This window comes from Corella eumyota, chromosome 4 (genome assembly GCF_963082875.1).
Source record: "Corella eumyota chromosome 4, kaCorEumy4.1, whole genome shotgun sequence".
NCBI lineage: Eukaryota > Metazoa > Chordata > Ascidiacea > Phlebobranchia > Corellidae > Corella > Corella eumyota.
In genome coordinates this window covers 16,591,167-16,731,200 of record NC_137493.1, presented here as the reverse complement: position 1 = coordinate 16,731,200, position 140,034 = coordinate 16,591,167, and the positions used below count along the sequence as shown (strand labels likewise).

Genomic DNA, 140,034 nt, shown 5'->3' with positions numbered 1-140,034 from the left:
TTAAAAAAATGTTATTAATTTGCTAAGAGATACTGTTAATATTCCCATTTAAATTTTATTACAAAATTTTGCTTCATCAATTTTTAATTTTTATCTTGGTTTACCTTTTCATTTTTATCTTCTTCTATTTCCTCCACTTCCGGGATTTTAGTTTCTTGATCCTCATCAGAAGATGAGTTCTCCTCTGTGGTTGAATCCAGGGATTTCTTTTCAGTTTCCAGAGAAGATTCAGAGGATTTTCGAGACTTTGAAACCTAGTAAATACAGAATATTTTAACACTTAGCTTTACAACTTAAGGTCTTAGTTTCAATTCCAACTGCTCTTATGCTTAGCGCCTTTAAGTAGGGAAACAAACTTTTGCTGAGTCACCAATCAGCAGATTTGTTATCAGGCAAATATAATCAATAATATTCTAACCGACAAAAGTCATTTTGAGACTGAGTGGGAGTAAAAAATGAGTTAAGACTAAATCCACATACAAAGCAGTCCAACTTTTACACTAGTTTATAGAAGAGGTTTTGTATTACAAATAATGTATTTAAATTTAATAAAACCTTAACTTTACCTCGGAGTTTGCATTTTTTTCGTTTTCAATTATAAGTGCTTCGTCTTTTTCTATAAAATAAAACAAACAGTTCAAAAATTACAAAAAAATATTAAAATTAAACTTGTATAACTAGTCGATAGCCTGTCTTTTGGTCAGCCTTCTGATTGTATTAATATTGTTAAAACTTGCATTAAATATTTACCAGTAATAATTTACCCTTTTACAACAAATAAATTTTTTATTTTATTTTGCGGGCCTATAAACTTAACACATACACATATATAAAAACATTTAAATAAATATAAAACTTAACAAACCGGTTGTTTCAAGTTTAGTATTTTTAATCATAATTGGATCATCCCCGGGTTTGCCTTTTTTCTCTGGAAACTCGGTTTGGTTTCGCACTAAAAACAACAAATTTAAGAATTTAATTTTAATATTTCTGGACATTATTAACTTGGTATATTTTATTGTAATAACATTTTTGTTTTGTTTTATTTGATAAATTTAAGTTTTTAATTTCATTAAATTATATTTTTGGGGAGACCATTATACCAAAGTTTTTAGGTTTTTCAATTAACTTCGTTTTATTAATTTTAATCAATTTTTTAATTAACAAACGCGGGTTTATTTAAAAATTTTTTAGCACCAACTTTAAAAGTTGTATTTTACCTTTATTTTTATTTTTAATTCTAATTAACGGAGTTTGTTGCGAGCACTTTTTATCATATTTTTCCTGCAAATCTCTAAGCTTTCGATTTAATAATATTTTCTCACGTGACTCTGATTTTAATTGTCGCTTCAACGATTTCAGCGAACTTTCAACCGCATCGTCCACTAACTTAACTGTCCTTTGTGCTATTGTATCAACCATAGGCTTGCTTATAGTACACAAATAAGGGTCAGCGAGAATACATTTTACTATATCTTCGTACAGGTTTTTTAACCGTATTTCTCTTTCGTTATTTCTTGATTTTGATAATGTTTTACCGAAAAATTTATCTTTAAAACTTGGCATAGTTTATGTTTTAAACAGTTTTTTAAATATCACATTCTAAAAATCGTCTTCATTATAGCATATAGGGCCAGAATAACATTTTAGTGCAGTTTATACTGTTTAACTGTTTTACTAAATTCTTATCCATCAATATTACAAAAGTTCATTGCTAGAATAACTTACATAAAATGCCCGGGGCCCCAGTGTTACAATTTAAAACTCATTTTTGGTATTGATTGTGCTTTTGATTGAGGTTTATGCATTTGATATATATATAAAATGCCAATATAATAGGCTTGGATGATTATATTATTGATTTAAAGGTTATCAAAATAAATAGGTTTTACCATTTATTATTTGTGAAAATTATCAAGAAAATTGAAATATATTAATTATTAGTTTTATAATCAAAATACTTAAGCGTAGTTTTTAATTTTTCTTAAATAGAAATATTAATATTTTTAAAATGGATTTTTTTAAATATTTTATAGTTATTTCTCAATAGAATTTATACACAAAACATAATTGGATATAATGTCGTAGAAACTGGGTTCATTTATTAATTATAAAGATACGTTAATTATGTAAACAAATACGTTATTACATCATAAAAAATAAACAAAATTATTTGAAAAACGAGCAATTATATTTTCCGCTTAACTTTTAAATATGAACGTATTGTTACGCCATAAGCGCTGGACCAATCAAAACCGAGCACAATATTAGGTACTTGAAGTTATGACCGCTTACCTCATGCTTATTATTATAATTGTTTTCAAAATATTAAAACATCAAAGTTTTTTAAGCGAATTTTTTTTTAAATTTGTTTTTGACAAGGGTTTAAATATATTGTTAGTATACACAAACATAAACTTCTCCTGTGTTTACACTTTTATTACTACAGTTAAATAATGCTGTTTTTATATATTTTAACCTCTTTTCGGGATTAAAAATTATATTGAACAAGTGCAAAACTTTAACTTATATAAGTAAACTTGGAATTAATTAAGTCTGCGTAAAGGTCTTTAAAATCATTAAATTTTAGAAGTCGTTTTTTTTTAATAATAATAATAAATCCTGATATAAAAATTTACAAAATTTGGCCAAAAAATTATAACTTTTCCATTAAAACAATAATTAAAAAAAAATTGAAAATATTTGCACTTACTTTTCTTACTATGACATATTAGAAAGACAACAACCACTATTATTACGATCAACTCCACCGATAATATAACGACAGCTGCTAATATTCCTGGAGACATTCCAAGAGCCATTCTACCTTATTATGTTTCACTTTTTTTTTAAACTTTTTAAATGTTTTTTAGTCCAAGTTTTTGTGCTTTCTTGATGTTATTTTGACAGTTTGTTGTAGGTTTAGTTGCTATACTTAGGTATATTAAAGATCTTGTTTTTTTTGGCAATTTTTAACAAAAATTCTTCTTTACTTATGGCTTTAATATTGTGCTTTCTTTTTAATATTGCTTCTTCTTTAAGTTTTGTATTTCTAAAGTCTTATAATTTTCTTTAACTTGATGCAAAAACGTCAACTTTGCTGATTCAGTTCTGTTTGGTATTAAATCAATGTTGTTGGTCTTATAATACTTTATATAGTTTAATACTTGTTGTACAGTTTGCCACCAAATGTGCTTCCTAGCAAGATGTATGCAATGTCTTCTTTTAACTTGGCTTTTTTGGCGTTGTCAGTTCCCCTTTCAATACTGGATCACTTTGTCCTTATTTCAGGTTTACTTTAAAACACATTTAAACTAAAGTCTTGATATATTTACAATCAGAGTTGGAGCTTTTTTCAGCTCATTCCCTATTTGATACTGTTTTCACTAAAATATAAATAAATTTTGTTAATTTTTTAAATATCTTCTATTTTTTAAAAAGTGTCTTTTATTATAAAAAAAATGTATTTTAAATTTTAAAAAGTTTATTAAGAAAATTAATATTAGTATGCTATTGCATTGTACTTAATAGTATATTTAAATATTAATTTTTCTTAATAATAAAATTTCTACAACTTCAATTCATCAAAACCATCCTTAATTTTTAAACAATTTTGTGTCCATTTTAAAACTTTTTAAATATTTTTCTTATATTTAAATACTTATTTTATTCAATCTTTAAAACTACATTATTTAAATATTTAACTTGTACGGATTAAAATTAACTGATAACTACTACGTGTTATAATCCATTTCACTTTAAATTTATTCCCCTCGGCTATCTTATAACGTTATAACAACCTCATTGTTTACACTAACTTATTAACTTATTAAACTGATTCTATCTATCTTCAATATTACGACTTTTTAATCAAAATTTTAACTTTTAAAAGAAAATTTAAAATTTAAGATAAGACCAGTATGAAATGAAAAATTATAAATTAACTAATTTTATTATAAACTAATTAAGAAGATAAATTAGTAACCTTTTTTTTCTTCTATTTTTTTACACGTTTTTATTTTTACTAGTAGTTATAACCCAACACCTATCAAATGTCAAAACTACTGAAACATCATACACTAAATATCACTTACCAATATACCTGCCATCTGTAATTTGAGAATTGTATATTCTATACCATTGTAACCCAATGACGGTACGTGTATAAGCCTTAGGCAGTTCTTGTGGTTTAATAATTGAAGTTGTCGAACAACTATTTTGGACTAATTTATAACATCACCGAATATAATGAGACCTTTAACATTTTTTAGTGTTTTTTTTTAAAATTGCCGAAAATTTTACGACTTTAAAGTGGTTTTGAATTGTTTTTTAATTTTTTAAGGATGCTAATTAAACAAGCATAAAATGTAATTAAGATTTTCTGGGTGAAAAATATATGTTTATTTTTATTTTAGCTAATTTGAACTGGCTTAAATTTAAAATTTGTTGTAAGAAAATTTTATAAATTTATATTAAATTTAACTCGTTTTTTTTTATTTTGGTTTTTTCGCACATTGATAAAAGTAAATAATAAATACGATATACAATTAATATTACAACAATACGACGGGAAAAAATGACAAAATCAATTTAATGATTTAAAACATGCCAAAAGTATTAATGTTTACATAAAGATTTTAAGTATGTTATACCGCGTTTAAACAAAACTATTAATTTTATATTACAAAATTAGTAAAGTTATTTTTCACGTGTATATGTTAAAACCCTATACCACGGGAGGGACGACTCACAAACTACATAATCTGTATACATGTATAGTCATTTTAATTAAAGAGTTATTTGTAAAAAATACGCAAATTTATATAAAATTTGAACATTTTTCTAAGTTTTTGTAAAACTATATTTAGTATATAGTGACATATATTTTAATATTTTATATTTTTGTTGTACAACTTGAGAATGGGTTGGTGCAGTTATAGTTTTTTAATGTCAAGTTTTAAACCAACTTTTTTTACAAGAATATTTTAAAAAAATATAAAATTTATGTAAAATTTTTGAAAACAAATTTGACTTGATTTTACTGCTAGTTTAAACTTAGTAAATTTTGCAAACTACAGCGTTGGAAATTCCCTCATGACTAATTAAGAATGACTAAGCCCTAGTTTCATATAAACTCAGATATTACCACAATCTACTTTTAACATTAAATATATTTATTCGGTAAAATAATAATTTACTGCAACAAAATATTGGCAAGAAACAAGGACAATTGTTGTGTAATATTCATGTCTATTATATGAGGTAAATATACATATGGCAGCTAATATGGTAATCTAGTACAATAATCTCCAATATCTAATAAGTTAACACTATAAATTGTGAATAAATATAGAATGAGTTAACAGTAAAATTATGAATTTAAAATATTGCAAGGTCTATATTTTGATCGTTTAAAACTGCATTATAATCTCAACATTGAAAAATTAAAAGTTTAAAATAGTGCAAGCAGCTTCTAAATATAATAAAATCACCTATAATATTAAATATTAAAATATCATGTTATTTGGTATAGAATAACATGCAAAACCAAGCTAATTTTTTACAGAATAATTTAGTAATAAAAATAAAACTTAAAATAATTATTTTTTACAGTTTTACAACTATATCTTAATATCATTTAATAAGAATTGTAAAAATATATTTTCAATATTTAAAAATTGCAAAATTTCACAAAATACTGCAACATTTTTTATCAACTGCTTTTGTTTTCATCTCTGGGTCTAAAACCATTCCATCGTTCTCAGACGTGAATTTTGTTCCGTCGTATTTCTTCACTAACTCTTCCGCTATTCTTTTAAAAACTGAGTCGATATTTTTGTTGTCTTTTGCTGAGGTTTCGACGTAGTCAAGGGCATCATGACGATGAGCTAAACTGTATGCTGCCTCTTGTGGTACCTCCCTTTTCGAGACTAAATCACATTTGTTACCTGGAATAAAAAAATATTAAAATTTTGATAAAAATTGTTATTTAAAAAACCAGTCTTTTAATCTAATACAAAGTTTGGAGTAAAAATGGGTTAATAATACATAACTAATCCACCTAATCTTATGTTATGGAGTTTCTTTTAAATATAATGAAGCTTAATATATATTTGTTTGTCCAATTTATAGGCCTACAAAATAAATAAAACTACAGTTTGTAGTTTGCAGGTAAATTATCGGGCAAATATTAGTTGAGAGTTGCAACCATATTATGACAATAAAAATCTTGAGATAGCGGGGCCATTGACAAGTAGTTTATAATGTCCTAACAAAAACAAAACTTCTGTATTAATTACTGGCTAATATTGGTTGAGAGTTGCAACTATATTTTAACAATTAAAATCTCAGCTGTAGGGTCAGGTTATGGGCTAGTATGGGCTAGTAGTTTATAATAATGACCTCACAAAACAAGATTTAATAAATTACCGATCACCACTTTAATGACATCACTTGCACAGAACTTCAACACATCTTCCATCCAGTGGTTGATTGAATGAAAAGTCGACTTCTGGGTGATATCAAATGCACACAACACAGCATGAGCGCTTCTATAATAAGATTGGGTGATGGTCCTGAACCTTTCCTGCCCCGCTGTGTCCCAGACCTTGGTGGTAAAAGTTTAGGTTCAATTTCATACCATTTTATGCCCCTTAACAGGCTAATCATAATCATTAGGGGACTTTTATTACCCCTGACCCAGTCTTGAGTTGTCTTTACTAGTTTGGTATAATATCAAGTTGTTGGTATTATTGTCATTATTTTAGCTTGTTTTGTTTTCAATTTTTTTGCAAAGTGACATCTTTAACTGTTGTTAATATTATTATATCATTGATGTAAAAAGATTGACTTCACAGCTCAAACTTAGAGTAACATCTGTTACCCTGAGCCAGTTGCGAAATAACTTTAACAGTTTAGTTTGACGTTAGTGAGGTGGTTTCAGTTTTTTTTACCTGGTCTCAGGTTTAATAAAAGTTTAGTTAATATTGTTGTTTTCTTAAAGAGAAAATTTGACATTGTAGCAGCAAGAATTTAAAACAGAATCCCATCCTTTTTCCTTGCATTTTTACATTTTTTATGTAAATTTTATTTAACAAAAACACATACAAAACACACACACCTGGAGTTTAACTTTCTTTCCGTTAATATCACAAGTTTTTAGGCAGAAATCGACCCCTATTGTACTGGATTGAGATTCTAACCAGATCCCAGTTTTAAACCTTTGTACGATGCAAGTTTTACCCACCCCAGCATCTCCGATCATCACAATTTTAAACAAAAAATCACAAGAATCAGAGTTTTCCAGATTCATGTTTTAATATTTACTGGGGCATTACTTTAAAAAAACCATCTAAAAACAAAAAAATTATACGACTTTAGGCATATTTTTTGAGCTAGTTGTATGCATTTTTACGTAGTTTTTAAGTTGTACATGATTAAAATATGAACAACATTTGATTTTCTGCATTTTTTTTGTTTTTTTCTGACTTTCTGACACTTTTAAATTCGTTTTTGCACACCATAACTTCAAACCATTATTCAAAATAGCATAACAATAGCTATTATCGAACTAACAATTAAAAGTAATTAAGACAATGGGATATTGAGTAACACAATGGTGATTGTTTTCCCAGATTATTCACAATGGGGAATTTTCTTACTCAGGCGTATTGTTACGATTTTATTTAATATTCCGTTTATCCTCAATTTCAACCAAAAATTTTATTTTGTTGTTTGTTTTATATACCTTTCGTTTCTTTTGTTAATCTAGGCACATTGCTGTTTTGTTATTTTTGTTCCAAGGTATATTTTTTGAACCAAAGGTTTGGGGTTTGATTCCAATTGTTGCCCTTTTTTAAAAGTTTTTCAAAAATATGTTTAAAAATTATTTTTTTGTACTTTGTTTCGAGGTATATATCCTGAACCCAAGGTTTGGGGTTTGGTTCCAATTGTTACCCTTTTTAAAAGTTATTCGAAAAATATGCTTAAAAATTTTTTTTTTATACCTTAAAATTCTAAAATACTAAAATATATTAACAATACATTATCTTTAACATTTACCCAATTTTGCTTTGCTGTCTATTAATGATGTAATAATTAACTAATTTCAACCACAACATATTTAATGATGAATTTATTTATTACTTCAAAATCAAATCTAACAAAAAAGGCACAAAAATAACTTGAAATAGGTTTTAAATTTGCAAATTTAACATTATTTTGAACTAACGAAAAGACAGTGAATTCAAAAGAATAATTGAATAACTTGTGTTATATTGAGGTTATATATGTAATTATAAAAGGAAGATATAACGAATATAAAGGTGTTATTAAAATAATGCAGCAGTTTAAATTTGGGCCTAAATTTTGACTTTTTATTTTGATATTTTTTACTTTAATTTTAAATCAATTTAATTGAATCTTAAGCGCGACGAAAACAATTATTGCAAAATACACTTAAATTTGATTGAATTAATTTTTAATCTTTAAGACATAAAAAAATAATTAAACTAATTAATTAATTAATGATAGTAATCAATTTATTCATGGATTTATTCAAAAAAAAATTAACTTAATAATTTTTCGCATAGATTTTTAAACTTTATTGTATTTAACTTTAATCCTTAATACATAAAATAATATTTAAACTAATTAACAGAAATAACTAATTGTAATCCATAAATTGATTTTAAAAAAGATTTAACTTCAAATAATAATTTTTGCATTTTTTAACGAGTAAAAATTAAATTTAACTTATTGCAAATCTGGGATTGGAATACTTTGTTGCGCCAAACTTTCAATCGCAATCTCATCAACCCCCTTTTTAATCTTAACAAACCCATTTTCACCCCAATCCTCACCCCAGCTGTTCTTCACAATCCAGTACTTCTCCCCTGACTTGGGGTCAGCACCGTACCCCACTACTAACACAGCATGGTTGGTTAACTCAAAGGGGTTAAACCCATCTTGGGTTGTGACTGGGTCGGGGACTGAGGTAACATGGTGGTAGATTCCAGACTTGTAAGCTTGGAAGTCACTATAGACCTAAAATATAAAATGTTGGCTTAAAACTGGCAGCGTGGTGTAGTAGTCAGACCACTTGCTACACTACATGAGGTCGTGGGTTCAATCCCTACTGATCTCATGCTGTAGCGCCCTTGAGTAAGGCACTATAAACAATATAAACTCCTGCTTAGCCAAGACTTAATCAGCAGCATAATTATTGGACAATTATAATTTATAATATCCCAAACTAACAAAGGCAACTCGAGACTGGGTCAGAGTATCTGTTGTTAATCTATGTTTAAGTCGCGCATTCGACTTTTCCACATCGAGGATAAAGGTTTATTTTCATTTTTTTATCATCATGGCACTTAACATTTACATTATTGGTAATCAGGTTATAAATATAATTTAAAAAGTACAAAAAAAAAAATTTGTTAATTTATTACTGGTTAATTACTAATAAAACTTGTTTTTAATTTATTGTTAAATAACGATTTCTTTTAAACACATTGTAATCACAAATTTATCACCACTACCATTAGGTTTATTAACATCATGTGATGTCATAAACAGGGGAATTGTATTGTTCAAAATTTGCTAAGTTAACAGAAAAGCACATGACTCGTTTTGTAGCCTTTTTATTTATCTTGTTTATGAGTTTTATTTACTTTTTGAGTTGCACTTTTAACTTTGCAAAAGTGATTACCAATAAAAGCATTTAATGATAATAGTTTTTCAAAATTTCTGGCCTTAATTTAAGCACTTTACCAAAACAAATTGTTGAATATTTTTTAATATTTAATTGAGACAACATTTAATTTTTATAAGGATGTTAGCTATTAATAAACAATAGGCTTAATTGAAAAATAAGGCATTGTCCTAACTAGAACTCTAGACTTTAAGGAACTTGACCTAAAACTAGTATGACAAATTGCTGGTTGCTTTTTTGGTAAAAAATATTGTAAAGGGTGTTTAGGCTATTTATAAGCGCTTGGTTCAAGGGAAAAAGTGTGGCATTGGTGCTGCTCAAACCCTAAACCTATTGGCTCGTAATTTGATGTCATGACCGGTATATCACACTACCAGACAAAAAATTAACATTTTATTCAGTTACCTCTATAGCAACAGCTAGTGGTCCAAATGCGATTAAATCCTCCATCATTTTTTGTTCACTACAAGCCCCATAATAACCACCAACATATTCATACTTAGCCACATAATGTCGTTTACAATTCTTTATATCTGGGTCACAGGTTGTCGTATCTCTGCCCATGTAAGGGTAGCAGTGTTCTTCTACCACACCAAAGTCTTGAGCATATTTACCAGCTATTAGGAATGGGAATCCACCCTCACAGGCTAAACAAGAGTAAATAAAATAACATATTAGCAACATGGCTTTATTTCTATTTTGTTGTAAATATTATTTTTTATTTGTCTTAAGGGTTTGATATGACATTATCTGTGGTTTTGTTAAGTTTTTAAATGGCTTGCCCTTTGTTTGATTAAGTGTATAACTTGTCATTGTCCGAAACAGACAAAGTGTTATTTGCATATATAAAACATTAAACATTATTAAAAACCATTTTTTGTATATACCACCTTAAAGTGAAAGGTTTTATATTTTATAAGGTAAGGGTTTGCTATTGTGATGTGTTTAAGCTATCTGTTAACACTGGGCTTAAGGGCAAATAATGTGGCTTAAATCTGAAACCTTTTGGCTTTTAATCATATGTCATGACCGCTAGACCACACTATTGAACAAGAACGAGTTGATACCTTGAGCATATTGACTGCATGATACGACCTCTTGTGGTGAGAACACTGGTTGTTGAGTGTTGTTGGTTTGAATTCTAATTCTTGCTTCCAACATTGCCATTGATGCAAAAGCATAACAACTACCACAACTCCCCTATAGTGAAAATAAGTTAAAATTATGGACAATTATTGTGTTTATTATTATTCACTTTATATATTTAGTTAAATTATAGGCTAACTTGTGTAACTTTACCACAAAAATTACTATAGCATTGGTTGGTAAGCCTGCTTTATTATAATTTATAAACATTTAGTTTTTTGTGAGAAATACTTAGGTGAATCTTTTTTTACTTGATTTCTGATTGGTGAAACATAATTGACTCCGTTCATATTCCTCCAATCAAAAGTTTCAGGCAATCTACTTTCAATATAAGTTGCTGTCAAGCGAGCCATATTGTCAACCTTCTTTTTAGGCCTGTTAGAATAACATATTGGTTAATAATGGCCAGTCAAAATACCAATTAAAATGGAATTTCCAAAAATTTATAAGTTTACTAAAATTATAATAATACCGGTATCAATATTTTAATAACAATTTTATTGTTTGGGTTATAACAAAACTATAAACAAAACTGCTATGATTATGTAGATTATAGCATTTTATTTATATGCTGACCTGTTAATTGGTCCATTTCCGAACCCCGATCTTCTGAGAACTTGGAGGTTTGTAAGTTGTTGAAGTTCCGGGTAATATTCAGCTTTCCAGGAACTTTGAGCTCGGTTAATTTCATCTACAAAACTTTTGTCAACTGTGTATTTCTCATTTAGAATTTTCTCATATCTAAAAAATTGATTTATTATTAAAAAAACAAGACTTAAAACAAACACATTGAAATATTGTAACCCAGAAGGGGTTTAAAATTTTAAAAGTTTTTATTTTAATAATTCAATTTATTTATATAAATTTTTGTAGTTTTCTATCAGTTTTCAAAGCTCAAGTTTTGTTACTTTGCTTTAGGTTTTTCCACCACTATTCCATTCCAGTTTGGGTTCACATAAGAGTTGGATTTAGGTTGTTTAACAGCAATATAACATGCCCAATCATTTCCTAATACATCATGAGACCAACCATACATTGTTCTATTACACCAGTATTCTGATTGTTGTGCACTTTTGGATTGATATTCAAAGAAAGCAAATAACTTCCGGTGAGCAATCTCTACTTCAAATCCCTGTAAAATAAATTTTAAAATACATACATATAAATTTGTTTGTATTTATTTACCCTTGATGTGTAAAGGCCACCTTCTTAATCTAAACATAGAGTAACATCAGTTACTTAGACCCAGTCTCAAGTTACCTTTGACAGTTTATTATAGATTATAATTTCTTGATAATTAAACTTCAGACTAAGTGTTGGCTCAGCAGAATCTATACAATTTATAGCACCTTACTTAAGGGTGCAACAGCATGAAAGTATTGGGTATCAAACCAAGAACCTCATGTTTTAAAGTCAACTGTTTTAAATACTACACCACGCTGCTGGTTTCTTAAAGCCTGGTACAGAATTCCAAACATTTTACATATTAAAATAGTGCCTTTAACCTGATTGTAGACAAGATTAAAAGTTCCAACAGCTCCATCAACATTCATCACAGCTTTGTTGTCTCCCGATAATGTGATTGGAATAACATGAGCTACTGCACCTGTGAAAAAATTAGTTTAAATTTAAAACCCGGAAATATAAAATTAAATTAAAGATCACATAAAATAGTAATTAGCTACCCAAACAAGTTAAACAACATTGAATTTTTATGTATTATTTAACGCTTCTAAAAAGGCAAAAATGTCTTTAAAAATGTTATAAAACCTCTTTATATTACCAGGATTTGAACAGTCAAGAGTCCTGTCATGGCCTCCTGCAGATAAATAAAAATGCCAAGTTCCAATCAAATCATCATGAGTGCAATTTGCCGGAGTATCAGATACTACAAGCTGCAAACTTTGGATCAAAATTACCGATAAAACCAAAAACAACTTCATTTTTATTTCAACGGATACCTACAAAAATTAAGGTACTAATGTTAAATGATAATTATGTTAATTGTTTTGTTTATTTAATATAAAAAAAACCGACTATTTTAATGTCAATTTTAACAGTTGCTTACTAAGTACTGTCTTCCTTTAGGTTTAAAATCAAATGACAAAGCATAAATGGAAACAAAAACAAATTTGTTTTGTCATGTGACCCTTTTCAAAAGGTAAACACGGTAACTACTTTAATTTGTTGGTAATTACTTATCAGTTATAAACAAAATAGTTTTTTATAAAAGTTTTTAGATTTAAACATAGATAAACTAATTGTTTGAGTTTATTTATTATTTTTATTTAAAAAATTGTTGTAAATATTGATTATTTAGTTATAAATATACACATTTTTAATGGTTAGTTCCAAATACAGTGTATAGCACAATTTTTAACAACAACTTTTTAAACAAATAACATAACAAGATTGTTTTAACATATTATTAATTTTATAATTGTATTTATTTATTAGCAACTTTTATTTTTTGGGACTGCAAATTACTGTAATTTAGTTTTTATAAGAGAAAAATTGAGGATAAACACCACGCACATTATTGCTGATGGCGCACCTTGCCTTCTGATGACATTTTTTTTCGTACTCTTGTTGCAATGGTTTCAGTGCAAAAAACTATATTTAGATATTCTTGTAATTTTGTGTTGTACTAAGATGTGTTTAAGCTAGTATTGTGTAATATTTATCAGTAAAAAAGAGTTACGACATATTACTAAATATATTATTGTAGTTCTGGTAGTTTATTTTGAATTGCGACATTATCTTGTTTGTTAAATTTACCTAAAAACGATCGTGTTACGTAACGAAGAGACAGACAGATTTTATCTTGAATATATCGTTTTAAAATTTGTAAAACCTGTTTTAAATTTAAGTTAATACATATTTAAATGACTTAGGTGCAAAACACTGTTTAACCTTTAGTTAAATTATATTTTTACGTTTAGACAATTTTGAAAATTTGTTTAAATGGCTAAAGATAAACGTAAAGCCGTTTTTAATATTGCTGTGGTCGGTCTAGCAGGCACTGAACAGGTAAGTTTAATATTTTGCCATTATAATCAAATTTTATTGTTTTTTTTAAAACTGGATTTATAACACTTATATATACATATTAAATATTTTTGTTTTATTTTTTTAAATGATTCACTGCTTCAATATTTAATATTATATATATGAAATTAAGTTTATTTTAAATGTGCTTTTAATACAAAATGTTATAATTATGTATAAATAGTAAAATTCTTAGTTACTACTTTTTTTATATATAGTTTTCAATCCTGAATAATAATAAACAAAATTATGACTTATTTTTTTACAGATTAAAGGGACAATAGGTGCTGGAAAATCATGTTTATGCAACCGCTTTGTCAGAGAAGAACAAGATAATTATTATCCTGATCATACTTCAGTTTTAAGTCAGTCGGATTTTGGAGGAAGGGTTGTAAATAACGACCATTTTCTATACTGGGGTGAAGTTAATAAACAGGTAACAACATTTGTTTAATTTAAAGTTTTTAAAAACAAAAAAAAAATTTCATTATTTTATATTTATAAAAATTTATATCAAGTTGTAGTGTAATTTGCAGTTTAACAGTTTAATTATTCAAAATATAGAACTGTATATTTTATATATATATATATGCAAAATTATCAATAACACAAAATAAATAAATAAAATGAAAAAAATGCATGAATTTTAGGTGGTTAAAATATGAAATTCTGGTAATCATTTTTATTTTAAAATACAGTGGCTTTATCAATTGCCGTACCTAACAAAATAAATTAAACATTAATTACCGTATTCAAATATTTGCTCCAATACAGGACGATAATGGATTGGATTACAAGTTTAATGTAATTGAGCAAACGGAATTTATTGATGATCAATCATATCAGGCGCATAGGTCCTCATCTAACCAACTTTACTGTAAAAGATGTGCCACAACTAAGGTGAAATTTAATGTGTTTTTTGTTATTAATTGCTAAAGAATTTTTATCGCTGACTTGATATATTTATATTGGTAAAAAAATCAAATTTTAACTTTTAAATTCGTCGAAATTATAAAACTTAAAATTATGGGTATTATATATATAAGATTTTATTAAAAATATGTGGAATCCTAATTTTAAAAATTGTTTTTTGCATAATTTATATTTTTCTGTTTTTATTTGTTTAAACTTTCTTCTGCATTATCAGGGTTTAAAATCTTGTTAAATTTAAAGTGTTTTTAAATATAGACCTAGGATAAATTAAGCGTAAACTCAATTCCATATTTGGAAATAGCACTGCTTCTAAAACATTTTTTTAAGTCTGGTCTTATTAGTATAAAATGAAATCATCCAGGTTAAACAAAGGCATCAAATTTTGATATAAAATCTGTTTCACTGTAATATAAACTGTCGGTCCTTGAGTCATAAATTTTATTTGCTTTATTGTAAAATAAATCCCCTTTTGTTTAATAATAAGAGTTCATAGAAATTTAAATAAAATTTTGTCTTGATAAGATGTGTTCTATTATTTATTTGTCAGATATATATCTTTTATATTACTTTCATTTAAATTATATACATTTTTTTTGATTAACTATATTTTGCTTTTTATTCATTAAATTTATATAAAAACCTTTTTTGTTTACTTTAAAATATTTTTTGGTTTTCAAAATTTCAAGTTAATTTATTTGTAAAAAATGTTAAAGATTTTTATGCCAGTATTGTGAAATGGAATTTAATATTGTTTATTATGATGTAATAATAGCTATCTGTAGACATGTCTGTTGGTTGTAATTTAATAACTGATTACTGATGAGTCATAACTTAGAGAGTAAATAAGCAAGTCATCTTTTATATCAAAACAAACCAATTTATTTTATTATTAGAATTAAATCGATTTTAGAGATATTTTTGTGCCTTAAAGTAAATGTAATATGTTATAAAATTATTAATATTTTATGAATATAATTTAATAACGCTTTACAATTCAAATTATGTCATTACTTTTGAATTTGGCTAAAAACTATGTTTCTTTTGAACTAATATAGTTTATTTTCTACTAAAGTATTTTAAACAAATACTAAATAATGATCAATCATATATTTTTTTACTGCGCTATTGTCTAAAATAATAAGGTACTTTTTTTAACATTTTTGATCTAATAAATAAAATGTATTTTTTTCCAGATTTCATCAGCTGAGAAGATGATGTATATTTGCACAGATCAACTCGCAATTGAGTCAGATTTTGAAATGAAACCGATGCCTGACGGAAAGTTGGTGATAGACGGATTTATTCTCTGTTTTGATGTCAGTCATGCAACCAACAGAACTGTAGATGATCAGGTGAACGATAATTATTCTGTCTGGCTTTTTTGTCTATGTTTTTGTAATGGAATCTGTTTGTTAAAATTTTTTGTTTTGAAAACATAATTTTTTACATTTTTTTTCAACACAAAAACATTGTATTTATTTACTTTCTTTCTTAGTATAAAAACTATATACATGATGTTTTTAAAGCTTTGGTATATATAGTTTTAAAAGTGAGTTTCATGTCAATTTATACAAAAATATTAATATTATCTTTTCTTACAAGTAAACTAAAAACAATGTGTATATTTTTATCATCTTTCTTAAAAAATAAACCATTGTTAAGACATTTTTAAAGCTTGGGTATTTGTTTAAAAGTAAGTTTCATGTCTATTTATACAAAACCAATAACTCATTTCTCCAAGCTTTTTTAAGGTCATTGTTAAGTTTATTTAGATGTCAAATTTTAAAGCTAAGGTTTTTATAGAAAGTAATTTTCTAAAGGTTTTCAATAAATTTATTAATTTATTTACTTTAGGTTCGGTTTGTACAAAACTGCTACCACTATCTCGCAAAAACCAAGAAACCCATCCTAGTTGCTTTAACAAAATGTGATGAAGCAGTAGCCCCCTATATTGAAGAGGGTGAAAAGTTTGCGGCGAGTGCCGGGGGTAAAAAGGGAGGGGGTCTCCCTGTTGTACAAACATCAGCTTCTGAGAATATTAACGTGACATTGGCTTTCCTTATTCTTGCTCAAATTATTGATAAATCAAGGGCCAAATCAAAGGTAATATATATATATTTATACTTTCAGTCAGTGTTGCTATTATAATCAAAATCGTATTAAATTTCTTTATTGGCAATTTTTTTACTTTCTACTGTCACACGAAAAAAATATGGTAACCTGGTTTTTTATGGGAATCATTTTCCAGTATTTTTGAAAATTAAATTGTAAGTACCACAGACATTTTTTCGAAGTTCTAAAAGCCATTTTGTGATTCAGTGTTAACCATACTAATGTGCTATATTTATACATCACTTACAAAATTGCAAAACTCTTCAATATAGCCTTTTTAGTATTTCTATATTTTTTCAAGAAGTTTTATTAAAATTGTTAATAACTAACTTTAATTAAATTAAAAATTAAAAACTTAAATTAAGCGACTTTATTTTTTTTTTGTAAAAATTTTTTGGTCACAAATGGGATTATTTATTCCAACTATGTAGTAAGAAAATCTATGTTATTAGCTAACATGTGAAAATTTGTAGTGGTTTAAGTTGCCACTAAGCTGTCAGTACCAGTACAGTGCATTGGACTTTGAGCCAAAAGGTTTCAGGTTCGAACTGCGTCACTGTCACACTATTTGCACTTGACCCACTAGGTACCTATAGCTCAAACATGTCACAGCAGCACACCCTTGGCCTTCTTTTATAAAAAATACCAACACCTGTCATCTTGACAGGCTATAAGTGATTTAAAAAAAAAAAAAAAAAACTGTCAAAACTTGGTTAAAGCTTTATGACACTATTTGCTCTTGTGAGTAGCATTTAAAGTTAACCATGCTTTGATCTCTCTTAATCAAAATAAAAAAACTACTTGTGCACCAGAAATGACTTTATTTTAATTTCAGTTATGTTTAACACTTTTTTATTTTCTAGATAATTTTATTTGATGATGCTGCATGGGCTAGAAAAGAGCAGCTGAAGGATGCGAAAGAACAACTTGAAAGTTTGCTGAAAAGCCAAGTTAATGATTATCAGGAATCCTGGCAGATAGCAAGAAAGGGTTTAGTGGATAAAACCCAATACCTTGCTTTTGTTGACTTAGAAGGTAAGTAATTTACTAAAACTAATTAATTACCCTATAATCTGTATTTAAACAATTGAAAGGGGACTATAAATTGATTGTCATAATATAGTTGCAACAAATATTTGTGCTTGGTGATTTATCGTGCACCACAAACAGCAGTTTTTTTTATTTTTAAGGCGTTGTTTAGTGTCTGTTAAGCTATGGTATATCATGATTAATTTTTTGAAATTTTTTTTTGAAAAAACGATTTAATGGTGTGATATTCTGGTCATGGTGTCAACCCTGATCAAGATGTTTTGTGTTTGAGTAGCACTGATGCCACACTTTTTTATTTTTAAACCTGGGGTTTATGTTAGTTTAAAACACATTACAATAGCACACCTTTACCCAATAAAAATATAAAGATCCATACCATTACAAAAGCACACCCTTACCCAATAAAAATATAAAAATCCATACATTAATGGGATGTGGAGAAAATGTTATTTAGCCAGTTTAAATTTTGAAGCATTTTTGTATTTTTAAGTTGAGTATTAATACAAGTTTAACCTGTTTTAAATTGACCACACTCACCTTTAAAATTGGTTTATTTGTTTATTGTTTTAAACACTAGAATAATAAAAGAAAATTGAGATAATTGCTCAATTAAAGTTGTACTGTATCGCAGTTGTGCATATTTACACTAGCAACAAACTGGTTTCAAATTCCATTATAACCTTGAACAAATAAATGTGTAATTGTACAAATATTTGTATAAAATTTAGGTTCGTAATTGTGGGTTACGCAATTAAAATTTCTAAGAATTTAATTCCAAAAATTAGCCTTTTTTTACATTATATATTACTTATTAATAATTTGTAAAAAGTTTAGATAAATGGTCATATGGTTAAAAAGGAATTTTTTGTTAGTTTAAGATATAATGTATAATAAATTTAACATTACTTTAAACTTATTTTTCAAGCAATTAATAGTTTTCTTTTTCCTGATTTTATATTTTTTTAAATTTTTTTTCGGCTAAAATCTAAAACTTTTTATAATTTTTTTTTAAAGGAGTAAATGCTGCATCAAAGATCTTCCGGAGGCATGTAAACAGACTACGTGATGAGTTCCGGCTCCAGCATCAAGCTGAATACCTCCGGTATCTTCCTCGAGCTCTTAAGATCATTCTTCCGGATGTAACTCGCATCCGAACAACGTGGAACGATACCCTACAACAAATGAACTCTAACGAAGAGTTTAACAAGTAAATAATACTAGCTTAAACCTACAAAAGTTTAGAAAAGTATTTGTTATTAAACCTTCTCTTTTATAAACTGTTATCATTTTGTTATTTACTGAATTAGCAGTTTAACTCCCATCTTATGAATTGACTTTTTATCAATTTGGTTCATTACTACAATAACAAAATATGTCACAACAAATTTTTGCTTGTACACTAGAAATAGCTTTGTTTTTTCTTTAAAGGTTTATAATTTAAATATATAATTGTCTACTAAGCGCTTGACATATATATAATGTTTTTTCCACAATATATAGATAACTAATCTATGAAAATGTATAAAATATGTAAACTAAAGAAATCATTTTTTTTTTTTATTGGTTGAAATTTTTATTTCTTATTTAAAGTTTTATTAATTAGATATCTATGTCTCTGCTAAGTTAACTCTGCATGTATATTTTGTTCAGTGTGTCCACAATGTTGAGAATACTACACTATGCAAAAATGATAAAGAAAACTTTAAGAAAAAGATTTATTCTTATTTTTTTTGTTTTTTAGTTGGATAATCTCAGATAAGGATATGAACCTGGTTGGAAGCGGGTTGCCATGGTACGAGAGTGAGCACATGAAATCTTTGGAGGACCGGAGGATACCACATGAACTCCTCTTTACCACAGAGGCGGAAAGATCATTCCTGATGCACAGGCAAGAGCTGGAGGCGAAACAAAGAAGATGTGAAATGAAGAAGAGGTTCAGGGACCTCTTGGCTCAATCTCCACAGGTTAGTTATTAAAAAAAGTTGATATTTTTTAACAGACTTGTCATCTACTGGTCATTCTAAAAACTCATAGTGAGCATAGTAAACAGTGTGCACAATTACAACCTTCAATTACCACAAAAAGTGTTTGGGCAAGTAGGGTATTAGATTAAGTTAATTTACATGGTTTGGGCAAGCAAGGTAAGAGTTCAATGGTGGTACATTCTTAGATGGCAATATGTGCATGTTGCTTTCTATGTCTACAATGACCACTATGCGTGTTTTAGTTACTAACTGTAAGGTTTTACTTTGACTGAGTGTTTAACTGTAAAAGCAAATTTAAGAATCATTCTTCATGCAACAAAAGGTTTATTTTAAAGTGTTTTAAAGAGCAGCTTGACTTTGAAATGCTTTTCAAGTGTCTATTATACACTTACTTCACAGTATTAAATTCAGTGACATTTTTCCAACTAACAAAACTTTGATTTCTTAGTAAATAGGGCATAAAATGTTAATTAAATCTTGCATTTTATGCATGCATCATTAGCTAAATATAATGATGATCGACGCAGCTAAGCTTATAGTTAATTCTTGCTTGCTGTGAAGTAATAACAAGAAATATATCCATCTTTTTATAGATGTTTACAATATTTGCATTTTCTCTTTAACATTAATATTTGTTGTTTTTAAACTATTACTAAAAAAAGGTTTTATGATAAGAATTACATTTGTTAAAGTTGTGTGTTTAATATTAGGTTAAATGTGTTTTTAACATTAAATTTAAGAAATCTGTTATTGTATTACAATAAAAATGCCTAATTGTTAGTTTTTGCAATAAAAATAAATTGCTTTGGAATTTAAAAATTATGTAAAGTTGTATAAATTTTGAACTATCTATAAAAATTTTACCTTTAAAAAGCCAAATTTTTTTAGCTTTTTTGCCACTTTGCAATAACAACTAAAATTAATAAGTTACTCTATATTGCAGAGCTATATTTTATAAGGTAAGAAGCAATTAAAATTTTTAATTTTATTTTAAGCCTGCAGCTATATTAAGTTGAATTGCATGATTCTAACTTGACTTATTTTTATTATTTTGACATGATCTTATTTATTTACTTAATTATCTATATTTTATTTTGTTATTAATGTTTTGTAAAAGTCCATTTATTATTTTATATGTTTTGTAAAAAAAATGAAGTTTTGTATTTATAAATTTTTAGTTTTATTTCATTTTAAACTGCTTGAACTTATGCTTATTCATAATGTGGTTTTGTCTTTTTTCATTTTATTTATTTTTAAAGACATATTTGGTTAATAACTTACTGATCTTTTAAATCATATAAAAATGGGTTTTAATTTATTCTTAAGAACATCCTTTTAAAATGTAAATTTGAGATTATTTTATTATTTTGGTCATATTGTGCAAAGTTAGTAAACTTAAGCTAACAACTTATTAGAACAACTTATTTAAAAAATTTTTAAAAGTTTAAATTTTTATATTAATATTATTTTTAATACAACTAAGTAACAAGGTAACTGTTTTGTAGGCAACCCCAGGTAAGGAATGGGGAGAGGTCGTAAAATACTTCAAACAATATGATTTCATTACTGAACTCACTGAGACTGAAGTGTCAACTATATACGAACAATTTCAAGTTAGTATAAAACATTAGCTTTGCTTTCTATAAGGGTATATATAAATTGGTGTAAAAACTTATACATTTTATAAATGATAAAATGATACTGATACAATATAAGTAAAACTTGAAAAAGATAAAATTTTCAGTGGATTTCCAAGCCCATGGGCTGTATTTTTAATGTTATAATATGCTTGTAACTAATATATGTTTATAGTAATTTACTGGTGCACCACAAATGGCAGTTTTTTTACTGTATAAATAAGGTGGTATATTTTTATAAGTAATTTTCCCATGCACCAGTTTTTTGGTTTTAATGCCTATAATTTGGACATACATATTAGATGTATTCATATGTGCATTATTGCCTACTTATCTCTATTACTTTATATTATAGGCTGAAATAGTGGAGCAAGCTAAGGATGATTTCCAGGAGTTATTATATGAGAAGTCAGAAATATTTGTATCCAACACCAATGCTACAACTCCTATGCTAGATATGGATATTCATGCTGCTTTAAAAGATGATCTACGGTAATTAAAACACTTTATAAGACTAGGGTTTCAATTTTTTATTGCTATCATATTGTAAAACCTTTTAAAAAAGTGTATTTTTAATAACTAGATTACTGATTAGGTAGTATATTGTTCGGTAATCAATATTAATTTATATGCTTTAGTATTTGGTCTAAAGGGTTTAAAAAATGCTATATAATTTACAAAATAATTAATTTATTATTATATAGAATTGCTGATACTATTTGCTTATAAATAAATATATATTTGTAGTTATATTGTATTTACAAAAATTTAAAGAAACAATAATTTAATTTTTCTAATTACCACTGCTATTTGAACATGCTCATAATATAATTACTAAAAGATTAGATGATACCAGTACAAAAAAATAATTATTTTTGAATTAATCTAAATTTCTAGATATAATGCATATGCCAAAGTTTTAAAAAAAAACAGTAATTATAACAAGTTTAATGCCCACCGTTAAATGCTTTTAACTATATTCAATATTTCTAGTTATATTGCGATGGCAAAACTGCAAAAAGAACGAGACGAGATCCTAAGTCGTCACATATCAGCTGTTATGTACCCTCCTAGCGATAACTGGGGGTCCACGTGTTTAAGTGAATCTTTAAAACAACATCGTCAACAACTTGCAAGTGAAAAGCACCACAACAACATATCTTCACCTTCATCAAGATGGCAACTTAAACCTGACTCTGATACCTTGAATGTTGTGTTGTTGGGGGCTGATGGATTGTCTCATGAACTTGCTAATGAAATAACTGTAAGTATGAATGTTATGTTTCGTGATCAACATTTTATATTTTGTAGGTTTTGTGAGTTTTAATTCCTTTTACTTAGGTCTTATCTTTTTGTTTTGTTTAACTCATGAGGTCGTGGGTTTAATCTCCACTGATCTCTTGCTGTATCGCCCTTGAGCAAGCCGCTATAAACGGTATAAACGGTACAAAATAAACAAAACTGCTGTTTGTGATGCGCAAGTAAATTATCCAAGCAAATATTGGTCGCAAGTTACGACAATTAAAATTCTGACCCTAGGACGGGCTATTAACTATTATGTCACAATTAACTGACTCTAAACTTTAAATTCACCTTTAAGGTTCACTCTTCTGAAGATGAATATACACTGGATGGTTGTATCCACCAACTAAGACTACGAAGTATAGATGGAGACGTTCTACTACTTCATAACTCTTTTAAAACTTCATCTTTTTCACCTCATGGTTGTATTGCTGTTTATTCATCACTTAAGTCTCTAGAGTAAGTTAATTTTATAATTTAAAGTTTTCCTATATTAAAATCCTTTTTCAGCGGTGTAAAGTAATTTATTAAAAAAAATAGCTATAATTATTTTGTTAATTTATTGTTTAATATTTGATATTTGTGTCACATATCTGTTTCTAGTGCTTAAAAATTATATATTGCACTTTGCAACATTTTAAATATGTGTATTTGGGTATATCTTATTTTTATAATTATTTAAACCAATGTTATATATACCTGGGGATTTATTGTATGTTATTGTATATTTACACCTTTTCATTTAGTTGATAACAAGTAATTTTATTTGGTTTTAGGTTAAATTTGACATTTGTAACATTTTAAATAAATGTATTTGGTTATACCCCATTTTGTGCTTGTTTAAACCATTTCTATATATACCCGTGTATTGTATATTTACACTTCTTTCTATTTAGTTATATTGAACGTAGTCTTGAGAACACTGTGGTGATGTCGAATGACTCCACTGAAGCTCCTCCATTCCAAGGTCTTCCTGTCTCTATCTTACTTGCTAGCTACTCCAACTCAGAGAAGGAGGTTGGTTTTGTGTTCAAATACAAAACTTATCGTTTTAAATAATTAAACTATACTCTTATTTATTATTTTTTATCCTCGATGTGGGAAGGTTAAATGCGCGACCTAAACAAAGGGTAACATCAGTTACCCCGACCCAGTCTTGAGTTGGGAGTTCAGGATATTATTTTTTTTTTGGTAGTTCAGGATATTATTTTTTTTTTGGTAGTTTAGGATATTATTTTTTTTTTGGTAGTTCAGGATATTATTTTTTTTTTTGGGAGTTCAGGATATTATTTTTTTTTTGGTAGTTTAGGATATTATTTTTTTTTTTGGGAGTTCAGGATATTATTTTTTTTTTGGTAGTTTAGGATATTATTTTTTTTTTGGTAGTTTAGGATATTATTTTTTTTTTGGTAGTTTAGGATATTATTTTTTTTTTGGGAGTTCAGGATATTATTTTTTTTTTGGGAGTTCAGGATATTATTTTTTTTTTGGTAGTTTAGGATATTATTTTTTTTTTGGGAGTTCAGGATATTATTTTTTTTTTTGGGAGTTCAGGATATTATTTTTTTTTTGGTAGTTTAGGATATTATTTTTTTTTTGGTAGTTTAGGATATTATTTTTTTTTTGGTAGTTTAGGATATTATTTTTTTTTTGGGAGTTCAGGATATTATTTTTTTTTTGGGAGTTCAGGATATTATTTTTTTTTTGGTAGTTTAGGATATTATTTTTTTTTTGGGAGTTCAGGATATTATTTTTTTTTTGGTAGTTTAGGATATTTTTGATTAAAATTGCCCGATATTCCGCTGCTAATTAAGTGCTGGCTTAGAAGAAGTTCTTACTATTTATAGCATCTCACTTTAAGTTTTTACAGCATAACAGCAGTGGGAATAAAACCCAGGGCTTCAAGTAGTGAAGCCAAGTATTTTAAACTCTAAATCATCCTGCTGGTTAAATATTAAGCTAATATTGTTATTTTCTACATTCTTAGGTTCATAAACTAAGAGATGCTGGAGAGAGATTAGCTTCCAGGATCGGATGTCCATTCATCGATGTCCTTGCTCCGGAATATGCTTACAATCGCCGTTTCCATGAATCCCAGATTCAACTCGCGATGAAGTCCTTGATTGAGGGAATCAAGGAGCGAGCTGGAAGTGGGAGGAACAGTGCAGCTGATCCGGATCAGGTTGGAGGAAGGATTAAAGTGCAGGATGCAGGATCTCCGGATTTGAGAATTATAATGTGTACAAGAAAAGGTAAAATGTTTTTTTATCTTTTAATATTTTTTTTTCTAAAATTTTTTTCTACGTTTTACAAGAAGTTTTAGAAATAATTTTCAGAAAAATTTAAGACCAAATTTTTTAAAAATATTAAGTGATAGATACAAAAGTGTTTCATCTGTAGGCCCAGAAAATAAATAAAACTGCCGTTTGTGGTGCATGGTTATATTATTGCAAACAAATAAAAGTTAGAAGTTGTGACCATACTGAGACAACTAAAATTGAATAGTTTAAAAACTAAAAAAAATTTAAAAAATGTATTTCAGATGAGTTGAAGACCAGTGAAGTTGCTCTTGCGCCTCTTATAAACCACTCCTCTTTCCGCGATCCTGGAGAAAAGGAGAAGGAAGATGAAGACGAGGACTCCACCGAGGACACAGTTAATGTGGAAACGTACCTTGGCACCCAAAGAAGAAAAATCTCGGTAACGATGACATCGTATCAGGGTGCAAAACATTTATTGAGTCAAGGTGGTGCTGTACATGGATTTATTTTGGTTTATGATACTTTAAAGAACAGCTCACTTTCTATAATGAATGTAAGTAACATTTTCTTAATTTTTAAATAAAGTTTTTTAGGTAAATTTACCTACACTTTTACCTTCTGTATTATAATAAATCTTACGTAACGTCAAACTTTTTGACAGCAGTTAAGGCTCAAAAAATAAGCATTATGTAAGGTTCAAAACACTAAATTTGCCTACGATCAGCATTTTAATTGTTATAATATGGTTTCAACTCGCAACTAATATAAGCCTAGGATAATATTTTACTAGTGCACCACAAACAACAGTTTTGTTTATTTTGTAAGCTTATAAATTGGACATAAATATATATATAACATCCACCAATCTTTATTTTATATGAAATATATTTACTCAAAAAATGGTATCTTTATTTTCTAGGTGTTTGCAACTAATACAGTAAGCTCATACCCTCTCTTAATCCTCTGTGTTGACCCAATAGAGGATAAAACCTTCTTTCAACAAAATAATTTGGCCCGTAACCTGATAATGGAAGGGAATAAGGTGGCAGATAGGTTGAAGGCCAAGTTTGTAAGTGCATCTGCCAGGCATAGAAGACAGACTGAAGTTTATACGACTTTCTTTAAGGATGCATGGGAGCATAAGGAAACAACTGAGGCTATTCATAAGTAAGTTTATTTTTTAATTTTTTTTTGAAATAAATAAAAGTGGTATTGGATTACTTTTAGGTTTTTAGTCTTTTGTTTTTCTTAACCATTTATAAGTAAGTTTGTAATTTTTTTAAGGAAATTTTCATTAATTTTTAAAGTTTTTTTCCCTTTTTTAAGTTTACTTGAATGTAAAAAAAAACTATTCTTTAAATCTTTTGTTCAAAGCATTTTTCCTCCAACTAAAGTAAAGTAAGTGTATACATATTAGAAATTAGCTTTGGTTATAACTGTATATGGCCATGTTACTGAACACCATTTTACCAATAGACATATTCCTAAAAACCAAAATTTGAAGGCTTTATATCTAATTTTAAGTCAACATTTTTTTAGAAAATAACATGCCTTTGGTTTGTAAGGTAAGCTAGGGTCGAAAGTAAAAGTTTAATTGTCGATAAAATAGTGTTTTTTGTGCATACCAGTCAATACCGGCAGCGTGGTGTAGTGGTAAGAACTCTTGCTACACCACACATGAGGTTGTGGGTTCAATCCCAACTGCTCTCATGCTGTAATGCGCCCTTCAGTTGGGCGCTATAAACGGTATGAACTCCCACTGCGCCAGCACTTAATCAGCAGCATAATTATTGGGCAATTATAGTCTCTATAATATCCCAAACTGCCACAGGCAACTCGAGACTGGGTCGGAGTAACGTATGTTACTCTATGTTTAAGTCGCGCATTCGACTTTCCCACATCGAGGATAAAGATATATACAAAAAAAAAAAAAAAAAAAAATAACCTGCCTTACAGTCAGGATTTAAATTGTTGTAATATGGTCATTCGTCACAACTCTAAAATTATGTTAACTGCGATAATTTACCTGCGCACTACAAACAGCCGTTTTATTTATTTTGTAGGCATATAAATTGGACATAAATATAGATTTATAACAACCTCTAAGCTTCATGGTTTTTGGTCAAATGTCTAGTTAGAAAAATGGTTTTCAGTAATATTGCAGTTAACACTTGTATGTTACCTAACTAACGGTGGTTTTAGTGATGTCATTTATTTGTAAGGGTTTTCATATTCATTCAAATCATGTTAGTTAATTAGTAACTGATGTATTAGAGTACACATTTATATATAATATAAGTGCATGGGTATTTGATTTAAGCTAAGGTGTTACTGGATATTTTGTGTTAAAAAATTATTAATTTTTTCCCAGCTTAATTTTTATCATAAAATTACACTTGAAAAAAAAAGGAAAATTTAGGCAGGTTATATAATGTAGCAAAGTGTTTTTTTATATTTAAATCAGGCTTCATTTTATAAGAATTAAGATATTTTTTAATTAAATTTAATGCCTAAGTTAGAGTTAAATTACCAAAATGTTTATATAGTATTGTTATATTACTTTATTAATTGTAAAGGGGTGTGTAAAATAAATTTAAAAAAACTATAAAGTAATGTCATATTATAAGATGGAATAAAATTGAAAAAAAGATTTTTTTTGACAAATGAGTATCTAAAGTGTTACAAATAAAAAAAAAAAATTATATTTGTTTTAGAATTCGTCAAGTTGTAGTGGACGATGATTTCGAGGAACTTCCAGTGCCTGCTCCAAGATTAAGAACTGGAGCAACTGTTAAAGTAAGTATCAAGTTCGTGGTGTAGTGATATGAACACTTGCTACACCACACATAAGGTTGTGGGTTCAATCCCCACTGATCTCATGCTGTAGTGCCCTGGAGTACTGCTGAGTCAACAGTTAATCAGCAGCATAAATATCGGGCAATTATAATCTGTAATACCCCAAACTGCCACAGGCAACTCGAGACTGGGTCGGAGTAACTGATGTCACTCTATGTTTAAGTCGACTTTCCTACATTGAGGATAAAAATATAAACAAAAAAAAGTAGTATAAGAAATATAAACTTAAGTTGATCATTATTGCACTGAAATTTGTTAATTTTATTTTAAAAATAATTTGTGAAATTTAAGAGGTTTCTGGTAGAAACTTACAGTGAAAACAAATAACCATTGTTCTTTAAAATTTTGTTGAATAATCTTTAAATTTTTAAGTAAAAGCTGTTTTGTTGTTCTCACAGTTTCTGCTTGAAATTTAATTAAAAAATATTTAAAAAAGTAAATTTTCAACAAACATATTTAAATTCTATAATGTTGTTTTTATTTTATATTTTACATTTACAATTTAAAATTTTTTTTTAATCAAAAATAAAAATATTTTAGTCCCAGTCCAACAGTGTGGAACACCTAACCACCAAGTCTTTATACGAAGCCCCCCGTACCCAGGAAAGCAGGGTTGAAACCCCCCCGAATAACCTCCCCCTAAATATGTCAACACAAAGTAGTTATACTGAATCTCAGAGTGAAATTGGGAGGTCAACTCCAGCATCTACATGGTCAAGTAAATTAAAAGATTCTTTTTTTTATACCTTTTTAAAGTAATGGAATTTTTATATTTTATTGGAAAAGAGTCTGCTGTTGTGACGTGTTTAAGCTATCTGTAAACACTGGACCTATGGGCAAATAGTGTGGCATTGACGCGGCTTGAACCCGAAACTTTTTGCTTGTTATTTAATGCCATGACTGCTACGTAGTACTATTAAAGATTGGTTTATATTAATAGGCGTATCTAAATATAATGAACCATATAATGTATATAATGTATGTCTAATTTATAGGCCTTTAAAATAAAAAAAACTACCATTTGTGATGCATTGGGTGATTACAAACATTAGTTGCAAGTTGCAACCATGTTATGATAATTATTATGCAGCTCATAAGGCACACAATCAATTAGTTAAATGCAAAAAAGCCAATTTCACAGCCTAAACATAAAGTAACTTATAATCCTTTTATATTTTTGCCCTAACGGCTTTGTCTAATAATTAAATAATAAATGATCTTGGTTAAGGCAGAAATAAGAGCCATAGGGTCTTCATATAAATATGCTATACTGTATGGCAGTGTAAAATATACAAAACTAACATTAAGCTTATATTAAAGCAGGTAGTGATGAATACAGACCTGAGAGTCCAGGGACTTCCCCTACTGCAAGCCTTATTGAAAACGAGGTCTCGTTTACCACACATCATAACAAGGTAAAAACTAATTGTCAACACTTATTATTTAAAAAAAGGGAATTTTTAGTATTTATGTGTAAAGAACTTTTTATTTAAACACTTATAATTTAAAACTAAGAAGGTATTTTTTATATTTATTTGTCCTCAATGTGGGAAGGTCCTGATCTCATGACCTTAACATAGAGTAACTTCAGTTACTCCGACCCAGTCTCGAGTTAACTTTAGTAATTTGGAATACTATAGATTATAATTGCTCGATAGTTAAGCTGTTGATTAAGTGCTGGTTTAGCAGGAATTTATACCGTTTATTGTGCCTTACTCAGGGGCGCTACAGCATGAGATCAGTGGGGATCGAACCTGGGACCTTATATAGTAAAGCCAAGTGTTTAGACCACTACACCATGCTGGCAGAAAAATTTATACTAACTATTTTTATATAGATTACTTGTTAATAATTTGATCAATTTTTGATAATTTTTAACTCTTAAATTTTTTCTTTCAGTCTAACCCAGCTTACAGTGAAGCTGAACTGAAGAGAACAGCATCACCTGGTGGTAACAACAGTCACTTGTACCCATCTCCTAGCAACCCACCTAACAACCAACCTAGCAACCAGTCTGGCAACCCACCGGGAAAGTTAAGCATGGATTTGGTGAACAAGGTTGCTGCTGGAATTAAAATTCAAGCCCCTGTAAGTTATTAATTTTTTTGTATATATTTTTATCCTCGATGTGAGAGTAACATTAGTTACTCCGACCCAGTCTTGAGTTGCCTGTGGCAGTTTGGAATATTATAAATTATAATTGCCTTCATAATTATCCTGCTGATTAACTGCTGGCTTAGCAGGAGTTCATATCGTTTATAGCACCTTACTCAAGGGTGCTACAGCATGAGATCAGTGGGGATTAAACCCACGACCTCATGTGTGGTGTAGCAAGTGTTCTTATCACTACACCACGCTGCCGGTCATTATTTATTTTTTTTATAAGAAATTAAGTGCAATATGAATATATAAGAATTGAAAACCTAAACTTTAAAACCAATTTTATTTTTTTGCACATGTGAAAAAATAAATAAAAATCGTGCCTTAAAAGTAAATTTTTGGACATTGTTTTATTTGTTGTATTTTCGATGTAAAAAGTTTAACTTTAAAGCTTAAATTCTGGATAACATCTGTTACCCCAACCCAATCTCTAGTAGTAATCTTACAATACTAATAGTATCAAAAAAGTATCATTTGTTACCTAGACCCAGTCTCAAAAAAAATTACTTTTTAGTAAAAATTTTTACAATTAATTTCTAAATTAATTAAAAATCCCAACTTTTACCCCAAGGTCAACATGGATTTATACAGCACCGCCAACGAACAGCCCTACATGACAGTTCATGACCCCTCTAAGATTGGGGGGCACAGGGTACTTCCACCTGAGATAGCCAAAAAGCCCCAATTCAACGAACATGGGGTTAAAATAACAGTTGAAACCTTACATGGAGAATCTAAGTAAGTAGGTGTGATAAAATAGAAATTAATTGGGATTTTTACTTGATTTTGATTTTAAATTTAAGTTTAATTAATTAATTGGTTATTTTTAGTTACTATACTCAGTTTACTCTGCTTTAGAATCATATGAGACTCCTAATTTGTTTAATTCTATTTAATTAGTTGTTTTACTAAACTGATTATTAACATGGTTAAAGCAAAGAGGATGTTTTTTCTATTAATCCATTTAATTAAATATACAAACAGAAAATAATCTTGCTCAAAAAGCTGTAAGTTGTAGGCAGTGGGAATCAAACTCAAAAGCTTTGCTTAAAGTTGCTTTAAACAAGTTAGCAGTAGACAGGAATCAAACTTAAGACTTCAAAATTAAAAACAAAAAAAACAAAAAGTTATAATTTTTGTGTTATAAAATTTCTTTTTTATTTGTTCTAGAATGCAAAGAGGGGCTACTTCAATGATGAATCGCCGCCCCGCCCCACACAAAGGGAGTAAACGTCAACCCCTTAAAAGTGTGGACAACGATGTGACCCCGACAAGGGCACAAACCCCCCCAGCAATTTCTAGACTCCCCAGATACTCATCAGCTGACGTGTTGGCATTTCCTTCTATGGATGATAAAGCTTTAACCCCGGTGAAGATTAATTGTGATTTTTTTAGGGAATTTTAATATTTTGTGTAAAATTAAGATTTGATTTTTTAGCATAACTACATGATAGATAGCCCACCTTCTGGGCTAAATTTTAATTGTTGTAATATGGTCCCAAACAATATGCACCGGTGATAACTTACCCGCACACCACAAATGGCAGTTTTATTTTATTTTATAGGCCCTTAAAATAAACATAAATATTTATATTCATTATTCACTAATCTCCATTGTCCATAAATATTTTAAAAACCTTTTAATATGTCCGGTAGTGTGGTGAACTGGTAATGGCAGCAGAGTTGAAAAGTTTCTGGTTTAATGCCACACTATTTGCCTTTAGGCCCGGCCTTCATGGATAGCTCAGACATGTCCCAAACCCCACACCCTTACAGGATAAAAATAGCAAAAAAACCCATCACCTTAAGGGGTTATGAAAAAAAAAGTCTATTAATATATTTCACAATATTTTATTTAGTGTTTTTACTGACTTTTTCAGTCTAAAAAATTTTTTTTTTTTTTTATTTATTTTAAATATTTTTCTTCTCCAATCTAGGGATCTTTACGGAAGGGATTCGCATCCAGTCATGAAAACTTGATCCACGAGAGCCCCTCGGTTCCTTCTTCTCTTTTTAGTGGGAGGACATCTTCAATACTCTCTCCTAAGGAGGAGAAAGCATCGAAACAAAAAGCTAAAGAAGAGGAGAAAAAGAAAAAAGAAGAAAAAAAAGGAAAAGTAAGAAAAATTTTAATTTTTTGTTATTTTAGTAAAAAAATTTAATTAAAATGATAATAATATTATAACAATAACAATCAATCTCGAAGTAACAATAACAATCAAGCATACAATAACAATAACAATCAAACAATACAAAAACAATAACAATCAAACAATAACAATCAATCACTAACAATCTCAAAGCTGGCACAAGTCAGAAAAAATTTATATGCTTTATAATTATTTTTTTGGGTATTCTACATTTTTAGGTGCAAAAAATACTTAAATATACTTAAATTTATTTAAATTTAGTTAGGAGTTTGAGTTGTAGTATTTTTTTTTGACTTTGGTAGTTTAATTATTTTAGTTTTTTTTTAAATTAATTTTTAATTAATGAAAGCATAAATAATTTCTTAAAAAAATATTTGGTTAATCATGTTTAAAAATTTTTTTAAATCTTAAAAAGTATTTTTGAGTTAAATTTGTAGCATTTATAATAAAGGTTTGCGACATTCTTGAAGAAAATATTTATATATTAAACCACAAATATTTCTACATAATTAATAATTCATAATAAACACCATTGCACAATATATAATTTTAACCTTAGAAAATAAAAATAGCAAAAATTTAAAAAATTAATGGTTTAGGATAAGTAAAATTTCTTCGAATTTTGCAAAATTGTTAAAAATTAAACTAAATGTAAATACCAATAACTTCCTATATATTGTTGACATTTTCTTTGTTATATATGTGTAGGTGGGATGTATATAATATTGTTAAATTTTACGACCACATTTAATGAGCTGTTAATAATATTGACTTTATGATTAGCTGAATTTTAATAGTGTTACACTTCAGTTGTTGGTTGTAGTTATAAAGAGATTTATACAGCTTTTAATATAGCAAAAGAAATTATGAAAATAAAGAACCAATAGGTTTAAAAAGGTATAAAGAATAGTATTAGATATTTTACAGTGAACCTTTTTGTTGGTGGTATTTTAATGAATACTATGCTATTCTATTTATAAAATAAATGAATTGTATTAAATATTAGGCATTAGATTTTAGCACTTTGTAGTTAGGTTTATACATTTGAATATATAATAAGTTGTACTTTATTTTTTTAATGTATAAGTTTGCAAAAAGTATAATGTATTCTTGAATATGGAAATGTCAAAAGTTAATTTTTCATTGTAGTCTAAATATGTAGAACATAAATAATATTATAGCATTAGTTTGTATTTAAAAAAAGCTGTTAAATTAAAAACAAAAAATGAGGGCACATTTTAAAATAGAAAATAAGTTAAGTACGTATTTTATTATGCATATAATGTGATGAAATTAATTGGCATACCATATAAGTCTAGTAGACAATAACATTTAATCATTCAAAACACGTCATTCACTCTCATATGCACAACACACAATCATTATTCCTTACTGTTAAGGGCATTCGAGTAAAGCTGAATTTGTTGGAAGTTATTATTCCAAACTATTTCCTAACTAGCACTAGTTATTTATAGCAACTTTGTAGTAATATAACAAGACATTTTTAATTGGATTTCTGATTTGTGTGGAATTATTAACAGATTTTGCATATGAGTTATTAATTAAGTGGTTTATTTTGATAGTTTTGAGAAGGAAGTATCAGTATTGTAAGGTAGTGAACAAGGCAAAAAGGCCAATTTAGCAGTTTTTTATAAATTTTTAAGGAATTTGTGACATATTTTTAAATTTTTGTCGGTAGACAGTGTATACTAAATTGGTATCAGCAATCTAGGGATATTTTAAACAATTTTTAGTAAATCATATTAGGGATATGTTATAGGATTTTTACAGTGTTTTGTAATATAATTTTAGAGTTTTTTTAGAAATATGTCTGTTGTACAATTTTCTATATCAAAACAGAAAAAAAAAATTATTAGTTTAATATTTGTTTAAAAATTGATGGTTTACTTTTGAAGTAGTTTTTGGATAATTTAAAAATTTTAATTTAATTTGTTAAAAATTTTAATTTCCTTAGTTATATATAAGTTAAAATAAATGCTTACAAACATGCATACCTCACCAGAAACTAGACATTTTCAAATACTGGTCAACTATCTTATCATACAGGTAAAAAAATTAAACTAAAACACAGGAATTTATAAATCTTTATACCAAATTCTAAATACGGAATATTGTTAAATTAAAATTATTTTTTTAAGAGCTTTATTAATACGCCATATATTTATATAATTTTTTTTGTTATTATAATTAATAACTTTTGCATAAAAACATTATTAAAATTCATTGTAAGGTAAACTAAGTTTATAAAGTTGTTGTGATTATTCATCATCTTAAGATAAGTCATCTTCAATATAATGATATTTTGTATCACAAGCTTATATCACTTACTTATTACTACATCAACATAAGGAATGTGTTTATGTTATGAATATAATGATTGTATAATGCTTAAGATAATATAATAACCACCTACATTAGGATATAAGTATATTAAGAAAACTTTAATAAATGTAGGTTTTAATAAATCATTTTATTGTTTAATGCATTTACAATTACAATATAAACATATGTATTTATTTAAGTAATATTTTTATTGCCTTAAATAAACATATTAATAATTTACCCATGCACCACAAACTGCAGTTTTGTTTATTCTGTATGTATAGAAATTAGACATACACACAAATGTTTGTTCACTAACCTCAATTACATATAAATATTTATCTATAATTTACTAACTAGGCTAACATATTATACCGGCAGCGTGGTGTAGTGTAAGAACACTTGCTGCACCACCCATGAGGTAGTGGGTTAAATTCCCACTGCTCTCATGCTGTAGCGCCCTTGAGTAAGGCGCTATAAATGGTATGAACTCCTGCTGAACCACTTAATCAGCAGCTCAAATATTGGGCAATTATAATCTATAATATCCCTAACTGCCACAGGCAACTCGAGACTGGGTCAGAGTAACAGTTGTTACTCTATATTTAATTCGCGCATTCGACTTTCCCACATCGAGGATAAAGATATATACAAAAAAAAATCTTACAATCAGCAAATTTTAAACTCAAAATTTTTTATTGTTTTTAGGAAAAAGAAACTCGTATGAAATATAACAAAGACAAACAAAAGAAACCGGCACCCTGTGTAACAACAGGGAATAAACATAATATTTCGGATTATTTTAACCGTAAACTTGATGATATTGTACAAGGGCTTAACCATATGGTCCCACTGTTTGTGGAGAAGTGTGTGAGATTTATTGAAATATACGGTAAGTGATAATTATCTGAATAAATAGTATGTGTGTAAAAAAATTGATTATTTTTTAATAGTATTGGCAGTATAAATATCTAAGTTAAGTATATTATGGTAATTTGTTTGGTTAATTCTGGTTTTATTATCTTTTTTAATCTTTCTAACTTCCTATAATGTTATTAAATTTGAAAATTATTTAATTAAATTGCAATTAATTGTGATATATTGCTTTATAATTTTTTTTTTTTTTTACTATTTGAAATTTTTATGTCAAAATTTTGTTCATAATAGTTTTATTAATAGCTTCTGTATAAAAGTTTTATAATTAAGTTTTTTAAATTCAATTAAATTTGGAAATTATTTAATAGATTTGCAATGTATCATAATATTGTGCAATTTTGAAAGTTAAACTTACTACTCTCTAGCAGTTAAACAATGTTTTTTTAAAACATTTTTTAACGTAAAAATAAAAATGTTTTTTGAAACATAAAGTTAATTTATCATTATATTCTTATTTTTTTTTACAACATTATTTTAAAAAAATTATTTTTTATTTATTTTTACCTTAATATTGCAGGAATTAAGACAGAAGGTTTGTACAGAATTCCTGCTAATGCCAAAGAAAGGGAAATTGTGATAAGAAAATTTGATGAAGGTATTAACTCTTTTACTATTATATCTTACTTTTAAAATTTACAAAACTTATAAAATAGGACCAACTAAATATATTTATATTTTTTATTTTGGTTTTTCGCACATTAATAAAAGTAAATAATAAATACGATATACAATTAATATTACAACAATGCGACGGGAAAAAATGACAAAATCAATTTAATGATTTAAAACAAGCCAAAAGTATTAATGTTTACATAAAGATTTTAAGTATGTTATGGCATGGTCACCAAACCCATCATATATATATATATGTTTAAAAAAGAATGCACATTTTGATCATTTTTTGAGTAATTTTTCCATAATTTTTCCCCAATTTTCCTAAAAATTTACAAAACTTGACATTTTTTATAAATTCCCATCTTGCAAAATTAAAGTTCTGCCAAGTAATTCCAAACCACACGATTTTAAACGATTAGGACAACTTCCAAGTCGCACATTTCAGACATTGGCAACTTATAGTGTCGTACTATGACGTCATAGTTGATTTTTATCACGTCAATAATGACTCTTATTACACACACGTGCATTCCCTTTTCTTACCTTAAAAATATTGACTAGTTTTAAAAGAAGAATTTAAATTAAGTTTCTTTGAGTTAAGCTCCCGGGTTTGATTCCTGCTGATGCCATTACAAAACTGTATTCTAAAAATGAAATTAAATTACAAAAGCTTGTGTTAAAATACAAATATGACCAAAAATTAACATTTTCACACTATTAAACTTAAATTAACTTAAAATTTTTTTTAAATATTTTTTAGGATTTTTTAACAATTTTTTTTTAATTTATGGGCCTGGGTTTGATTCCCAACAAAGTCTTTCTCAGAAAATCAAATCATAAATAAAAAAATTTGTCTTTTTAAAAAATCAACTTTTTACGCCAAAAACCTAAAATTAAATTAAAATCTTTGTTGTGCAGACAACAGTTTTGACTTTGATGTGTCAGAGGTGTCAGTGAGCACGGTAGCAGGTTGTTTGACGTGGTTCTTCAGCCACCGGAACCTCCCCGAACCTCTAATACCTCACAACCTACATGATGAATTTGAGGAGGCTATTGGTAAGTTAGTAGTAGTTTAATAATGTTTATATCACAGACATATAGAACGGGCTACTTTTTTACTTATTTGCCTTTCAATTTTTGTTTTTAATTTAAATAAAATTTTTTAAACCACTTTTTCATGGTATGGTCATGTTTTGATATAAATATAAATAGGTAAGTTAAAACTATTGAGGATTAATGTTTATGTTACAGACATGTAGAATAGGATACTAGTTTAACGTATTTTCAATGATTTAATATTTAATGCTAGTTTTTGTACAAGTTGGCAAAAAATAAATTTTATTTGATTTAATTATATAATTTTTGAACATCTTTTTAGAATCTTTTTAACGATTTAAAATTTTTGGTGTTTTTAGTTAAATAATAATAATAATTTCAAAGCATGCACACATTTTTAAGATTAGAGGTTTTGGGTTTGATTTCCGCTGCTGCTGGTTGTAGTTTTTTGAGATTTATTTACTATCAGATATTTACTTTCCAAGAAAATCAGCCTTATATATTATAACTTAAATATTGTTTTTCTTTTTTTTTGAATTTGCCAAATCGTGTTTTCCTAAAAAAGTAAATAAAAAATGTTAAACTAAAGTTCGTGGAATTCATCAGTTAAAATACCTTCTGAAAAAATTGTCGTTTCTTAAATACGTGATATACAACTTATAAGTCATATTATCTCACATTTAAAAATGTTTTAAAGCTATTTTTTAACTTTATAAGCTTATTTTGACCCCAATTTTTAGCTTTAGTTTTTTTAAATTTCTTATATTTTTTATTTATCAAACAAGATTACATTTTAATCTATCTGTTAAATTATTGACTATATACTTAATACAATAATTGTATTTATTTTAACTATTTAAATAATGTTTTACAGCTATCCCAACGTTAAGTTTACGAAATCTCGCTATTCGTGGAATCGTCCGAAAATTACCTTATGCTAATTATTCAACATTTAAGTTCGTATGTTCACATCTGAAAACGTAAGTTTAAATATATTTTAAGGAGTATATTTATATTTTAACTAGTTAATAACCCACCCTACTATCAGAATTTTAATTGTTGTAATATGGTTGCAACTCTTAACTAATATTTGCCAGTAATAATTTACCCATGCACCACAAATGGCAGTTTTATTTATTTTAAAGGCCTATAAATTGGACATATTTTTATATATCGTCCACTAAACTTCATTATATAAGAAAATTAGCGTTAAAAAATGCCAAGATCGGTTTGGTAGTGTGGTGAACCGGTTATGGCGTTTGATTACGAACCGAAAGGTTTGGGGTTCGAGCCGCACCAACACCATACCATTCGCCCCTGAGCCCGGCGTTTACAAATACCTCAGACATTTCCCAAACCGCACACTCTTACCCAATAAAAATATCAAAAAAAACATCCCCTGTGGGAGATATGGAAAAAAAATTGGCGTTAAAACAAAAGTGGTTGCTATTTTAAGTTATTTTATAAACAATAACTTAAACTGATAAAAAAAGATTTTTTTCTACTAAACAATCAAGTTTATAAACTTCCCAATATATTGTTTAAATTTTCCCTTACATCACAGTTTCATTGTTTTTTTAATATGACGTCAGACCAGCATTAAATAAGTCATTCAACATAGAAAAAACAAAAAGCGTCAAAAAATTTAAAAACCGGTTAAAATGTCACGTTTAAAAAAGAAACCTCGATTTTAAACTTTTCAAAACCGAAAAACGGGGAATTTTTGAACGTAATTAACTAATTAAACACGTAATTATATCTTGGTGATTTATTATGTCTAATAACATACGCATTTGGAATATTATGACGTCATTTCTAACTTCCCCGTGCCATTTAAAGTTGTTTTTTAAATTGATCTTGTGGTAATTATATATAACCCTACTTGGTCAATTGTTTTGTGATTGTGACGTCATATTGTGTGTTGATTTCAATCGAAAGTTGAAATGTTGTTGTATTTCTAGAACGTTTGTAAGCTTCCGGTTCGGTAAACAAAAATGTTGTTTTACTTATCACGTGTTTTAAATATTTTAAATGTCAACATAAAGTTGGATTTTTAAAATAAGATTCTTTTAATTTTGTAGTTGGTTCTAATATTGCTTAAATAAAACATAATCTAATAAATTTACAGTAAATACGTTTTTTGTGTGACAATGGTCGTATTTTATCAATATTAACTTATTTTTCGGCATTTAGAAAATTGAAAAAACAAAATTTGGCACTTTTCTAAACAAAAAATATGGTAAACGAAATTTAAAACAGAATTAAACTCCAAACATACAAAACGCAATTAAAAAAAACGCAATTATTTTTCAAAAAAAAAAACGCAATTATTTTCCCATCATTAATTTTTTAACTAGCATTTAAACTTTTAAAAGTTTACCAATTTAGCAATTTTTTGTACAAAAAAAAAATTATTTAAACTAAATTTAAAACTTAAAAATTCTTAACAAAAATGTCAAATTTTTTCTTCAAAATAACCAAATTTTTTTCTTGAAATTTTTCTCCAATAAACATTTTACTTTCATTTTCAAAAATGATGTTTTGCTTCAGATTGAAAACCTAAAAACCAACAAAAATTTAATTTTTTTCCCAAAATAACCCAAACACTTTTATCTCCACAGCGTAAAAATATAACAAAAACAAGAAAAACAATTTAAAGTACCCATAAATTTAACCCCACAATTTCCCCTTACATATTTAACCCCCTAATTCTAACAAAAAGGCCTTATTTTTTTCTCCAAAATAACCCAAACACTTTTACCTTCACAGTGTGAGCGACAATTTCTCCGAGAACAAAATGTCGAGCGAGAACCTCGCGATATGTTGGTGGCCGACCCTGTTCCGACCTGACGTTGATACGACCCTCCCGAACGCTGTAGCTGGGATGACCAAGGTTTGCTACCGCGACACCCTTCAAACCTGCATCGATCAATGTCCCTTCATGTTCTACGGACAACCCGAACTGTGACGTCAATAAAACTAGACTGTGACGTCATAAGGACACATTATTCGACTTCAGGGACAACGTTTTAGAACTTTAACTCTCTGAGTAAATTCGACATAAGACAAAATGATGACGTCACACGGTCATGACGTCATAGACATTACAGCTTATGGAAAATTCGTTTTTATTGTGACGTCATTAGGGATTTGTGATGTTTAGTTTTAAATCTTAAACTTACGTTTTTTTTATGAAATTTGAATGATGACATAAGCTTTGTGACGTCACGTATTAGGATTTTTCTGACGTCAGAAACCGAAAAAGTGACGTCACGTATTAGGTTACTGCAATATTGAAAGGTAAAACTGTTGCAATAAGCCATAAAACAAACTTTAAACATTTTCGCTGTTTCTACGTCATCTAAGTGACGTCACATGATCGGAACTTAAAATTAGTTTCGGGGATTTTATTTTCCAAATATAGTGACGTCATATATAAAAATATTACCCAGTTTAAAGTAATTTAAACTTCAGGTGCTTTAATTAAGATAAAAAAAAACAATATTTTAATTTTCGGGGATTTTAATTAATTTGGTTGAAAAAATTGAGGAAAAATGACATAAAAAATGTTTTTATGCTTGAAAATCGACGTTTTTTGTAATTAAAATTTCGTATTTTTGTTCCTTTTTTATTTTGTGCAATTATCAAACCTATTTCTAACGTAAGACGACTTTCTAACCAACTAACATAGCGTTAAAATATAAAACACCATTAAAAATATCAACATTCACGTTAAAAATCTGGTAGTGGTACTAATATTCCATATTTGCATCGTGGTTTTACTGCTATAGGTGAGTAGATTCGCTTGCTTTTTGGTTCAACAGCTTTTGCCTAAGCTTTACCTAACACCAGATTTAACTTGCTATTCCATAACTTAAGTTAATAAAGTAATAAATTCTTTACTTGTATGTTGATTTAGAGAGCTTTTGGTTAGCGTTTAATTTATTTTGACCCAGTCTTAAGTTGCAAGTTTAAGATATCATCAACTTCATAATATTACTCCAACCAAGTCTCAAGTTTAAAATATTATTGACCTTATACTGGAACCCTAACTCAGTCTCAAGTTGTACAAGTTTAAGATATTATTGACCTCATAATATTACTCCAACCCAGTATTAAGTTTTACAAGTTTAAGATATTATTGACCTCATAATATTACTCCAACCTAGTATTAAGTTTTACAAGTTTAAGATATTATTGACCTCATAATATTACTCCAACCCAGTATTAAGTTTTACAAGTTTAAGTTATTATTGACCTCATAATATTACTCCAACCCAGTATTAAGTTTTACAAGTTTAAGATATTATTGACCTCATAATATTACTCCAACCCAGTATTAAGTTTTACAAGTTTAAGATATTATTGACCTCATAATATTACTCCAACCTAGTATTAAGTTTTACAAGTTTAAAATATTATTGATCGCATGATATTACTCCAACCCAGTATTAAGTTTTACAAGTTTAAGATATTATTGACCTCATAATATTACTCCAACCCAGTATTAAGTTTTACAAGTTTAAGATATTATTGACCTCATAATATTACTCCAACCTAGTATTAAGTTTTACAAGTTTAAAATATTATTGATCGCATGATATTACTCCAACCCAGTATTAAGTTTTACAAGTTTAAGATATTATTGACCTCATAATATTACTCCAACCTAGTATTAAGTTTTACAAGTTTAAGATATTATTGACCTCATAATATTACTCCAACCTAGTATTAAGTTTTACAAGTTTAAAATATTATTGATCGCATGATATTACTCCAACCTAGTATTAAGTTTTACAAGTTTAAAATATTATTGATCGCATGATATTACTCCAACCTAGTATTAAGTTGTACAAGTTTAAGATATTATTGACCCCATGCTATTACCCTAACTCAGTCCTAAGTTGTACAAGTTTAAAATATTATTGATCGCATGATATTACCCCTAATCAATTGTGCAAGTTTAAGATATAAATAACTTTATGATATTACTCTGATCCAGTCTTAAGTCGTATAACTTTTAGATATTGTTGAATTCAAAATATCAACCAAAGTTTACTGTCTAAGTTATTCAACATATATCACACGCCCTTTTGTTAGATATTGCATTTTTTATTCAGTAATTAAAAAAACAATTAGTTTTAACAACAAAATTTTAATGAAAATTTTGTTGTAAGAAAGTTACGTGGAACAGTTGATCATAACTTTCATTGATTTTTCACTCGGATTCGATGCAGTCTCGAATGCTTGCTGTGCAGATTCTATCTCGAATCGATGTGAAATTAACTGTTTAACGTTTATATCTCCATTTGCTACAAGTTCAATGGCTTCAGGGTATCTAACAATATAAAATATAAGATTTGTTATAAGCAATTAAAGTTGCATATTTATAGTATTTGGTGTCTTAAGTTTAATTCTCACTAGTGGCTACATTTTTTTTAAATTTTGGTCATATAAAATAATTCTTAATTCTGACGATTTTTAGCACTTGTAGGTTAAGACCTATATTGTTGTTCGGGTAATTATTGCTGATAGCGCTTTGTACTCATTCTATAGTTAAGCAACCTCATGTTTAGCAAACTAAAATACATTCCAACTTACGTATTCGCGTATCTGAATATTCCCTTAACATCAATCTCCAACGAACCAGCTTTAACCATTGGGAGTTCGACTTCCATCGATCCTCGGCCAACTAATAACACACAACCTCCAGGTCGGGTAACCTGGCATAAAGTGATTCAATATTTCTACATGGTTGTGTATCCTATTCAATCCCGTTTTAAACCTACTTACATGCATTGCTGTCTTTAAACTACTATCAGCACCGCTACATTCAAACACAGCATTAGCTCCAATATTTTTGCCCAATAACTTCAAGTTCTCCGCCAGTTCCAAGGGTGTTGAACCACCTTCTATCACACAGTAAATTATATCTGTTGATCCCACCTTTTTAGCCACTGAGAGCCGATGGTCGTCGATGTCTAAAATAAAAATATGTCTTATATGTAAACTATTGGTGTGGTATATTATTTATGGCGCCGGTTTACTAGTCAAAGATTTTGGGTTCGAACCGCACCAATGCCACTATTCGCCCTTGAGCCCATTGTTTACAGATTGCTTGAACACACCAAAAGGTTTCGGGTTCTAGTCGCACCAATGCCACACTATTCGCCCTTGTGCCCAGTGTTTACAGATAGCTTTAACACACCAAAAGGTTTAGGGTTCAAGTCGCACCAATGCCACACTATTCGCCCTTGAGCCTAGATAGCTTTAAACACGTCATAACAGCATACCCCTTTCCAATAAAATATAAAAAAACTTCTACTTTAAGGTGATATTGAAAAAACATATAATAAGTGGTAGCTAATTGCACTATAGTAAAAAAGATTATAATTGTTGTAATAGGGTCGCATCTCACAACCAATATTCGCTCACAATAATTTACCAGCGCACCACAACATGCAATTTATATATTTTGTTAGCCTTTAAATTTACACACATACATACACCTATATTTAGATATAATTATGTATAGACATCCTCCACTTAGCTTCATTTTATATAGATGTGTTATGCCTTTTTTTCCATATCACGTTAAGGTGATAGGTTTTATATTTTTTTAGGAAGGATGTGCTGTTATGACGTGTTTTGAGCTATCCGTAAACGCCGGGCTTAAGGGCGAATAATGTGACGTTGGTGAGGCTCAAACCCGATACCTTTCGGCTCGTAGTCCGACAGTAGTTAATAGCACATAAATGTTATTCAATATTTTGTTTTGTAGTATTTACCAACAGTTATAACTTGCGATGCCCCGTATTTCTTTGCAACCAAACCGCACAAAATTCCGATCGCTCCCGCGCCAAATATAACCACGTAATCATCGCGCTTTATCCCCGCTCTGCGACAAGTGTGAATAGCGACACTTAGCGGCTCTATCATGGCGCCTTCTTCCCAGGTCACGTGATCTGGAATTCTAAAAATCAAAAATTTTAATTTTTTTTAGTTTGATCAACAAACAACAGAATACACTTTTTAAAACTTTTTAAGACTAAAGGTTTTGGGTTCGCTTACAGCTTTTTTATATTTATATTTTTGATATAGAAAGGTCGACTTTACAGCCTAAACATAAAGTAACATCAGTTACTCCGACCCAGTCTCGAGTTAACTTTAGCAGTTTGGGATATTATAGATCATAATTGCCCGATAATTAAGCTGCTGATTAAGTGCTGGCTCAGCAGGAGTTTATACCGTTTATAGTGCCTTACCTAAGGGAGCTATAGCATGAGAGCAGTGGAGATCGAACCATGCTCCGATCATTAAAGTTAGTCAACAAAGAATTACTTGAAGCAGAAATCAGCATCGTGTACATAATATTTGCACAAGTTTCCGTGAACAGGTGGCGTGGCACAAAACTTCATTTCTTTACACAAGTTATATCTCCCACTCCTACAAACATCACAATTCTTACACGAGACCCCGGGCTCGATTGCGACACGATCCCCGGGAACTAGATGCTTCACTTTCCGCCCAACGTGTTTGACAATTCCCGATGCTTCGTGACCAATCACCATCGGTTGTCCGTTAAGCTGAAAACGTCCACATTTTCCATATGTCCAATACTTAATATCTGAGCCACATATTCCTACTGATGATATTGCCAATATGACGTCTAAAATATAATTGTGATGTCATTACATTGTAACAATCAGCCTAAAACAGAGATTATAACAGTTTTATGATACCTAAAAATGCTGTTCTAAATAGCTCATATTTAAAATTAGTACAACTTAAAAAATGGTTAAATTAATTTATAACACTTTATCATATTTTAAAACATTTACCATTGTCTTTTAGCTCTGGCAATTCCCACTTTGTCTGTAAAATAAACAAATAAAATTTGATCTAGCAATTTTATTTAAACAAACTTCACAAGTTCTTATTAATCAATATCTAACTATATAACTTTTTCCTGTGTATACTTACTTACCAATGAAATGGTTTTATCGCCCTTAACAATAGCAGCTATATTATTTTCATTATAAGAATCTAGAGACATGGTTAAATAAAACTTGAAAATTAGTTCAAAAGCTTAAAAGTTTTGGTTAAATATTAACTATCACGTTTATATGACGTTTTTATATTTACTTAAAATTTTGATTAATTGCAATTATTTTATTTGTTGCCGTTTTTATTGTTCAATTTTTTGTTAATGGTTTTATTATTTGATATTAAATTTAAAGAATTTATTAATAAAGTTTGTTTAACAAAATAAAACTATTTTTTATCTATTAAACGTTATTAAAGGCTGAATTACCTAATATTTGGTTATAATTTTATAATTAATTAATTTTGGAAATTTCCATAAGCCTAATTTAAATTTTCCAGGCGCTAAAATTTTTTACAAATATCTTAAACGTGTAATTTTCTTATTCGATGAAGCGTAACTTGAAAATCCCCGAATTAAATGGCAACATGGCAATTTTGAAAACCTATAACCTCGTGTATTATTTGTTGTTATAAAAAAACAACAAACCTTTTAAATCAACTTATTTAATAAAAGCGAGTCAGGGTAAGCACTTAAAGTTTATTTTCTTTTGTATTGTGTATTTAAGAAAGCTTTTCACTTTAAATTTTTTCTTTTTTCTCAGGTTTTTCGTCGGTAGATGAAGTCGTTCGTAGCGAAAAATGTTTTTTATATAAAAATGTTTAAACTATCGAAGCGAAGTTATTTAATTATATTTTTACTCGTTTTTATTGTTTGGGATTTGTCAAGAATATTTAAAACTATTTCAATGTAAGTATTTCTTTTAATCTTTATAATTTAGTTATTTAAATAATAATTAAACATTTTTTAAGTTAATTGTACGTTTTTTATTTATTTAAAATTGTACTAAGCACCACAAATATGAGTGTTAGTAAATGTACGTTATAACATTTAACCTGTCAGTCTGTCCTATTACCTGTTACGTTTGTGTGGCATACAGGTTAAAGCTTTATGTTATGGACCGAAAGGTTCTTGCTTTGATCCTTACCAATGCCCAGTCTGGAAAGTAGCGCAGTTTTTGATGAGATTTCGTGCGTGCATGCGTAAAAAATGGCGTGACCGCACGTGCACGCGTACTACGATTTTCGGTCTACGTGTGATTTATGTTGGCGTGCTTTACTTAAATCTGGCTTAAATACAATTTTTTTTAAAAACCAGGCGTGCAAAACATTAATTTCGGACGTGCATTTTTTTCACCGAAAAAAATTTCGTGCTGGCACGCTGCCCTACTTTTCAGACTGGACCAATGCCATGTTAATTGCGGTCTTAAGTCGTATGTTTATGGATAGCTTAGTGTTTTGTTACTACGCTGTTGCTCAAATAAAATTAAAAAATCTATTATCTTAGTGCTCTTATAAAAATAGAAAAAAAACATTGTACGGTTCATTTCACCTTCCATTGTCTTGAGTTTGAATCCCACTGAAGACCAAAAAAATTATAATAAAAATTTTGTTTTTAGCATTGTGATTTTTAAAGAAAGGTATAGCCAGATCCGTGAATTTCATTTGGGAAAATGCTGGTCGTGTCCTGGGAAATTTGAGTTGCCGGAAAAGTTTACGAAACCTTATAATGGTGACCAGGTTGTTTATAAGTTTAAGTCACCACCAATATTAAAGGTATCATCAAGCTTTTTATAAACAAATTGGTATTTAAATTGGTATTTAAAAATTTAATTTTATTTTTATGAATAAAATTGTTAAAAGTTTTCAAAAAATTTAAAAAAAGTAAAAATAAAATCGCTATCTATATTTAAGGAATATCCTTTTTTTTAACAAATTGTATATATATTATTTTAATTAATAATAATATTTTTGTGATTAAAATTGTTAAAAGTTTAAAAAAAAATTATTAAAAAAAATATTTTTTTTGTTTTTTTAGCACAAGAAAAATTTTGTTGTAATTTTTGTAAAATCTGCTGTCGAAAACTTTAAACAAAGAAATGTGATTCGTAAAACCTGGGGTTCGATTTCTTCCGTAGATGGACATAAAATATCAACAGTTTTTGTAATTGGAAAATCAGATTTAAGTTCTGTTATTCTAGAAAGAAACAAATACCAAGATATTCTTCAAATCAACATCACCGATAGTTTCGAAAACTTAAAATACAAAACTTTAGGAAGTTTTAAATGGATTATCGAACATTTGAATCAAAAATCGACGTTTATAATCTTCACAGATGATGACTGTGTTATTAATATGCATCAAACCATGCAGTTTTTAGTACCAAAAAGCACACAATTTTCGAGGGAGCACATGTACTGTGGATTTCAGTTTGAATCTAACTCTGGTGTAATAAGAGGTAATGGAAAACATTCAGTACAACCAGACCAATATTCATCACAAATTTATCCGGATTTTTGCAGAGGTACCATGGTAGTTTTATCATACAAAATAATCAAAGAAATTTACGAACAATATTTAATCACTGATATCAGTGACTTTCCAATAGAAGATGTTCTAGTATATGGTATACTAAGATATAAAATAAACAACAATAATCTAAATGTTCACCCAATTATAAATGGGGGTTTGCAGCTTGTATTTTACCCATGGGACCATGATAACTCAACTTTACCCGACAAAATGTTACAGAAATGGGTTGATTATGAATTAGAGTTATACAGATTTCATATTGTTGTAAAAAAGTCCAAAATTGTGGAAAATGTTAAATTTAAAGATCTTTTAGAAAAGGAATTTTCGTTTAAACGAAGACGGGATAATTTAAAATTGAACCGTTTGCTTTAGAAAATTTTAATTTATAATATTGCAATATTGTATTTTTAAATATTATTTCAAAACTGTGTTTATGTTATTACTTCACTACAATTTTCAACTCATAATACTTTAATCATTCCTAATTTGTATTTATTTAATTAATAAATTATTTTTTGTTGGTTTTAAATATTTATAAAGTTCTAATTTAAAATTTTTGCACATTTTTTATGCAAATTCTATAAATTTTAAAATGGATTTCCTCAATGAAAATTTGAAATTATGTTTTTGCTGTTTGTTGTAATTAAAATACTTTTCCAAAACTACCTTTTAATAAATTCCTTTCAATCATTTGCAGTATCTTAAATTAACTATTTCCCAATCTTAATACAAATATAAAATGCACTTAAATTTTAACTATTTTAAAATTTCTTTAATTAATGTTATCAAATATTTTTAGCACCTTTATTTTTAAAAATATTTTTTCGAGTTTCAAGTAATTTTAAAACTTAATTATTTATATTTATAGCAAATTATTATATAGTATCAATATATTTTAAGTTATTTATTTTTACCAAAATATCTTAGTAACAAATGAATTTAATCATTTTTAATTTTATCTGTAGTTTTATTGTAGTATTTACATTATCTTATTGCCAACAATGTTATTTTATTCATTTTGAAAGTTTTTTTTTTTTTTTGCAAATATTTTTAACAGTGCCACTTTATGTAATAGTTTACCCAATGTTTTGTAATACAATTGCGGATTTATTTTAAAGTTTTTTAACAGAATTTAAGACAATTATATCTGTTTTTATATATTTAGATCGTGTTTTTTTATATTTTATATTTTGTGCAAATCATTGTACTGAGATTTATATTTTCAACCTAGATGTTGCAGTAGATTATTGTTAATATAGATCTCTAGAATTATTTAAACTCTGTATTACTATTTAGATTTAAGAACTTGTGATGTAATAATAAGTTGGTTGTTATGTCAAATATTGCTGAGTCAGATTTCTCGGAGAGTGATGATGATGACACGGGGGTTTTTGATGTGGAGAAAATTATCGATCACGTCGTCGTCGACGATAAAGAAACTTTTTACAGGTTTGTTTGTTATTTTTTTATATGTTAATACAATGGAAAAGTTATGGTAGGTTATATGCTGGAACCACTTTGTTTATGCTAGTTAGGTCGTATGGTCAAAATATTAATTGTCATCATAATTGTCATTATATGGTCACAACTAATATATGCAATTGATAATTTACTTGTACGACACAAACAGTAGCTTCATTTATTTTGTAGGTCTTTCAATTGAACATAAATACAGTCTACTAAACCCCCTTATTTATAAGTATAGTTTTATTCTTAATGTGGAAAAATCGACTTTGTGGCCCGAACTCTAAAGTAACTTTTGTTACCCCAACCCAATTTTGAGTTGCTTGAGATATTATAGATTATAATTTGAGATATTATAGATTATAATTGCTCGATAAAAAATCTTCTGATTAGTTATAAAGTGAAGACTTTTTCTAAATGTTAATACCCAGTATAAACTATGTATATAACCTTAACTCTTATACTGTAGTTGTTAAGAGTATAAAATTATTTTATTTAGAGTAAGATGGAAGGGTTATGGAGCTGATTCTGACACCTGGGAGCCCAAGGAAAATCTTTTAACTTGTGAAGAATTATTAAACGTAAGTTTAATCAAATATGATTTAGGTTCTATACAAAAATAATTTTTTTAACATGCAGAAAATTGTTTAACATGCAGAAAAATGATTTAGGTTCTATACAAAAATAATTTTTTTAACATGCAGATTTTAACAAGCAGAAAATTGTTATTTTTAATTGTTTAATTTAGTATATTTAAAACAAAAATTGTACAAAATGTTGTAGAAAAAAATATAAAAGTTTGTAAAAAAATTGTTTTAAAAATTTAAAAAATATTTTTAAATTATTAAATCTTTTTATATTAAAAAATGGGTTATTAAACTTTTTAATTTAGGATTTTTAAAACACTTTAAAAAAATCTTTTTTGAAGTACTAACCCTTTTTATATTAGGAAATAAAATTGGAAACTCTAAAACCACTTTACAAAATTTTAATATATTAAAATGTTGTTTATTTAAGACTTACATTGAGAGGGAAATTGAAAGTAAGAAAAATCCAAGTACTTCAAAACCCAAAGTTATTACAATCGGTAAGTTCTCTAACATTTCTGTTACATAAACCAGTAAATTTAATAAACTTTGGAAAGTAGTATGCATGTCATGTTAAAGTGGAAAATCATGTTTTATTTTATTTGATATTTATGACATGTTTTAAATGGGGAATTTAGTTTGGTTATTTTTACATCACATCGATGTATAATTAATTATTATTTGTCACAAATTGTAAAAAAGGTAAATTTTTATATTTTTAAATTGATTTTATTGTAAGTTAGTCATTATAAGAATATCTTTTTTTCTGTATCCCCTTAAGGGAATAGGTTTTTGATATTTTTATTGGGTGAGGGTGTACGGTTTGGAATGTGTTTAAGCTATTTGTAAATGCCAGGCTCAAGGGCGAATAGTGTGACGTTGGTGCGACTGGAACCTAAAACCTTTCGGCTCGTAGTCCGATGCCATGACCGGTTCACCACACTACAAGTATTTCTAAAATAAAAAAAACTGCCATTTGTGGTGCACGTTTAATTATTGCTGGCAAATATTAGTTTCAAATTGTGACCATATTACAACAATTAAAATGCAGCCAATAAAAAGGGCAATCTTCTAGTTAAGATATTTATTTTATGTTAAATTAAAGTTCTTAATTTTTTAATAAATATTTTCTCCAATATTCAGAAGATAACTCAAGTTCCGATGAAACAGTTTTACCCGTAATAAAACCCAAGCGTGGTCGACCTTTCAACTCTAAAAACAAGCGAGGCAGAGGTCGGGGTCGTGGCAGGGGTTGGGGAAGGGGTCGAGGTAGAGGTCGTGGGGTCACACGAGTTGTGAGACAAAGACCATCGTCAAGCGAGTCTTCAAGTTCTTCTAGTAGTAGTAGTGGTAGTGATGAACCTCAGGTTAATTTTTTTAATTAAAAAGTTTTAATTAATTAGTTGGATCACTTGTATTTTGTGATTCTCGATAAAACTCTTTTACTTCGCGGTTCTCAGGAATTCTCTCTTGTATTTATTGGTCCTAAGTTTTTCTAAACCCTGTAAAGTACAAATATTGTAGTTTTATGAACAGTATATATTAATGTATCTGTTAAATTTGTGACCCTTAAAAATATGTTAAAATGTTTGTTGTGCAGTGATAAACTACTAGTGGTGAATAACTGTTACAATTTTACAATAAGCAACAAGTTGGTATACTGCAAAAAAAGATTTAATTTGTAATAAATTTACAAGAATTTTTTTTTTGTAATTTATTTTGTTTGTGTTTTAGGTAAAAGACCCATTTTGGGAGAATCTTCAACAAGGTAAAATTGATGTTTTCTCTGGTGATCTTTACTCCAAGATTAAAAGAAGAAGAGAACCAAGATCCGAGGATCTCTCAGCATTCGAGATTCCTCCAGAAATAGGTTGGAATCTAAATTCTTTTATGAACTTGAAAGATTATTTATTTTAATGTAAAAAATGTTTTTAAAATGCTTTTTGTCTGTAAGTAAAATTAATTTTTTATTATCTAATATAATTTTATTTTATTATTTTACGCTTTAAAATGTAACACCAGAAATTTAAAATCAAAAAATAATTATTTATTATTATTTAAAGTTGTTAAGAAACCTCCAATCACCAAAAGAAGAGTTATAAGTTTGCAAGATGAAGCAACAAAAGTTAACACCACCAAGGTTTCTATAATTTAAAAATAAAATAAATTCTTTTTAAATATAAAGTCCTAATAATAATGTATCAAAAAAAGAGTTTTATAACTTAAAAATGAATTCTAAAACTTTTCTTAAAATCTAAATAAAAATTATTTTTAAAATTTGTTGTTTAAATGTTAATGTTACCTTAATTGAATTAAATAAAGTTTTTATTTTTGCAAAAAAAAAAAAATTTTTAAATTGTTAAGTTAATTTGATTGAATTATATTTAAATTCTTTCTTTACAGACAAATATAGATGATGATAGTTCTTCCTCGTCAGAAGAGGAGGATGACTCAAGTACAACGATATCAGTTGATGTAAACACCGACAACTTCCGATTTCTCGACAAAGAAAATGTGAATTCAAATGCGAAAAAAATAACTGAACAAAAAGGAGTTGATATATCTTCTATCTGTTTTAAGACTTTTGAAGTAAATATTAATGATTGTAGTTATTGGTTAATACTTAATATTGGTTATTAGTGGTTAAACCTTTTTAATGGTTAATAAGTATTGATGGTAATTAGTAATTAATTCTTTCTAATAATTATTGAAAGGGGAATTACCCTTTAAAACACTTTTTTTTTGTAAGTCGAATGCGCGACTTAAACATAGAGTAACATTAGTTACTCTGACCCAGTCTCGAGTTGCCTGTGGCAGTTTGGGATATTATAGATTATAATTGCCCGATAATTAAACTGCTGATTAAGTGCTGGCTTACCAGGGGTTCATTCCGTTTACAGCGCCTTACTCAAGGGCGCTACTGCATGAAAGCAGTTAAGATTGAGCCCACGACCTTATGGTGGTGTAGTCTTTTTGAGTATATGTCTACAATCTATTTTTTGAATGTTTTAAGGGACAAGAGGATGTGGTTAATAAGGGCAATGATGAAACTTTAACTAAAGATGAATCTGATGCAGAAAATACTGAAACAACTGAAGGTAAGTATCTAATAAGTTAGATATTAGAATAAGGTTTTATTTCCATTGCTTTTTTGTTGTACTATTTTTGGGTAATAAATTTGGGATGAACAGGCAAACAAATAACAGCTGGTGTAGTAGTTAGAAAACTAAGATTTACTACATGAGGTCCTGGGTTCGATCTCCACTGCTCACATGGTATAGCACCCTTTGAGTAGGGCGCTATAACTGGTATTAACTCCTGCTGAGCCAAAAACCAATAAGTAGGTTAAATCAAGAGGCAATTATAATTTATAATATTCCTAATAGTTAACTATTTTGCTTCTGTAAAGAAACCTGAAATATATTTAAAATGCAGAATTTTAAAAATAATCTATTAGGTCAAATAATTTTGTTTTTGTTTTAGATTTGCCACCTTTTGAAAATCTTGATTTGGAAATGGAAGTGATTCCAAAAATAGCCCCGATAGTTCGATTAACTGATATTATACGAACCGAAAATACTTCCGAACGAGATTCAACTACAACTGAAGACAATTTACAAGAAAATGATAATGAAAAAAATAAAATGGATGAGGATTTTGTGATAAGTTCGGACGAAAATGAAGCTGAAAAAAATCAGAAGAAAAAAACAAAAAAAGAGAGATCGGAAAATGTGAAAAAAAGAGTTACGCTGAAGGATAAAATTGAGAATTTGTTGTCTAAAAATGTTGAACCTCAAGATAAGGAACAAAAAGAAATATTCCAAACAATCCAACAAAGATTAAATATTCCTGAAAAGAAAAATGAAGATTCAATTTTTGAGCAGTTTGGTGAAGAGAAAAAATTAGATAAAGAATCAAATAATGTAAGTAACTTTTCTAATTTTCAATAAAGACTTTAATTATTAAAATTACAAATAAAAAACTTTGTTAATACCAGTCGATCCTGTCTTACAGTTGGGATTTTAATTGTCATAATATAGTCGGAACTTTCAACCAATATTAGCCAGCAATAATTTACCTATGCACCACAAATGGCAGTTTAATATATTTGTACGCTTATAAATTGCACTTGCTTATGTTTATATATACCAATCTCCATTATATATTTAATTTTTTTTCAGACCAAAGCTTCAGACACATCTACCAAATCTCTTAAAATTTCAACAAAAAGTTCGGAGATTTTGCTGAAACCAAAAGATAAAGCAAGGAAAACAAGCAGGTATGTAATAGACACTTATTTTTACTAAATAAGATTCTTGGTTTGACTCTTACTGCTTGCAAGTTATAACACTTTTAATTAAGTATGATCTCTTTTAAAAATTAATCAACAGATTAATTATTTGGCAATAATAAATCTATAATATTCTAAAATGGCAAAGGCAACTCAAGACATGGTTGGGGTATCGTTTATTACTATACATTCAACCTTTTCACATCAAAAATAAATAAATATATATATAAAAATTGTTTGTTATGAAAAGTAAATTGTTTCTTATAACACAAACTCTTTGCCTCCCTCTAGTGAAAAGAAGAAGAGTCCTCCATCCTCCACCTCCAGTAGGATGTCCGGGATGTCAATGTTTGATCATCTGGAGGAGCAATTAAGGAATTCACCTCAGGATGAGATTAAACAAAATATTGGTTAGTATATCAAACATTTCATTCAAATTAAATAAAACAAAATAACATATGGTTTATTAATGTCATGATAGAATGATAAAATGTTTTAAAAATCAACAAGTTTATGGAAAAACCAGCTTTGAAATGGTTGCAACGGTTGATTGTATAGTCTGAAGTCTTGGGTTTGATCCCAACTGATCTCATGCTGTAGTACCCTTGATCAAGGTGCAACGAACAGTATACACTCCTGCTAAGCCAACACTCATTCAAAAGATTAAATGAAAGGCAAATATTATCTATAATATCCCAAACTGCCACAGGCAACTCGAGACTTGGTCGGGTAACTATTGTTATTCTATGTTTAGATTGTGAAGTCGACCTTTCTACATCAAGGATAAATAAATACAGATAAATATATAAGTATTTGGTTAACAATAATTTTTATTTGTTCTAGATCAACCACCCCAACCAAGTCGATCACTTACTCCTAAACCAATCAGAGTTGAGAAAAATATCCCGGATATATCCGAGCTTATGGCTCTCAAGGTCACATTTGAACTCGATGAGGTCAATTTGTTTTTATTTATTTATTCACAATTTAAAAAAACTTTTTTTGGAAAAATAAATTAAATTTTTTTTAAATTAATAAATTTTATAGCTAGTTATATTAAAGCTTTTTTGAATATGTAAATGTTTTTTTGAAACTGGGTCAAGGTAACAAATGTGAATCAGCAGCATAATTATCAGACAAATATAATATCCCAAACTGCCACAGGCAACTTAAGATTGGGTCGAGGTAAATGAAGTTACTCTAAGTTTAAGTCTCGCATTCAACTTTTCTACACAAAAAAATATATGAAAATAAAACAAATTTTAAATTTATTATTTAACAATTTTTTTTTACTTTTTACAGATTACTTTAAAACAAATTGAGCAACATCATGAAGCAGGGGAACCCCCCTGCAGAGTAGAAAAAGAAATCTCAAACTCAGAGTTCCGACAATTTATTCGTAATAATAATTATGAGATGGTGTATGAAATCTTGAAGTCTAAAAGAACGATGTACAACCTTGAACATCAGGTTATTTTTAATAAATTTTTAACGTTATGTTTGACTACTTGAACATTATTTCCAGTTATCGTAAATTTGGTTTAATATTACTGCTGAAAAAAAACAACTTCACAGTCTAAACATAGAGTAATCTTTTGTTTTTCAGACAATTTTTAAAACATTTTCGCACTTTTAGGGTTAACAGTTTAATTTTGTATATAAATATCCTTGATGTGGAAAGGACAAGTTTACAGCCTAAACATAAAGTAACATTTTTTTACCTAATTTTCTTACGTTTCCCAATCCAAACGTTTAGCACTTCCTTTAAAACTGCTAGACAAGCTTATTTATGGATACTACTTAACATTATATTTTATTTAATTTAGGATTCAATGTGGATGACTCAAATTATGATTGCTGCAGCTGCTGGCTGTAGTGAAATTGTAAAGGTAATGTTATTATATATACTGTTTTTTTTTATATTTAATCATCTTTGGTCAACTTCACAACCCAAACACAAAGTAACATTTTTTTCTTCATCCCAGTCTTAAGTTCATCTAGACAGTTTGAAATATTATTAACTAAAATTGCTTGTTTATAATCTTCTGAATTAGGTTGTATTTGGCAAAAGTTCCTACTTTTCATACCACCCAACTCAAGGGCACTTTGGCAAGAAAGCAGTGGGGATTGAACCAAAGACCTTATGTTATAAAGCCAAGTGTTCTAACTATATTACCCTGATTATATTTCGTTTTTTCATTGCTCAAATTATTTTGTAAAATTTGTTACTTCCTTTTATGTGAATGTTATACTTGGCAAGATTAACATTATATTTAAAAGTAATTTTGTTTTACCTAGGTTTTAGCACATTACGGAGCTAGAATAAATGCAAGAACCAAGAATAATAGTTCAGCTTTAATGTATGCAGCAGAGAAAGGTCATTATCTAACCACTCGTATCTTGTTAATGTATGGAGCTTATGTGAATATGCAAACCAATATTGGAGAGACAGCATTAACCAAGGTACTTATTAACCTTTTTTTGTTTATTTTAAACTAGTTGATGACCCTATTGTCTGGGATTTTAATTGTTGTAATATGGTTTCAACTTTTAACTAATATTTGCTTGTGATAATTTACCCACCACAAACAGCAGTTTTAAATTTTCTTGTAAGCCTATAAATTGGACACATATGTATATGTTTATCATCTTCTAAGCTTCATAGGGATTTGGTGCCGAAATTACTAGAAGAAAATTAATTTTAAAATCACAGAATTTGCTTTTTAATTTGTTCTATTGCATTGTTAAATTTGGTATTAAATTAATAAATGTAACATTGTCTTTAATGTTTAAAAAATAACAGTTTAAAATATTTTTTAGGCTGTAAAGTACGGTCATATCGATGTTGTTCGCTGTCTCCTCCTAGCAGGCGCTGATCCAAGTTTAAAGTCGACACAAGGTGTCAATGCACTCAACATGGAAGGTGTCGTTCCTTCTGCTTGCGTTGCTTTGGCGCGAAAACACAAATGCAAGTAAGTCATGTGGTTTAAGTGAAAATGTGACGTCATAATTAAGTTTGATATTTGCTTTTATTGCTTGTAATGTGGTAGTACCGGTCATGGCATTAAATTATAAGCCGAACGGTCTTTGGTTCGAGTCGCGTCAATGCCACACTATTTGCCTTTAAGCACAGTGTTTACAGATAACTTAAACACGTCACAACAGCACAGTTTTTCTCGGTAAAAAAATCGTAATACCATACATAAAATAATTAATTAATAAAATTAATCAAAACAATTAATTATAAAATTTAAAAAAAAGTTGACACCAAAAGTTATATTGTTAAGTAAATAATCTTAAAATGCTGTTAAACTAGTCAATTAAGTTCTATACACTTACCTAATAATATTACGAATACTTTTTGTTATTTTATTACAAAAAACAGTTTATTTTACAAAAGTATTCATTTACATTCACGAAATATATTTTTGAAATTTAATTTATAATTTATCTTTTTCGCGAAATTAAATTTAATCTTTTTAAATAAATGATTAAATATTAATGCATAGTAGCACCTCCATGTAAATAATACTTGTTATAAATTGTATAAAAAGGTGCCAGGAATAATATAAACATAAAAATAAAAATATTTTGTTTAACGAAACACTACGGAATATTAAATAAGGTTAAGATAATGAAATTTACTTAATAATAATAATAAAATTTTCTCCTATACATTAAAAGATATTGAATAGTTATTTAGCTGGCAAATAAGTTACAAAACTAGGAATATGTTGAAAATATTACGTTTAAAAGTTACTTTATACATTAAATATTTATATGTATATTACCAGCAATGTAGTGGTTAGAATACTTGATTTCCACTGCTCCTATGCTGTAGTGTTTTTAAGTAAGGTGCTATAAACGGTATAAACTACTGCTAAGCCAGCACTTAATCAGCAGTATAATTATCGGGCAATTATAATCTTTAATATCTCAAACTGCTACAGGCAACTCGAGACAGGGTCGGGATAACTGATGTTACTCTATGTTTAAGTTGCACATTCGACTTTCCCACATAGAGGATAAAGTTATACAAAAAATAATGATAATAATACTTTAAAATTTTAAAGCCAACTTTAGACCGGGTCGGGGTAACTGATGTTACTCTATATTGAGATCATAAAGTTGTCCTTCCCACATTGAGGATAAATAAATAAAATAATTAAAGATAATAATACTTCAAAAAAATTTAAAAGACAACGACAACTCTAGATTGGATCAGAATAACAAATGTTACTCTATGTTTAGGTCGTGAAGTCGACCTTCCCACATCAAAAATAAATAAAAACATAAATTACTTAAAAGTTCAGTAAATATAAAACACAACCTTATATATTCACAGTGTTGATAATGCTGTCTCATCGTGCATTCAATCCAGTTTACAAATGCTAGGTCTTAAGATCTTGGGACCTCCAACATTCGCTCTTAGAAGTTACAACGTCCGCGAGAACTCACTTATTCAATTTAATTTTAATTATCACATGCAAGATGTTCCTCCAAGTAAGTTTAATTATTTGTTTAATTATTGATTATTTTTTACGGCGTTTGTGTGTTTAAAGGTATTTGTGACGTAATTAATAACCATGACGTAGAATTTATATTTAACTACGTCACTTTTTAATTGGAACTTACGACTCCATAAAATAGTTGACAAATTGTGACGTGACAAATAATGTGACGATTTGTGACGTCACTTTATCTTTCGATTTTCTGACGTCAGAATAAATTATAATGTCACAAATTTAAAAAAAATTAAAATGACGTCAAAAAATCAATGACGTCACAAAATTAAAAAATTGATGACGTCACAAAATAATTTAAATGACGCCACAAACTAGTTAACCAATTATGACGTCATACAGACCAGGGTTTAGTGTTGTTCGTGGTGCATGGAATGATCGGATCAGGGTTGATGGTGAAATGTCGACTACGAGGTCCCTGCCACGTGGTGGCGGTAACGATGAACAATAAAGTGATGGAACCTCTGCTACCAACTAAGGAGGTGAATATTAAATATTTTTGTTTTTTAATTTTTTATCATGGAAGAATGTGCTATTGTGACGTGTTAAAGCTCTCTGTAAACGCTCAGCTTAAAGGGCGAATAGTGTGGCATTGGCGCCACTCGAACCCGAAACCTTTAGGTGTGTTAAAGCTATCTGTAAACGCTGAGCTTAAAGGGCGAGTAGTGTGGCATTAGTGCGACTCGAACCTGAAACCTTTTGGCTCATAGTTCGACGCCATAAACCGCTTTACCACGTTATTAAATTAATAATACAAAATTTATTAAAAAAAAACTAATTAATTTTGTAATTTTAAATATAATGAAGCTTTTTTATTTATATATATAAATATATATGTATGTGTAACTGTATGTAATGCGTGGGTAAATTATCACCGGCGAATATTAGTTTACGTATTACGAAATTTAGTTTCCAAATCTAATAACCCTTGCAGTCAAATAAGTAAAAATCCAGTTTGTAGGGTTGGTGTTTAACTAGTCTTACTTAGGGTAATAATTTTTTTATCTACTAAAAAGCCTGCCACAATAAATATATTATTAATTACTAGCTTCAAAAAAATAGCGAAAAGCAAAATTTTTATTTTTTTTTTAAAACTCGTTTTTATTCATAAAAATTTGTAGTTTAATTTTTTACTTTTTTTTTTTGATCCAATATTGTGAAAATTTAAGATTTTCTTGGAAAAAATCATTTTATAAAAACCACATTTAATTAGAAGGGTATTATAACTTGATAATATTTACAGAATTATTCGTCATTAAATTTCAAAATTAATCCCAAAGAAAAACTTGTTAAACTACAAATTTTAAATGTTAGTCGGTTACAATAAAATTATTTTTATTTTTTATCCAAAATTAATTAAGAAATTTTTTAAATAATATTTTAATATACGTAAGTATTTTAACCAGTTTCTAAAGTTTAAATAAAGGTTAATATCATATAATATGTTAGTATAAATTTATTTAATTTGAATGTTATAAATTTTTCATTTAAAAATAATGGCCAAAAATTTTAACGATTCCTAAGGTTGAAAAAATTAATTTTAATGTTAAATTTATTACCATGACGTCACTTATATTAAAAATTCTTTGAAGTAGTAAATACAATAAATCTAACTTAATAAAAACATCAATGATTTACGTTGAATTAAATTTGTTGAAAATTGCAAGGATTTTGAAATATGTTAAATGCTTTCACGTATAAGTACAACGCCCCGATCTAAACCGAGGTAAAAACATCAAATTAAAAAAACTATTAACTCTATAACAGGCTTTAACGTATTTTAAACGCAATCCTAATCGTGATATCGCCAAAAATAGAGCATTTTAGGTAAAAAAATGCGACTGAATAACTCTCCTGCACGTTTCTTGTGGAAATAGTTAAAATGGTGGTTTTATATATGGTATGTTATAACGTATAAAGGTATAAAGGCCAATATAATATAAAATAGAGACGCTTGGAACTTTAAAATTGGATTTTTGTAGACACAGATCTAAAATTTTAAAATTGCAAACTTTCACGATTTTAAAAAGATTGAAATTTTGTTAAAGTTTAATTTTAAGAATTACGTGATATGAGAATTTATAAGTAAATATAAAACCAAATTCCAGCGTGTAATACTTCAATTTTCCAGCTATATTTCCTGGTATTTCCGTACAGTAATATATCATTACTACTTCCGCCCCCCTACTTACACTTAAACTCCTAAGTAATTTTATTAAGGGCCTTGTATATGATTTCACGAAATGACGTTAACTCCTGCATTGTAGACCATCTGTCTGAATATATTTTAGCCCGAACCCTGTGTTTGAAAATTCTTGGAACTGAATTTTTTTACGATTTTAGGGCACGTTTTTTAACCGTTTTTTGATCCCATTTACGTATTCATTTTCCCAAAGGTTACAAAGATAAATTTATTTCACGTTTTCGATACTAATAGAATATATTTTTATATATTAAAATGTTAAATTTAATATTTTTACTTATTTTTTCTCCTTTCGTCATTTACAAACCGATTAAGTAAAATTATCTTAGCTTATAGGGAAATTTGAGATCCATTTGACCCCCTAAAAATGTTTCTATTGTAAAACTAATCCTTAATTTGAGATAAAAACAAGTTTTGTTGTAATTTCTTTGTGTAATGCGTGAACTTTAAGTCAATTAGGTTGCTTTACTGGTTAGAAATTTGCAAACTGCAAAAACACAACGAAAAATAAGAAAATTTGTCAGTGCATATCAACACATTAAAGGTCCAAAAAAATCACTTTTTTAAAAACATATTTATTTTCAATTTGCACAAATTTGTTTTAAGAATAATTGTGAATTCTAAGGCTTGTAGTAAATGGCCATTGTTTTAGCATTGTTTTAAATGGCCATTGTTTTAACCATTGTAAACCCATTGTTGATTTCAAAAACATATTATTTTTAATTTTTAACTTGAGTTTATGTTACAAAAAAAAATTGTAAATTCCAAGGCTCGTGGTAGTCAGAAATTTAATATTTTAAACTTATGTTTTATTGATTTTCAATAAGCGGCCTCAAATTAAACGTTTTCAACGAAATTTCCACGCTTGAAATTCTATTTCTTGCGCTTGTAATCAAATTATTTTAACCACAACCAAATTTCTGGCGCCCTTTTTATAAAAAATAAACCAAAATTAACAATTTTATATGTTAAATATTTAACACAATTTTATTTTTTTAATATTTTATAATTCCTACTTGTTAAAAGTTTGCGTAGGAAAAAACGTAATTATAATTCGTAAAAAAATTCAATTATTTTCTGTTTTCGTAAATGTTTAAATTTCCAGTGTTGTCAATTAACTTTTAAGTCAAGTGTTGCCAACAATAAACTCATGAATAATTAATCATTGTTTTAAGAGCGACAAATATTCACATTTCATGACAAATTTGCAATGGAAAACGGGGCCAAATTCAATTAAAGTATTTCTGTCACAGGTAACTCTATATTTCTACTTTAAACATTGTTGTTTTGTATTTAAAGTAGGTTTTTATGATAATACTACATTGTTTTGCCCATTGTTAAAATATTGTTGTTAATTAATGTATAAATGGCCATTGTTTTAGCATTGTTAACGCATTGTTAATTGATACAATTTTATTTTCATTTATTTTTTCTTAATATTTTTGATCGACGTATAAATAACCATTGTTTTAGCATTGTTTTCAATGGTCATTGTTTTGGGCATTGTCCATTACTCATTGTATTACAATGGTCATTGTTATGAGTATTATGTTGCTATTGTTTATGCATTGTTCTCATGGTTTTCATTGTTTTTAGGATGGTCTGAGTAAGGAGAAAATTTATTTAATCGCCCACAGGATTGGATTCGGATGAAAAAGGTAAAATTTTGGAAAAATTGTTTTGTTCCAAATTCCAAAATTTTTTGGATCATTTCTAAAAATATTTTAGAATTTTTTGTTTATCTTTTAACTGTGCGTAGGTGAGTGGGCGATACCAAAAAATCCAATTCGTAAACAACTTTAAAAAAACAAAATATTAAGTTTTTTTTTTACTTTATATTAAAACATATAAAACCTACGTTACTTGTTTGGCATAATTTCTACTCCATGACGTAACAATAGTTACAATATTACGTCATAAAAGTTTTATTATGAACAATTTTTACCACCCTGCTTTAGAACCTACATACCTTTATGGATATTAACTTAATTATGTTATGTAACTGTTCTACAATGACTAAGCAATTTTTTGATAATTTTAATCAGAAAAAAATTGGGGTTATTTTTTTTGGTATTTTTAAACTTAATTAAATATTAAAAACTTTGCTATAGTTTTTTTAGCTTTAAAAAATGTCATTCCAGCAATTTTTTTGATTCTGCATTTTTTTGTATTTTTTTCTAAATAATATAAAGAAAAATAAAAACAATAAATGATTGAAAACAACACAAAAAGAACAAGAACTACAGTGTTAAATAGCACAGCGATAAATAAAAGGAATTTCAATTGAAATGAAAGAAGGTAGAAATTAAACCACAAATGTTTATAAATCGTATTAATTTCAATAAACAATTCTGTTTTAAATAACAAATATTTGAATGGCTATTGAATAAATACGAGCAATATTGAATACAATTCTATTGATACTAGAATTCTAACGAATCGAATTCTACTGATATTTAAAAAAAATGGATTTCTATTAAAACCGCACATGAAGCTTTGATGCATAATAATAAATAAATAAAAATGAAAATTGTGACGTCATTTTTGATGACGTCATCTCTATTCGTCGCTCATAAAACCCGAATACCATTTTCGTATCAAGTATAACGGACTATCATCCTGTGAGGAGGTGTCGTAACCGCGTTCGTCCGTGGATTGTGCCACCTCAATTTCACGGTCATAATCCTTGTCGTCGCTATTGTTCAAAGCAACGTATTTGTGACGTAGTGAGTTCGTGATTCGACGTAATAAACTGTATCGGTCGGACATCGAACCTGAGTCCTGTTGACTCGGTAAATATCTGCTCCGAACATGCCGAAACTTCGGGTTGCTGGACTCGTAGTTCTCGGGGATTTCATCAACGTAAGTCGGGGAGTCTTCCTCGGGGTAGGAGGCTCTAGGTTGGCGTATTTCACGAGGATGTTGTTTGCCTCGTTTTGGGAAATATTCACCTAATAAAAAAAAAATATTTATTTTTCTTGTTTTGTTTTTAATCATTTAATTTTTGGCAAGTTTTGTTTAATTAAAATCTTTTTTTTTATGATATTTGTATTTATTTTAATATATGTTCTGTAAAGGCCGATTTTGTTTTAAAACGCTGTCAAAATTCGACTTTAAAATTATAAAAACTGCGCGAAGAAAATACAAATAATTTTGATCATTTATAAATGTTTTAAGTTTTGATTAAATTAAATCTCATTTTTTATAACATATTGGTTTATAAGTAAGTATATGTTATACAAAGACCAATTTTGATTAAACAAGCGAGCCAAAACTTTTGACTTAATATTGTAAAATAGCGCGGGAAAAATACAAAACAATTATAGTTATTTAAAATTAAAAATAAGCTTACCACAATTTTCGATCCATTCGGTCTGTGGCATAAACTGTGAACTAGCTTTACATAAAATTCGAATAGTTTTAATGCTTGTACTCGAGCCTCGAGTCTCCTTTAAGTGGTTAGAACTATCTATAAACAAACAAAAACATTAAAATCTGATTTTTAAGTCATATAAACAAAAAAGGTAGAAAAAAATTGTTGAAAATTTATTTTATTTCCTTGTCTACAAAAAGTAACTTTATAATAAAAAAAATAAAAATATAAATTTTTTACGCCATTTTGTAAAATAGTAAACCTAAAAATTTCATCGTTTTAATAAATTAAAATCATATTTTAATGTAAATTTTTTAATTTTTGTTAATCTTTTATCAGATGCAATTTACCTGTTGTTAGCGAAGTTGCAGAAAGTTGAATAAAAATAAAAATTGATAAAATAATTTTCATAATTAAAGATGAATTCATTTTTCTTCTTTGAACAATAATAATATAACAATGCAAAATAAATTAAATTTTAAATAAAAAAATCTGCAAAAAATAAGTAATTTAAATTTTAAAATTCTGCGTAAATAAATTCAATAAATATAAATTTATAGAACTTTTATTATTTTCTGTCTACCAATGCAGTCGTTATTATTTTATTGACTGTACAAATTTTGTGCAATTTTTCTTTTTATACTTTCGGTTTTTGAAACCTGATATTTCTGTTCAAATTGACTTTTTCTTTTTTTTTCTTTTCTCCTTTCGAAAATTTTATCTTGAAATAACTGGTTAAACAAATTGCTAAAAACTACGCGAGGCGCTCGCAATAATTCCGCCGGTTATATTACAATTAAATCATCATATTTTATTTATAATATATTTAAAAGTTCATGTTTTTAATAAAAATAATACAAATTTAATTTCTATTTTCGAAAATTGTCGTTCAAAATTATTTTTTAAAAACTTTTTTAAGTCATTACGTGACTTAGCAATTTCTATTTAAAAATTTAAACATTGATTTTGGAGGATAACGTCAGGTCAAGTCGCCGTGTCATTTTTATCAAAGCAAACGAGATTTGAATCAATTAATATCAATTATTAATTAAAGTCACAACTAAAATTTTTTACGCCGCTTCGCTACGCAGCGATGGCAACTTTTTTTCTTTACAAAATTACATCTTTATCCCCGTTTATAACTTATTGTGAATATATCCTCTTATGCATTAACTGCAGGTTTATAGTACATGCAACCACGCTTATTTTTCTCCATGATTTTAACGCTATTATAGGTCTTTAATATCTTAATAATGCCGCGCGTTTCTATTTAAATATCCCGAAAATCCCTTTTTTCTTTTTTGCGCTTAATTAAAGCCCTAGCTTATATGGTTTTTGAGATCAATATCTGACCTGAGAACGTGATAAGAAATTAAACAACTCTCGCAGGAAACAAATTCACTATTTTTTACGAGATTTAAAAGGTCGTGGTATTAGGGTCTATTATTTATTTATAATTTGTCTATTCTACCGCGCTGGTAATGAGATGTTTCGGCAAAGGTTAACAATATTGACGTAAAGCGTACGCTTGGAATTAGCAAATAACGACTTAACAATTACTATTAACCGAATCGAGGGTTAAAATTTACAGTATTCTAGATAAATAGCATCACGTTGTTTGAACTAAATCCTTTAAAAAATGCGCGATCGCCAAAAATGAAGGATTAAGTCAAAATGATCGGTTCCGGCTGCGGGCTTATTTTGTTTTCATTTCAACGCCCTGCAAACATTAACTAATATTTCGTGATACTTATAATTACCACTCCTTCATGGTCAACATCGCTACATCTTGATGATTTTGATTATGACGTCATAATTGCCTATTTTAGGTAATGAGTGTTCTTGTTTAGATTGCAGGCGTTCTAGAACGCATGACCGCAAAATTTTATGGGGATTAAAAACTGGGTTGGGGAGGGAATAAACGTTTTTTACGTTGTGGGCAATTGGTCCAAAGTTTAAAATAATAAAATTAAGTTTTTTTTTTAAAAAATTGAAATTCGGAAAATACTTAAATTTTTATTTTTTAAAATTCGAATATTTTTTTTATAAAATTTTTTTTTTCATTTTTAAATTGATATTTAGCCTAATACTAAATGCTTTTTTGTTAATTATAATAATTAGTAATAACTAAAATTAGAAAATATTTTTAAATATTGTTTTAAAATCGTTATTTAAATCATCATATTTTGTGTTAAACTTTGTTAAAGTTTTGATTTTTGTCACGTAGTTAAAACCACAACTTAAAGCTTACTCAACCTCTATAATTAGATTATATCAGCATTTCATTGACTAAAATAAAAATTACGTTTTATGATATTTGCATTCATTTACAACTTTATCAAAGTAATTTAGGTCTTAGTTTTTTTTTGTATATTTTGATAATGATTAAAATAATAAAAATCGAAAAAATTTTAAGTTAAAATATTTCGTTCTAAAATTTTTTTTGATTTTTAAAATTGATAAAATAATTTTTTCTACCTAAATATAAATTTAAATGTTTAAATATAAATTCAAAATATTTTTTAAAATAAGTAATGTACAATAGATTTATTTTATAGATTATTTTAAAGGGTTTGGTAAGATAAAACGTTGTTTTAAGCATGTTAAATCCAGTTTATACTTCTTTAAGCTGACTTAATCTTCAAAAACATCAACTTTACCGACTTTATGCTTAATTTTAGGACGAATCACGGATTTGGTAAACAAATTAAAAACCAATTTTTAAAATCCAATAAGTTTTGGTATCTATATATATGTATAAGGGTTTATTTGTTCAATAATTTCATTTTTTATAGATTGTAACACAATTAACAAAGTTAAAAAATGAACAAAAAGCTATTATTTAAATGTCAATTATCTTATAACAATACCCGTTTATGACAAACCTTTATTACGTAATTAACATTCGTTTATTAAGTCATCTTTTTCCAACTAAAATGACTAAAAATTCGTAATTTCCAGAATTTAGATTGAAATAACAATAAGTCTTTATCCTAAATTATTATTATTTTCAGTAGATTGTATTTATAATAACGATTATATCGTTTTTGTATGGAACAATAAAATATAATAAATAATATTTAAAATATCTTTTTAAATTTATAGAATTTTTTTTTTAAATAAATAAATAATAAGATTCTAGAATTGGCGTAACCAAACAATTCCATTCGCTTTATTGGTGATTATAAAAGCGTTTAACAAAACAAATATGTATGAAATGAGGTAATTATATTCCTGTATTTTCATAAATATTCATAATATTTTGATATTAACGCTAAAAAGCAAATCATTTGAAAATATTTTTCGATTTTAAGACAATGACTATATTATTTATGACGTAACAATTATGGTTTCTGACGTCACAAATATAGTTCATTACCGCGTGCGTTCGATTCCGGGGCGGGGATCTATTTTAAAAAGAAAATTAAAATCGTTTCAACAAATTCGTGTTTTGGTTGTCGGCAATTATGCTTGCTGGTTTCACTCTATTATTAGATCACAATGCGGATATGTGACGCAAGCACGTTGTCTCTGTGCCGTCACATCATGCATGAATGGGCTCGTTCAATCAGACGCAAAGTTTTAAATTCGTCTCGATTTACAATGTTCTATTATGACGCAATAAACCGCGTTTTGCGCGCATTTTCATATTTGGCGTGTTGTAATCGAAACCGTGACGTCACAATGCTAGAAAAGGCATTAACAAATCCAACGTTGTGACGTCATCAGTTTTTTGTTTTCGAGAATTTGTGAAAATATTTCTCGAATGGAAAATTCTCCCAAATTTTTCGAGTCTTAATTTGAGGATCGGAATTCCCAATTATTTCGACTACTTAGGTTTAACACAAGCGTCTCCATATAAAGGGGGGTAGGGGTGGGTAAATTCTAACCAATCTCGTTATTGGATTAAAGCAATTTAAAGTCTATTTTTACGTGCGTAACTTGGCGTACGGTTTTGTTAGTCGAAAATAACTAATTTTTTAAACCTTTTGTGTTCTCCGGTAGTGTGGTGAACCGGTCTTGGCGTCGATCTACCAGCCAAAAGGTTTCGGGTTCGAGCCGCACCAATGCCTTTTCCATTCACCCTTGAGCCCGGCGTTTACGGATAACTCAGACTCGTCCTAAACCACACACCCTTACCCGATAAAAATATCAAAAAAACCATTCCCTTGGGGAGATATAAAAATGAAAAAAACGTTATTATTTTTGTGTAACATTTTTGCTATAAATATTAAAAAATAAATTCTAGAAATTGATTTTAAAATTTACGTCGTTTCTAATGGACTTTTTTTAGTTGTTAAAACTAACTTACATTTGTAGCAGTATAATATATTTATCCTAATTTTGTTTTACAATTTAAGTATAAGTTAGTTATTTACGTTAAAGTTAAATCAAGAGTCAAATAGTTGCTTTAGCGCGACTCGAACCCGAAACTCTACGTAGCGTATTTTGACAGAATTTACAATTTTGTGTATCTTTGTTGACATCTAGCGGTTATAAAAATTCACAATAATTATGATTTTTTTCGCACAGAAAAAATTTAAATAATATTTTAAACAGTACAATATTGAAATGAAAAATGGCAAAATTATAAATATTTTTTTAAAATGGTTATTAATTTGTGAAGGTTTTAGGTATATCATTACAAATTCACCGAATCTAGTTGTAAATTTTCAGTAATTTTCCATAACTTTATATTTGTACAACTTACTCTTTATTTAAGGATGTTAAACTGAATTCCATGTTAAGATAATGTTTACTTAAATTTCAACACGTCATAAAAATGTCATAAAATATAGTTATGACATAATAATCATAACTCGTAAAATATTAAAATGTTACGAACTACAGCTTCAAAGCTATGGTTATTGTAATATTTTATTTTATAGCTTCAAATTTTAATAGGTTTATGCCATTAAAAATTATTAATATTTATTCATATGGGCTATAAAGTTTAATAATATAAAATATTCAGACTTTATGAACTTAATATGTAAGGTAATTTAAATATGATATAAAAGAAGCAGCTTAAAAGTGAGTTTAACTTGGTCTAAAAAGAAACTTACTTAAAAATTGACATTTTATATTGAATAAAAAGACTTCTGTTAAAATTACATATATTTTTATATACCTAGGGATGGTACAACATGTTAATGTAATCGTACTATCTTGTTTGTTTAAGAAACTAGTGTAAAACACAATTTCTTATCTTTAGAATTCATTTTTTGAAACGTTTTATTCAAAGTCAAAATGTCATTAGGTTAAGTAAACCCAACTTAAAATAAAATTTTGAATAATGTTTCTTTGTAGTCTATGCCAAGGCTATAAAAATTAACCAAGTTTAACTATAAGTTTGACTTTCTTAAAATCGAGGATAAATTAAATAAAAAATGACGTCAAAAGCGGAGTTTATGAGATAATAAAACAACACCGTAAAAATCGTAAAATGAAATTCAAAGGCAAATGTAAACTTGATATAAAAGTTTAAGCAATTATTATGTACTTAATAGTTTAACTATACCGGTTCGTTATATCGTTATAACGTCGTAAAGCAACCATAGCATGGCCTTATGAACACGCTATATTTCGAAATACTAATTTCCCTTAAATAATAAATTGTTTTTCGAAAATTGAAATTGGATTTTAGCATGTTTTTTATGCTGATATTTTAAGTTTTTTTTTATGTTCTTTTATGCCTTGCTAGATTTAAAAAGCAGTATTTTATTAGCCTTCTATGTTTTTTAACTTAAATTTTATTTAAAAAATCATATATTTTTGTATTTTTGATAATTTTTTACTAGTTAAGTTACTTTAAAATGCTTAAACAGCAAAAACTCGGGCACTTTTTTACTATTGAATTATTAGCAAATAGAAGTAGTATTATAAGTTATTACAAAATATCATGTAATACTATTTACCTACATACAGCACTTAGGTTTAAGTGAGTAACGATATTTAGAACGTTCACCCCATCACGTGACTAGGTTCACCAAAGGTTTAGTATGGAATATTCCATTTGGGTCACGTGGTAGCATCACGTGATCAGGGGTGTGTATCAAGTTTTTTTCGAAATTTAAAAGTTAGGAAAAAAGGGAAAGTTTGTTATAAAAGAAGGTTTGAATGCTGGAAAAGTCACCTTTCAAGATAGCTAAAGAGAACTACCTTTAAGGTAAGTAAAACTTAGCAAGAAGTTTATAACTACATCAAGTTTGGAATTTAAATATTTGATTTATTTTGTTAGACTTTGTCGTGAAAGAAAAGCTAACCTACAAACAAAATGGATAACTTTGTCGGAAAATTCGAAGTAGTCAGACGAGAGAATTTGGAGCCATTTATGACAGGCATTGGTAAGTTAAATTACTTGATTTAATAAAGGTTTTAACTGCAAATATGTTAAAACTTTTTTAAGTTACAGCGTTTGTTTTCTTTATAATATAAAGCCCTTATGTGCTGCTCTGAAATATAACTAATTAAAAAAATGTTTTGATAAAATTGTATTGTGTATTTTAGGCAAAAAACCTATAAAAAATGAGGTAGTTTGTTATATTACTTTGATAAAAATATATTTTTAATTTTTTTAAATATTTGTAGGAGTTCCCGAGGAATATATCGAGAAAGCGAAAAACGCCAAAGTGACCATCGACGTCAAGAGAGACGGGGACACTTTTGAGGTCACTAGGGTGCGCCCCCACGGGACACAAACCAACAAAATCACCCTCGGACAAGACTGTGAGGTCGACACGCTCAAGGGCGACAGAGTCAAGGTCAGATATTAGTTTTTCAAGGTCAAACTTGCGTTAATATTTTTAGGAATTATCGTGAATTTAAAGTTAAAAAACTATTAAAAAAAAAAATTAATTAAAAAAACTATTTAAAACTTGTTGTTTTATACAATTACCATCTTGACTTTTAAATTCAACAAAAGGCTTTAAAAATCACCCAAAAAACTCTAAAAATCATTGAATTAACTCTTATTTTACATGCTAGGTTAATGTGACATTCAACGACGGAAAGATCAGTTGCAAAGGAGATAAATATTTGATGTTGATGGAGATTGTTGGAGGCGAATTGAAGGAAACGATTACGTTTAAGGGTCACACCATGACGCGTTTCTCCAAGAAATTGTAAAATGGAAAAAACTTCAAAAAATTTTTTGATTCGATTTTAAAACAATTCGTTAAAAACAACTTGTACAAAAAATTAAATTTGCTGTTAAATCAGAAATAAAATTATTTAAATATTACAAAATTTGATTTTTTTTTTGTCTTTTTAATTTTAATGCAATAAACTTCAAAATTTCGCTAAAATACATTTCCAAAAAAAATTCGCAAAAATTTTGACTTAAACAAAAGGCTACACTTTAGTTCGTTTGCTACATAATAGTGACATCACAATTACAGTGACGTAATAGACACAATGACGTCACTATAACTCGTCCTTTAACGGGTCTTCCTCAGGTTGAGGCCGAGTGTAAATCTCTGCTGTTCTTTTGAGCACTTGAGTAGGCAACTTGAGGATGTCTTTCAAACTCAAGTAGTTTTTCTTCTTGAGGTCGAGTTGTCGGAACGCCGCATGCGGAGTTTGATTTTTCTTTCTCGAGACTTCGTTCCGGGCTTTCTCCCAATAACGGAAATAACTAGAACAATAAAAAACTTAACATTTAAAAACTTTAAATCACTTGTACTTTACGGTTCTCAAAAAAAACGTAAAGTACAAAAAACTTTTTTAAAGTACAACTAATTTAAAAATTTGAACAACAGAATTTACAAAAAACTTAACAAAAAAATTTTACTCGGAAGATTAAAAAATTGTATTAAAAGTTTAATGTTTTTACCGTTCCCTTGGCAACCTGGTTTCGTCACGCAACAAACAAAGTAGATGGTGACGTAGAACTTCCGGATCGTCGTAGTTGTCTGTATTAATAAGTCGTTCGCCCTGTTTATATTAACAATTTTGTATTAGAAGTACTAAAAGGCATTTTGGGTAGTTTTTAAAGTCTTAGCCGACGGCGTTCTGTAGAAACTTTTGGCTTCACAACATAAAGTCCTTGGTTTGGGTCCCATTGCTGTCATGCTGTATTTTTTTCCATATCACCTTAAGGTGATAGGTTTTATATTTTTTTATTGGGGAAGGGTGTGCTGTTATGACGTGTTTTTAAGCTATCTGCAAACACCAGGCTCAAGGGCCAATAGTGTGACGTTGGTGCGCCTCGAACCCGAAACCTTTCGGCTTATATTCCAACGCCATGACCGCCTCGCCACACTACCAGATTATGCTGTATTTTTATTAGTAAGGTGCCATAAACCTAAACTTCAGCTGACCCAGAACTTGATCAACGGTGTAGTGATCACACAAATATAATCTAACAATATCCCAAACTGATAAAGAAATTCTGAGACAGGGTCGGGGTAACTTATGTTACTTCAAGTTTAGGCTCTTAGATAGATTTTTTAACATTAGAAACAAAAATACTAAAAAACACAATGTTTTTGACTTAATATTAAAAGTCAAATGTACGACATTTTAATGCCTATAATTTATTACTATTTACACTTTAGTGAGCGCGGATGTTCCATAAAAAGTTTACAAGTTACTCCAGCGTACTTACATCGTAAAGTTTCCACACAAAATCAATATCGCTTAGTGGAACATGAGCTTTCACGTCCGTTGTAGCGCACCCAGTGTCGTTAAACTCACGTGTTGGTGTCCACAAGGTGGTAACAGAGAGGCTGCGACCGTACGACCGAACTTGATGCAAGTGACCTTTAAAAAAAATTTTTATCAAAAAAAAATAATGATTTATTTTCACACTTATTCGTTCTTTTATTTACCTGCGGGGATAAAGATGCAATCTCCGGGCCACAACGTTGTCCATCTCCAGTTAGTTTTCCCAACCTTAGGGTGCTCGTACATATTTACCATCTCAGAATCTATTCTGGAGAATCCACTACCCAGGTCCTTGTCGACCTAAAATATTTTTACAATACTTAGAAATATATTTTACAATCTCTTTTAAAATTATATAAGGGCGTGGAAATTAAAGAATTAAAAAATAATTTAACGAAAAATATGAAGGAACGGAAAATGATGGAACAAATATTTGAAAGAATCCGAAAAAAAAGGAACCAGAAAAGGAAAGAACGAAAAATGAAGAAAAAAAAATGAAGGAATGGAAAATGATGAAATGAGACATAAAGGAACGGGAAATGATGGAACGGAATATGTAAAAATAGAAAATAAAAAAACGGTAGAAGATGGAATGGAAAATGATGAAACGGAAGATGATGGAATGGAAAATGGTGGAATGAAAAATGAAGGAACCGAAAAATAAATAAAATCAAACATGAAAATTTACAATTATTTTTAACTTAATAATTTTAAATTTTACCTCCATCTCCAACCTATCTTTAAACTTGGGATCAATTAAAATAAAATCCTTGCGACCAGATAGCAAACAATGCATGTTATGATCAGGGTCGTAGTGGAGATTCGAACTCGTGCCCCCGCTACTCATCCACATCTCAGCTTCCTACGACAAATATCGATAAAATATTTATGACGTCACAATAAAAAATCACGCCAATAATCTTACGTTACAATAAAAATATTACGTTAGGAAATAATACTACTCACAGAAAAAATACTACGTCACAATAAAAATTACGTCACAATAAAAATATGACGCCATAATAAAAATATTACGTAAATAAATATTACGTCACAGAAAAAATATTACATCAGGAATAAATATTATGTCACAATAAAAATATTACGTCAGGAATAAATATTATGTCAGGAAATAAAAATTACGTCACAAAAAAATATTACGTTTATAATATTACGTCACGATAAAAATATTACGTCACAATAAATGTATTACGTCTAAAAGGAAAAAAACTACGGTTTTTCTGTAAAGTTTATATATTTAAGTTAAGTATTACTTGTGCATGCTTCTTAAATGTTCCACATAATAAACAACTAACAGCTGGGATATCTGGCAACATCTGATCAGGTACTGGGCTTATAAGATACCAATCTTCCAAGTTGTATCTGTATGTAATATTGTTTATTTGTTTTTTTAATATTTATTTGTCCTCGATATGGGAAGGGCAACTTTACAACCCAAACATAGAGTAACATTTGTTACCCCGACCCAGTCTCAAGTTGCTTGTGGCAGTTTGGGATATTATTGATTATAATTGCCCGATAATTAAGCTGCTGATTAAGTGCTGGCTCAGCAGTTCATACCGTTTATACCAACTTACTTAAGGCACTACAGCATGAGAGCTGTGAGTATCGAACCCATGACCTCGCGTATTGAATTATAAACAATATAGTGATAGCTTTTACCTCAAGAGAAATCGCTTGAACGTCATAACATGAGGATGAACCACTTTGCCCGGTTTCTTGGTGGTTACTTCAACGTTGATATGCCCGAATGTCGTTTTCAAATATTTGTCGTCCCAAAGTGAAAAACAATTCGAAGTTTTGTTGATTCCTTCTCTGTATTAAAATGTTTGTGTTTAATTAACCTTGTCTATTTTCTGTACTAGACGATAACCCACACTACAGCCGGGGTTATAATTGTCCTAACATGGTTGCAATTCTCTACAAATATTTGCCCGCGATAATTTACCCGCACTCATAAATGACAGTTTTTTTTATTTCGTATTCCTAAAAATTGCGCATACAGGTTAGGCCACTATGTCCCATTCTATAAAGATTATATTATTGCGTTGTGTTGTTGTATTAATCAGTAATTACCTTATAACAAGAGGTTTCTTATCTTTAACGTTGGTCTCCCAGAAAGTTTTTGGATCAGGAATGATTGAAACTTCGGTTGCTTTTCCATCCGGCATTCGTTGCCAGCCTGGTTAATTATTAAATTAATTAATAAAAAGCATGCTTTTAAAAGGATTCGAACTCGAAACCCACTTACCAAGCGGTCTTAAATGACCATCGGGGATTCCGGCCGAAGATCTTCTTGATTTAGGTGGAAAAACAAAATCTGTTGATGTGTCTTTCGGGAACAAAATATCCCCGTTAACCAATATACAAACAACACAAAAGCTTAATACTCGAATCAAAAGGTTCGACATTCTATTCTTACCACTTAATTAAACCTGTATACACAACTTTTTTTTAGGAAATGCGAGTAAAAATTTTGCGACTTAAAGTATTTTCTCTATTATATAAATATCATAATTTCTATTTTTCCTTAATATTTGCCGATTTTTGGTTTTAAAATATTAACTGAACTATTACATATCTTTACAGGCACTTATATTAAGTTATAAATGAAATTTTCGACCGGTTTATTTCTGAAGGGTTACTTACAAAAATCAACAACACCATTGTTCGCTTCAGCCAGTCACAATTCACAACGTCGACTTTTTACTCATTTCTCTCTATTTGAATAAATTCTCAACTTAAATATTGGATCCGGGTTTGAGGCGACAATGACGTATTAGTGTTTTTATTGTTAGAGAAAATCGCATATTGTGACGTGGCCTCTTTGACCCTAAAATTGTAATTTAAATTTGGGACAAAAATGACGTCGAATTTAAAGCTGATTTATGACCTAGCGCTTATTACAAATTAAGCTTTTGTAATTTATATTTAAAAATTGTTATAGATTTTTGTAAGGTAAAATGTATTTGTTTATAATTATATTAATAAATTTTAACATTACTTTACATGATTCTGCCAGCAGTGGGAATCGAACGTAAAACCTCAGTTCTCAACTATTTATAATGACATGACAGCGCTGTATATTAAAACAATAAACTCTTAATTAATTATATTTTGTTATATAATAATGTTATTTCTACAAACACTAAATTGTTATGTAATTCAATTACCAAGAAAATTTGTAAAATTCTTCTCAACGACTCCTGTTTGAAACATATTTCGGTTACAACTTCAGTCTGTGTTTTTTTAACGAAATTTGATCTAAATATTTAAAAGGAATTTGTTGCTAAGAAAGCTTTTAAAAAACGCGGCTCAATATTTGAATACAAAAACGCGTTAAAGCTATATTTATACAACTTATAGTTAACAGAAATATTTTAAACTTTGTACTGGTTTTTAAAATGGCGGATAATCAAGTTGAGGTAAGAAAGATATTAAATTATTACGTTAAATATGCATTTAAACTTTGCATATAATTATTCTTTATTTTACAATAAAAAAACTTGTTATAATAATTAAAGTTAATATTTAAAATGGTAGCCTATATTAACTGTTTAGTTTTGTTTTTCTTTAAACATTTAAAAATAACAAAAAAACTTTATTTTTAACGTTTTTTTAACAGAGAATGGTAGAAGTGTTCAGATGTTTTATTTGTATGAGTAAAGTTCGTGATGCAAGGTTGTGTCCACATTGCTCCAAACTCTGCTGTTATTTATGTATAAGGGTAAGATATATATTTGGTTAATTTTAGTTTTAAATTTACTTCTGGCTTTGGTAAAATTGATTTTATGTATAGGCCTATACAGCTATATGTGTAATGTTTTGTGTTTTATTTACAGATTGCTTATATAAACACTAGTGTTTTTTTGTTAATATTGTTTTTTATAAATGATTGGGACAACTTTAAAATTCATTTTTAGGTTTTAAAGTTTTTCAGATTTGTTTTAAAACTACACTTATATCTAAAATAATAAAATTTTGTTTAATTTAAAAACTGTTATTTTTTAGAGATGGTTAACGGAACAAAGGCAACAATGTCCACATTGCAGGTTTGATATTTATTTTTTATATTGGTGAAGTTGATACATTAAACTCAAGTTTTAAACAAGAATGAATTAAAATAGCTGCAATAAAAAATAAATATGAGAATATTATTAAATTGTCAACTTACACAACTTAAAACTGATTTGAATCTTATTTAAAAGCTTTATGTTTTAGTTGTGATTTTGTAATTTTTTTAGGGCTTCTCTGCAAATCAATGAGCTGGTGAATTGTAGGTGGGCGGAAGAGTTGACCCAACAACTTGACACTTTAAGAATCCCGTCAAGATCAAATTCTTCAACAGTGTCTCAAACTGGGGCGGAGAAAACGGATTCGTGAGTTGCCATTATTTTTTAGTTTTGACTAAAATCTATATATATTGGAGAAGTGCTATGTTATTGTTTACTATTTTTGCATAAAATTTTACTAGATGTTATGTTAGTTTTTGTTTTGAAATTTGTAATTTAATATCTTCTTTTTTTTAGTTGTGAAATCCACCAGGAAAAGTTGAGTGTATTTTGTTGGACATGCCAACTTTGCATTTGTCATCAATGTGCTCTGTGGGGTGGAACTGTAAGTTAATTAAATTTAAAAAATAAGAACTTATTTCCAATAATGTTTATTTTTATAATTTTGTGTTCCATGGTTTTTAAATTAATTATTCTGACTTACATTATTGTTGTTAAGCTACTTGTTAAAGCCAATCCATAACCATCACATGAGATTATTAAAAACTTAAGCAAAAACAGTTTCTTTAATCATTTAATAAGATTAAGATTATAAACTTTATAACAAATAATAATCTAAAAAGTTTTAATATTTGATTTTATATATAACTGTAATGCTATTATAACCAAGTTTGTATTTTATAGCATGGTGGTCATACTTTTAAACCGTTAGATGAAGTTTACGAACAACATATTGTTCAAATAACAGATGAGGAAAATGCAATCAGAAGAAGGTTGATGGAGCTTATATCATTAGTACAGGTGAAACATTATAGTAGTATATATATGCAATTCACAACTAGTTCATACCATGCCCTACAATTAGGATTTTAATTTTCACAATATTGCCACAACCCTTAACTAATATTTGCTTGTCATTACGTAATTGTGCACCACAAATGGCAGTTTTATTTATTTTGTATATCTATAATCTATAAATTAGACATGTCCACTAAGCTTTGTTATATGTAGATGATGTTGTAAAATTGTTTATATTATTAGGATGTTGAGAGAAATGTAGAAAGTGTAATGTCAGCCAAAGATGAGAGAGTGCGGGAGATAAGAAATGCTGTTGAGATGATGATAGCTAGGTAAGAACATTTCTTTAACAGCTTTATTAAATTTTGTTTAATTACTTTAACTTAGTCTGAGTAATTTAAGTTTGCCACACTAATACTTTATATGCAGTTGGATTAAACTTGATCCAAAGTAGCCTATATAAAAAATAATAAAGAAATAATATATAAATACTTATTAAAATACTTCAAGGCTTAAAGATAAAACAAATGCTTAAAAGTGTGTTAAAATATCTGTTACATAGTCATATAATTGTTACTTAAGGACACTTTAAAATTTTGTATAAATTAAATTCTAATTCAATGTAATTGTTAAATTTACTATTCATATTTTGATTTAGACTTGATGCTCAGTTAAAGAGTAAATTAGTGACTTTGATGGGTCAAAAAAATCAACTTACCCAAGAAACTGAAATGTTGGATACAGTTCTTAAAGAAGTGGAAAGACAGGTTTGGAATTTATCTTTGATTTCTTTTTAAAATGAAATTAAGAACTAAAAAAAATTGAATAGGCTAAACAGTCGATATCCCGCCCTACAGTCGGGACTGAAATTGTCATAACAACTTTTAATTTATATTTACTCGGGCATCCTAAACTGTAGTTTTATTCATATTGTAGATCCTAAAATTATACATACCTAAAACCTATATAAATATTTTATATTATTCTCTAAGCTCGATTATGTATATATATATATTATGCAAATGTAAAAAAAACAGAACAAAAAAGTCATATATATTTTAAATTTAACACAGATGGCAACATGTACAAAAAGTGAGTTAATCGGACGATCAACTGAAATAATGGAAATGTTTAAAGCTGTTCACAAGAAACCGATGGCTTCATTTGTAACTGCATCTGTTCCTCCAGACTTCACAAGTGAACTAGTTCCCATATATGATTCCACAACCTTTACACTAAGGAAATTTAGGTTTGTAAATACTTTTTTAAACCAACAATTTAAAGCATCTTTTTATATATTTATTTATCCTCGGTGTGGAAAAGTCGACTAAGGTTTAAACATAGAGTAACATTTGTAACTCTGACCCAGTCTCAAGTTAATTTTGACAGTTTGTGATGTTAGATTTATTATATAGTCTTAATTTAAAAGGGTTTTTATAACATTTAATTTAATGAAAGCAATTGTTTTTATTTTTTTTATTGAAATCAAGGTATTAGTTTTTTTTTTATTTCTACCTCCATTATTATCTTTTTTCTTTGACTTTTAGATTTTAATTTTAAATCAAGTTTTTACTATATTTTTCAGCCAACTTCAGCAAAGTGCCGACCCAATTTATTCAAAACCTTTGAATGTTTCTGGATTAAGCTGGAGGCTCAAGATCTATCCAGTAAGTCAAATAAGTTAAATATTTGTAAAATCTTTTGCTTGTTAACTTTATATCTTAAGTTGTTTAACATATCAAATTAAACTTAGCATATAGACTATTGGGCCTCCTTTTTTATTATAAAAATAATTTAAAATATACCAAAGCAATTTTAATATAAAATTGAGCTAAGCTTTTTTTTAGTTTAACTGGTTTAAAATATCAAATTAGTCTTAGCTTTTATGTAGACTATTAAGAATAAATCAAAATACACCAAACAATTAAAGTTACTTTAAAATTGTGCTACAATAACAAATATAAGTCTATTTAAGATGTTAAGTTACCCTTCTCACATTGAGGATAAATTAAAATATAAATAAATACTTTAGGATGGTAACGGAGTATTACGTGGTGATTATTTATCAGTATTTCTTGAACTATCTGCTGGTTTAAGTGAAACTTCAAAATACGAATATAGAATTGAGATGGTTCATCTTGCTAGTAACGATCCAACTAAGAATATTGTGAGGGAATTTGCAAGTGAATTTGATGTGGGGGAATGCTGGTAAGTTGGTATCTATATAAAATGAAGCTTAGTGTACAGAATATGTATATATATGTACAATATATAGGTCTTAAAATAAAAAAAACTGCTGTTTGTGGTGTGTGGGTAAATTATTGAGGGCAAATATTAGTTGAAAAAAATATAAAGCATGTTACAACAATTAAAATCCAAGCCAAAGGACACGTTATTGACTAGTTATTATAGTTTTAAAAAAAAAAAAATTTTTTTATTTTTTGAACTATTTTGAAATTTAGTTTTAAAAAAAATTTTGAAATTTAGTTTTAAAAAAGTATTTTTTTATGTTTAGTTTAAATTATTAATTATTGATTTTTGTTTAAATTTGTAACAGATATTAATTGATAGAAATCAATTAAAATCAAAGATTATTGAAACAATTAACCCAATTTAAAATTTAGTAGGCCTATTATATTACAGAATAATTTGGGATGCTATTAAAATAAAATTTAATAAATTTATTATTTTTTTAAGGGGTTACAATCGATTTTTCCGATTAGATTTATTAACCCAGGAAGGTTACCTGGACTCTAATACAGACACTCTTATACTTAAATTCCAGGTAAACTAAATGATAAATTTAAAAAAATTGTTAAAGTTTTATCATTTAATTTTTAAGCCAAAATGAATATAAGCCTATGTTTTATTAACTTATGTCGGGATAGATTTTAGTTCTTAATTTGTATAATATTGCTGTAGCGCCCTTGAGTAAGGTGCTATAACCGGTATGAACTCCTGCTGAGCCAACACTTAATCAGCAGCTTAATTATCGGGCAATTATAATCTATAATATCCCAAACTGCCACAGGCAACTCGAGACTGGGTCGGAGTAACTGTTGTTACTCTATGTTTAAGTTGTGCATTCGACTTTTTTACATCGAGGATAAAGATATACAAAAAAAATATATAAATTTTTTCAATTAATTAATTGTTATTTATTAAAATCCGCAGTATTATTTTTTTATAAAATTGAAAGTTTAATTTTTAAATCATGAGTTTTTAAATTTTAATACTAACCATTTTATAAGCCCTAGCATTTTATTCTTAATAAAATTCCACCATTTTCAGGTAAGAGCGCCCACATTTTACCAAAAATGTCGGGACCAGTTGTGGTACATCTCCCATATAGAACAACAAAACTCACAGTATTCCGAACAAATCAGAAATCTTAAAGATCGACTTTCGATCGAATGTTCGAGATCAAATCGAAATAACTCCACTTTTAAAGCTCACAAAGAAACAAGAAGAAAACAAGAAGTAATTGAAACATTTGTTGAATAATTAAGTTAATAAATGTATTTTGAAAAATTTAAATACTAAATTGTATGACTTTTTTTTAGGTATAATGATAAAAAAGTTGAATTTTTAGCAATTTTTAAATTTTATTTTACCTTAAGGTAATAGGTTTTATATTTTTGTTGGAAAGGGTGTTTAGTTGTAAAGTTTAAGCCATTTTTAAATCCTTGACCCAAGGACGAAAAAAGTGGCATTGGTGGGAATCGAACCTAAAACCTTTGGCTCCTTATCTAATGCCATGATCAGTATACCACACTAACTAACTTTTTTTTGAAAATTCTGACTAAAATTTTGGTAACTTAGGTTATAGTGATCTCTGGTGGCCAGGGTTCGTCGCATGCTAATGAGCATGACGTTGTCGATGACGACATGAACGAGATCAGTGAAGAAGAGGAGGAAGAAGAAGAGGATCTTACTCTTTCTGATGAGGAGCAAAATGAAGAAGAGGAACTCTCATCTCATTCAGTGGTAACGGAAATTTTGTCAAAAAAAAAAATTTTAATGACATGAAAAATATTATAATTTTTAGAATATGACAGTTTTAGTTAAAAATGGAAAATGATTTTTCATATAAAAAAATTATTTTAATATGTTTATTTATTTATAATATCAAAAGGTTGGTTTTATGGCCTGAATATAGAACAACATTTGTTCTTTCCTGGCCAAGTCTTTTAATGACAATGGCAGTTTAGAATTTTATTAAAAAAATTACCCAATAAATAAACTGCTGATTAAGTATTGGCTTAGCGGTAGTTTATACCGTTTAAAGTGCCTTACTTAAAGGTGCTACAGCATAAGATTAGTGGGGATTGAACCCAGAACCTTATGTAGTGAAGTCAAGTGTTCTGATCACTAAACCGCACTGCTTTTTTAGGTAGCAGTAGTTGAAACGGTCGAGGACAAAAATGAAAGTTCAACAGCAACTGACTTTGGTAATTCGTTATTTGTTTTTTTTACACATTCAAGAAAGTAAAAACAATACATTAAATATTATGTTAATTTAAAGGGAATAAAGACAGAATTAATTTCATATTTTAAAAAATACCAATTTTTATTTCTTTACAACCTAGACAATGTACAATCTTTTTTCCAAAAATGAAAGAAATATATGTGATAAAAAAATCTTTGTTTTAGATGATTTAAGTGAATGGGAATTAGAAGAAGAATCAGAATCTATCGGTGATATTGCTCCTCAGGAGGAAGGAGAGGAGAGAGTAGGAGGAAGTGAGAGAATTGGGGAGGAACGAAATGAGGAGAATGATGTCGATGAAGAAACAATGTAGATTTTTTTAAGATTAATTATTCTTAAAATCTTTTATAATTTAATTTTGACACATTTTTTTGTATATATTTATTTATCCTTAATGTGGGAAGGTCTTAAACATAGGGTGACATAATTACCCCGACCCAGTCATTAGTTGCCTTCAGTAGTAGTTTGGGATATTATACATTATAATTGCTTAGAAATTATGCTGCTGATTGAGTGCTGGCATAGCAGGAATTTAATTTGTTTTTAGCACCTTGTTCTAGGCCTATTTTTGTCATAGATTTTTAAAACATTGAATGTCTGTTACAATGTTTTGACACAGTTTTATGAACTTATTATTTTTTAAAATTTTAGGTCAGGTGACAACGATATTGATGCTTTATCTTCAAATCGGGTTACAAGCCCAACAGAAAGTTTTCATTTATACGGGACATCCAACCTACATACAAAGTATAAAGTGACCTGAAATTTTTGATTTTTTAGGATTAAATTAAGCTTTGTTCAGTTTTTTGTTTCAAAATTTTTACGTAAACGTTGTTTTTTAAATTCCATTTTATACATTCTCTTAATTTTTTTTATTACCTTTTTTCCATTAGGTTTCAAACTATTTATTTTTTATTTTACAACTCATTTTTTCCTATAGTAAAGCATGGGGTAGCACACCACTAACTTCCAACCATGAAAGTGTTTATTGGGGAAAAGAGAGATCTAGAAATTATTCTATAAGAAGAATTGGGAAAGTTGGAATAAAAACGAAGGTAAAAACATACCAAGTCTTCTAAAATATTAAAAATTTGCTTTTTTTTATCTAAATTCAACAACACCAAGTTTTAGATATTTTTTTTACATTTTAAGATTACAAAAATTAACCCATATTTGGGTAGTTAAAAAGTGTCAATATTTGAATATAAGTCGATGGCCTGTCCTACTGGCCAATTTTCATTGTCGTAATATGGTTGCTTTTAACTAAAATTTGCCTGCAATATTTCACCCATGCACTACAAATGGCAGCTTTATTTTTATTTTGTAGGCCTATAAATGGGACATACATAATAATATCGTCCACTAAGCCTTATTATTATTTATAGATGTTTTAATATTAAGTACCAATTTATGATTAATATTTTTAGTATGTTCGGACACATACTTCACGAAGATCTCCAGCTAATATCCACTCACCAAGATCTAATAATAATAAACAACAAACTCAACTAAAATCTAACAAAAAGATTAAAAAAAGGTTTGTAAATAATTCTTTACATAATTTTAAATAATTCAAAATAATTTCGTAAATAAATCTACATAATAATTCTTTATAACTTTTTAATCTTAAATTTTTACTTTTTATATTACACTAGCCAATACCCCGCCTTATGAGCTGTATTTTAGTTGTAGTAATAAGGTCTCAACTAATATATATTTAATTGGTAATTTACCTGCACAATTTTCATGGCATTTTTTTAATTTTTAAAGCCTTTTAAATAAGGTATACACATAGATCTTACGCTAAACTCCATTATATTCATGTAGTACAATCTAAAATATACTTTTATTTAATTTAAATTTTTTTTTTAGACCATTACCAATAAACACTAACTTGGATTTATCGAGCCTTGGTCAATCTTCATCTTTATTACAATATCTTGGAGTAAATCAACCTAGACAAAATTTTGTAAGTTAATTAATAATTTATATTTTTATATCATTTTATTTAACATTTACTAAATTTTAATTGCAATTTATTTTAAGTAATTTTATTTAATTTTAAAATAGTTTTTTTAGTTTTGTCTAATTTTTAAAATTTAATTTCAAATTTTTATTTTAAGGCAAATGATTTAATAAACTTGGATGACATACCATCCACCTCTAAGCTTATGACATCACAGTCCTCTCTTTTGACATCACAATCACCTATAATGTCATCAAGTTCTTCTATGATGTCATCAGAGGCTGAAAATGTTTTGTCACAATGGAAATCCGAATCAAGAAAACAAAACAGTAAATAAATGAATTTTTAAGATTTATTTTACAAAAAATAAATTGGATTAATGGTAACAACTAATTTATAAGTAAGGCTGACTCTTTAGTCTCTGGTTTGATTCCAATTAGAAGTAAGAATAAGATAGCTTATAGCGCAGTTACGGTTTGCATTTTAATTGTTATAATATGATGGCAACTCTCAACTAATATTTGTCAGTAAAAATTTACCCAAGCACCACAAATGGCAGTTTTATTTCTTTTGTAGGCCTATAAATTGGGCATATTTTGTATATATATCATTCACTAAGCTTTATTATCTATTGATATAGATGAGACGAGATCTAAACTTGTTCTGAAGATAAATAAAATTTTTATGCTCTAAGTTTGCCCATTTTAATTAACATGTTTTTTAAATATATGTCCTTGTTAATATCACAGATATTGAGGATAATACAGACAAGGGAAAATGGTTGAACGGAGATCATGTTTTCCAAGATTTACAAGATCAATTATCAGAGCTGGCTACAACGATGGCAACTGCTACAAGTTGTATCAACTCAGCTCGCTCCCCCCGTAAAAACCTAACACCAGGAGGCGATATAGTGTCTTCGAGTCAATCTACACCGACCAATCGAATGCGATCGTCGAAATCTGATAACTCGATTAGTTCTGTGCTTGGTTCAGGCAGTCAACCTCGTTCTATGGTTAGTTTAAGTTCTAGTATTTTGTTAATTTGATGATAGCTATGAAATATACAGGATTAAATATATATCAATTGGGTTGCTTGAATCCAATGGACTGAATGGACTGAATGGATAGCAAGTATTAAGTTAATTCAGAATGGGTGAGGATTGTGGTTGGGGTTTAATCTTTGTGATCTTTATTTTATTTGATCCTTTCGATTTATTTGGTCCATTTGATTTTGTATATTTTATGGGTATCTATTGATTTAGTAATGTATTTAGTTTATATAAAGTAAAAAAATCCTTGGGTCATTGTTGTGGTCAGATTTAAGTTTTTATTTTAATTTACATTGTTTTGGGATTTTTTTAGTAGTCATTTTTAAAAAGCTAAAATTAATATATTTGTAATGTTGTTTAAGAGATATTAAATAGAGTTAAAAGCGTAGAAGGTTAAATTTAAATTTATGACAACTATTTTAATTTTTAGACACCACCAGCAACTTCTAGTTTATTTTTAAGTCCAAGCACATCAGGTTAGTAAAGCTTGCAATTTGTCTGTAGTTTTAGCGCTAAATATAAATTCATTCAAATATTTAAGTTGTTTATAACTATTATATTTGTACTGAACTTTTTTGTTGTTTAAGACGGAAATATGAAGCGCAAAACAGCAAGATCCAAAGCTTCACCCTCACATATAAGAAATATTACATTTAAGAAAGAAGGTAACTTATTATTTATGTCATTTATTTTTAACATCATATGCATAAGTACAAAATAAATACTTTTGTTGTTTGGCCATGTGGTTTATATTCTTTATCAATGGTTGTTACTTGATTTTTAATGACAAAGTTTTTGATTTTGGGGATAAATTTTTATTTATTTTAATTTCTTAATTTGTTTCTAATTTTGATGATAAAAAAAATAAAAAAAAAACATATTTTTTTTAATCTTAGAACCATATCGAGCTTCTACTTTTACTTCCACTAACAATAATAATAATAATGTTGTTGGTGTTAGTGGCAGTGTTGGAATTACTGCAAGTGATTTATCCCTTGCTCTTTCTACCTTCCAACTTGCAAGGTAAATATATCAATATTCCTAGTTTATTTATTTGGCAATATTTACATAACACTAGTCAATAGCCTGCCTTACAGTTAGAATTATGATTGTTGTAATATGGTCGCAACTCTTAACTAATATTTTCCCCCGATCAATTACTTACACACCACAACTGGCAGTTTTATTTATTTTGTAGGCTTTTATATTGGACATACATATAAAAAAATCATTCACCAAGCTCTAATATATATAAAGATCCATAACAATCATTGTATATTTAATGTTTTCAAGGTATTTACAGTGTATGCATTTTTAAAACTATATTTTTTTAATGTCTTTATTAGCAAGAAAATCAAGAATTTAAAGGTGAAACCAGATTTACCACCAAAACCAAAGAAAAATCTGAAATCAACAACTTCTGGTTAGTTTAAACAATATTCTTTTATAGATTTAGCATAAAAATTCAAATTTGTTTGGTTTTATGTTTCCTTTTTTATTTTTCAGGGAATTCACTTTTTCAAGTTGAGAGAACTGATTCATTTCCAGATCTCAGTCTTCTCTCATTATTAGAAGGAGAAGAAGAAGAGAGAAGAGAAAAAAGTGAAAGGAGAGAAGAGAGAAAAAGTTTAGTAGAGGCTGGAGATGCTAGTTCAAGTGCTCACAACCCAAGGTTGGTTAAATTTGTATTTTTATTTTTGTCATGACACTTCGGGTAAAGCATCAGTATTCATAATTGACTACCTGGGGCACTGGGTTTAATTCCCACTGTAATTTTACTTTAGCATCAGGAAATAACCTAACTAACTTACCACTATTCTATAGCTCACTCTAAAGTCAGGGTTTTAATTGTTGTAATATGGTTGCAACTCTCAACTAATATTTGCTTGCAATAATTTACCCGAGCACTACAAACCGCACTTTTATATATTTTGTAGGCTTATAAATTAGACATCTATATATAAATATATATATTGTCCACTAAGCTCTGTTATATATAAATATTAAAAAAAAACTTCTAATATTTTTTTTAGTTCTTCTATTTTTGCCAGTGGAGATCATAGTGAAGCAGGTAAACAGCTTAAATTATTAACCAATTTTTAAGAGTGTTATGTAATAAGAATAAATGTTAATTTGTATACAATATCTTTAACATCTAGGCTTGTTTAATAAATAAAATATAGTTTAAAATCTTTTAATAATTTTTACATCAGAAAAATAATGTTAGAATAAAATAAAACTTGTACACTAATATTCAGCCATAAGCAAACCCTTATAAAGAAAAAATATTTTTAGATGCTACTGCCCCTTCTAATGGATTAGATATTATATACCTACAAGGTAGTGGTACATTACCTAGCTTTCAAAGTGACGATAGCTATCTAATAACTGATGAAGATAGCAAAATAGAAGATGAATAAATATTTAAAAACCTAGTTTAAAAATGGTGTTATGCTAATATTGTTTTGCCTATATATAACATTGCTTTTTTGACTGCTAAAGTGTGTGTTTTTACATATTGTTAATTTTTTTTTGTTTGTAATTGAAGTAAAATTTAATTTATTTGCAAGTTCTTTCTTGGCTAACTATAAATTTTAAAATTGTTTTTTATATCATTGTAAGCATGGTGCTGTCTTAAATTTCATATCATTAACTACCCACTGTTAAGTTATGTTGCATTGTGCTTAAGTTATACATCTTTTTATACAAAATTATACACAGCCTGATGATAGGTACTCCAAAATTCACTGTTTATAAAATGTTCATATTTCGTTGTTGCTTTTTCTGTATTTTTTTCATTGTGTTGAACAACTGTGTGCTTTTAGAATGTATACAAATTGATTGTGCTATCATTTAAACTGCTAGAGTCTTACAAATTTTGTGAAAATTGATTTAAAACTAAGCTTTTCGTGAATTTTATTGTCTGTAAACTGTATTCTTTGTTGATTAAACCATCTTAAAAGAAAGAGTTATTATTTTACAAAAGGTAAGAAGAAATTAAAAAGTGTTAAAAATAAATTTATTTAAAATAAAGAAACTTCAAATATTTTATTTTACTTTCAAATATTTTAATTTAAATCTTTTTATTTTTTGGCAACTCTGGTCTTTCGTCACATTGTCTTTAACTTTATAAAAACTTGACACGTACGAATTTCGAAAAATATTTCGTCAAATTTTTTGTGTTTTTCAACGAAATTAATTAGCAATTATCAAGAAAAATGGCATCAGGAGAAAATAAATGGGAAGTTGTTGGAAATGTAAAAGTGAAGACCAAGAACGACAAGCAAGCTGTTAAAGATAAAATGTTAAAAGCTGAAGATTTGCGTAAGTTTTTTAAAGGTTTATTTTTTTAATTTAAGTTTTTACATATGTGAATAAATTTATTTTAATACAGCAGTAATCTAAGGCAATAACGTAAGCGTAGGCGTTTTTATATATATGGAAAACGCAAGAAAAAATTTGTTTATTAAACTCTAAATCGTTATTTTTATGAAATAAATTTCTTTGTGTAAAAATATTACAGTTTTATTAGCATCGTCTGCCCAGTTTCTATCACTACAATAAAACATCTTTTTATTAACACCTTGACATTATATACCATACATTGTAATGTTAATATTTTTTTTCAGCATTGAATAAGATTCAATCAATGATGTTTCAAGGAGCAAATGGAAAACCTTTAAAAGATTCTTCCAATACAGTTGCTCCTAATCAAGGTTGGTGCTTTAAATTAAACATTTTTTTTTCACTTTATTATTGTTTTTTTTTCACATAGTTATATATTCTTAATGTGTAAAGGTCGAAATAATGACCTAAATATAGAGTAATAGAATACAAAAATTTAGGTTTTAAGTTTGATTCCTACTGCCAAACTTTTGGGAACTTTTTTACAAATGTCTTAAATTAAAAATTGGTTTTAAAGTGTTTAATATATTAACTTTTTTTACCTAATAACTGATAATATTTAACATTTTCAGGAACAAAAACTGTAAAACCAGCTAAGAAACGGCCAAAAAAAGCTGTGGAGTTAAAATACAAATATATGACATTAAAAGAAGGATTGAATGGGGTAAACTTGGTTATAAATAATTTTTTATAAAGCAATTTTTGAATAGCCAGGCTTGTAAACAATATCTTTATTTTAGGAGGAAATTTTATCATTGGAAACTGTTTATTCTAAATTGAAAGAATCTTTCCCAAACAGTCAATTGGTAAGTAGAAATATTGTTTTTAAATTATTTATATAACACAATTAAATAGAAAACTGTCATTTTAATTAAAAACTTTAAATGGACATTCGAACAAAAACAGAGCAACGATACATTTTATAATTACTCCAGATTGGTAAATAATGAGTTTAAAATTTAAATCTCAACTAAACTTTCAGTTATGGCGCAAGGAAATTTCATCTTATATTAACCTTCATCTTGCTTGTCCTGAAGATAGTTTAAGTGTGAGTGGGAAGGAGAAGGAGTTTCCATTTTCTCAAGCTAAGAAGGTGAACAATTGTTATTTTATTATTATTGTTTTTATTTATCCTTGAGGTTGACTTTACAACCTAGACATAGAATTACATTTGTTACCCCAACCCAGTCCTGAGTTGACTTTGGCAGTTTGAAATATCATTGATTGTAAGTGTATAAATATTAAACTGCTGATTGGTTTTTGGCTTGGTAGAAATTAGGGTCTTACTTAAGAGTGCTGCAGCATGAAAGCAGTGGGGATTTAACCCAGGACCTTTATGTAGTAAAGCGAAGAGTTCTAAGCACTATACCTTGCCACCAGCTTAGAGCTGACTATGACAATTTTTTATTTTGTTTTTATTATGTCTTTATTCTGTAAATACCAACTCAGCAATTCAAGGTATTTCTACTAAGATTAAATTTAATGCATAATCATCAATTTTATTTTTAGTCTACTCGGCAAATTTTGTTGAATATATTTGGTGATCTCAACGATGAAATGGTTCCCCTTGTTTTTAATCATTGCATTTATTCCATGCTTGATTGTGCTTCCAAGGGTATGTATATTATAATATAACTTAAAATTTACATAAAATAAAAAGATAATAAATTACAAAAATTTTTCTACTAATGCTTATTTTTTTATGAATGTCATTAAAATTATACTTTTTTGTCTTTTAAAACCGCTTTAATTTAATTACATTTTTGCCTATATGTTTTCTTGTAACTTATTTGAAGTTAACACAAATCTTTTTTTGCTTTGAAATAGTTCTTCAAAGCTAAGTACATGTTAGGCTAGGGGTGATTATTTTAACCTTTTTTAATTTCTAAATCCACCAATTTACAGACATACCAGTGTGGGGTTATAGGTTGTGTATTCAATCTTTAACTTTTTTCCATCCTAATCTTTGCTCACAAAATATGGAGGGATTTGTGGATAAAATTAACTCCATGCATAATGTGCCAAAAAGGTCAGTCATTTAAAGGTGTTTTTTTATATTAGTAAAAAAAATATTTTTGTTATATTTTTTGTAAAGTATTTGTTATTAAATGTAAATTTTTATTTTTATTATTACTTATGTTATCAAAATAATTCTTTTAACTTTAATTTTAAGGTCAGTATTTTAAATGTGGTTTTAGGTTTAAATTTAAATGAAATTCGATTTTTTTTTAATTGTTTTAAATGTTTAAATATTTTTAAACTTGATTGTTTTAGATGTCTTTTATTGTTGTGGGCTTTGGGGCAATGTGGAAGAAAGGATATTAAATGTGGATTTAAAGGTAAAATTGATTAAAGTGTAAAAGGAAAATTTTGCTACTAGATAAACTTATTTTTAATTATTAATATTTAAATTAACGCAAAATTTTTTTATCAACCTTTAGTCAGTTTTTTTTTTTTAAATTTAGTTTAAATATTGTTGTATAAAAGATAAGTTTTTTTTATTATAAAAGCTTACAAAATTGGGTACAAAAAAAAAGTTATAAAAATATTTTAAATTTTAGTTTGGTTAACTGTCATGTTGCCAACTTTACACATCAAGAATATTGCTTCTTACTCTATGTCCTACATTGAATCCATCACTGCACAATTAAACGGCAACACTGTTAAATTATTAAGTGGGGTAATGGATGTTGATGAATTTTATGAAGTTGCAAAATTAAGTTTTAACGACAATCTTACTTCTACTTTAAAAACGTGAGTTTTAAAAAGGTTATTTGTTAAATTTGTTTGTACTTAAACCTTATACTATCTATATATAATGTTACTTAGTGGACAATATATGTACGTATGTCCAATTTATTGGCCTTTAAAATAAATAAAACTGCTGTTTGTGGTGCGAGGGTAAATTATCTCAGGCATATATTAATTAAGAGTTGCGACCATATTACAACAAATAAAATACTGACTGTAGTGTGGGCTAGCTGCTAGTTGTTGTACATAAAATTAATTTTAAACTTGGTATTTGTCTATTCTATTTTTTTCCAATTTTATTTATTACGATTCAGAAAACTGACTTATTTTAATTTATTTGTAGTGTTGGTCAAAGAATGAAGGATATTTATCCTCATTTTGAACAACTACAGTTAAACAAAAACTCGAATAAAAGAATTTTGTTCGAAAAACTAATGACTACAGAATGGGAAAAAGTATTTAAGTGTTTTTATATCAATTTTAAAATTAATCTTTGTATAAGAACTAGTTTTACTAAACTTTATTTTAAAATTAAGTTTTAAGTGTATTATTGTCTTTATAATATAGTATTGTTGTTTTTAAATTTCATTTTACATGCATTTAAAAATCTATAAAATAAATATTTTTAGAGTGAAATATTTGAGAATAAAATGCGAGATTTATGTTTGGAATGTATCACAAGTGACCAACATTGTTTCAATATTTGGAGATCAGTTTATGTGGATAATTTAAAAACAAGCAGGTATGGTTATTATTATTGTTATTATGAAATTAAAAACATTTTCTACCAAGAAATAAAAAAAAAAATGATTTAAAAATTGTCTTTATTTTGTTATTGCCTTATTTTAAAGTAGTATACTATATCATTTATGTTAATTTAACTGTTTTTAAATATTTTTGATTCAGTGTATTGATATTATTCAAGTCATTTATAAAAAAAGTAAGTGGGCCACATAAATGAATATTTGTAAAACTCGTAGTCCTTTAAATTAAAAACTGCCATTCATGGTGGGTGGGCTAATTAATTGAACAATTATTAGTTAAATATGCATGGCTGTTGTTAACTAGCTATAAACTAATAAAAAAATTTGTTTTTTTGGTAGGATTTTGCTGGCTTATATTGACGCAAATTGGAACGAACTTAAACTGCCTAAAACCTCGTTTAAAGACACCTGTCGTTCATTTTGTTCCACCAATCAGGAGGCTGCATTAAAGTCATCAGCACTTACCTCTAATCCTGAGTTTTCTAAAGTTAAAACTCTATGTGAAGTAAGTTTTCAATTATTATTTTTTATTTTTATTTCAATTTTTCATCCTTGATGTGGGAAGGTCAACTTCACAACCTGAACATAGAGTAACATCAGTTACCCTGATCTAGTCCCGAGTTGTCTTTGGCATTTGTTCCATAATGGTGCTACAGCATAAAAGCAGTGGGGATCAAACCTAGGACCTTATGTATTAAAGCCAAGTGTTTTAACCCATACACTTAAATGCCAGCCAAAAAAAAACAATTTTTTGTTTAATTTTTAGTCAATCAATGAACGTTTAAGTAACCCAAGCAGCCAACCAACAAGAAAATCATCAATTTTTCTACAAATCCTGATCCTAACTTCTGCAATATTGGTTGCTTTTATACTGTATGATGTAAGAATACATGATGGGGTATGGGTTAAAAGTGAAACTTATATTTTCTTGCAAAAAAATGGATTTGTTGAAATGTTTTGGAATGTTTGTGGGAAGACTCAGTATTACTACAATGTGTCTTCTAAGTAAGTTTTTAAATTTGTTAATTTTAGTTAAGACACACAAACACACGAGATCTTAGGTTAAATCCCAGCTCTTACTATATTTATTTAGGAATTTTGTATGCTCTACTAAAATAATATAATTATACATTTTTAGATTGCACATTTATTATTGTTAAAGTACTAGGTGCCAAAGCATAGGGTCTTGGGTTAGATCCCAGCTGCTTTTAGAGTTACATAAAAAAATAACCATTTGAGCTTTTAAATTGGACTTCCATTCATTAATATTGTCCACTAAGCTCCATTATATATAAATTTATGTTTAGATGGCTGACAGTCAATGGTAAGAAGAGTTGGAAATCGACTTCAAAGTTCATGAAACCTTACATTAAACAATTTAATGTGATGTTCAACTCGTTTTGGACCTGGTTGTTGACCTCTTTATCTCCTATGTTTAAATATATTACTACCATTTGGAATAATACTGTAAGTTAAAGTTAAATTTATTTTTTATGGAATTGTATATCACAGTACTTAAGGTCCTAGGTCTGATTTATACTGCAGCCATGTTGTAGCATCTTTAAGTAAGCTATATCTCCTTTGTTTAATTCTAACTGCTGGAAGTTTGTAGCATACTAAAGTAAGGCAATAATAAAAGGTTCCTGTTGGACCACTTAGCAATTGGTAAATTAAGATAAGGCAATTATAACATCTCGATTATATTCAAAATAATAACTTTGAATGCTACCTATGTTAAGGTTGTAAATTTGGCCTTCTTACATTAAGGATAATGTTTATACACAAGCATGTGTTAATGTTTATGTATATAAAAGTTGTTTTTTTAAGGTTTACCCTTTCTTGAAGAACTTATTCGTCCAAATATTGGATTTTATCGATCAAATAATTCAAGCCATTATTCCATTCTTTAAGGGATGTGTTGATCGTGTTTATATTATGTATCAGTGGATATTCAAGGCTTTTATGTAAGTTTTATGTATTTAAAATTACTGATTATTAGGTATTAGTATTATTAATTAATCACCTATTTAATAGTTAGGATTTTAATTGTCATAATATGGTTTTGTTTATAAAAATTTACATGTGCACCACGAATAACCATTTTAATTATTTTGTACCTATTTATTGAATCATCCACAACTATATATATTTATTTTTAAATCAATTACATCATTATCTTACAAAAATTAAATCTTTATGTTTACGGATAGCTTAAAAACGTGTTGTAACAGCATTCCCTTACGAATAAAATCTTGACAATAAGTTTTATTTTTTATTTCCTAGGGGTGAAGTATCATGGGGTGAATTAATAAACGAAACTTTATTATTTCTTACAACTTGGTACAATGAAACTATCATCCAACTTCAAATCTTGTTCAAAAATATCGCTGAATCTGTTGCTCCAGTTGACCAATAAGGTAAGTTATAAACTTTAATGTATATTTATAGATTATTTAGTTGATTTTTATTTTATTATTAAGACTTTATTGGCAGTTTGGGTTATTTTCATAATGTTATATGTTTTTTCAGTCTTTTTTGTTTATAGCTTTTTGTTTTATTATTGCTAGCTGATTGCCTGCCCCACATTTAGGATTTTAACTGTAGTAATATGGTCGCAAATCTCAACTAATTTTTGATAATTTACCCGCACACCACAAACAGCAGTTTTATATATTTTGTATATATACCTTTTAAATTAGACATACATATACATCGTCTACTAAGCTCCATTATATATAGATTTAATACAAAATCATTTTTTTACAATAACAAGCGATCGGCATCGGACTACAAGCCTAAAGGTTTAGGGTTCGAGCTGCACCAATGCTTACTTATTCGTCCTTGAGCCCGGCCTTTACGCAAAGCTCGATAGCACACCCTTACCCAATAAAAATATTAAAAATCGCTTTAAATGGATATGGAAAAAATATATTCATTTTTTTTTATAGGTCTCAAATTAAGAATAAAAGATGTAAAGAAATGCAAAAGATGTAAAAAAAACATTACAAACTCAGCCTTAAACAAATGTAAAAAATATTTATGCAATATAAATAATCCAGCAGTGTGAAGTGTTAGTGTTGCATCTTTTCTATTTTTACATTTTTTGTGTTTAATTCATTTAAAAAAAGTTGAATTACTATCTTTATATATATTACAAAAATAATTGAATTTTTTACTTTGAGTAAAATTTATATAAAAGTTTATTTTTTGTTTAACATTAATTTTATGATTTGAAATAATATTGGTGTTTTGAAATTGGTGTTAAACAAACAGTTAATTTTTAAATTTAAGTTACAATTAGAGATATTGAAATATGAACCAACATTATTTTTTCGTAAATTTAAAGTAAAATTTTTACTATTATTGTATAAAACATATATGTTAAAAATCATCATTTTTGATAAATTTATTTGATTAAATTTTGGAAATTTAAAACTAATTCTTCATTTTAAAAAAGTTCAATTTTTTGCAATAAATAATTCGGTGTTTTAACTAACATTTGTTGTTTGTTTTTTATAAAGGTAAATTATAGAATATCTAAGACATAATAGCACATACATAAAGGTAATTGTTCTGTTAAAAAAAGGCAAAAACATATTACTTATAAAAAACATAAAATAAAACTAACTTTATTGTAAATAGATAAAAAACCCAACTATTATTTAAATTCACACAGTTTACATTTACTAATTATTTAATTAAAATTATTTCTAATTAAGGGTCAACACATTCTTTAGATTCAGTTTTTATAAAGTAATGCGAAACTTTCGGAATAATTTTATGTTTTTTATTTTCTTTCAACTTTCTGCATAAATCTATTTTACTGGTGTTATTAACACCATATCTTATATTCAAAAAATCGAATGTTAAAGGGTCTAAAACCCATTTAAAATACTCTAAATACGCAGTTCTATTGGTATGTAAGTATAATAAATAGTTAGTTAATTCTTTTGCGTCTTTAAAATCATCTGAATAAATATAAGAACCTTTAGGAACCAGCTTTATGACGTCATTTCGACTAGGGCCCCATACCACAGGCACCCTTCCAGCTAATAACCCATTACTCCAGAATTTTTCAGTTATATAATCCGTACAGTTTCGCGAATTTTCAAACGCCAAGTAGAATTTGAACGAGTTTTTAAAATCGTCGGAAAGTTGGTCAAAATCTCCCATTTCTTTAAAGCAGTAACCAAACCTATGCACCGGTAAACCTTCGTTTAGAAGTTCGGTGACGAATTTCATTCTCTGTTTGGCTCCTTTTGTTACCGCACAATTGCTAACCAACCAGAGCTAAAAATGTTTAAAGTAGTTTTAGATATTTTACATCAATTATAACTTTTGATGAGACTTTAGAAAAAACAAAAAATTATAATATTGATTGATTTGGTCTATAAATATTACCGAAAATACATATTTCCGAAATGACTTAGGCCTGTTCACACGACAATGTACCGTTTCGCTGCGTTGCGTTACGTAACTTTACGAGTTCTAGGGATTTTTTTTAATTTTAATAAAAAATATCTAGTAAAAGTATACCGCTTACAAAATCTTGCGTAAATTTCGCTTCAGCTACGAAACTTTACGAAATCTTACGTAACTTTTGCAATCTTTCGTACGTGTGAACGACTGTGTTCATTTTAAATGGTTGCGCAATCTTGCAAAAAAATCTTGTGAACAGGCCTTTATTTTTGAATACCAAAGTTTTAAAAACGACATTGACCGATATTAGGTCGAAAGTTTTAGGAACATTTTTAAGAAAAGAGGCGGGCAAAGGAAGTTGATTAAAATGTTCGGTAAAATGACCTTTTAGGGCATTCGGTTTTCGGTTAAACATTAATTAAGTTAAATGTTATTATCGGTAATATAACATTAATCATTTAAAAAAAATATTAAAAAAGGTCTTGACAGTGGCGGGAATCGAACCCAGGGACTTTGATCTCAATTATTGTTAAATTAAACAACTTTTTACCGCGACGTTTTTCTTTTGAACCATAACCTTATCCACCCAACTTTGCCCCTGATCTAAGATCTTTTCCATCCGATTCATGTTTAAATAGGATATTCTGACGTCAGAATCGGATCGATACGTCATAGTCCAGTTAATAAAACCACCGTCAAAGTCGGTTAAATCATGACCGTTGACGTGTAGTATCGATGGAGGGGCTTCCACTGATTCCCAAATATAAACTTGAGATTTATCTCTGGAATGAAAACGTTTTTTATGTTTTTTTGTAATGGGGAAAAGTCGACTTCACGGCCCAAACATAGAATAACAATAGTTACCCCGACCCAGCCTCGAGTTGCCTGTGGTAGTTTGGGATATTATGGATACTGCTGATTAAGTGCTGGCTCAGCAGGAGTTTATATTGTTTATAGCGTCTTACTCAGAAAGTGCTACAGCCTAAAAGTTGTGGGGATCAAATCCGCGCTTATAAAAGCTAACACAATTATAAAGAAAAGTATCACTTTACAAATGACTATACAAATTAGGTTTAATTTATACCTATAATGAATCCAGGGTAAAACTTCATTATCTAAAGAAAATATGTCAAATATAATTGCATTGGCTCTGTATATAAATTCCTTATTAAAAGTAAATAAACAATCTTCAACTCTTAAAATTTCTGTCGTATCGTCGCCTGATTTCCAAAATATGATAACAGTAGTGGACCTAATGTAAGTTTTTGTGATTTAAATTTATATTAATGTACATTAGGGGTTTAAAGTTTTTAAGTTTGGTGAATAACAGCTTTTTTAATAAGTAAGAGTTGATGTTATGGTTTACTTACGTTTCATCATCAACGACTCTATGGTTTCTTGCTCTAATAATTTGACTTTTTTGCTTTAAATCTAATATATAACCAACTCTATATATACTGCATATTGTAACTAATACCAACATACATAATATCAAAAGTAAAGTAAATCGGTTGTAAGTAAAATTTGAACTACATTTTAAAGGCATTCTAACTTTTAAAATAGCTAGATCAAAAATGTTCGATAAAAGCGACATTTATTTAAAGTTATTGTGTTAAGTAACTCAGCCGAAAAGTGTCTATTGTTCAATTTTAACCGCTTTTATTTGCTTCCTCGAACGTTGTTTTAAAAGACAGTAAGTATCTTGTCATGAAAAGTTAGAAAAATTAGCAACCATGGAAAGTACGTAAGTCTAGTTTAATTAAAATACACAAATAAAAATATGATTTTACGTCGAGGATAAATTGTTAATTTAAAAAAAATAACAACAAAAATAAAATTTATTTGACAACACTTTGACTTGATCACGTGGTTTTGTTTACAAAATTCGTGACAATTCTAGAAAATTCACAACATGTGTTTATAAATTGTTTGGTTGTAAATTTTCACATTTAAAAGAATTTTACGCAAGAAGATGGATAGAGAAAGTCGAATGCAAAAAGGTCAGTTTATTTTAAGGTTAATTGTTGCGTTTAATTGGTTAGACTCGCCGTACGATGCAAAAAAAACGCCAAACGAAAAGCAGAATGAAGCCAGGGAGCTAGGTTCGATTCCCACTGCTAGCACAACGTCATGGTTTTATTTTTAAAGTTTTTATTAAACATTTAACCATTCAATGGAACTTATTATATGTCTTTGCTGTTTTAAATACTAAAAACTACGTTAAATTAAAAAATAATTATAATATCTGTATATCAAAACCCAAACTTGGAATGGCAGCGTTGTGTAGTGGTAAAAACACTTGCTACGCTACACATGAGGTCGTGGGTTTAATCCCAACTGATCTCATGCTGTAGCACCTTCAAGTAAGGCGCAATAAACGGTATAAACCATAACTTTAAGTTCAAGATGAAATAAATAAAACTTCCATAAAATATCCGTTAAAATAAAAATTATGTTTTAGAGTTGCTAAAATGTGCCATTGAAGCAAAAACAGACTCAACGACAACAACTCAAACTTCAAGTAAAGAGGATAGAGAATGGTTGAACAAAGCTTACCAGAATATAATTAAAGATTCAAATGCACTTGTAAGCTTGTTTTTTTTTAGTTTATAAAATATGGAGAGGGCATAATTTTTATACTTTACCCTAATCTTCCTTTGTTAATTCCACCCTTTACGCATTCATTTTAGTACTACTAACTTAAAATAACGGACGTTGCTAATAGAGCTCCGTTTTTTCTATATAGTCAAGGTTTGTTTTTAATTGTTAATGTTAATTTTTTGCCCACCCTAAGGGTTTTATTTAAAATGTTGTAATATAGTTATAACTTAAAACTAACTGAAGCCTGTAATTATCGACACACTCACTACAAATGACAGTTTTATAGAAATTAAAAACCATCAAATCGAACATTTCCATTCATTTAGTAATTTTCATTATATCATGTAATCTAATTGTACACACTTACATAATAATATATATGTAAACTAATATCGTATTTGTTTAAATTTAATTAAACCATGTGCCTTTTAAATTTAGATTGAGGGATTAAAAAATTGTTTGGCAATTTTACGAGACGAAACCATAGAAGATGACGTTAAAGAAGAAGCGTTAGAGAGTTTGTCTGAATATTGTGAGGACATCGACCTTGCCAAGGACATGGAAAAACTGGGTGGTTACCCTATTGTGATAAAACATTTAATCCATAGAAATCCTGTAATACGAGCCGGTGCAGCTGACGTTTTGGCGGTTTCAACGCAGAATAACGAATACTGTCAGAACGCTTTGTTGGAGTTAAAAATTCTGCCAAAATTACTAAAATTAACTGAAGTATTGGGAAATATTGAAGGTCTGTAAAATTTGTTATATTTTAAATATTTTTACCTTAATTATATTAAAAATCAATTAAAACTAACCTTTTAAAACCTAAACATATTTTATAAGGATATAGAAATGATCAACAATATATTTCTAGCATTATTTTGTTTATATATATCTTTATACTTGATGTGGGAATGTTGACTTCACGACCTAAACATAGAGTAACATCAGTTACCTCCGCCCCGTCCTGAGTTGCCTGTGGCAGTTTGAGATATTATAGATTATAATTGCCTGATAATTAAACTGCTGATTAGGTAATCGCTGCAGAGGGTATCGAACCCACAACCTTGTGTAGCAAGTGTTCTGATTACTACACCGATATATATTATTATACTAAGTTTTATTAACATATTCAGAGCACCAAGTCTCAATCAAAGCAATTTACGCAATTTCTTGTTTGGTTCGAGAAAACGAAAAATGTTTGGAAACCCTGCTTGCTCTGAACGGATTTTCATATTTAGTGAAAGCCTTGTTTAGTGATGTAAACAAACTTCAGTTTAAATCTTTATATTTGTTGTGTAGTTTATGCAAAGAAAATGAAAAATGCAGCAGGTAAAAAACATAAAATCTAATTTTTTTAAATAAAAATTTTAATTTTTTATATTTGTTATTAAAATTTAGAATACAGATGATTATTTAGGAAAAATACTAATTAAAATTCAGGTTCATTTCATTAAATTGACCCTTAAAAGTTAATTAATTAGGTAATTATTAAATTTAAATACCTAATAAAACACTTTCTATTTCAGAGCAGTTTTTAATTTTGAAGTTTTACCAAAATTAGTGAAGTTATTAAATGAATCGGATAACACTGATGTCGTGGTTTATTCTCTGGATTTACTTCATTTCTTGGCAAAATATAATTTTAAACAATTCAAAATGGATTGCCAATCAAACAGGTATTAATAAAGTTTATAGCAAATATTTTGTTAAAAGTAGCATATTAAATAAAGCTAGTTATTTAGAACATTTGTCTTCACTACATGAGGTTCAGGGTTCAATCCCCACTGCATCCATGCTGCAGCACCCTTAGGCAAGATGCTATAAACAGTATAGACTCTTACTAAGTCAACACTTAATCAGCAGTTAATTTATCAGACAATTATAATCTATATAATATCTTAAACTACAAAAGCCAACTCGAGACTGGTGGAACTAATGTTACTCTATGTTTAGGTCATAAAGTCGATTTTTCCTACATTAAGTATGAATAAATGAAAATATATATATATATTCGATCTAACAGTTTTTTTGTATTTTTAGTATCAACCTTAATGAAATTATATCCGATCTTTTAAAAAAGAAATCCCTACAAGATGAAATTGTTGATATTAAAGAAAGATGTGGAATTCTAAAACAGGTTTTAAAGAAAAAATAACACTTTTTATACTGAAATTTTATTGGTTTTGATCCATTTTTACACTAAAAAAACTTATTTTTTACACACATTGTAGCACAACAAAAATGCATGTGATTATATAGTAAACAATAGTGCAACATATATGTTATTACAGTAGGACCGTAAATTGATTAATAACATATGTAAATTAGAAAATTGTTCATGATAAAACTGTATTAAAGTAACTACATATAAGAAATAAAGAAAAGTGATTATGTAAAAGTTGATACTCTACATGATTGTGAAAAAGTGTCTACTAAGAATGATAAACATTGTTTTGTTGTGGGTCTGAATTCCACATTTCAACCGATTGTCTTGTCTCTAAAAATATAAAATTAAAATTAAGATTACAACGTCACTGTTATGCTATACTACATAACTATTTTTCAATAGCCTGTTATTGGTCGAAATTTAAATTGTTGTAATATGGTTGCAACTTTCAACTAATATTTGCTTGCAATAATTTACCCAAGCACCACAAACTGTAGTTTTATTTATTTTGTAGGACTATAAACTGAACATGAAAGTATATATATTGTCCACAAAGCTTGATAATATATAAATGTCTTAAGTAATTATATTTGTGTAATGCTGTTTAAATAAGATCATTATGTTGTTTAATATAGTTTTTTTATTTGGTATTGGTACAAAAACTTCAATGAGAAGATAACATTTCCATTTCGACTATTCTAGGTTAAGATTTTGTTTTGAATTTTTTTTATATTGAAAAATGACAAATTAGTTAAACCTATTGTGTTGTTGGTTTGTTGTGGCAGAATGAGGGTTGGAAGTTGTGTTCTGACGGAAGTAGTTGGGATTCCGTTGATTAGTTTTTGAGGATGAAGTAATCCACTTTGTACTTAAAAAAATAATTGTCGTTAAACTTTTATAAGCTTACTTATGGCCAGATATTTATTGTCGTGCTATAGTCGCAACCCACAACCAATATAAGTACATGATAATTTACATGCGCACCACAAACAGTATTTTTATGTATTTTAAAGGTATATAAAATAGATATAATATATATCGTCCACTGAGCATCCTTATGTATAAATTAAGATATCTAACTTCGTGACTTTTGTGTAAACCTAATTTTGAAGTCGTAGGACTTATAATTTTTTTTTAGATTATTTTTATTTTTACAACATACTAAAGCATGAATTTAACTCAAGTAATTAGTTTACCAATTCTTTGAGTAATAATTGGAACAGAGTTAAAATTAAAAGAAGGTGGAAGATGTTGAACTGTTGTGTTTGGTGTTGATATTTGACCATCTAAAAAAGATTGGTTTTAAAAAGTTTTACCATCTCAGCCAAAACAAATTAATTGTATTTTAATGTTTAAATTAAGAAGGGTTGACTTACTATTAAAATTGGAGATGATGATTTCCTGGTTCAAGGTCCTTGGGTCTTGAATATGAATTGGTAAAGGGTTGTGACTAAAAATTAATTTAAAATAGATTTACTTATAATGGTAAACAAATATATATAATTATTAAAGTGTATGGAAAGTACTTACTATCTTTTATGTATATCTTCCACTAATACAGGTTGAACTAAAAATTAGGAATGAACATGTTTGGTTTTTTGTTTGATAATTTTTTTTAATTTGTTTATAAAATATAGTTGTATTTTTATGGGTAAAAACATAAATTGAAAATAAATTAAATTTGTGTAAAACTTGTTTATTGAGTTTTTTTCTCCAAAAGACTAATGGTAAGGCCTTTTAAAAAAATTTGGTGTAAAAATTAACATTTTTGATTTTAAATATAAGTCATCTTTTTGAGCATTTGACCTTGAGCTGACATTTCTTGTTCAGCCACAGCAGCTAAAGTGTCCATAGAGGTTGGTTCAATCATGCGTGGTACTGGGGTTGATTGATTAATTTGTGTCGGTATACTTGGTAGTGTGTTTGGAATAGTATTCAATTCTTGCTAAAAAAAATTTAAAAAAATACAAAATCATTTTAACTTTTTGAATTTTTTAAATCTATTTATTTTTGATGTGAAAGGTTGACTTTATGACCTAAACATAGAGTAACATTAGTTACTCCGATCCAGTCTTGAGTCTATTTTGTCAGTTTTTTTAAAACCTTCCACTAATAAATACACTAGGAATTTCACTGATTAAAATAGATTTTACTACTACCTTAAGACTGGGTTACTATAATGAATGTAACCCTATGTCTAGGCTGTAAAGTCGACTTTTTCCCATTGTAAAAATCAAATTATAAAAGCTTACCGGCGAATAAAAATTAGTTTTTGGAGTAATTCCGATTTGGTTATTAGGGACAATAACTTGATGATTTTTTTGTTTGTGATTTTTTAAACTTCGGTTTGATTTAAAGGCTGCAGTGCATATGTTACATACATAAGGTTTCTCACCTAGAGTAAAAACATAATTTACAAATTAAAATTAAAAAAGTATATAAAAGTGTTAACACAGTTCACATGCTATAGGGCTTATTTTTTTTTTTTTAATGACGCTTTTAAAATACCATTTTAAATTTTAAACTGTTACCAGCACCATGGTGTAGTAATCAGATCACTTGCTACACTACATGAGGTTGTGGGTTTGATCCCCACCGCTCCCATGCTGTAGCACCTTTGAGTAAGGGACTATAAACACTATAAACTCCTGCTATACTTAATTAGCAGTTCAAATATTGGGCAAATATAATCTATAATATCCCTGCCAAAGGCACCTCGAAACTGGGCCGGAGTAACAGTTGCTACTCTATCTTTGAGTCATGAAGTCGACCTTCCCACATCGAGGATAAAAAAATATATATACAAAACTTTTTGTTGGTTTTTAATAGTTGATTGTGTTTTAATATTATAAAGTATTTTGTATTGTACCAGTATGACATCTATTATGTTCATTAAGTTTAGTTTTTCTTGTGAAAGTTTGTCCACAAGTCTCACAAATGTAAGGTTTGATCTTCTCATGTATTGTTTGTTTGTGTCTTGCTAAACCACTTTTTTGGGAGAATAATTTTAAACAATCTGGTTCAGGACATTGATATCTAAAAAATGTTAAGTTAATTATTTTCATACTTTTAATCCTATTGCTAAAGGGCTGATGTCTTAGGCTTATCATGGCAAACATTTTATAAAACTAGCCCACCATTAAGCTTTTTCTGCCAATTATTTGTAATTAATAATCCCATGTGGAAAATGGTAAATAGTCAACTTTACAGCAAAAAATGGTTAATAGATTTTAAACCCTGACAATTACAATTTTCCGTTTTAAGGGTAATAAACTATTTAATACTGACATAGTTTATATATAATTGTCTGTTTTAAATTACCTTTTAAGTCCAGTATGTTGTGACTCGTGCTCTTTAGCGTGGATTTTTTGACTAAAACTTTTTCCACAAATTGAACAAACAAACTTTTTGATTTCTGCAAAAAAATTAGGTTCTCTACGACATGGCAAAAAAAGGCATAATAATATTACATTATAAAAGCTTAAAGTGGTTTTAAATCAACACTAGTGATACTACATTAGAAAAAATGTCACAAAATTTTGGTTTACAAAAATATGAAATTTTACCATCATGTGATCTGTAGTGGTTTGTTAAGCTTCCCTTATATGGAAACTTCTTGAAGCAAATTTTGCAAGAATATTGTTCGTTACCTGTATGTGTTCTACTGTGTAACTGGAAAAACAAAGGGTTTTAAAATTTAAAAATATATTTTAGTACCTAAAAAAAAGTAAAATTTTTTTACAATAAAATAAATACATTAGATTTTAAGAAAAAAATTTAAATGTTAATTATCTTTTATGGTAATCTGTTTTTGTAATTTGTCAAACAATTTAAATTTTTTAAACATTAATTACTTTCATAACATAAACATTTGAAAATGATTTGTTGCAAGTCAGGCAAGATATTCTCTGTTTTAAATTCTTGTTTTTATTTTCTGGAGATTCAGAATTTAAATGTTCAATATTTTGAAAATCGTTCTCATTATTTTCTTCATTTTCAGACCTTAAAATAATACATAAAGTTACCCAATTTTTTTTTGTATATATCTTTATCCTCTATGTGGGAAGGTTGAATACGCAACTTAAACATAGAGTAACATCAGTTACTCCAACCCAGTCTCGAGTTGCATGTGGCAGTTTGGGATATTATTAATTATAATTGCCCGATAATTATGCTGCTGATTAAGTGCGAGCTTAGCAGAAGTTTATATCGTTTATAGCGCCTTACTCAAGGGCGCAACAGCATGAGAGCAGTGGGGATTGAACCCACGACCTTATGGTGGTGTAGCAAGTAATCTTACCACTACACCACACTGCCGGCAATTAAGCTTTTGAATGAATACTTAAATATATGAATATTAATGTTTAACATACCAATGTTTAAGTTTAAAAATTTAGGATATTTATGTCCAATTTTTTAACTAAACTTCATAACATTTATATTTTTTTACCCGTTTATTGAAGTTTTAAGTTCATCATCTGACAAACCATGAAGGTACTTAACGTGTAACTGAAATTATAATAAAGTTTTACAAAAAATTATTTTGGTTGTAAAACTTTGACTGAATTGTTATAATTAGATAAATACATTCCACCAATAAAATTGCATAAATTTATAAATTTAATAGAGAAGCATTTTAGCTACCTTCAAAAGTTGATCGGTTCTATAAAGTTTTCCACAAATTTTGCATTTTATCTGAAAAAATATAAATTACTTCGTTTAGTAAGTTTTAAATTTTTCACCAGTGATAATAACAACTTTAAAAGTACAATAAATATTAAAAAAAAGTGAAATAGTAGAATAACAACCAATTTTATGAATTAAAACATTAATTTTTTTTATTTACTTTAGATGGTTTGGTATCATTATTAGGAAAGTGTCTTTTCAACATCTTAATTTTTCTAATTTTATTTCTCGTTTTACTTTGCTTGGTTAATGCGGAATTCTTCTAAAATATAATTGAAGTATATATTTAATAATTGTATATACAAAAAAAAATTTTAAATAAAAACTGTAAAAAAAATGTTATTGTCTACTTTGTGTTTAAAAGATGATTTTAAAAGTTTCTTATTTATCACAATTTTTGCTCCCAATAAATTTACAGCAGAATCTATTTCATCTCTGTCTAATACTGGATCTTCTGTAAAATTAAAATTGTTTATATAGAATATTTTTTATATTCTTATTTTTAATTAAACTTTATCTGTTTTTTACCGGTATCAGTTTCTGTTGTAGATAAATATTCTGATAAAACTAGAGCTTCTCCTGAATAAATTTTATTGATCAAATATTTTAAACTTGAAGTTGATATTTCTCTTGGAATTTCAATTCTTTTTAACTAAAAATTTAAACATATTTAAATTAAAAATTTAAAAAAATATTGTCATTTATAAATTTTGGTTTTCAAAAGTATTAATAACAGTTAAGCAATTTAGTAAATGATATATTGTTATAAGAATAAAGATTGAAAGACGAAAACTAATTTCCTGGTCTTAAAATTAGTCCTAGTGGTACAAATTTTAAGTTTTAATTGTAAATATATTATTTTATACAATCAGAAATAACCAATTTGCTAAAATTTGTAATATTGTTAAATTTACGTTTGAATTAGGACACAAAATATTTTCGTTTATTAAACGTTCAAAAGTCTTCGAAACTGAAACTAAAACACAAGAATGTGCCAACACAACATCTCCATTAGATAAACATAACTCAATATCACAAAATTGTCCATTTATTTGCATTTTATGTAAAGATTTTAACATTAAAACTGAGTTTGCCATGTTGAATGTTTTAATGTCAATAAATTATTTGTTGATGCATAACGTAAACAATGGAGATAGAAATCATTTAAAGAAATAAATTGAGCAGAAATAAATGAAAATTTAGATAGGTTTTATAAAATAAATAAAACAATTTTAAATTCTATAAAAAGAAATAATTAATTACTTTAATAATATTTTTATTAAATTTAATTCACATAGAAACAAAAAAATATTTACAAAATTTACTCGCGCGTGTTCGTTTCGCTTAGGTACGTCTTACATAGGAGAAATAACAAGGCTAATAAACAAACAAAATATTAAAAGTTTTTTAATAAAATTGAACAAATAAATAACTAATAAATATCAAAAATGGAAGATGATGTTTTGACTAAATTAAGGAAAACAGAGAAAGGACAACTGGTGTACGGAAATTCTTATAATTTCAGCAACGAAAAGGTAAACTTTACGTTTCGTTTTGTAAGTTTTTATACTTTAAGAATATTTACAATTTTAATTTTTATATACATTGACTTATATAAAATATTTTATTTAACTCAAATAGAACTTTTTCTTTAGTATAGCTCTTTTAGAGTAACAAAAGTTGCTCTTTAATTAGGTTCAATTGTTTTTTTGGTTTTCTTAAATTAAGGATAAAGTATTATAAAACCGGTAACGTGGTGTAGTGGTAAGAACACTTGCTACATCACACATTAGGTCATGAGTTCAATCCCCACTAATCTCATGCTGTAGCACCCTTGAGTAAGGCACTATAAACGGTATGAATGCCTGCAGAGCCAGCACTTAATTAGCAGCATAATTACCGGGCAATTATAATCTATAATATCCCAAACTGCCACAGGCAACTCGAGACTGGGTCAGAGTAACTGATGTTACTCTATGTTTAAGGTCGCATTCAACCTTTCCACATTGAGGATAAAGAAATATATATCCAAAAAAAAATTCTATTTAAAAGTTTTAAAATTAAAAGCAACTAATTACAAATTAAAATTTTAGATCACAATTCCCCCAACTGAAAGAATTTTTGATTTAAAATCGATTGCAAGTATTCTAGAAACTATCGAGAACGATTGTTTGACCGTTGAAAAAAATCAAATTGAAGATAAAAATGATTCAAAAACTAAAGATTCCTTGGACATTTCTGTTTTTACTGAAAATGAAAGGTATAACAATAAGAATTTAACCAGCAGCGTGGTGTAGTGGTAAGAACTCTTGATACACCACACATGAGGTCGTGGGTTCAATCCCCACTGATTTCATGCTATAGTGCCTTTGAGTAAGGCGCTATAAACGGTATGAACTCCTGCTAAGCCAGCACTTAATCAGCAGCATAATTATCGGGCAATTATAATCTATAATATCCCAAACTGGCAAACACAACTCGAGACTGGGTCGGAGTAACTGATGTTACTCTATGTTTAAGTCGCGCATTCCACTTTCCCACATCGAGGATAAAGATATATACAAAAAAAAATAAGAGTTTGGTTCCCTGTTGTTTGTATTTTTGGCATTTGTTACTTATATATCATCTTATCTTTTGAATTACTTTTTAGTGACCAAACTGCTACAAACTTGAGTTTAAATAATGAAATTGCTACAGTTTTGGAGGATTTAGATATCAAAATGAAGCGGACAAAAAAGAACAATATTCAAAACAAAATTCGGTAATTTTGAATAATTTCTACCAACCAATGTTACACTATAAACAATAATAAGACAATATTTTAATTTTTTTAGACAAAACCTAAAAATTGATTTAAAATAACCTAGGCCCAATTACTTTTAGGCATCAGCAAAATTTTATAGCAAAGGCAAGGAAAGAAGCAGAATTAACTTATGCAAAAGCACAACAAAAAATTAAGGAACGCCAACTCAAAAAACAAGAACAATTTAACAAATTTATTGACGATAGGTACTTGTTTGTTTAATATAATAAAAACCTAAATTATGCTGCTAATTTTAGTTAAAATTATTGATTATTAAATTTAAGATAATATTTTCTATATGGTATTTTTGTCTTTTTCTAAATACTTTTTTGTTTTTTTGAAGTAAGGAAACTACTGAAAGAATATTGTTGGAAAATGTTGAACAACATAAATTTCGAGATAAAATATTGAAAACCAAACTACAAGAAGCTGAACATAGGTAAATGTTGAAATTTAAAAAACATAAACAATATGAAATCCTACCATTATCTAAACTAACATTGTAAAAATTGTTTCTAAAGACAAGTAGCATAAAAGCAATTTTCGTAAGTATATTAATTAAGTTTAACTTGTCACAGAAAATTATTGAAACAAAAACAAAATGAAGAAAGGTTGTCAATAGCTGCACAAGTTGTGGATGAATGCAAACAAACTAATTTACAAATTACAAACATCTTATCTGTTGAAAGGTATATAAAACTTCAAATTATTTTTACACTAATTGGTATGTATATATGTATGTTTCTAAAAATTTTTAAAAAAGTCAATAAAAAATTGACTGATTTAGGAATAAAAAAATTAAGTAATATGTGTTTGGTATTAGTACTATTATTGCAAAATATAGACTTCAGCATATGTTTTTATACTAACATACATAGCAAAAATTAAAGTGTTTATAATTAAAAAAAAATTTTTTAGGTTTAAGGTGTTTGCAACAGATGTCGAATTACTAAAGTTAGTAAATAAATCCAACAAAACATTCACATTATTATCAACTTTTCATCAAGAAGCTTTAAGTAAAAATGGATTGACTGAAAATGAATTAAACGAAATAAATCAACTGAGAACTTCAATTTTGGATATTTTAAAACTTTTTTCTAAAACATTAGGTAAAATATTACATTGTTTTTTTTGTTTTATAGTTAAAAGAAAAATTAATGATATTTTATATGTTTTTAAATAGACAATATGTATATATATGCATATATGTCCAATTTATAGGTTTTTGAAATAATAAAACTGCTGTTTGTGGCCAATTAATTGTTGTTTATTTTATTAACTTATGGAAATGGGTGAAATTGCACAAACACCTAATACTATTTACACAGAAAACCTACAAATTGAAAAAGAAAAAAATGATAAAGAAAAAGAAAGGCTGCAAAAAGAAAAAGAAAATATGGAAAAGGAGAGAATAGAAAAAGAAAAAGTTGAACATGAGATAGAACAACAAAAAAATGACCCAGAATCGAAATTACCTCCAATACCAAATGTGAGTTTTTTTCTTAATTTTTATGGTAATTTTTTTGTTAAATTTTGACAATATTAATAACTTTCCAGGAATACAAATTATCAGTTAGTAGGTCAGCCTACCACCATTTTAAACATCTTGAAAAAAACTTTATTGAATTTGAAAATATATCAAAAACTTTTACATCTATAAAGCAAAATCAGGTAATTAAACTTATACAATAAAAATATTGTATAAATGTTATTTTTTATTTATATATTTTCAATGTGAAAAGGCCGACTTATCAGCCTAAACAAAAAGTTACATTTGTTGCCCTGACCCAGTCTTAAGTTTAATTTGAAAACTTCAAATTTTGTTGACTTAAATTGTCAAATTCTTGAAGTTTAGACATCTTTTTTATGTGTACAATTTTAATGTAGTTTAACATATTTTATAAGCCTATATCTTAGACCTAAATTGTTTTTGTCAGTTTGTTCTATATTTGATCTGTTTTAATTTTTATTTAGTTTTTCAATGCTTAAATTATTATTTTATGTTACTTTTTTATATTTATCCTCAATGTAGGAAGGCTGACTTTTCGACCTTAACATAGAGTAACATTTTGTTACCTTGACCTGGTTTTGTGTTGACTTAGCCAGTTTGTGATATTATTGTTAATAATTGTTTAATAATTAATCTGCCAAGTGCATGAAAATTTGTATTATTCATGAAGCCTACCTTAGCGTGTTGCAAGATAAAAGTAATGGGATAAAACCTATGACTTCAAGCTGTAAAGTCGAGTATATCAATCACTCAGTCCTTAAATTTATAATTTTGTTTTTCTGTTGTAGAAAATGATAATGGGATTAAGCAAAGCAATAAGTTTACCAATTTCATCGATAACAAATCGATCGTGGTCAGATATCAAGAGAAAAAGAAATGATTTAAACTCAATTTTAAATGGTTTGTCCTAATTGTTTATAACCATTACCCAAAAAAATTTATAAAAAAAAATTAATAAAAATAGAAGTACAAGCAATAATAAAAAGTCTTGTTATAGTAAATTAATATAAAATGTAAAATATCACCTTTTTAAATCTTGACTAAATTTTTTTTTTTTTAAAGGCAAAAATTTTAAAAGTTCTAATCAAAACTTTGCAATCAAAGATGCCAAAAATGCTCCAGAATTTGCAAAGATTTTTATGGCTAAAAAATTTGTGGTAAAATTTTTGTAAAAAAGTTTTAAATAAACATTAAAATAAATAAAACATAAAAAATTATTTATATATATACTTTTTTTGATAAAAAACAAATAAATTTTAAAATTTATCCTCAACCAATTAAATTGCATAGAAACAAGCTGAAGGTCAAGTTTCAGCCAATCACGAAGCAGCATTTGGTCTGGGCTTAGCTTTAATTGGAGTTTGGTCAAACGACAAAGACGTGAAAGAATTAACAATTGCTCAAATGTGCATCAAATGTCCGTTTATTGTTCCTTGGTATATTCCTAAACTAGAAAATCAAAACGAAAAAGAATATTACAAGTAAAATGGAATTATTTTATCGATATTGTGCTGCTTTTTGTATAATTAACCAAGTACTTTTTTATTAAACTTTTATTAGTACCTTAAAATTTTGTATTAAATTTTTAATTTTTTAAGTCGCTGCAGTCTTCTAAGGTTTAATGTTCTGGGTTTGATTCCCACTGCTGTTATGTTGTAATGTATTTAATTAATTTAATGAATAATAATTTCTCTAATTAAAAAGCAAAAACAAATGTGGCCACTGTTTTCAGGGCAAAAATATTTTAAAAAATACATCTCAAGACTTGGTTGAAATTTATAAATTTTTGGACTGTAAACTTGGCCTTTCCCATATCGAGGATAAAGTAAAATAATTCAAGTAAGAAATTAAACCTAAATTGATTTTTCCAGGTCACGAGGTTACTTATATAATGAAGATGGCACAGTGGAAAAACAAGACAAATATTTAAAGAGAATGTCAGGTTTGGTTCGAACTTTTGCTGCCATTATTCAATCCCCTCTTCCCCCTGATATCAGTGAACACCCCCTTGGCATTTGGAATGGCTGGGTCTGGTTAACAAGGTAAATACTTTCAGGGTAAACACTTTAACAGGATTTTTATATTTTTATTTATTAAAAAAGTTAATTTATTAACTTTTTTTAAAACTGCTTAAAAAAAAATCAATTTTTTTTCCCTTTTTACGAAAATTTAAATTTTATCAATTTTTTTTTTTTATTTGCAAAATAAATTCTATTCTAGAATGTTGAATTTGGATCCCTGGCCAGAGATTACTGCAACTATTTTGTACGACTTTCTTGATGTAGCTGGTCATGCTTTGTTGAAAACTTACGGGCAACAATTTGAGAAATTATTGTTTTGTTTATGCCATGATTATTTTCCTAAGTAAGTTTTATTTTATTTTTGAAATTTTTGTTTTATTTTACAGTTACTCTTTCAAAATAACAATTATTTTTATAGCCCTTAAATTAGTTTTGTCCTTGCGAAAACTATTTAATAGCCCGTCCACCCTACTGTCAGGATAATTGTTGTAATATGGTTGCAACTCTTAACAAATATTTGCCAGCGATAATTTACCACAAGCGGTAAATTATTCTTTTCATTTTGAAGGAATATAAAATTATACATATTTGCATATATATTATAGTTCACTAAGCCCTTACATATTTGATGAAATCTTGTTTAATATAAAAATATACATAAACTAATATTCCTATACATCTGTATTTATACAAAAATACAAAATTTTTGATTCAAAGGCCTAAAATTTTTCACTTTTTTATTTATTTAAATTTTGTTTTTAGAATTAAGGAAGTTTCTGTAGGTTCGAGTGATGGTGCAATTCCAAGACTAGAAATGTTTTTAAAGGTAACTTCAGTTTTAACAATATTAAATATGTTGAAATCTAATTGCTAATTAACAAATATTTTAATTTTTTCAGGAATGTGTGAAGTCTAAAAATATTCGAAAACCTGAAGGTTATTTGGGATCTGACTTTTGGTCAACTTATCATTCAGTTGAAGTTGTAGGAAGTTAATGACATCATAATAGATCACATGACAACCTTACTATGATTATATAATAACTTTTTTATGACCAGATGATCTATTTTCATATAAAAATTGTTAAATATTCGACCTATTTGTTACATTGTTTTTAATATATTAAATCACAAATTTAGTTACGATATTAAGTTACATATTTAGGCACTGTTTGGTGTTCTTGTATACCACTATGTAAACAGTTTTAATATATTTTTTTTATTTTTACATTATGCCATCAATGTTAAAACCTATTTTGCTCAGAACTTTATTTTATCAATTAATATTAATTCTATAAGGGCATAGATTTTAATCAATTATGTGTTGTTATAACTTTAGATTTAATAAAAATTTGTTAAAATTGTTTATAAACAACATTTATTATTTACAAAATTTTACCTGCGTTACATAATTGTTGTTCGCGGAAATTTTAAAACTATTAAGTAAGGGAAGTTAAAAAAAGTACAAAATCATTAATTCTCGAACTAATAGCTACACTCTTCATTTCCAGGCTAGTTATCGGTTGTTAGTATCATTTAAAGTTCAGAAAAAGTGTTTTTATCAAGTAATTTAAGTTTCAAAGTAAAAAAGATTTTTGGTAATACAGTTAAATAATTTTACTTTAAAAAATTGTTTGTTGATTTAAAAGTTTAAAGATTTGTTATTTAAAAAATTTAATTATGAAATCAATTTACTTTTTATTGTTTATAGTTGGAATAAGTACTTGCCAAGGTAAATTTTTTCATCAATTTTTGTTGGGTTAATTTATTAAATCTTTGTATTAACCTTTTAAATATATGTTATTTGTTAATTGTAACTTTTTTTGTATACATCTTTATTCTTGATGTGGGAAAGTCGAATGCACTACTTAAACATAGAGCAACATCAGTTACTCCAACCCAGTTTTGAGTTGCCTGTGGCAGTTTGGGATATTATAGAAATTAATTTTTCTTAGGCTGCTGATTAAGTGCTGACTCAGCAGGAGTTCATACCGTTTATAGCTCCCTACTCAAGGGCGTTACAGCACGAGATCAGTGGAGATGGAACACACAACCTCATGTGTGATGTAGCAAGTGTTCTTACCACCACACCACACTTCTTATTTATCTTTAATTTTAACAATTTTTTTTTTCTTAACTTAAAAATTTACTTTTTTCCGATATTTTATGTTTAGGTCAACTTCGTCAGTGTTACAAATGTTTTAATCTTCAATCTTTAGCTCCTTGTAACGGCTCCATCGCTGAATGTCCTCCTGGATTTGATTTTTGTGGATTTGGAAGCATAAATGCGTCCTTGGAAGGTTAAATATATTAAACATGGATACAATATATATATAGAATGTATATAGGCTGAGTAAACTTAATTAGCATTAAATGTATATAAAGGCAAAAGTAGTTTTGATTAAGAATTTACTTTTTTTTTAAATTCGAATTAGGATTAAATGTTTCTGAAAATTAACTTATATTTTTAATACGAAAATCGGGTTTGCCTTAGTAGAAGGGATTTATTTTTTGTAATTTCTATTTTACCAATTTTTTTAGGAATTCAACTTTTTATTTGTTATTTAATAACTTTATTTTATATTTAAATCAGGAAGGGTGTGGTTTAAATTGATGTCATAACTGATATATGACGTAAAAGAGAATGATGTTTGTAATCAATCAATTGTGTTAGGTGTTGTATAAGACTAATATCCTTTAAGGAAATTGTGGGATAGTAAAGATTTCTTTGTAAAAAAATGTACAATAATATTAGGTTTTTAATTAGGTTGTTTAAAGATATTATCGTATTTATAAATGTTTTTTTTATTAGGTGAACCCGATATAGTAAGTTTCGGGCGTACTTGCACAAATCAAACTGTTGAACAGTTATGTCAAAATGTTCCTAGTGGTGCAGTTGTTAATTCTTGTGATATTCAAATCTGCCATTCAGGTATAAATATTGGTTTAATGCATATTTGATAATTATGAAAAATTACTGCATTTAATATTGTAGGCAACAATCAAGTTAAAATTTATGTGTATTTATTTTATAAAACATGTTACTTACATAAATTCTAGTTACAAACAACTTAAGCTTTTTAGTTTTAAGTTTTACTATATATATATTAAAAAAAAATTCTCAGAGTTGATTAACTCCGGTATGTTTTAAACTTTAAAATATTTATCCTTTGGTTAAATTGGAAATGTAACTGGCTTGTGACATGTATATTAAGATGGTTGCAACCAGCCTGAAGCTGGTTCCATTGTCCCAGAACCTAGTTCCACCACAACCACCACCACAGAATCTGGTTCTAACACCACAGAAAGTGGTTCCACCACTACTGGGGATGGTTCAAATAGCTCAGATTGTCAGAAAAGTGGATTTTTTGTTACATTAGCTTTAACATTTGTCTGCCTTTTACCCAATTTTATATAACAAACTCAATATTTTTACCATTTATATCATTATAACCCATACATATATATCAAATTACATTAAACTAGGGTTATATAATTGAATATTAATTATAATTGAAATATTTTAGAACTATATTTTTACATCTTATAAAAATATATTCACATTTGTAATTAGATATTGTATATAGTTTTGTATTAAATCATTTTAGTACCTCCATAGCAAACCAGCAGCTTCGGTAATGTTTAAAGAAATGAAAAATACTTTAATACAATCTTTTTTAGTTGTATTTAAAATACCAGTATTTTGATACCTTACATATTGATAGTTAGATTTTGAAACTCATTTTTTTAACTGTTTAATAACTTGCTGCATTTAGCTAGTCATATAAATATAAGTAACCAAAAAAAACGTGTTTGATATTTGTTATGAAACCTTTAAGATAAAATAACTTATGATAAATTAACTCAAGTAAATTTTAATTTGCTGAATGTGGGAATTGAACTCGAAAACTTTACTGTTAATTGTTTTGTTGGTTCTATAGTAAAGTGTAGCCTTTTATTTTTTAATTAGTTGGTCTATTAAATTCTATCATACAAAATATAAGTTACTTCTTTTTGTTAAGTTTGTTAAAAAGATTTTTCTTTATTTAATTAAATTTAATATAAGCGAGGATAAAACTATAAATTCGCAGCAACCTCGCAAAGAACCCGGATGTGTTTAGACTCCCTAGCAACCTGGATTTTTCGACGTAAAATTTGTAAAAACTTTAATTTAAAGTTAATAAACTAAGTTAAAAGAGAATATATATTAAAAATGGCAAACCAGGCAGCAACAGATAAGCCCCAGATTATTAACGAACCAGAATTTCCGACTACAGCGCAAGAGGCGTTGCACAAAGACGAATCTAGCTCGCCATGTGCGAATACAGGAAATCCTGTATTTTCTTGCGTTGCAAAGGTCAATATCAACCAGGACGAGGTACCACGTAACAAATTCTACCACTCGCACCATCCTCTGTACCAGACATCGACCAGTACGTATGGTGAATTACCAGCTACCCCACAAACTGCACCGTCAACTTTTCACGGAAAATCTCAACGATTTTCGCAACATTTAGGCACCTGTGGTATGTACAGAAATCATTCCTTGAACACTGGTCTTGATAAAAGCAAAGTTTATGATTTTCCACAAATGTGAACTCATTTATGTAATTTATTTCATGTTGAAAAATTGTTGTTTAAATGTTGTTGTTTTTTTAACTCCTTATGTTATTAGTCCTGGTGTTACGTTTTTACTATTTTTAATATCTCAATGTTATTATTTTTATAAATAGTTTTATTCTTCAAACTGCATAAACTTTCTGTATTTTTAATATGAAAAACGTTGAAACTGTGTTTATTATGATGCTGTCAGTTTATATTTTCTGCAATGTGTTTAAATTATTTTTGTTCTGAATATATAGGCTATTTTTATATTTAAAATATATATCTATGTTTCAGATTGATAAATTAAGTTAAAAAATATAAAAATGTTGCATTTTTTGGAAAAGGATAATACCCAAGCTATATTTAATGGAAATACTCTTATAGTGGTAAGTTTATTTTTAGTTATTTATAAAATATTTTGTCTGGTAATAATTCAAACTGGCATGTGTAAACTAACAACCTAGTTTTACAATATACTAACCGGCAACTTGAAGTAGTGGTTGGAAAAGTTGACTTTATTACATAAGGTTCTTGGTTAAATCCCAATATATTTTATGCTGTTGTGCTTCTTCTCAAGTAGAGCACCATAAACAAACTCCTGCTGAGCTCAAACAACTTGGCAGTTTTTATAATTTCTAACACCCCAAACTGCTAAAGTCAACACAAGACTTGGTAACTGATGTTAATTCATGTTTAGGTCTTGGAGTTGACATTTCCACATTAAGAATAAATAATAACAAAATGAGCATAAATCTTAGTATCACATATCAAAACACTTAAATTTAAAAAAATTATTTAATTTTTAGCCAGCAATCTCTGTTGGAAATGTTGGGCAACTATCTTGTGATCTTTTAATTTCAACTTTAAAGTTAAAGAAAGTTGCTTATTTCTGCCCTCAATGTTTTTTACCACTTGTTGGAATGAATCCTTTTGCCACAGATGAGCAAAATAAAAATATCTTGACCTTAAATAGTGAAGGTATAAAATTTAATTTGTATTTATGGTTATTGGCAAAAACATTTTAACTTAAGACTGCTAGAATGTTGAAAGTTCATTGGTATAATTATGATTTGTAAAGCTTACAAAAGTATTAAAAGTATTTACATATATATTAAAAAAAGTACAATTTATAAACTGAAACAAGCTGTAATTTAAACTTTTTTGTTTTTTAAGTTTACAATTGTCAAGCGCGAAAAATAACAATATTGCAACTACGGTCTCCTTTAATAAAGGTAAGATACTTGTTTTATCGTACATATATAGATATATATATATAAGGGCAACAACTAGTATATATAAAGAGTAGGTAGCATAGGTTTTTAGATATTCACAGAAAAAAAATATCTAAAAACCTATGCTAGCTATGTATCAATTGCTAATATTTATAGCACGATTTTTAGTACTCAAAAAACATTTTGATATTGTTTAAAGGGTATGCAGAGTGATTTTCTAACAAGTTTATTGAAATGGATAAAAGATGGCCAATTTAATGAGATGGTTATTCTGTCAAGTTGTCATGCATATGAGAGAACTGACGAACAAATATCTGGGTAAGTTAATCGATTACTTGAGTATAATATAATGGTGTTAAGACAATTAATTTATCACCAAGACCACTTTATAGTCTATCTAACTCATACAAATATTTAGGTCCCAATTTCGTTATTTGTTATCTCCCAAAATGGAAGCCATGATTGAACAATTTAGTAATTATAAATGGAAGAAATTAGAGGAAAGAAAAGTGGGATTCGGAGACAAGGAGTTGTTTCTTCCAGGAGGTGGATTCACCAAGAAATTATTTCTTCAAGCGTAAGTCCTCAGAATTAAGGTTTTTGTTATGTAACAAACACACCTTTGTTAATAAACATGTTATTACCAATTTTATTTTTTGTCATTTTTGGGTTAATTTTTTTTAATTTTTGTGCTCTTTAGACTAATACTGGTCGAGCCTGCCTTACATTTTGATTTTATTTGTTGTAATACAATTGCAATACTTTACTGATATTTGCCTGTGATAATTTACAAGGCTATATTGGATAAACATGTAACGAATCCGCCATCTTGTTGTTTATGCCAAAGTCTCATCTATAGTTCAGATTACGTGTTTACACCTATTGCCGATCTGTTACCCCTTATCTCTATCATGTGGCTTAATCATGTGATGTATTAGTTTAACTGTTTTGGATGTATTTATAATTAGTATTCGTGGAACAAGCTAGTGAACAGTTGTATGTGTATCTTTCCGCAATAATAAACTCTAAATTATAATACGGCTTTTCACACGAAAGACAATCAGACTCGATCGTTACAAACATAAAGATATTGTTCACTAAGATCCATTATAAAAAGAATATTTTTAATTTAATATTCTTTCCTTTTGCATTTCAACTTTTTGTTTTATATATTTTTTGTCATTATATTACCAGAATTTTGTTTATTTCCATAAAATTTTATGATAGTCATTATTAATCAAAATTTTTTTCTCATTTTTTTGTTATTGGACTAACTTAGATTACTTTAGCTATTTACAAATCTGTTCAATTTTTGACAACCTTCAGAACTGTAGATTTTAATTTTTAGTTGCAATGAAAATGTGAATGTAGCAGTGCTGATGTTGTTCTGTGCAGAGGGAAATAATATACCAGAAGCTGTGGCCTTGGCAGATCACCTAAACACGTGGAAGGGATTGGTGCTAAATGAAAAGGTAATTGAAATAATTGAAATTGGTTGGTTAGTTTGGTATTGCATTACACACACATTGCACATGCAACAAACTGTACATTTTTTACATGAATTTTGCTTGTCACATTCAATTTTTCTTTAAATTTATTTTTTTTTATTTTGTCGTTTCGCGCATTGATAAAAGTAAATAATAAATACAATTATTATTACAACAATGCGGCGGGAAAAAAGGACAAAATTAAAATCCTATAAAATAAGCCATAGCCTTATAAAATACACAAATGTACTTATTCAATAACACGACATGAAAGTTTGTGGAACACCAAACCAATCAGTCTTGCAGTGATAAATAAAAATAGCATGTTAGTATTTTAATATCAATGTAGTTTAATGGTTAAAAAAGTTAGTTGTTAGTAATTGTAAATTTAAATGTGTTGTTTTAGGTTGAAAGTCAGAAGTGGAAATACCCAATGTCGTGGTCGCACATGTTTGGTAACTCACATCCAGAAGGAATTTTCTAGTATTTTGTTACTTTCAAGCAATTATAATGTAGCATTTGTAAATCATAACGTTCCTACTTTACTTTTGTAAAACACCAATCGTAAAAAAGTATTTTGTTTTCAACTTTTGTTGTTAAATTTTTTCGAACGTCCTCGTGTCAATAACAATCATAAATAAAATTGAAATTAGAGATAGATTCTGCTGTTTTAAATCTACTATATTCTTACTATATATAGTAGCGAAAGTTTGATTAGCATTTAAAAGATGTGATTTCAAGACAGGGTACGACAACACAGACTTATTGTTGTATTTTTTACCAAATTCAATCAAAAATCGTATTAAAATTTAAACATTTATTTTGCGAAGAAAACATTTTAATTGTGTTATAAGCCATCTAAACCTCTTAAAAATCGTGTTTTTATTGAAATTAAGTCAAACACTTTTTATTACAAATAAGCGATTTTTTTTGCAAATATTAAAGTTATTTTTATATAAATTTCAAATTTAGTAAAATTTTAAGAATTTTTAAAACTTGACCTAACAAAAGGTAGAAATATATATATTGCTTGTAGCACCCCCATTTGACTTTATTTTGAAACCCAAAAGAAAAATTCCAAAAGTTGAAAATTTTAAATTGAATTTCAGTATTACTATTAGAACCCCGTTAGTCTAAAGAACATAATTTTAAAAATTTAGCAAAAAAATATTAAATATTAATAAAGTTATGAAAAATTTATTAAAATTTTAAAAATCAAATTTAAATTTTTTTTTATCTGCGCTTTGACCTGACTAACATTTAAGATAAAACATTTTATTAAAATATTTAAAAAAAAAAGTTACGGATATATTTATATTGCCTATAGCGCCACCACTTGACCTTATTTTGGTATTATGAAAAAAATTGAAAATTTTAAATCAAATTTTAGTATTACCATTAGAACTCAATTTTTGTTTTACTAAAAATTTTTTACTAAAAAAACTTTTGTTTTACCAAAAATTTCTGCGAAATGTTTTATCTTGAATGTTAGTTAGGCCAATCCGCGTCTAATAAAATATAAAATTTTAGGTTTTGAGATTTCACCAATTTTTAATAAATATGTCATAACTTTTATGAATATTAATATTTTTGAAAAATATTTTCTAAACACGTTAATTGGACCAGTGCGGTTCTAACAGATCAATTATTTTTCGATTTAAAATTTTTTATTTTTTTCATTAAAATTATATGCAATAGCATTGGCCAAAAATATCACGTGACCTAATTAAACCCAGAATAAAAATTTGCTGTAACTTTTGTTTTACTGAAAATTTCTGCGAAATGTTTTATCTTGAATGTTAATTAGGCCAATGCGCGTCTAATAAAATATAAAATTTTAGGTTTTGAGATTTCACCAATTTTTAATAAATATGTCATAACTTTTATGGATATTAATATTTTTGAAAAATATTTTCTAAACACGTTAATTGGACCAGTGCGGTTCTAACAGATCAATTATTTTTCGATTTAAAATTTTTTATTTTTTTCATTAAAATTATATGCAATAGCATTGGCCAAAAATATCACGTGACCTAATTAAACCCAGAATAAAAATTTGCTGTAACTTTTGTTTTACTGAAAATTTCTGCGAAATGTTTTATTTCGAATGTTAATTAGGCCAATGCGCGTCTAATAAAATATAAAATTTTAGGTTTTGAGATTTCACCAATTTTTAATAAATATGTCATAACTTTTATGAATATTAATATTTTTGAAAAATATTTTCTAAACACGTTAATTGGACCAGTGCGGTTCTAACAGATCAATTATTTTTCGATTTAAAATTTTTTATTTTTTTCATTAAAATTATATGCAATAGCATTGGCCAAAAATATCACGTGACCTAATTAAACCCAGAATAAAAATTTGCTGTAACTTTTGTTTTACTAAAAATTTCTGCGAAATGTTTTATCTTGAATGTTAATTAGGCCAATGCGCGTCTAATAAAATATAAAATTTTAGGTTTTGAGATTTCACCAATTTTTAATAAATATGTCATAACTTTTATGAATATTAATATTTTTGAAAAATATTTTCTAAACACGTTAATTGGACCAGTGCGGTTCTAACAGATCAATTATTTTTCGATTTAAAATTTTTTATTTTTTTCATTAAAATTATATGCAAAAGCATTGGCCAAAAATATCACGTGACCTAATTAAACCCAGAATAAAAATTTGCTGTAACTTTTGTTTTACTGAAAATTTCTGCGAAATGTTTTATCTTGAATGTTAATTAGGCCAATGCGCGTCTAATAAAATATAAAATTTTAGGTTTTGAGATTTCACCAATTTTTAATAAATATGTCATAACTTTTATGGATATTAATATTTTTGAAAAATATTTTCTAAACACGTTAATTGGACCAGTGCGGTTCTAACAGATCAATTATTTTTCGATTTAAAATTTTTTATTTTTTTCATTAAAATTATATGCAATAGCATTGGCCAAAAATATCACGTGACCTAATTAAACCCAGAATAAAAATTTGCTGTAACTTTTGTTTTACTGAAAATTTCTGCGAAATGTTTTATTTTGAATGTTATTTAGGCCAATGCGCGTCTAATAAAATATAAAATTTTAGGTTTTGAGATTTCACCAATTTTTAATAAATATGTCATAACTTTTATGAATATTAATATTTTTGAAAAATATTTTCTAAACACGTTAATTGGACCAGTGCGGTTCTAACAGATCAATTATTTTTCGATTTAAAATTTTTTATTTTTTTCATTAAAATTATATGCAATAGCATTGGCCAAAAATATCACGTGACCTAATTAAACCCAGAATAAAAATTTGCTGTAACTTTTGTTTTACTGAAAATTTCTGCGAAATGTTTTATCTTGAATGTTAATTAGGCCAATGCGCGTCTAATAAAATATAAAATTTTAGGTTTTGAGATTTCACCAATTTTTAATAAATATGTCATAACTTTTATGAATATTAATATTTTTGAAAAATATTTTCTAAACACGTTAATTGGACCAATGCGGTTCTAACAGATCAATTATTTTTTGATTTAAATTTTTTTATTTTTTTCATTAAAATTATATGCAATAGCATTGGCCAAAAATATCACGTGACCTAATTAAACCCAGAATAAAAATTTGCTGTAACTTTTGTTTTACTGAAAATTCCTGCGAAATGTTTTATCTTGAATGTTAATTAGGCCAATGCGCGTCTAATAAAATATAAAATTTTAGGTTTTGAGATTTCACCAATTTTTAATAAATATGTCATAACTTTTATGAATATTAATATTTTTGAAAAATATTTTCTAAACACGTTAATTGGACCAGTGCGGTTCTAACAGATCAATTATTTTTCGATTTAAAATTTTTTATTTTTTTCATTAAAATTATATGCAATAGCATTGGCCAAAAATATCACGTGACCTAATTAAACCCAGAATAAAAATTTGCTGTAACTTTTGTTTTACTGAAAATTTCTGCGAAATGTTTTATCTTGAATGTTAATTAGGCCAATGCGCGTCTAATAAAATATAAAATTTTAGGTTTTGAGATTTCACCAATTTTTAATAAATATGTCATAACTTTTATGAATATTAATATTTTTGAAAAATATTTTCTAAACACGTTAATTGGACCAGTGCGGTTCTAACAGATCAATTATTTTTCGATATAAAAGTTTTTATTTTTTTTATTAAAATTATATGCAATAGCATTGGCCAAAAATATCACGTGACCTAATTAAACCCAGAATAAAAATTTGCTGTAACTTTTGTTTTACTGAAAATTTCTGCGAAATGTTTTATCTTGAATGTTAATTAGGCCAATGCGCGTCTAATAAAATATAAAATTTTAGGTTTTGAGATTTCACCAATTTTTAATAAATATGTCATAACTTTTATGAATATTAATATTTTTGAAAAATATTTTCTAAACACGTTAATTGGACCAGTGCGGTTCTAACAGATCAGTTATTTTTCGATTTAAAATTTTTTATTTTTTTCATTAAAATTATATGCAATAGCATTGGCCAAAAATATCACGTGACCTAATTAAACCCAGAATAAAAATTTGCTGTAACTTTTGTTTTACTGAAAATTTCTGCGAAATGTTTTATCTTGAATGTTAATTAGGCCAATGCGCGTCTAATAAAATATAAAATTTTAGGTTTTGAGATTTCACCAATTTTTAATAAATATGTCATAACTTTTATGAATATTAATATTTTTAAAAAATATTTTCTAAACACGTTAATTGGACCAGTGCGGTTCTAACAGATCAATTATTTTTCGATTTAAAATTTTTTATTTTTTTCATTAAAATTATATGCAATAGCATTGGCCAAAAATATCACGTGACCTAATTAAACCCAGAATAAAAATTTGCTGTAACTTTTGTTTTACTGAAAATTTCTGCGAAATGTTTTATCTTGAATGTTAATTAGGCCAATGCGCGTCTAATAAAATATAAAATTTTAGGTTTTGAGATTTCACCAATTTTTAATAAATATGTCATAACTTTTATGAATATTAATATTTTTGAAAAATATTTTTTAAACACGTTAATTGGACCAGTGCGGTTCTAACAGATCAATTGTTTTTCGATTTAAAATTTTTTATTTTTTTCATTAAAATTATATGCAATAGCATTGGCCAAAAATATCACGTGACCTAATTAAACCCAGAATAAAAATTTGCTGTAACTTTTGTTTTACTAAAAATTTCTGCGAAATGTTTTATCTTGAATGTTAATTAGGCCAATGCGCGTCTAATAAAATATAAAATTTTAGGTTTTGAGATTTCACCAATTTTTAATAAATATGTCATAACTTTTATGAATATTAATATTTTTGAAAAATATTTTCTAAACACGTTAATTGGACCAGTGCGGTTCTAACAGATCAATTATTTTTCGATTTAAAATTTTTTATTTTTTTCATTAAAATTATATGCAATAGCATTGGCCAAAAATATTACGTGACCTAATTAAACCCAGAATAAAAATTTGCTGTAACTTTTGTTTTACTGAAAATTTCTGCGAAATGTTTTATCTTGAATGTTAATTAGGCCAATGCGCGTCTAATAAAATATAAAATTTTAGGTTTTGAGATTTCACCAATTTTTAATAAATATGTCATAACTTTTATGAATATTAATATTTTTGAAAAATATTTTCTAAACACGTTAATTGGACCAGTGCGGTTCTAACAGATCAATTATTTTTCGATTTAAAATTTTTTATTTTTTTCATTAAAATTATATGCAATAGCATTGGCCAAAAATATCACGTGACCTAATTAAACCCAGAATAAAAATTTGCTGTAACTTTTGTTTTACTGAAAATTTCTGCGAAATGTTTTATCTTGAATGTTAATTAGGCCAATGCGCGTCTAATAAAATATAAAATTTTAGGTTTTGAGATTTCACCAATTTTTAATAAATATGTCATAACTTTTATGAATATTAATATTTTTGAAAAATATTTTCTAAACACGTTAATTGGACCAGTGCGGTTCTAACAGATCAATTATTTTTCGATTTAAAATTTTTTATTTTTTTCATTAAAATTATATGCAATAGCATTGGCCAAAAATATCACGTGACCTAATTAAACCCAGAATAAAAATTTGCTGTAACTTTTGTTTTACTGAAAATTTCTGCGAAATGTTTTATTTTGAATGTTAATTAGGCCAATGCGCGTCTAATAAAATATAAAATTTTAGGTTTTGAGATTTCACCAATTTTTAATAAATATGTCATAACTTTTATGAATATTAATATTTTTGAAAAATATTTTCTAAACACGTTAATTGGACCAGTGCGGTTCTAACAGATCAATTATTTTTCGATTTAAAATTTTTTATTTTTTTCATTAAAATTATATGCAATAGCATTGGCCAAAAATATCACGTGACCTAATTAAACCCAGAATAAAAATTTGCTGTAACTTTTGTTTTACTAAAAATTTCTGCGAAATGTTTTATCTTGAATGTTAATTAGGCCAATGCGCGTCTAATAAAATATAAAATTTTAGGTTTTGAGATTTCACCAATTTTTAATAAATATGTCATAACTTTTATGAATATTAATATTTTTGAAAAATATTTGCTAAACACGTTAATTGGACCAGTGCGGTTCTTATAGATCAATTATTTTTCGATTTAAAATTTTTTATTTTTTTCATTAAAATTATATGCAATAGCATTTGCCAAAAATATCACGTGACCTAATTAAACCCAGAATAAAAATTTGCTGTAACTTTTGTTTTACTGAAAATTTCTGCGAAATGTTTTATCTTGAATGTTAATTAGGCCAATGCGCGTCTAATAAAATATAAAATTTTAGGTTTTGAGATTTCACCAATTTTTAATAAAAATGTCATAACTTTTATGAATATTAATATTTTTGAAAAATATTTTCTAAACACGTTAATTGGACCAGTGCGGTTCTAACAGATCAATTATTTTTCGATATAAATTTTTTTATTTTTTTCATTAAAATTATATGCAATAGCATTGGCCAAAAATATCACGTGACCTAATTAAACCCAGAATAAAAATTTGCTGTAACTTTTGTTTTACTGAAAATTCCTGCGAAATGTTTTATCTTGAATGTTAGTTAGGCCAATCCGCGTCTAATAAAATATAAAATTTTAGGTTTTGAGATTTCACCAATTTTTAATAAATATGTCATAACTTTTATGAATATTAATATTTTTGAAAAATATTTTCTAAACACGTTAATTGGACCAGTGCGGTTCTAACAGATCAATTATTTTTCGATTTAAAATTTTTTATTTTTTTCATTAAAATTATATGCAATAGCATTGGCCAAAAATATCACGTGACCTAATTAAACCCAGAATAAAAATTTGCTGTAACTTTTGTTTTACTGAAAATTTCTGCGAAATGTTTTATCTTGAATGTTAATTAGGCCATTGCGCGTCTAATAAAATATAAAATTTTAGGTTTTGAGATTTCACCAATTTTTAATAAATATGTCATAACTTTTATGAATATTAATATTTTTGAAAAATATTTTCTAAACACGTTAATTGGACCAGTGCGGTTCTAACAGATCAATTATTTTTCGATTTAAATTTTTTTATTTTTTTCATTAAAATTATATGCAATAGCATTGGCCAAAAATATCACGTGACCTAATTAAACCCAGAATAAAAATTTGCTGTAACTTTTGTTTTACTGAAAATTCCTGCGAAATGTTTTATCTTGAATGTTAGTTAGGCCAATCCGCGTCTAATAAAATATAAAATTTTAGGTTTTGAGATTTCACCAATTTTTAATAAATATGTCATAACTTTTATGAATATTAATATTTTTGAAAAATATTTTCTAAACACGTTAATTGGACCAGTGCGGTTCTAACAGATCAATTATTTTTCGATTTAAAATTTTTTATTTTTTTCATTAAAATTATATGCAATAGCATTGGCCAAAAATATCACGTGACCTAATTAAACCCAGAATAAAAATTTGCTGTAACTTTTGTTTTACTGAAAATTTCTGCGAAATGTTTTATCTTGAATGTTAATTAGGCCAATGCGCGTCTAATAAAATATAAAATTTTAGGTTTTGAGATTTCACCAATTTTTAATAAATATGTCATAACTTTTATGGATATTAATATTTTTGAAAAATATTTTCTAAACACGTTAATTGGACCAGTGCGGTTCTAACAGATCAATTATTTTTCGATTTAAAATTTTTTATTTTTTTCATTAAAATTATATGCAATAGCATTGGCCAAAAATATCACGTGACCTAATTAAACCCAGAATAAAAATTTGCTGTAACTTTTGTTTTACTGAAAATTCCTGCGAAATGTTTTATTTTAAATGTTAATTAGGCCAATGCGCGTCTAATAAAATATAAAATTTTAGGTTTTGAGATTTCACCAATTTTTAATAAATATGTCATAACTTTTATGAATATTAATATTTTTGAAAAATATTTTCTAACACGTTAATTGGACCAATGCGGTTCTAACAGATCAATTATTTTTCGATTTAAAATTTTTTATTTTTTTCATTAAAATTATATGCAATAGCATTGGCCAAAAATATCACGTGACCTAATTAAACCCAGAATAAAAATTTGCTGTAACTTTTGTTTTACTAAAAATTTCTGCGAAATGTTTTATCTTGAATGTTAATTAGGCCAATGCGCGTCTAATAAAATATAAAATTTTAGGTTTTGAGATTTCACCAATTTTTAATAAATATGTCATAACTTTTATGAATATTAATATTTTTGAAAAATATTTGCTAAACACGTTAATTGGACCAGTGCGGTTCTTATAGATCAATTATTTTTCGATTTAAAATTTTTTATTTTTTTTATTAAAATTATATGCAATAGCATTGGCCAAAAATATCACGTGACCTAATTAAACCCAGAATAAAAATTTGCTGTAACTTTTGTTTTACTGAAAATTTCTGCGAAATGTTTTATCTTGAATGTTAATTAGGCCAATGCGCGTCTAATAAAATATAAAATTTTAGGTTTTGAGATTTCACCAATTTTTAATAAATATGTCATAACTTTTATGAATATTAATATTTTTGAAAAATATTTTCTAAACACGTTAATTGGACCAGTGCGGTTCTAACAGATCAATTATTTTTCGATTTAAATTTTTTTATTTTTTTCATTAAAATTATATGCAATAGCATTGGCCAAAAATATCACGTGACCTAATTAAACCCAGAATAAAAATTTGCTGTAACTTTTGTTTTACTGAAAATTCCTGCGAAATGTTTTATCTTGAATGTTAGTTAGGCCAATCCGCGTCTAATAAAATATAAAATTTTAGGTTTTGAGATTTCACCAATTTTTAATAAATATGTCATAACTTTTATGAATATTAATATTTTTGAAAAATATTTTCTAAACACGTTAATTGGACCAGTGCGGTTCTAACAGATCAATTATTTTTTGATTTAAAATTTTTTATTTTTTTCATTAAAATGATATGCAATAGCATTGGCCAAAAATATCACGTGACCTAATTAAACCCAGAATAAAAATTTGCTGTAACTTTTGTTTTACTGAAAATTTCTGCGAAATGTTTTATCTTGAATGTTAATTAGGCCAATGCGCGTCTAATAAAATATAAAATTTTAGGTTTTGAGATTTCACCAATTTTTAATAAATATGTCATAACTTTTATGAATATTAATATTTTTGAAAAATATTTTCTAAACACGTTAATTGGACCAGTGCGGTTCTAACAGATCAATTATTTTTCGATTTAAAATTTTTTATTTTTTTCATTAAAATTATATGCAATAGCATTGGCCATAAATATCACGTGACCTAATTAAACCCAGAATAAAAATTTGCTGTAACTTTTGTTTTACTGAAAATTTCTGCGAAATGTTTTATCTTGAATGTTAATTAGGCCAATGCGCGTCTAATAAAATATAAAATTTTAGGTTTTGAGATTTCACCAATTTTTGATAAATATGTCATAACTTTTATGAATATTAATATTTTTGAAAAATATTTTCTAAACACGTTAATTGGACCAGTGCGGTTCTAACAGATCAATTATTTTTCGATTTAAATTTTTTTATTTTTTTCATTAAAATTATATGCAATAGCATTGGCCAAAAATATCACGTGACCTAATTAAACCCAGAATAAAAATTTGCTGTAACTTTTGTTTTACTGAAAATTCCTGCGAAATGTTTTATCTTGAATGTTAATTAGGCCAATGCGCGTCTAAGTAAATATAAAATTTTAGGTTTTGAGATTTCACCAATTTTTAATAAATATGTCATAACTTTTATGAATATTAATATTTTTGAAAAATATTTTCTAAACACGTTAATTGGACCAGTGCGGTTCTAACAGATCAATTATTTTTCGATTTAAAATTTTTTATTTTTTTCATTAAAATGATATGCAATAGCATTGGCCAAAAATATCACGTGACCTAATTAAACCCAGAATAAAAATTTGCTGTAACTTTTGTTTTACTGAAAATTTCTGCGAAATGTTTTATCTTGAATGTTAATTAGGCCAATGCGCGTCTAATAAAATATAAAATTTTAGGTTTTGAGATTTCACCAATTTTTAATAAATATGTCATAACTTTTATGAATATTAATATTTTTGAAAAATATTTTCTAAACACGTTAATTGGACCAGTGCGGTTCTAACAGATCAATTATTTTTCGATTTAAAATTTTTTATTTTTTTCATTAAAATTATATGCAATAGCATTGGCCATAAATATCACGTGACCTAATTAAACCCAGAATAAAAATTTGCTGTAACTTTTGTTTTACTGAAAATTTCTGCGAAATGTTTTATCTTGAATGTTAATTAGGCCAATGCGCGTCTAATAAAATATAAAATTTTAGGTTTTGAGATTTCACCAATTTTTGATAAATATGTCATAACTTTTATGAATATTAATATTTTTGAAAAATATTTTCTAAACACGTTAATTGGACCAGTGCGGTTCTAACAGATCAATTATTTTTCGATTTAAATTTTTTTATTTTTTTCATTAAAATTATATGCAATAGCATTGGCCAAAAATATCACGTGACCTAATTAAACCCAGAATAAAAATTTGCTGTAACTTTTGTTTTACTGAAAATTCCTGCGAAATGTTTTATCTTGAATGTTAATTAGGCCAATGCGCGTCTAAGTAAATATAAAATTTTAGGTTTTGAGATTTCACCAATTTTTAATAAATATGTCATAACTTTTATGAATATTAATATTTTTGAAAAATATTTTCTAAACACGTTAATTGGACCAGTGCGGTTCTAACAGATCAATTATTTTTCGATTTAAAATTTTTTATTTTTTTCATTAAAATTATATGCAATAGCATTGGCCAAAAATATCACGTGACCTAATTAAACCCAGAATAAAAATTTGCTGTAACTTTTGTTTTACTGAAAATTTCTGCGAAATGTTTTATCTTGAATGTTAATTAGGCCAATGCGCGTCTAATAAAATATAAAATTTTAGGTTTTGAGATTTCACCAATTTTTAATAAATATGTCATAACTTTTATGAATATTAATATTTTTGAAAAATATTTTCTAAACACGTTAATTGGACCAGTGCGGTTCTAACAGATCAATTATTTTTCGATTTAAAAGTTTTTATTTTTTTTATTAAAATTATATGCAATAGCATTGGCCAAAAATATCACGTGACCTAATTAAACCCAGAATAAAAATTTGCTGTAACTTTTGTTTTACTGAAAATTTCTGCGAAATGTTTTATCTTGAATGTTAATTAGGCCAATGCGCGTCTAATAAAATATAAAATTTTAGGTTTTGAGATTTCACCAATTTTTAATAAATATGTCATAACTTTTATGAATATTAATATTTTTGAAAAATATTTTCTAAACACGTTAATTGGACCAGTGCGGTTCTAACAGATCAATTATTTTTCGATTTAAAATTTTTTATTTTTTTCATTAAAATTATATGCAATAGCATTGGCCATAAATATCACGTGACCTAATTAAACCCAGAATAAAAATTTGCTGTAACTTTTGTTTTACTGAAAATTTCTGCGAAATGTTTTATCTTGAATGTTAATTAGGCCAATGCGCGTCTAATAAAATATAAAATTTTAGGTTTTGAGATTTCACCAATTTTTAATAAATATGTCATAACTTTTATGAATATTAATATTTTTGAAAAATATTTTCTAAACACGTTAATTGGACCAGTGCGGTTCTAACAGATCAATTATTTTTCGATTTAAAATTTTTTATTTTTTTCATTAAAATTATATGCAATAGCATTGGCCAAAAATATCACGTGACCTAATTAAACCCAGAATAAAAATTTGCTGTAACTTTTGTTTTACTGAAAATTTCTGCGAAATGTTTTATCTTGAATGTTAATTAGGCCAATGCGCGTCTAATAAAATATAAAATTTTAGGTTTTGAGATTTCACCAATTTTTAATAAATATGTTATAACTTTTATGAATATTAATATTTTTGAAAAATATTTTCTAAACACGTTAATTGGACCAGTGCGGTTCTAACAGATCAATTATTTTTCGATTTAAAATTTTTTATTTTTTTCATTAAAATTATATGCAATAGCATTGGCCAAAAATATCACGTGACCTAATTAAAGCCAGAATAAAAATTTGCTGTAACTTTTGTTTTACTGAAAATTTCTGCGAAATGTTTTATCTTGAATGTTAATTAGGCCAATGCGCGTCTAATAAAATATAAAATTTTAGGTTTTGAGATTTCACCAATTTTTAATAAATATGTCATAACTTTTATGAATATTAATATTTTTGAAAAATATTTTCTAAACACGTTAATTGGACCAGTGCGGTTCTAACAGATCAATTATTTTTCGATTTAAAATTTTTTATTTTTTTCATTAAAATTATATGCAATAGCATTGGCCAAAAATATCACGTGACCTAATTAAACCCAGAATAAAAATTTGCTGTAACTTTTGTTTTACTGAAAATTTCTGCGAAATGTTTTATCTTGAATGTTAATTAGGCCAATGCGCGTCTAATAAAATATAAAATTTTAGGTTTTGAGATTTCACCAATTTTTAATAAATATGTCATAACTTTTATGAATATTAATATTTTTGAAAAATATTTTCTAAACACGTTAATTGGACCAGTGCGGTTCTAACAGATCAATTATTTTTCGATTTAAAATTTTTTATTTTTTTCATTAAAATTATATGCAATAGCATTGGCCAAAAATATCACGTGACCTAATTAAACCCAGAATAAAAATTTGCTGTAACTTTTGTTTTACTGAAAATTTCTGCGAAATGTTTTATCTTGAATGTTAATTAGGCCAATGCGCGTCTAATAAAATATAAAATTTTAGGTTTTGAGATTTCACCAATTTTTAATAAATATGTCATAACTTTTATGAATATTAATATTTTTAAAAAATATTTTCTAAACACGTTAATTGGACCAGTGCGGTTCTAACAGATCAATTATTTTTCGATTTATAATTTTTTATTTTTTTCATTAAAATTATATGCAATAGCATTGGCCATAAATATCACGTGACCTAATTAAACCCAGAATAAAAATTTGCTGTAACTTTTGTTTTACTGAAAATTTCTGCGAAATGTTTTATCTTGAATGTTAATTAGGCCAATGCGCGTCTAATAAAATATAAAATTTTAGGTTTTGAGATTTCACCAATTTTTAATAAATATGTCATAACTTTTATGAATATTAATATTTTTGAAAAATATTTTCTAAACACGTTAATTGGACCAGTGCGGTTCTAACAGATCAATTATTTTTCGATTTAAAATTTTTTATTTTTTTCATTAAAATTATATGCAATAGCATTGGCCAAAAATATCACGTGACCTAATTAAACCCAGAATAAAAATTTGCTGTAACTTTTGTTTTACTGAAAATTTCTGCGAAATGTTTTATCTTGAATGTTAATTAGGCCAATGCGCGTCTAATAAAATATAAAATTTTAGGTTTTGAGATTTCACCAATTTTTAATAAATATGTCATAACTTTTATGAATATTAATATTTTTGAAAAATATTTTTTAAACACGTTAATTGGACCAGTGCGGTTCTAACAGATCAATTGTTTTTCGATTTAAAATTTTTTATTTTTTTCATTAAAATTATATGCAATAGCATTGGCCAAAAATATCACGTGACCTAATTAAACCCAGAATAAAAATTTGCTGTAACTTTTGTTTTACTGAAAATTTCTGCGAAATGTTTTATCTTGAATGTTAATTAGGCCAATGCGCGTCTAATAAAATATAAAATTTTAGGTTTTGAGATTTCACCAATTTTTAATAAATATGTCATAACTTTTATGAATATTAATATTTTTGAAAAATATTTTCTAAACACGTTAATTGGACCAGTGCGGTTCTAACAGATCAATTATTTTTCGATTTAAAATTTTTTATTTTTTTCATTAAAATTATATGCAATAGCATTGGCCAAAAATATCACGTGACCTAATTAAAGCCAGAATAAAAATTTGCTGTAACTTTTGTTTTACTGAAAATTTCTGCGAAATGTTTTATCTTGAATGTTAATTAGGCCAATGCGCGTCTAATAAAATATAAAATTTTAGGTTTTGAGATTTCACCAATTTTTAATAAATATGTCATAACTTTTATGAATATTAATATTTTTGAAAAATATTTTCTAAACACGTTAATTGGACCAGTGCGGTTCTAACAGATCAATTATTTTTCGATTTAAAATTTTTTATTTTTTTCATTAAAATTATATGCAATAGCATTGGCCAAAAATATCACGTGACCTAATTAAACCCAGAATAAAAATTTCCTGTAACTTTTGTTTTACTGAAAATTTCTGCGAAATGTTTTATCTTGAATGTTAATTAGGCCAATGCGCGTCTAATAAAATATAAAATTTTAGGTTTTGAGATTTCACCAATTTTTAATAAATATGTCATAACTTTTATGAATATTAATATTTTTGAAAAATATTTTCTAAACACGTTAATTGGACCAGTGCGGTTCTAACAGATCAATTATTTTTCGATTTAATTTTTTTTATTTTTTTCATTAAAATTATATGCAATAGCATTGGCCAAAAATATCACGTGACCTAATTAAACCCAGAATAAAAATTTGCTGTAACTTTTGTTTTACTGAAAATTTCTGCGAAATGTTTTATCTTGAATGTTAATTAGGCCAATGCGCGTCTAATAAAATATAAAATTTTAGGTTTTGAGATTTCACCAATTTTTAATAAATATGTCATAACTTTTATGAATATTAATATTTTTGAAAAATATTTTCTTAACACGTTAATTGGACCAGTGCGGTTCTAACAGATCAATTATTTTTCGATTTAAAATTTTTTATTTTTTTCATTAAAATTATATGCAATAGCATTGGCCAAAAAAATCACGTGACCTAATAAAACCCAGAATAAAAATTTGCTGTAACCTTTGTTTTAGTGAAAATTTCTGCGAAATGTTTTATCTTGAATGTTAATTAGGCCAATGCGCGTCTAAGAAAATATAAAATTTTAGGTTTTGAGATTTCACCAATTTTTAATAAATATGTCATAACTTTTATGAACATTAATATTTTTGAAAAATATTTTCTAAACACGTTAATTGGACCAGTGCGGTTCTAACAGATCAATTATTTTTCGATTTAAAATTTTTTATTTTTTTCATTAAAATTATATGCAATAGCATTGGCCAAAAATATCACGTGACCTAATTAAACCCAGAATAAAAATTTGCTGTAACTTTTGTTTTACTGAAAATTTCTGCGAAATGTTTTATCTTGAATGTTAATTAGGCCAATGCGCGTCTAATAAAATATAAAATTTTAGGTTTTGAGATTTCACCAATTTTTAATAAATATGTCATAACTTTTATGAATATTAATATTTTTGAAAAATATTTTCTAAACACGTTAATTGGACCAGTGCGGTTCTAACAGATCAATTATTTTTCGATTTAAAATTTTTTATTTTTTTCATTAAAATTATATGCAATAGCATTGGCCAAAAATATCACGTGACCTAATTAAACCCAGAATAAAAATTTGCTGTAATTTTTGTTTTACTGAAAATTTCTGCAAAATGTTTTATCTTGAATGTTAGTTAGGCCAATCCGCGTATAATAAAATATAAAATTTTAGGTTTTGAGATTTCATTAATTTTTAATAAATATGTCATAACTTTTATGAATATTAATATTTTTGAAAAATATTTTCTAAACACGTTAATTGGACCAGTGCGGTTCTAACATATCTATTATTTTTCGATTTAAAATTTTTTATTTTTTTTAATAAAATTATATGCAATAATAGCATTGGCCAAAAATATCACGTGACCTAATTAAACCCAGAATAAAAATTTGCTGTAACTTTTGTTTTACTGAAAATTTCTGCGAAATGTTTTATCTTGAATGTTAATTAGGCCAATGCGCGTCTAATAAAATATAAAATTTTAGGTTTTGAGATTTCACCAATTTTTAATAAATATGTCATAACTTTTGTAAATATTAATATTTTTGAAAAATATTTTCTAAACACGTTAATTGGACCAGTGCGGTTCTAACAGATCTATTATTTTTCGATTTAAAATTTTTTATTTTTTTCATTAAAATTATATGCAATAGCATTGGCCAAAAATATCACGTGACCTAATTAAACCCAGAATAAAAATTTGCTGTAACTTTTGTTTTACTGAAAATTTCTGCGAAATGTTTTATCTTGAATGTTAATTAGGCCAATGCGCGTCTAATAAAATATAAAATTTTAGGTTTTGAGATTTCATTAATTTTTAATAAATATGTCATAACTTTTATGAATATTAATATTTTTGAAAAATATTTTCTAAACACGTTAATTGGGCCAGTGCGGTTCTAACAGATTAATTATTTTTCGATTTAAAATTTTTTATTTTTTTCATTAAAATTATATGCAATAGCACTGGCCAAAAATATCACGTGACCTAATTAAACCCAGAATAAAAATTTGCTGTAACTTTTGTTTTACTGAAAATTTCTGCGAAATGTTTTATCTTGAATGTTAATTAGGCCAATGCGCGTCTAATAAAATATAAAATTTTAGGTTTTGAGATTTCACCAATTTTTAATAAATATGTCATAAATTTTATGAATATTAATATTTTTGAAAAATATTTTCTAAACACGTTAATTGGACCAGTGCGGTTCTAACAGATCAATTATTTTTCGATTTAAAATTTTTTATTTTTTTCATTAAAATTATATGCAATAGCATTGGCCAAAAATATCACGTGACCTAATTAAACCCAGAATAAAAATTTGCTGTAACTTTTGTTTTACTGAAAATTTCTGCGAAATGTTTTATCTTGAATGTTAATTAGGCCAATGCGCGTCTAATAAAATATAAAATTTTAGGTTTTGAGATTTCACCAATTTTTAATAAATATGTCATAACTTTTATGAATATTAATATTTTTGAAAAATATTTTCTAAACACGTTAATTGGACCAGTGCGGTTCTAACAGATCAATTATTTTTCGATTTAAAATTTTTTATTTTTTTCATTAAAATTATATGCAATAGCATTGGCCAAAAATATCACGTGACCTAATTAAACCCAGAATAAAATTTGCTGTAATTTTTGTTTTACTGAAAATTTCTGCAAAATGTTTTATCTTGAATGTTAATTAGGCCAATGCGCGTCTAATAAAATATAAAATTTTAGGTTTTGAGATTTCACCAATTTTTAATAAATATGTCATAACTTTTATGAATATTAATATTTTTGAAAAATATTTTCTTAACACGTTAATTGGACCAGTGCGGTTCTAACAGATCAATTATTTTTCGATTTAAAATTTTTTATTTTTTTCATTAAAATTATATGCAATAGCATTGGCCAAAAAAATCACGTGACCTAATAAAACCCAGAATAAAAATTTGCTGTAACCTTTGTTTTAGTGAAAATTTCTGCGAAATGTTTTATCTTGAATGTTAATTAGGCCAATGCGCGTCTAAGAAAATATAAAATTTTAGGTTTTGAGATTTCACCAATTTTTAATAAATATGTCATAACTTTTATGAATATTAATATTTTTGAAAAATATTTTCTAAACACGTTAATTGGACCAGTGCGGTTCTAACAGATCAATTATTTTTCGATTTAAAATTTTTTATTTTTTTCATTAAAATTATATGCAATAGCATTGGCCAAAAATATCACGTGACCTAATTAAACCCAGAATAAAAATTTGCTGTAATTTTTGTTTTACTGAAAATTTCTGCGAAATGTTTTATCTTGAATGTTAATTAGGCCAATGCGCGTCTAATAAAATATAAAATTTTAGGTTTTGAGATTTCACCAATTTTTAATAAATATGTCATAACTTTTATGAATATTAATATTTTTGAAAAATATTTTCTAAACACGTTAATTGGACCAGTGCGGTTCTAACAGATCAATTATTTTTCGATTTAAAATTTTTTATTTTTTTCATTAAAATTATATGCAATAGCATTGGCCAAAAATATCACGTGACCTAATTAAACCCAGAATAAAAATTTGCTGTAATTTTTGTTTTACTGAAAATTTCTGCAAAATGTTTTATCTTGAATGTTAGTTAGGCCAATCCGCGTATAATAAAATATAAAATTTTAGGTTTTGAGATTTCATTAATTTTTAATAAATATGTCATAACTTTTATGAATATTAATATTTTTGAAAAATATTTTCTAAACACGTTAATTGGACCAGTGCGGTTCTAACATATCTATTATTTTTCGATTTAAAATTTTTTATTTTTTTTAATAAAATTATATGCAATAATAGCATTGGCCAAAAATATCACGTGACCTAATTAAACCCAGAATAAAAATTTGCTGTAACTTTTGTTTTACTGAAAATTTCTGCGAAATGTTTTATCTTGAATGTTAATTAGGCCAATGCGCGTCTAATAAAATATAAAATTTTAGGTTTTGAGATTTCACCAATTTTTAATAAATATGTCATAACTTTTGTAAATATTAATATTTTTGAAAAATATTTTCTAAACACGTTAATTGGACCAGTGCGGTTCTAACAGATCTATTATTTTTCGATTTAAAATTTTTTATTTTTTTCATTAAAATTATATGCAATAGCATTGGCCAAAAATATCACGTGACCTAATTAAACCCAGAATAAAAATTTGCTGTAACTTTTGTTTTACTGAAAATTTCTGCGAAATGTTTTATCTTGAATGTTAATTAGGCCAATGCGCGTCTAATAAAATATAAAATTTTAGGTTTTGAGATTTCATTAATTTTTAATAAATATGTCATAACTTTTATGAATATTAATATTTTTGAAAAATATTTTCTAAACACGTTAATTGGGCCAGTGCGGTTCTAACAGATCAATTATTTTTCGATTTAAAATTTTTTATTTTTTTCATTAAAATTATATGCAATAGCATTGGCCAAAAAAATCACGTGACCTAATAAAACCCAGAATAAAAATTTGCTGTAACCTTTGTTTTAGTGAAAATTTCTGCGAAATGTTTTATCTTGAATGTTAATTAGGCCAATGCGCGTCTAAGAAAATATAAAATTTTAGGTTTTGAGATTTCACCAATTTTTAATAAATATGTCATAACTTTTATGAACATTAATATTTTTGAAAAATATTTTCTAAACACGTTAATTGGACCAGTGCGGTTCTAACAGATCAATTATTTTTCGATTTAAAATTTTTTATTTTTTTCATTAAAATTATATGCAATAGCATTGGCCAAAAATATCACGTGACCTAATTAAACCCAGAATAAAAATTTGCTGTAACTTTTGTTTTACTGAAAATTTCTGCGAAATGTTTTATCTTGAATGTTAATTAGGCCAATGCGCGTCTAATAAAATATAAAATTTTAGGTTTTGAGATTTCACCAATTTTTAATAAATATGTCATAACTTTTATGAATATTAATATTTTTGAAAAATATTTTCTAAACACGTTAATTGGACCAGTGCGGTTCTAACAGATCAATTATTTTTCGATTTAAAATTTTTTATTTTTTTCATTAAAATTATATGCAATAGCATTGGCCAAAAATATCACGTGACCTAATTAAACCCAGAATAAAAATTTGCTGTAATTTTTGTTTTACTGAAAATTTCTGCAAAATGTTTTATCTTGAATGTTAGTTAGGCCAATCCGCGTATAATAAAATATAAAATTTTAG

The 140,034-nt window shown here is 27.4% G+C and overlaps 18 protein-coding genes across 23 annotated transcripts in view; 10 read left to right on the top strand and 8 right to left on the bottom strand.

The window, feature by feature from the left end:
- The window catches only part of LOC145751048 (uncharacterized), a 6,909-nt gene extending 3,529 nt beyond the window's left edge, over window positions 1–3,380 (bottom strand). The window contains exons 1-4 of the mRNA XM_082567122.1: window positions 2,714–3,380; window positions 866–952; window positions 567–616; window positions 105–254 (exon numbers count right to left, since the gene is read on the bottom strand). Coding sequence (XP_082423248.1) covers window positions 105–254; window positions 567–616; window positions 866–952; window positions 2,714–2,822 — 396 coding nt within the window. The 5' untranslated portion in view covers window positions 2,823–3,380. The remainder of the gene's footprint in view (window positions 1–104; window positions 255–566; window positions 617–865; window positions 953–2,713) is intronic.
- Window positions 3,381–5,185: 1,805 nt separating this feature from the next.
- On the bottom strand, window positions 5,186–7,342 carry LOC145750423 (ras-related protein Rab-43-like). Its single transcript, XM_082566462.1, has 3 exons — window positions 7,121–7,342; window positions 6,430–6,607; window positions 5,186–5,948 (listed from the first exon to the last, which is right to left on the bottom strand). The coding sequence occupies exons 1-3, from the start codon at window positions 7,310–7,312 to the stop codon at window positions 5,689–5,691; spliced, it is 630 nt and encodes a 209-aa protein (XP_082422588.1). The 5' UTR covers window positions 7,313–7,342; the 3' UTR covers window positions 5,186–5,688.
- Window positions 7,343–8,266: 924 nt separating this feature from the next.
- LOC145751049 (dipeptidyl peptidase 1-like) lies at window positions 8,267–12,988 on the bottom strand. Its single transcript, XM_082567123.1, has 9 exons — window positions 12,930–12,988; window positions 12,645–12,822; window positions 12,367–12,467; window positions 11,770–11,993; window positions 11,438–11,602; window positions 11,113–11,236; window positions 10,783–10,915; window positions 10,121–10,362; window positions 8,267–9,045 (listed from the first exon to the last, which is right to left on the bottom strand). Exons 2-9 carry the CDS (start codon window positions 12,802–12,804, stop codon window positions 8,755–8,757), a joined length of 1,440 nt encoding a protein of 479 aa, XP_082423249.1. The 5' UTR covers window positions 12,805–12,822; window positions 12,930–12,988; the 3' UTR covers window positions 8,267–8,754.
- An 816-nt stretch (window positions 12,989–13,804) lies between these two features.
- LOC145751047 (rho GTPase-activating protein 5-like) lies at window positions 13,805–41,215 on the top strand. Of its 2 annotated transcripts, none has more exons than XM_082567121.1 (28): window positions 13,805–13,891; window positions 14,178–14,345; window positions 14,684–14,809; window positions 16,036–16,194; window positions 16,697–16,945; window positions 17,818–17,989; window positions 19,019–19,211; window positions 19,746–19,968; window positions 21,495–21,602; window positions 21,982–22,118; window positions 22,620–22,890; window positions 23,227–23,387; window positions 23,825–23,945; window positions 24,916–25,180; window positions 25,471–25,742; window positions 26,109–26,356; window positions 27,904–27,985; window positions 28,586–28,763; window positions 29,369–29,460; window positions 29,945–30,133; window positions 30,777–30,943; window positions 31,376–31,574; window positions 32,143–32,322; window positions 35,407–35,590; window positions 36,152–36,229; window positions 37,168–37,305; window positions 38,180–38,285; window positions 40,075–41,215. In XM_082567121.1, exons 1-28 carry the CDS (start codon window positions 13,826–13,828, stop codon window positions 40,271–40,273), a joined length of 4,731 nt encoding a protein of 1,576 aa, XP_082423247.1. In that variant the 5' UTR covers window positions 13,805–13,825; the 3' UTR covers window positions 40,274–41,215. The 2 variants fall into 2 exon arrangements, with proteins under 2 accessions (XP_082423247.1, XP_082423246.1); XM_082567120.1 differs by having other exon boundaries at window positions 29,366–29,460.
- Window positions 41,216–42,486: 1,271 nt separating this feature from the next.
- Window positions 42,487–45,361, bottom strand: LOC145750965 (sorbitol dehydrogenase-like). Its single transcript, XM_082567034.1, has 7 exons — window positions 45,293–45,361; window positions 45,147–45,180; window positions 44,647–44,974; window positions 44,094–44,278; window positions 43,099–43,286; window positions 42,907–43,028; window positions 42,487–42,643 (listed from the first exon to the last, which is right to left on the bottom strand). Exons 1-7 carry the CDS (start codon window positions 45,359–45,361, stop codon window positions 42,487–42,489), a joined length of 1,083 nt encoding a protein of 360 aa, XP_082423160.1.
- Window positions 45,362–45,803: 442 nt separating this feature from the next.
- LOC145750120 (beta-1,3-galactosyltransferase 1-like) lies at window positions 45,804–48,436 on the top strand. The gene is made up of 4 exons (XM_082566067.1): window positions 45,804–45,874; window positions 45,954–46,099; window positions 46,809–46,965; window positions 47,228–48,436. Exons 2-4 carry the CDS (start codon window positions 45,969–45,971, stop codon window positions 48,092–48,094), a joined length of 1,155 nt encoding a protein of 384 aa, XP_082422193.1. The 5' UTR covers window positions 45,804–45,874; window positions 45,954–45,968; the 3' UTR covers window positions 48,095–48,436.
- A 2,606-nt stretch (window positions 48,437–51,042) lies between these two features.
- LOC145750289 (M-phase phosphoprotein 8-like) lies at window positions 51,043–63,008 on the top strand. Its single transcript, XM_082566284.1, has 17 exons — window positions 51,043–51,140; window positions 51,508–51,643; window positions 51,837–51,913; window positions 52,177–52,362; window positions 52,787–52,871; window positions 53,257–53,696; window positions 53,955–54,052; window positions 54,356–54,474; window positions 54,908–55,020; window positions 55,367–55,534; window positions 55,891–55,953; window positions 56,363–56,527; window positions 56,885–57,036; window positions 58,410–58,567; window positions 58,930–59,069; window positions 61,966–62,043; window positions 62,387–63,008. The coding sequence occupies exons 6-17, from the start codon at window positions 53,289–53,291 to the stop codon at window positions 62,441–62,443; spliced, it is 1,719 nt and encodes a 572-aa protein (XP_082422410.1). The 5' UTR covers window positions 51,043–51,140; window positions 51,508–51,643; window positions 51,837–51,913; window positions 52,177–52,362; window positions 52,787–52,871; window positions 53,257–53,288; the 3' UTR covers window positions 62,444–63,008.
- On the bottom strand, window positions 62,946–64,656 carry LOC145750290 (uncharacterized). Its single transcript, XM_082566285.1, has 3 exons — window positions 64,514–64,656; window positions 64,143–64,259; window positions 62,946–63,741 (listed from the first exon to the last, which is right to left on the bottom strand). Exons 1-3 carry the CDS (start codon window positions 64,590–64,592, stop codon window positions 63,350–63,352), a joined length of 588 nt encoding a protein of 195 aa, XP_082422411.1. The 5' UTR covers window positions 64,593–64,656; the 3' UTR covers window positions 62,946–63,349.
- A 5,616-nt stretch (window positions 64,657–70,272) lies between these two features.
- LOC145751084 (fatty acid-binding protein, liver-like) lies at window positions 70,273–71,291 on the top strand. Of its 2 annotated transcripts, XM_082567164.1 has the most exons (4): window positions 70,309–70,332; window positions 70,405–70,510; window positions 70,755–70,927; window positions 71,151–71,291. In XM_082567164.1, exons 2-4 carry the CDS (start codon window positions 70,441–70,443, stop codon window positions 71,289–71,291), a joined length of 384 nt encoding a protein of 127 aa, XP_082423290.1. In that variant the 5' UTR covers window positions 70,309–70,332; window positions 70,405–70,440. The 2 variants fall into 2 exon arrangements, with proteins under 2 accessions (XP_082423289.1, XP_082423290.1); XM_082567163.1 differs by having other exon boundaries at window positions 70,273–70,510.
- A 147-nt stretch (window positions 71,292–71,438) lies between these two features.
- On the bottom strand, window positions 71,439–75,280 carry LOC145750577 (lysine-specific demethylase 8-like). Its single transcript, XM_082566647.1, has 9 exons — window positions 75,103–75,280; window positions 74,928–75,033; window positions 74,514–74,666; window positions 74,105–74,213; window positions 73,552–73,692; window positions 72,995–73,130; window positions 72,772–72,926; window positions 71,998–72,098; window positions 71,439–71,799 (listed from the first exon to the last, which is right to left on the bottom strand). The coding sequence occupies exons 1-9, from the start codon at window positions 75,260–75,262 to the stop codon at window positions 71,589–71,591; spliced, it is 1,272 nt and encodes a 423-aa protein (XP_082422773.1). The 5' UTR covers window positions 75,263–75,280; the 3' UTR covers window positions 71,439–71,588.
- Window positions 75,281–76,146: 866 nt separating this feature from the next.
- Window positions 76,147–88,327, top strand: LOC145749383 (uncharacterized). Its single transcript, XM_082565133.1, has 29 exons — window positions 76,147–76,276; window positions 76,477–76,578; window positions 76,863–76,903; window positions 77,096–77,230; window positions 77,381–77,468; window positions 77,768–77,884; window positions 78,125–78,213; window positions 78,540–78,648; window positions 78,955–79,130; window positions 79,467–79,548; window positions 79,914–80,089; window positions 80,579–80,666; window positions 81,173–81,361; window positions 81,704–81,868; window positions 82,275–82,332; window positions 82,535–82,679; window positions 83,022–83,117; window positions 83,311–83,425; window positions 83,798–83,907; window positions 84,243–84,339; window positions 84,494–84,665; window positions 85,086–85,351; window positions 85,818–85,863; window positions 85,975–86,052; window positions 86,284–86,410; window positions 86,734–86,810; window positions 86,894–87,059; window positions 87,421–87,458; window positions 87,683–88,327. The coding sequence occupies exons 1-29, from the start codon at window positions 76,256–76,258 to the stop codon at window positions 87,805–87,807; spliced, it is 3,294 nt and encodes a 1,097-aa protein (XP_082421259.1). The 5' UTR covers window positions 76,147–76,255; the 3' UTR covers window positions 87,808–88,327.
- Window positions 88,328–88,518: 191 nt separating this feature from the next.
- Window positions 88,519–95,794, top strand: LOC145750069 (transmembrane protein 214-like). The gene is made up of 17 exons (XM_082566000.1): window positions 88,519–88,711; window positions 89,017–89,103; window positions 89,365–89,456; window positions 89,533–89,598; window positions 89,775–89,885; window positions 90,302–90,407; window positions 90,698–90,821; window positions 91,067–91,131; window positions 91,354–91,546; window positions 91,887–91,998; window positions 92,173–92,285; window positions 92,647–92,812; window positions 93,074–93,312; window positions 93,615–93,774; window positions 94,135–94,271; window positions 94,591–94,724; window positions 95,256–95,794. Exons 1-16 carry the CDS (start codon window positions 88,606–88,608, stop codon window positions 94,721–94,723), a joined length of 2,010 nt encoding a protein of 669 aa, XP_082422126.1. The 5' UTR covers window positions 88,519–88,605; the 3' UTR covers window position 94,724; window positions 95,256–95,794.
- A 203-nt stretch (window positions 95,795–95,997) lies between these two features.
- On the bottom strand, window positions 95,998–98,309 carry LOC145750070 (alpha-(1,3)-fucosyltransferase 4-like). 2 transcript variants are annotated; one of them, XM_082566001.1, is made up of 4 exons: window positions 98,097–98,309; window positions 97,811–97,978; window positions 97,277–97,508; window positions 95,998–96,597 (listed from the first exon to the last, which is right to left on the bottom strand). In XM_082566001.1, the coding sequence occupies exons 1-4, from the start codon at window positions 98,270–98,272 to the stop codon at window positions 96,022–96,024; spliced, it is 1,152 nt and encodes a 383-aa protein (XP_082422127.1). In that variant the 5' UTR covers window positions 98,273–98,309; the 3' UTR covers window positions 95,998–96,021. The 2 variants fall into 2 exon arrangements, with proteins under 2 accessions (XP_082422127.1, XP_082422128.1); XM_082566002.1 differs by having other exon boundaries at window positions 97,811–97,876.
- Window positions 98,310–98,617: 308 nt separating this feature from the next.
- LOC145750512 (hsp70-binding protein 1-like) lies at window positions 98,618–106,256 on the top strand. The gene is made up of 6 exons (XM_082566566.1): window positions 98,618–98,726; window positions 99,188–99,312; window positions 99,766–100,075; window positions 100,464–100,659; window positions 100,857–101,006; window positions 101,371–106,256. Exons 1-6 carry the CDS (start codon window positions 98,699–98,701, stop codon window positions 101,483–101,485), a joined length of 924 nt encoding a protein of 307 aa, XP_082422692.1. The 5' UTR covers window positions 98,618–98,698; the 3' UTR covers window positions 101,486–106,256.
- Window positions 101,422–107,280, bottom strand: LOC145750964 (uncharacterized). The gene is made up of 17 exons (XM_082567033.1): window positions 107,098–107,280; window positions 106,712–106,835; window positions 106,534–106,637; window positions 106,344–106,445; window positions 106,142–106,192; window positions 105,948–106,006; window positions 105,352–105,499; window positions 105,064–105,169; window positions 104,819–104,912; window positions 104,367–104,533; window positions 103,750–103,892; window positions 103,304–103,442; window positions 103,028–103,064; window positions 102,874–102,947; window positions 102,694–102,783; window positions 102,255–102,365; window positions 101,422–101,827 (listed from the first exon to the last, which is right to left on the bottom strand). Exons 1-17 carry the CDS (start codon window positions 107,278–107,280, stop codon window positions 101,763–101,765), a joined length of 1,797 nt encoding a protein of 598 aa, XP_082423159.1. The 3' UTR covers window positions 101,422–101,762.
- Window positions 107,281–107,555: 275 nt separating this feature from the next.
- Window positions 107,556–113,897, top strand: LOC145750325 (mRNA export factor GLE1-like). 2 transcript variants are annotated; one of them, XM_082566326.1, is made up of 16 exons: window positions 107,556–107,718; window positions 108,277–108,443; window positions 108,834–108,944; window positions 109,067–109,192; window positions 109,330–109,425; window positions 109,565–109,675; window positions 109,905–110,095; window positions 110,315–110,475; window positions 110,544–110,657; window positions 111,285–111,396; window positions 111,559–111,653; window positions 111,787–111,977; window positions 112,368–112,538; window positions 112,717–112,860; window positions 113,280–113,343; window positions 113,417–113,896. In XM_082566326.1, exons 1-16 carry the CDS (start codon window positions 107,632–107,634, stop codon window positions 113,510–113,512), a joined length of 2,037 nt encoding a protein of 678 aa, XP_082422452.1. In that variant the 5' UTR covers window positions 107,556–107,631; the 3' UTR covers window positions 113,513–113,896. The 2 variants fall into 2 exon arrangements, with proteins under 2 accessions (XP_082422452.1, XP_082422453.1); XM_082566327.1 differs by lacking the exon at window positions 110,544–110,657 and having other exon boundaries at window positions 113,417–113,897.
- Window positions 113,898–116,650: 2,753 nt separating this feature from the next.
- On the top strand, window positions 116,651–117,416 carry LOC145750197 (piercer of microtubule wall 2 protein-like). Its single transcript, XM_082566170.1, has one exon. It carries the CDS (start codon window positions 116,730–116,732, stop codon window positions 117,111–117,113), a length of 384 nt encoding a protein of 127 aa, XP_082422296.1. The 5' UTR covers window positions 116,651–116,729; the 3' UTR covers window positions 117,114–117,416.
- Window positions 117,414–120,467, top strand: LOC145750196 (proteasome assembly chaperone 2-like). 2 transcript variants are annotated; one of them, XM_082566169.1, is made up of 7 exons: window positions 117,414–117,507; window positions 117,928–118,099; window positions 118,295–118,353; window positions 118,553–118,671; window positions 118,772–118,930; window positions 119,702–119,810; window positions 120,247–120,467. In XM_082566169.1, the coding sequence occupies exons 1-7, from the start codon at window positions 117,445–117,447 to the stop codon at window positions 120,322–120,324; spliced, it is 759 nt and encodes a 252-aa protein (XP_082422295.1). In that variant the 5' UTR covers window positions 117,414–117,444; the 3' UTR covers window positions 120,325–120,467. The 2 variants fall into 2 exon arrangements, with proteins under 2 accessions (XP_082422295.1, XP_082422294.1); XM_082566168.1 differs by having other exon boundaries at window positions 119,702–119,825.
- The last annotated feature ends 19,567 nt before the right edge of the window (window positions 120,468–140,034 follow it).

What these genes read in the sequence shown, in the direction of transcription:
- LOC145750069 (XM_082566000.1), top strand. Translation starts at nt 88,606, where the DNA reads ATGGCATCAGGAGAAAATAAATGGGAAGTTGTTGGAAATGTAAAAGTG. An exon ending in TAAAAGAAGGATTGAATGGG is followed by an intron (nt 89,457 to 89,532) that starts GTAAACTTGGTT and finishes TCTTTATTTTAG; the next exon opens with GAGGAAATTTTATCATTGGA. An exon ending in GCTTGATTGTGCTTCCAAGG is followed by an intron (nt 90,408 to 90,697) that starts GTATGTATATTA and finishes ACCAATTTACAG; the next exon opens with ACATACCAGTGTGGGGTTAT.
- LOC145750423 (XM_082566462.1), bottom strand. Translation starts at nt 7,312, where the DNA reads ATGAATCTGGAAAACTCTGATTCTTGTGATTTTTTGTTTAAAATTGTG. An exon ending in GAAAGAAAGTTAAACTCCAG is followed by an intron (nt 6,608 to 7,120) that starts GTGTGTGTGTTT and finishes TTTACCACCAAG; the next exon opens with GTCTGGGACACAGCGGGGCA. An exon ending in TGTCATTAAAGTGGTGATCG is followed by an intron (nt 5,949 to 6,429) that starts GTAATTTATTAA and finishes TTTTTATTCCAG; the next exon opens with GTAACAAATGTGATTTAGTC.
- LOC145750577 (XM_082566647.1), bottom strand. Translation starts at nt 75,262, where the DNA reads ATGTCGAACCTTTTGATTCGAGTATTAAGCTTTTGTGTTGTTTGTATA. An exon ending in TGGTCATTTAAGACCGCTTG is followed by an intron (nt 75,034 to 75,102) that starts GTAAGTGGGTTT and finishes ATAATTAACCAG; the next exon opens with GCTGGCAACGAATGCCGGAT. An exon ending in TTGTGTGGAAACTTTACGAT is followed by an intron (nt 72,099 to 72,771) that starts GTAAGTACGCTG and finishes TAATATAAACAG; the next exon opens with GGCGAACGACTTATTAATAC.
- LOC145750197 (XM_082566170.1), top strand. Translation starts at nt 116,730, where the DNA reads ATGGCAAACCAGGCAGCAACAGATAAGCCCCAGATTATTAACGAACCA.
- LOC145750290 (XM_082566285.1), bottom strand. Translation starts at nt 64,592, where the DNA reads ATGAATTCATCTTTAATTATGAAAATTATTTTATCAATTTTTATTTTT. An exon ending in TGCAACTTCGCTAACAACAG is followed by an intron (nt 64,260 to 64,513) that starts GTAAATTGCATC and finishes GTTTGTTTATAG; the next exon opens with ATAGTTCTAACCACTTAAAG. An exon ending in CGAATGGATCGAAAATTGTG is followed by an intron (nt 63,742 to 64,142) that starts GTAAGCTTATTT and finishes TTTTTTTATTAG; the next exon opens with GTGAATATTTCCCAAAACGA.
- LOC145750512 (XM_082566566.1), top strand. Translation starts at nt 98,699, where the DNA reads ATGGATAGAGAAAGTCGAATGCAAAAAG. An exon ending in AGAAAGTCGAATGCAAAAAG is followed by an intron (nt 98,727 to 99,187) that starts GTCAGTTTATTT and finishes ATTATGTTTTAG; the next exon opens with AGTTGCTAAAATGTGCCATT. An exon ending in GAAAATGAAAAATGCAGCAG is followed by an intron (nt 100,660 to 100,856) that starts GTAAAAAACATA and finishes TTTCTATTTCAG; the next exon opens with AGCAGTTTTTAATTTTGAAG.
- LOC145751049 (XM_082567123.1), bottom strand. Translation starts at nt 12,804, where the DNA reads ATGAAGTTGTTTTTGGTTTTATCGGTAATTTTGATCCAAAGTTTGCAG. An exon ending in TCTTGACTGTTCAAATCCTG is followed by an intron (nt 12,468 to 12,644) that starts GTAATATAAAGA and finishes ATTTTTTCACAG; the next exon opens with GTGCAGTAGCTCATGTTATT. An exon ending in TTTCACCAATCAGAAATCAA is followed by an intron (nt 10,916 to 11,112) that starts GTAAAAAAAGAT and finishes TTTTCACTATAG; the next exon opens with GGGAGTTGTGGTAGTTGTTA.
- LOC145750196 (XM_082566168.1), top strand. Translation starts at nt 117,445, where the DNA reads ATGTTGCATTTTTTGGAAAAGGATAATACCCAAGCTATATTTAATGGA. An exon ending in CTTGACCTTAAATAGTGAAG is followed by an intron (nt 118,100 to 118,294) that starts GTATAAAATTTA and finishes TTGTTTTTTAAG; the next exon opens with TTTACAATTGTCAAGCGCGA. An exon ending in TACGGTCTCCTTTAATAAAG is followed by an intron (nt 118,354 to 118,552) that starts GTAAGATACTTG and finishes TATTGTTTAAAG; the next exon opens with GGTATGCAGAGTGATTTTCT.
- LOC145751084 (XM_082567163.1), top strand. Translation starts at nt 70,441, where the DNA reads ATGGATAACTTTGTCGGAAAATTCGAAGTAGTCAGACGAGAGAATTTG. An exon ending in GCCATTTATGACAGGCATTG is followed by an intron (nt 70,511 to 70,754) that starts GTAAGTTAAATT and finishes AAATATTTGTAG; the next exon opens with GAGTTCCCGAGGAATATATC. An exon ending in TCAAGGGCGACAGAGTCAAG is followed by an intron (nt 70,928 to 71,150) that starts GTCAGATATTAG and finishes TTTACATGCTAG; the next exon opens with GTTAATGTGACATTCAACGA.
- LOC145750964 (XM_082567033.1), bottom strand. Translation starts at nt 107,280, where the DNA reads ATGGCAAACTCAGTTTTAATGTTAAAATCTTTACATAAAATGCAAATA. An exon ending in AATCATCTTTTAAACACAAA is followed by an intron (nt 106,446 to 106,533) that starts GTAGACAATAAC and finishes ATTATATTTTAG; the next exon opens with AAGAATTCCGCATTAACCAA. An exon ending in GAACCGATCAACTTTTGAAG is followed by an intron (nt 106,007 to 106,141) that starts GTAGCTAAAATG and finishes TTATAATTTCAG; the next exon opens with TTACACGTTAAGTACCTTCA.
- LOC145749383 (XM_082565133.1), top strand. Translation starts at nt 76,256, where the DNA reads ATGGCGGATAATCAAGTTGAG. An exon ending in TTAAAGAAGTGGAAAGACAG is followed by an intron (nt 78,649 to 78,954) that starts GTTTGGAATTTA and finishes AATTTAACACAG; the next exon opens with ATGGCAACATGTACAAAAAG. An exon ending in TATTACATTTAAGAAAGAAG is followed by an intron (nt 86,053 to 86,283) that starts GTAACTTATTAT and finishes TTTTAATCTTAG; the next exon opens with AACCATATCGAGCTTCTACT.
- LOC145750965 (XM_082567034.1), bottom strand. Translation starts at nt 45,361, where the DNA reads ATGTCTCTAGATTCTTATAATGAAAATAATATAGCTGCTATTGTTAAG. An exon ending in GCGATAAAACCATTTCATTG is followed by an intron (nt 45,181 to 45,292) that starts GTAAGTAAGTAT and finishes TTTATTTTACAG; the next exon opens with ACAAAGTGGGAATTGCCAGA. An exon ending in GCCAGAGCTAAAAGACAATG is followed by an intron (nt 44,975 to 45,146) that starts GTAAATGTTTTA and finishes ATTATATTTTAG; the next exon opens with ACGTCATATTGGCAATATCA.
- LOC145751047 (XM_082567120.1), top strand. Translation starts at nt 13,826, where the DNA reads ATGGCTAAAGATAAACGTAAAGCCGTTTTTAATATTGCTGTGGTCGGT. An exon ending in AACTTGCTAATGAAATAACT is followed by an intron (nt 22,891 to 23,226) that starts GTAAGTATGAAT and finishes TTCACCTTTAAG; the next exon opens with GTTCACTCTTCTGAAGATGA. An exon ending in TATAATGTGTACAAGAAAAG is followed by an intron (nt 25,181 to 25,470) that starts GTAAAATGTTTT and finishes AATGTATTTCAG; the next exon opens with ATGAGTTGAAGACCAGTGAA.
- LOC145750120 (XM_082566067.1), top strand. Translation starts at nt 45,969, where the DNA reads ATGAAGTCGTTCGTAGCGAAAAATGTTTTTTATATAAAAATGTTTAAA. An exon ending in ATATTTAAAACTATTTCAAT is followed by an intron (nt 46,100 to 46,808) that starts GTAAGTATTTCT and finishes TTTTGTTTTTAG; the next exon opens with CATTGTGATTTTTAAAGAAA. An exon ending in AGTCACCACCAATATTAAAG is followed by an intron (nt 46,966 to 47,227) that starts GTATCATCAAGC and finishes TTGTTTTTTTAG; the next exon opens with CACAAGAAAAATTTTGTTGT.
- LOC145750325 (XM_082566326.1), top strand. Translation starts at nt 107,632, where the DNA reads ATGGAAGATGATGTTTTGACTAAATTAAGGAAAACAGAGAAAGGACAA. An exon ending in AACATCTTATCTGTTGAAAG is followed by an intron (nt 109,676 to 109,904) that starts GTATATAAAACT and finishes AAAATTTTTTAG; the next exon opens with GTTTAAGGTGTTTGCAACAG. An exon ending in AACGAAAAAGAATATTACAA is followed by an intron (nt 111,978 to 112,367) that starts GTAAAATGGAAT and finishes TGATTTTTCCAG; the next exon opens with GTCACGAGGTTACTTATATA.
- LOC145750070 (XM_082566001.1), bottom strand. Translation starts at nt 98,272, where the DNA reads ATGCCTTTAAAATGTAGTTCAAATTTTACTTACAACCGATTTACTTTA. An exon ending in AGAGTCGTTGATGATGAAAC is followed by an intron (nt 97,979 to 98,096) that starts GTAAGTAAACCA and finishes AACTTACATTAG; the next exon opens with GTCCACTACTGTTATCATAT. An exon ending in TTACCCTGGATTCATTATAG is followed by an intron (nt 97,509 to 97,810) that starts GTATAAATTAAA and finishes TTTTCATTCCAG; the next exon opens with AGATAAATCTCAAGTTTATA.
- LOC145750289 (XM_082566284.1), top strand. Translation starts at nt 53,289, where the DNA reads ATGGAAGTGATTCCAAAAATAGCCCCGATAGTTCGATTAACTGATATT. An exon ending in AAAGCAAGGAAAACAAGCAG is followed by an intron (nt 54,053 to 54,355) that starts GTATGTAATAGA and finishes GCCTCCCTCTAG; the next exon opens with TGAAAAGAAGAAGAGTCCTC. An exon ending in TGAGATTAAACAAAATATTG is followed by an intron (nt 54,475 to 54,907) that starts GTTAGTATATCA and finishes TATTTGTTCTAG; the next exon opens with ATCAACCACCCCAACCAAGT.